Source organism: Anabas testudineus, chromosome 8, assembly GCF_900324465.2.
Source record: "Anabas testudineus chromosome 8, fAnaTes1.2, whole genome shotgun sequence".
Taxonomy (NCBI): Eukaryota; Metazoa; Chordata; class Actinopteri; order Anabantiformes; family Anabantidae; genus Anabas; species Anabas testudineus.
In genome coordinates this window covers 16,842,973-16,987,151 of record NC_046617.1, presented here as the reverse complement: position 1 = coordinate 16,987,151, position 144,179 = coordinate 16,842,973, and the positions used below count along the sequence as shown (strand labels likewise).

Below are 144,179 nucleotides of genomic sequence, written 5' to 3'. Positions count from 1 at the left end.
GCAAGGTCTTGTGAAACTAATCTAGCAAAAATGTTTCATGCCACTTTTTCACTGACAGTCTGATATTGATAGGAGCATTGCATTTATAGCTGTCTGGACCATTTTCTATAATACAATATTCTGTATTTTTTCAGTTTGAACAGACTGTTCAACATTAGCAAATAGCTTTTATCCTTTAGCTTCTACCTTTATCAAAATGTCTTTACAGCCTCACAACATCACTGCCGTTATTTGAAATTTTAGAGCAGCCTAATTGTTCAGTTCATTCTAGGCTTTGTTTTGTCAAAACCACCTGTTGATGATCAGAATCCTGATGATGATTATATCTAATGTGGATTTTATTCTACAGTCCAGAACTGTGAACATGTGGGGAAGCTGTGCTGGGTTTGCTGTAGTGTAGTGTTGATGCATTTACTGAAATGGTCATCAGTTGCAGTTCCTCCTGGTTTTTCATTCAGACATATCAGTAGAGTGTGGTTGGTTGTACAGGTTTTGGAAATGTATGAGTAATGTTGGACGCGAGCATTTGACAAAAAATAGATTAGGGGCTAATTCAAAACATTTCTTCCTTGTTTTGGCACCACTTCTCATTCTCTATTTCACTCTTTTCTTTCCCTTCTTCATCTCTTGCTTTTCAAACTAACCCTCTATCTTTTTTGTTTTTCGTCTCTTTGTCTCTCCCTCTTTAAACAGGACATGCAGGTGTCGGGCGTAGAGGACGACAGCAGAGCGTTGAACATAGTCATCCATAAGCCCAGCTCAAATCCACACGCCAAACCCATGCCCATCCTTCAGGCCAACTTCATCTTTGCAGACCACATCCGCTGCATAATTGCTAAGCAGAGGCTGGCTAAAGGTCGCATCCAAGCCCGACGCATGAAGATGCAAAGGATAGCAGGTTGCAAAATAGAATTCTACTCTTCTGTCCTTTCCCAGTGGCTGATCTTGCTCAATCAGTTTGGAAGTGTTCCAGAGTCAACATAGAAAGAATACTGTTTTGATTCATTAAACTGAAAGTAAAGAGTGAGATTATACAGTACTCAATAAAACAGAAGTATACAGTGAAAATATAACATTAAAAAATAATTTCAGGTCATTACTAATGTACATCCACAGTCTACTTTTAGCAAGTCTGTACTGCTACTAAAATAAATAACCTGCTTTTCACGAGAAGTGAAAGTTAATCTCTTCATAGTAGCAGTATTTCCCAGAATCAGAATTTCTTCTCTTATCAGCTTATCTTAAAAAATGCCTTCCTCTATTTTGAACATGAACATTCAGTACAATTCTCATTTTTAACCACGATTAATGTAGAGATCTGAAAATTACATCTTTCTTTACTGTTCAGCTCTTTGTAATGTGTTTTAAAATGCCTTTTCCAAAACCTGAAATGTCATCCACTGGCCAAGTGACAGGTCTCCTGTATGTACAGTCACACAGAACAGTTCCTTGCACTGTGAATTCTGATGGATTTACCCATTTACCCATCAGCCACTTCTCTTCTCGGTGGTGTGAATTTCTCATTTTTATTTTTATAGAAAATACACAAGTCATAACAGAGACCTGGAATCTTACCAATCAAGGAGCCTGAGCTCTTCCAGTGCAAACAAAAACTCATTGGCAACGCAGTCACATGCACAAAAATGTTTCCTGGTCGGTCATAAAACAAACAAAAAAAAAAACTTTTGGTGATCTGATCTTCACCTAAGTCAAGTATTGACAAATATAATGTTCCTAAAGTAACAACCATTAAAACTTCATAGTGGAAAAAGTATGTGAACCCTTATGAATGAAAAATGACCTCTAAAAAGCTAATTGGAGTCAGGCATTAGCATACCTGGGAGACGGTTATTTTGAGTATGCGGACTCTAACTTTTTGAGTTTGCTCTGCACAAGAAGAATACGCTCATGTGAACCATGCTTTGCCAAAAGAAGCTTTCAGAGGATGTACAATCAAGAATTGTTAATTTATATGAGCCTGGAAGGGGCTACAACGGGATGTCAAAGACTTTTTGAAAGTCACCAGTCTAAAGTTACAATCTTCAAATGGAGTTACTTTGGTTTCCACCTTTTGGAGTAGCCAAGTCAGAGTCCAAACGTCAAGGCAATAGAGATGCTATGGGACGACTTGAATAAAGCCTAACGTGACGTCCAAAGAATATGACAAGGGTTATTGCTGACTTAGATGAAGATCAGATCACAGTATACGACACAATAATGCAGAAAATCGTGAAATTCTTGCCACTTTTTGTACATTTCCCTTTATATGTTGGAATTTAGTCCTTAATGTGAGATGAGGTAGACACCAGTGTGTAATTTGACATTTAAATCCCAAAGTAGATAATTTATTTGCCTTTGCATTCTCTGTATGCAGCTCTGTTGGATCTGCCAGTTCAGCCCAGTGCGTCAGATGTTTTGGGTTTTGGTCAAACAGCAAACGCTTCACCCAGCGGCCTACCTTTCCGGTTCTACGAGCAGTCGAGAAGGGCCCCCAACGACCCCACAGCAAATAGATCAGTCTTTGCCTCTGTCGATAAAGTACCAGGTAACATACACATAACCAGGCTTCAGCGCTTACACACACAGCTTTAGCCTATAAATGATTTCAAAGGAAAAGTAACACATATTTTATGCTTCTCACTTGGCTTTAAATCTAAACACTAGTATAATAACAGAACACCAGGTTTGAATAACCACTTAAACATGGTAAAACAGTAGCATAACAAACACTGGATACCTTAGGAGAAATAGTACATCATATAATTGTAACTGCATCAACACTTTACTTGTTGACTCTTCGAGAAGACTAATTCAGAAAGTTTACGTTATCTTCAAACCAACATGATACGTGATACTATGAGCAGTGGATTGGGTTTGTGATTTGATCTTGAGAGCAGACGTCTAACAGTAAGTCTGTCATAGACGTTTAATAATCATGATACACTTTCTTGTGGTTGGACACTTGCCAGAAAATGCGTAACGGTGCTTCTACGGGGTTGTGGTGTCTTGTCCAACCAACATTTCGACATGTAGCCAGGAGGAAAAACATCTCTGGCCTTTCTTTAATTTTTTAAATTTTAAAATGTTAGTGTTTTCTAATGGGTTCACAACATTTGCCGTGTCTGCTAAATCTCTTTCACTGGGTTATACTGATTATCAGTTGCACTTCTTCTGCATACTCTTTGTTTGCAGGGAAAGTTGCTTCCCTCAAAGTGACTTTCAAATGTGAAAGTTCAGAAATCCATTTCAGCCCTTTGAAAATAGTGAGACCTACACCTTTTGTGGGAGTTATTTATATGTTTTTATTTTGCTAGTTTTCCACCTGATACACCTGTTTCTAAAGTTCTAGTAACATAAAATGTTGAATAATTTCAATAAGCTAATTCAATATCTCAGAATTGAGCGTGTGTGTCTGTGTTTGGTTTTTTACACTATCACCAGGTTTTGCAGTGGCCCACTGTGTGTCTCAGCACAGTCCCTCACCCCTCTCCTCCCCTTCACCTCCCTCTAGTGGGAGTGGCAGCACGGGAAGATGTGACTCTGTTACTGCAAGCACTATATCAGCTCAGAGCCCCACAGGTAGCGTACACACACATAGTATCTACAGTCCCTGCATACAACATACTGTACATGCAAGCTCGAAGGCGAACAGGCAGTAGATTATATTACACAAATGATAAAATATAAAATGTAAATTATTCATTTTGTAAAAGTAAAATATCACAAGTAAAAAAAAAAAAGACAATTTTGATGTGCTGTTAAATGACCGTATTAACGTGGTATATCTGAACAGTTGTTGGCACAGGTACCTCCTTCACACACACATGTAATATTGGGTGTGACTACAGAAAACCACAGTTGCAGCGTTGTCAGTTGAGCAGTTGGTATAAACGATGTAATACAAAACACATACGTAACCCTGTGTTCTCACAGGGTCATGTACTAGGTATCTGCGTATGGTGTTTTTTCTGTGGATGTTGAACTGGTTACAGAGGTGCACCTTAATACGTCAATACTTCGTTGTTATAGAACATGTTTCAGAGCCTATGTACACTAAGCTGTGTTTGGTCATGACATGGTCGGGATTATTTAATTTGCTCATTCTGGCTTGAACCATGTCGGCCCCAGCGTGAATTATAGTGTTGTTAAACCCAAGAACACTGAACAGTAATCTGTATACTACACATGGTTTTGTAGATCTGATAATGATTGCTGTAAAACCATGTCCTTTTGTCTATGTTCATACTGCACCCTTAACTTAAAAACAATGTAAGTATGCCTGGGTAGTAGTTTTAATGCTAGAGTTTATGTTTTAGTTCACTCGACACAAACTATGTGTAATTGTACATTTTTAGTGGCAGTGCTGTTGCTTCTGCTCTTGTGAAATGTTTGCACCCAGTACCGCTTTTGTCCACTTTTATTGGCCAGCGATACAAAGTTAACCTGGGCTTATTCTTCACCTTACAAACAAAAGAAAAGCAGGTACTTGGTGAACATAGTGTGCTTTATTAGCCAGCCTCAGCCTGTGTCTGTCCAAAGAGGTTTTTTCTGTTTAATTTAGTTTAGTTTGTTTTTTCTTTGTTATTGAATTTATCATGAAAGTTGTAAAGTTTGTCTCCCAACAAATGATTCTCAGAAGTTAAATTCTCTGCTGTATTTTGGAAATATTGGCTCATTTCACCATCCCTGTTTTGAAGACGGTATTTTATAACTTACTTCTCATCATTTTCATACAACAATATGTTTTCTTGCTGCACGTTACACTTTTATCCCAGCAGGGAATCCTTAAAAATGTGTCTTACACTTCGTTCAGCTGCCTCTCTTCCTCCTCTCCCCTAGATGATGGTACCTTTTTGGAGCACACCCCACCCTCGTCCTCAAGTGTAGAAGGTGATGGAGGAGGTGGAGAAGTAACACTAGTTTCCTCTACTCCCTCTACCCCAGTCTTGGCCCCGAGCCTTACTCCTGCCTCCCAGCCCACCATCTCCCTCCTCACAGACAACAACGCAGATGCTCTCAGTGTGGAATCGCTCACACTGCTGCCCCCCGCCGACTCCCCACACCTCCACCCATGCGCCAGCTATATTCCTATGACACACTCCCTCCAGAGACTAGAAACCTCTATCGCAGAGGAGGAGGAGGAAGGTGAGAAGGAAGAGCTAAGAGATGAGGAGCTGCTAGAGGAGGAGGGGTCAACAATGGATGAGACAGAGACAGATGCAACAGTAAAAGAAGAAAACACAACAACGGAGTTGATCACCCCCCCTGATGAGGCACCCGAGGAAGCAGAGGGAGGAGATGAGCCAGAAAGTGAAGACACAATGAAGCAGCCAGAAGGTGAAGACCTGCTGTCTGGTACAGAGATGCAAGAAAGAGACAACTTGGCAGCTACAGAATCTGTGGACAAGACAGAAGATGCTGAGAGAAACATTAAAACACCAGACTCACCTGAACTGGATTAAGCATCACACACACACATTCATGCTCATGCACTTAAACCTGTCTCTAAACCACAGAGGCCAGAGGAGTGTGATTGGTATGTGTTGAAATCTGTAGGTAATGTGTGATTTGGATAGTGGAGACTTTGGAGGCACCACAACATTTGTATTTGCACATGAAGAAAGACTCTGAGAGCAGAGGAGGAGACAGAAGCTGTTCAAACTCATTGAAGGCTCAAAGCACATTTAGATTTCTGTGCACTGGAGTGTATCCAGTCATGTGTATGCAGGTGTTTCTAGCGCGTGTGTGTCAATGCGCGCAACCAGCAATGTTTTTTACTCATTCTGAGCAATTTTTTGTCAAATACACAAACAGGCCACATGCTACTGCTGTTAATCCCCTTGTCAGGTTTTAAAAGATCCATTATGTTATTATGTCTTATGTTTGCAGTTCACCACTACTTGTTTGGTGGTGGTAATGATAACTACGATGCTACACACACAAAAACACAGTACACACAGTACACGCAGCCATGGGAACTTGCCTTTTAACCATTACATCATCATATCCAGTTACTGCCACCTAGAACTGTCAGTAGTTTGGTGTCTGTGTACCACATTTGCTTTAGTTCTTAATTTTCCACAGGTAATGATCACTTCTGTCGCATAACATAAATTAAATAATAAAAAAAAAATTTAAGTGATTAAATGGAACCTGTCCAGGGTATATCTCGCCTCTCGCCCAATGACAGCCGGGGTAGGGGCCTTGCCTCAAAAACACTGGACTGAATGTATCCACTGGATCCTGAGCTCAGTTTCCAAGTGTGTACAGTATCTGGGTTTAAATAGACAAGTGTGTCTAGCGTGTGTTCACTGACTGGTGTAGTTTTCTAAACAACGCTGAGATCTGTTTTTTTTTTTTTTCTTTTCATTTAAAGATATTTCAGGAAAGAAACGTAGAAGAAACAATTATGTTATTTCCACCAAGCAAATGTCAGACATTAAGTGTGAATAGTATTTAAGACCCCTCCCCACAGAACACTTTACTACTGCAATAATCTTAAGAGCTAACCGATGTTGGGAGACGTGAATGTAAAGGACAGTTTATCTCCCCTAACAGCAGTGTTGTTTGATCAGTTTGAATGGGATCAGTGCATTTTAATCTTAGTTTGTGACTTAATTTGCAACTCAGCACACACACACACCTTCTCCTCACCATTTTAAATTCCTTTTATCCTTTACTGCCTTTGCTTTCCAGCTCACGCTCTTCTTTTCTGTGCCATTCTCACACAACTGAAGTCTTAATGCTCAGTCATTGTTGTTTTTTAACATGTTTGTAAATGAGAAATATAGAGCAATACTCTCTTTTCTGAGTCTTTCTCTTGGTATTTCCATCTTGCTACTGTAAATAGCAGAGGAATGATAGTGATGATGACGCTGAAGATGCTTGACACTATTTTTCAAGCTGGTGGTGCTGATGGTTTGGAGGTACACACCACCATGTTGGAAGACAAGATGGTGGTTGTCTCTAACCACTGGTAACCTCTACCAAAACATGCCACAACAAGCTTGCATTGTAAAGTATGTGGTTGTAGTGTGTGTGTGTAGGGGGGGGTGCGTGTGTGTAATACATTTGTATGCTCTGTAAATGCTTTTGGCTTTTAAACCTGTAGTTATTGTTAATGAACAAAAACAGAGGAATAAATAAAGAACTGCAATAAATTATTCTACTTAACAGTGAAACTGTTGAGTGAGCCTTGCGGTTTTGATTTCACTGGTGGATGCTGCCTATTCCTACTCGTGTGTGTGTGTGTGTGTTTTCCTTTCTTGACAGAATCTTGCTCAGTTTGAAACAGCAGATGAGGTTCTCCTCAGTGATGAGCAAAAAAAAAACACAAGAAATATTAGAAAAGAGCTTCTTACACCCCCTTGAGTACTGTATTACTCACACTGTGTGTGGGCTTCCACTCATTATGGTTCATAGCCAAGGTGACCGATTTTTGAGGCTACTTAAATATGCAGAATGATTTTCAGGAGATTTGTAAGGCCAACATTGTTTGGTGTTTTATAAAGAAATATATGAAGTTATACTTCATTTATAATCTGTTTATACTGCTACACTGCTTGAGGTGAGCAAACACCCACATGGTGACCTTCAAACTACAGCGAAGAACGTTTCTGTGAAGAAAAATGTGTTACTTCCTACATTTCAGCTCTACATCCAGGTGTAAACTTGAGTTTGAAAGTGTTTTTTGACATGAAAATTATGCACGCCTAGATTTGAACTCTTTGTGTGTGCCTGACAGCTAAGATCATGACGTTGCCTTTACACTTTCTACCTTTGCGTTGTGTTCCTGCGGCTGCTGCAGGAGCCCTCAGTCATCTTGTGGTCGGTACGTGTTGCTTTTATCGCGGTTCCTCTCTTCAGGGAAGTCTGGTTGTGTGTGCGTAAGTATGTGAATGGGTTCCTGGTACTGCATCGATACTGAAATGGTTTAGAGTGTGTCTGTGTTTTCTCTGTGCCAAACCACAGTCACAGTGTTAAATTGACGTTTTGAGTGTAGAGATTTTGAAAAGATGTGAAGATCTCTTGCTTTTCATGCACAGCTCTCAGTGATCAGTGATTAAATCTGAATGGTTCGTGTTTGCAAATGCTAATTCCAAGTAATATCCATGATTAGCAACATGCACCATCCCTGGCTTTGTCAAGTGCAACCTGCATTGTTCACCCTGGCAAGGCATTTTCTTTTCTCACTTTTGTTTGTTGATGTGTAAACCCAATGAATGCTTTTTTTATGTACATGTTTATCCAGCGTGTGTTTAAACATACAGAAAACTCCCAGCAGAGGATTCCTCAGAAATCAGCTGATAAGCTCACACACTCACAAAACACCTCACTTCACCTTTCACTTCTCAAAATAGTTTGGAATGTCCTGAAGTATGAGAAGCCATGAATGAAACTGCCACATATGATTCACTTATATGAGCACAGACCCACTTCAGGTTTAAAACTCTGATCTCAGTTTGTACGTGTAGTTTCAAAAGGTGCAAATTGATAAAACCTATAAAAATAAATTACAATCAGCTTGTAAATGGAGATCACTGACTCATGTTCCACTGTGGTGTGATTGTGTGTGTGTGTGTGTGTGTGTGTGTGTGGTCTAGCCCTGCTTAGCTTCTTCCTCAAGCTGAGATAATTATATCTTCAAACTAGGCTTTACTTGAATCAGGTTGCATTATTTTTAGTATGACTCAACATTGTGTATGTGTTGATGTGTGTGTGGTTACATTTGTCTAGACCTAGGAGAAGAAAAAAAATCCCCAAAAAAGATCACAAAGCCTTATGGTAAGATTTGGTTTTAGCGTTGGAGTTCTGGTTGGGTATGAGGAAAAGGGTTGGACGGTACTGTAGTGAAGGTTGCTACCTCAGATTAGAAATGAAATGCATAAGACGCTTTCTGAAAAAGTGACACATACTCTCACAAATGTCATGAAACTGCTAAATTACAACAAATTAGGATGCTTTCTAAAGATAATGCTGTCGTCCCAGCTCATCTTGTCTGGACTCCAACTAGTTTACTGTCCCCACACGTTCCCTAAAACATGCCCAGATATTTTGGGTGGTTTTATTTTACTAAAACAAATGTGGGTGTTAAGTGTAATAGTTCGACAAAGTGGGAAACACCCTTATTCTTTTTTTATTCAAGTGTGATGCGAGAATGTTGGTACTGCCCTCACATCTGTGGTGTAGAGTTGAGTGAAAGTTAGTTCCCAAGGCTTGTGAGAGGGCAGAGGTAACAGGTTAGGTTCAGGTTAAGCAACATTAGATATGAGGCGTTAGCCTGGATGAAACGGAAGAAAACAGACCTCTGGGCACATTTGTGTGTGTTTTTGTTACTGAGCTCTGCAACCTTCCAAACAATGAATGTTAGTTTTCACGTGTCTGAGCCCAGCAGCCATCTGACCTCTCAGGCTCCTGGGCCTGAGGCTGGTAAACCTGTTCTGTAATCCATCCGTGCTGGTTCAGATTGCAGTGAAGGGAATCGCACCTTTCACGTTCTCCCGAATCTCTACTCTCAAGCTTTGGGATCTAGTGCTCTACCCTAACCCTTAAGCTGACAGATATGGAGCCCCCGACGGTCAAACGTCTGTGTTCCCTTGAAATACTTTTCCATTACCTTTGTTCCCTCACAATACTTTTGTATTACTTTGCAGTACATTTGCGTTACCTCTGGTCCATAAAGGAAGAGTGACTTCTATTCTGAGAGTAGCCTGGGGCTGTCTGTGGCCATGGAGAAAGTGGATTCACCTACAGTGCTACTTGCTTCTCAGCAACAGCCACAGCGGAGGGTGAACCCACTCGCTCCATGGCCACATGCAACAGGTAGTCTGCTGCACGACTGAGTCTACTCTCAGACTGGAGGTCGGCCTTCAATGGATGAGGGGAAACGCAAATGTACAGTAACTTCTGCATAAGTAACACCTAGATACACCTGGAGATGTTGCTTTACCAGCATCTATGAAACTCACTGATGACATTTCATCTCATGCGTTTTCCTCCATAGAAAAACCCACAGAGACTTCAAACTGCTGCATATAGTGAAGAAATTATGTTAGCTGGTGCTAATCTCTAGCCTCCCAACCTTAACCCTCTGGGTTTTTAATGATTAAACAAAGGTTAGGAAGCTGTACTTTTTTTATGCAGACTATTAGAGTGGTATTATTGGTGTAAACTCTGAGCAGAAAGGCAAACTATCACCAAATGAATGACCGGTATCACTTTTATTTGGTGTTATGATAATACATATTGCATGACCAACCTGGATGCTGCTGCTCCTTATTCTACACAGGCTACACTAGACAGTGAATGCATTATCAGTTTCAGTGCACTCTGTGACTCTGTGTAAGTATGGTTTTCTTCGAAAGGAGGATTAGACTAATCCACTGTACATGAAACTGGGAATTTGGTGTGTATCTTCTTTGAGTCACACACAAACCAGGTTTGTCCATCTGGTTTAGTAGCCACACCTAATACACGTGAAAGCAGAGTTTCAGTCAGTGAATAATGAACAATGGCAGAGCTTTGACTAAAGCCCAAACTCATCTTTTAATCTCTTGCTCATGTATTGCCTCACTTTGAAATACTGTCATTAAGCTGCGGTAAATGTTTAATCCTTTTGACGACTTCTACCTTCCTTCTACTTATTTCCCTTTCTCACTGTGCGTTTTATTCCATTCTGCTCATTTCCAATAAAGCTATATTTATGTGAACCATACATAGTATTTATTATTCATAACTCTAAAATTAAGTGTGAACTGTAACTCTAACCCTGACCTTGATCTAACATGTCTCTTTCTAACCACTAACCCAAAAAATTTCCCACTTCCTCTTGAGGAAATTTTAATCTGCACTGAGTCCTCATTAGGGTAAACGTACGTACACACACATTCACACAGACACTATCACACGCTTCATTATGTGTCACCTCTACCCCTGTTTCTGGTAAGTGTGTGTGTGTCTAAGCGTAACAGTCCATTTACTACCAAAGCAACCCCACCCACTTGTCACTTTGCCCTACAGAGATGAATCACTGTGGTGACGACACTGTACACTATCTTGTCACACTTCCTGACTGTCTGCCTGTCTGTCTGTCCTATTGCCATGTGACATAGCATGGCCAAAGTGTGTGGTGTGTGTGTGTGTGTGTGTGTCTGTCCACTCCTGTCTTACCACCCCCTGTAAACTCCTACAACTCCACCAGATGGAAAACTGAAATATCACGCGTAAAGAGGACACATATCCAGCAGGATCAGCTTAAATATAGTTTATTTCAAATATAATAGAACATAAAAATGAAAAAAAAAAAAAGTAAAAAAATATTTATATCTATTTCAGTATAAGAAAATCTGCTTGGCAGAGAAGGTTGGACAAGAGGTACAGGCGACCTCTAGGTACAGTACAACTTCAGATTTCAAAGAGATCAGCAAACATTCATGTTCGATGTAAACATTCTACAACATTAGAGTATTAAAATCTGCTACAAAAATAAACCCTACTGGTGCCAGTACCTTTGATGGTTTCAACCGTATCCTCCACCATTCCTCGACCTTTCTACAAATCCACTCTGTTGATGTTCTTAATGTCCTTCCGCAGTCCACTTCCCAACACAAATGGGAAACACCAGAGCAAACAGTTTCCAGTCCAACAGTCTCGGTCGATCCCACGTGTTCTTCTCTCTCTGTAAAAGCTCCGTTGTATCTGTAGTTTTCTCTTAATGCAGCATTTCCCAACGTTTCATGCTTCCTCGAGACCGAAAGGCGCTCTGTCCCCGTGCGACTGGAAGTTGAGTCTCTAGAGGTAATGTATGCTGAAATGTTCTGAATGGACCCAGTCCAGCTGGAGACGGGCTCGACTTCACTGTGGTGATAATGTCTCTTAACATGTTTACAGCTCTGCACATCAAAACAGGGAGCTGACTTTATCTGTAACCATGGCAACACAGTCTCAACGTCCAACACATGATGGGTAGGGCTGACCACGTCCTCCAGATTACCATGACTCGGTAAAAACTGCCTTCTAGAAATAAAAAATAATACTGTCAAAACTTTATATGGAAGAAAGGTCATAATTTGTAAGGGAATTCCATCATGAAGTCTTTGACAACATGGGTGAGCGGCAGCTCTGAAACCCGCTTTTCTCCGCCACACACCTCCAAGATGCGCTTCCTGCACAGCTCCTGAAGCGTTGGCTCCCATTTCCTGAACGGGATGCTCAGGCTCTTCTTGGGAGAATTGACGTAATGCTCCAACAGGGCAAAGAGTGTTGGGAAGGAGCGCTCGTTGCCTGCTAATGAGAACTTTTGCCTCTTATAGTCGATGCGCACGCTGACCGGCCCACTCTTGGCGTGGTAGGACAGTGTGAAGAAGACGTCCTTCTGTCTGCTGTCTCGGATGAGGAAGCTGCCCAGAGGAGCGTCTCGCAGCATGCGGTGGGCGTCCTCCACTCCCAGAGGGCCCCAGTAGAAGCCGCTGCGCTCTAGCTTGGCTGCTGTATCAGTGATGACCTGGCAGTCCTCCTTGCAGGCGAAGGTTGGGAAGTGTGTCAGATACACAGAGGTGACCCGCGGAAAACGTGGGTTCAGATCTGGAGCGGCCCGTTGCTGAAGCTGCTCTGACTCTGTGCGGAGTGAGGATGATGAGGAGAAGGATGGGGACGATGAGGATGAGGAGGAGGATGACGATGATGATGAACTTGACAAGAGAGTCTTGTCTTGGTCTTCCACTGTGCTATCGGCTACCATCCTACAGGGGAGAGAGGCTCCAAACCCTCTCCCATCTCTAACCACCAGACTGTCATCCTGGAAGAGGCAAAGAGACGAAGGGTTATTATCACGTCCACAACTACATTGATTCTTATTATTTGACTTCTACTTTAACTACATGTTGAACAGAGTTATGTCGACTGAAAGTCTTCTCGATCAGTTCAAGTCACAGGATCTGTAACACCCTGTTTCTCCGAAATAAGAAAAAAAATGTCTGTCTGTCTGTGTGTGTGTGTGTGTGTGTGTGTGTGTGTGTACAATTCAGTGAATTTCTCCGAGTGTAGGTCGGATATTCTAGTTTCCACTGTGTGGTACTTTTGTTTGATATGACTGGAATTTGTGGTTTGGCATGAATACAGTCAGCACTGATGTCAGCTGCAATTACTGTACAGTCTGTACAGTACACACAGACGCAAACGTTTATGTAGCTTAATAGCAGAATGTTCTTCTTCTACTGGAATCACTGAAACGTCAGGTTTAAATCCTTTTGAAGCAAGTGTCAAATAAAAAAACAGAAACAAATCACAACTGAGGAAAAGACGGAGTTCTAAAAGACGGTTTTGAATGTTAAACTAACTCTGAGCTCTGGAGCCTGGGCTCAACCTGAGGGGTTATAAGAGGTGAGGAGCATATTTCACAAGACATTATCACATCCAGTATCATCAGGCCTCTACTTCGACTGATTCACCTTTTCCTGTCTTTGTGAGTTATTTAACACTTGTGTTATGAGTTGAATAATACTGATTTAGATTCCAGGAAAAGCCAATGATTAACATGTGATGAAGTGTGTTGTAATGTCTGGCTGTTTCTTTACTTAAATACCAGGAACCACAGGAGTTGATCATAAGATGTGTGATGAATGATCCCTACAGTCATTTAACTCTGTCTAATTCAGTTGACTGCATTTTCTCAATAAACTCCACTCTTCCCACATAAAAGTGCCTGTTAGCAGGGTTTCACTGCTGTTTGCTGTGAATCAAACAGGAGTGAAACCCCATCCACCGTCTGAACGCAGCTCTTAATGCGGCTGTGTCCAAAAGGTCCATGCAATCCTACGGTTCGCTCCAATCCGGTATTTTTCCACTGCACTGGGCCCCGAGAAAAAGCAGCCATGACTGGTGCAGAACATGATTAAAGTACAGGACAGGAGGCTACAGGAGGACTCCAGGTTGAAAATCTTACCGTTTTGTTCTAACAACAGCGGCGATTTAAAGATCCGTGTGTCTGTAATCCCAAAGCGCAAAGGCTGCAGTGAGAACCGTAATCCTGCAGGTAATCCTTGACGCAGCGCAGCTGGAACATTGAACCAGTCGGAGGTGACTTGTCTACCTGCTGGCTGTGATTTCCACTCTTCAAATCATTCTCATACGCGTGTGTGTGACTGCTGGTAAACACTTCTCACACTTATAAAAGCAGCCCCGTGGCTCCTCCCGCTCCTTTGCGCTTCCTCGAACCAGCGCGACGCGCTCTTTAGCGGCAGAGGAACAGTTTCTGTGAAACAGAACCGAAAGTGAAACTGAGCTCAGAGCAGCCCCTTTGCTCTCTCTCTCTCTCTCTCGCTTCTTTTGAACTCTTTATTATTTGGAGAATTTCACGAAAACCGCAAAGCCACATGACAGTAGGACGTTTACAGAAAGACAGGTGACAGATTCGAGTAATGGCAGCGTTTATTAAATATTCCTCCTTTGGGAGGTTCAGTGTGACAGGATCTCTCTCTCTCTCTCTCTGTTTATTTATGTATTTGAATAGATTTTTTAATTCATAAATGCATAAGGGGACTTGAATTGTTATTTCCAAAGAGCTCACTGACTGTGTGGGACGCAGTTAAATATCAAATGACGAGTTAAATGTCTAAATGTCGTGTCTGGTTCTTCTAGTTCCACAGTTGGAAACTGACAAAGAACCAGTGCCGATAAAGTTCCTCAGAACAAAATCGTCTTGGCACGTTATTTCAATCAGGTAACCTCATTTAGATTTACATAATGATTTGCTCTATGTCACACAGCATTTCCTCCTAATGCTGAGTCAAAGATAGTGGTTATTTAGTTTCTTTGTATTGACAGTATGAAAACAAACCGGTTGTTCTGCACCACTTCTTCATTCGCTGTTACTTCTGCAGAAATAAAAAAAAGCTTTACCTGGAGCTTGCATGTGGAGTGATTCATTGTGACATCCTAACAGTCATTTCACTATTTTGCATTTCAAAACTTTATTTCGTCAGAGTCACATTGAGGCAATTTAACTGTGACTCCTATGTGTATTATTCACTATGTAGTATTAATATAATTCATATTACACATCACTGTATAGATCATCTGTGGTTATATGTAGTAGTTAGTAGTCACAGTCTATTTTCTTTATTCTTTCTAATTATTGTTTGCACCTAAATGACACCAGACAAACATACAGAACAGTACTTAAACGTTGTTTTTGTCGAAAGTGCAGTAGTTTCTTGTAGTAAATGTGAAACCACGTCGGTTTGTGATGCAACGTATGTTTCAAAGAAATCTGATAATTAGGTTTACAATCACTCCACACTTGCTGTGGCTGCAGTATTTAGATGCCAGCTGTCTGCACATGGTGTATCTGCAGTGTGGCTGTTAGTCAGATGATTGTGCATGACTTAATCAGTGTTTCATGTCAGCTGATTGATGCATTGAACACATAGCTGTGTATTAAGTATCATAAAGTACAGTGACATGAACGTGAGTGTTGCGTCTGAATGAGTGCTCGTCTGCTGCAACTTTGTTTTACCTTCACACCAGCACTCATAATGGTGGTACATTTGTGTGGACATCTCCATGCCTCAAAATAACATTTGTGGCGTTATCATGACACCATGTTGAATTTTGTTTTGAGCAACTTGACGACAAATGTGCAGAAATGAAAGTCAACAACACTTCTGCTAGTAGATGTGGGAATGACAGTTAGGGTTTTAGTGAGAGAGCGATGGACTGAGCCTCTAGTGGCCATAGTGTTGCAAGAAGAGTGAATGTGATAAACAGAAAGTTAAGGAAAGGCCGGGTGAACTGGTGCAGCTTAAAGAGACAGAGACGGGCACGCAGGCAGGCAGCCCTAAAAAGAAAGCTGTGTGAGCTCATTATATTCTGTCTCCGTCATAGTTTCATTTTATCAAGAGTATTCTGACTCAACTAACACTCAGGTTAGCCTGCTGGTTGTATCAGACTTTATATCAGTTCTGTAGCACTTCTTCAGCACCTGAGTGTCAAACTCCCTCTACTCTTCCCTCATGGAGACCCAGCAGAAACAAGCTTACTGCCCTCAGCCCTTGAAGTATATCCTCAAGTTGAAATGCAGAAAAGATTAACGGTAAATGTCCTAAACTATGAACATCTGGTTTAGGCTTACGTAAGAGCTGGTTTCATATTTGTGGAACCACTTCATATAGTCTATTGATTTCCCTTTTCTTAGCATTTTACTTGTATCCGTGTGTTTTGTGAGCGGCTGTTTGGAGAAAAACTGCAAACAGTGCAAAAGCTGGATGATGCTAAAAACATTCAGAACAGTACAACCTGATCCAAGTAAGAAGGGAAGGAAGGAGAGCGGGAGACAAACAGATGGAGGGGGCCGACAGGGTTTTCTGCTCTCTTGTTGGTTTTGCTCTATGCTGTTAGGTTAGTAATGGGTTAAAGGATGGAGCTTACTAATCAGAAACATACAATACAGTCCACTAGTTGCATTGTTGAATGGATGCCACCGCTGTCTCTCCTTGTGTTGCATTATGCCTGGGGCTTCCTACTGTACATGCAATGCACATATGTTTAAAATCACTTTTATGCACATGTAATACACTGTTTTTATGTTTGCATGCTTATAACATGCATGTTACTATGCACTTAGTGTTTGGTCTGCACATGTGCGCATACTCCATGAGTTTCATTTCTGTGAAACAGGGAGAGAAGCAAGACACTGTAACATAAGTAGTGTCACAGAGTACCTGTTGTGTCTTTTCACAGACCTTTTCACACTTTGTCAGAATGCATGTGCATGTGTGGTTGCAGTGGGTCATTTGTATAAAAAGCATATATATGTAAATATCCTCACTATATGTGTGCAGTCAAAACGATGTAGGATCAGTTTTTGTTATTGAAATATATTTGGTTCTATAACAACATAGAAACGACTGCATATCTTTTTCTCTTTGCTTTTGCATGAGAACGTGCAGTTTAGCAGGGTTTATTGATGACAAATGGATGAAAAATGCAGAGCGGGGAACATCCATTTTTCTTTTTTCTAGTCCAGCTCTGTTGTTCCTGCAGAAGCTCTTTGTAGAAGGTCATATGAGCTTTGTTTGAGTGTACACTTTTTTAAGATCCCTTGATTAGTACTGCAGAACATTGTGTAACGTTACTATGCCAGTCAATGCTTTGATGCTATTTTTTCATTTCAAACCTCAGCAGACACATTGCTAACCATTTGAATATCAGTGTATCAGTGTATTACAGTATGAACCTGGCTTTGTTAAGCTAACAAATGATCATATGGCGCTTTATACAGTCATACCTACCAAAAATGGGCATGAGACAGACAGCGAGGCATTGACTAGGGCCTGTGTGTCTGTGGGGGTGTGTCCTCATGTAGTTTTGTGTCAGCTAAATTGAAACTTAAGCATCTCAGATGGTCACCATGGCTCCCTTACTCCACCCGTCTACACCCGTAGACAAAAAAGTAAATTGTAGTTGTTTGACAAACAGGAACGTCAGGAAAGACAAACAAGAATCCTGTGTATGTCTGTTGTAACCTTTGCACAGTTGCTAGCAGTGTCTAAGAGAGTTCCTGATGGGAAATTAGTGTTTTTTCTTTTTTCTACTAGTCACGCTGTCCACCTATTGTCCATCTCACAAAGTAAACAATGTCTTTTATTGTAACCACCTATCATTCTTACGGTTCAGTGACTTTAAATGTAGTTAAAAGTAGTTATAATTGCACCTTCTGCCCCTGGTACTAGCAACAGTCTCTTGTGTAGTCGTTTAATAAAGTTAAAACGAGCTCCATAACCTCGTTGTTATCTCTGACTTAGAGCTATTATTTGACAGCCAAGTTACTTTCTTCTTCTTTACAAAACTACAAGTTTTGTAAAGAAGAAGAGAAGAGCATCTATGTTTTTGTATCTGCCAGAATCCCACCTATTACACAATATTTTTTACCAGGTCTTAACAGCCTAGAATGTTCTTTGAAATCTCTTGCTAAGGCACATTTCACAGCCTGTCTTCTTTGTTGCAGTAGTTATATTGTTATGTATTCATTAGACTTTATTTCACTTTATCACATATATTTGTTGTTTTTATGAATCATTTTTATTATTAATCACCCCCCACTGTGGTGTGAGCATGTCTTTTCCTGCTGTCTCACTGAGATTTACTGTTTCCTAAACTCTGTTAAAGGAATCACCAGGATTACAGTAAAGACAACGTTTACTCCACCCCTCTCATCATATGGTCATCAGGCCTTGCTACACAGCAGAATCTACTTTCAATATGATGACAGCAGAAAAAGCAAGAAAATGAACCTGAGACTGTTTAATTCTACATTTTCAGTTACTTTCATTTGTATGTAAAGCACACTTCCCGTTAGAAACTTTTTGTTGGACCACCTTTAGCTTTGATTACATTACGCATCATCTCTATAAGCTTCTGCAATGTCACAACATTTATTCCCGTCCAGAGTTGCATTAATTTTTAGCAAGCTCTTGTATTGATCGTGGGAGCGTCAGACCACTGCACAAAGTCTTCACCAGCACATCCCAAAGATTCTCAATGAGGTCCAATCCATGTGCATTAGACGGGCAGTGTCCAATGCACGAGAAACATTACTGACATTAACTGTGCCACTGCTGAATCATAAACAATGAACAGTTACCCCCCCTTCCCCTTTTTTTCTGCACTACTCCGCTAACTACATCCCCTTCCTCACTGTTGATTAGCCATTACCAGTTTGTCAGTCTGTTTCTGGAAGTCCTGCAGGATCTTGGCTTTATTATTCTCAACCACCTTCGGAGGTGTATCCTCTTTTGACTTTGGGGCTTTCAGCCCATGCTCAGATGTTTCCGTTTGCTATTGAAGTTATTTGGTTACAGTCTTTTACCTATGCCCTGCCAGAAACAGACTCGGTGAAGGTGGCATGAGGAGCAACATCCTCTATTAGGATAGGATAGCATTTGCCAGTCACACCAGAATTGCCAGTTCCTCCATTGGCGCCAGCAGCGCACGTGAGAATGTGAAAGAGTCTGCAGACACTGTGGTGAACATCAACATCAGTGTAACATCACTTATCATGCCCAGTTTGGTGGTGGATCAAAAAGGGAGAGCCACACAGACCTCTATATTGTGGCCAACGGTGCCTAGATTGTTGCGCGACACCTGGGTAAATGCTCCCAGGACACTGTCTCATCAGGAGCATGTAGGGGTTATACACAGATCTAAGTCACAACATGAGTCACCATTATGAAATTCATCCAACTTGCCAGAGCCTGTGATTTAATTCTTTCACTTTGATTCTCAGTCTGACCTAACATCCAACGAACATTAGTAAAGTGCTCCTTTAATTATCTAATAGGAGTATAAACACAGAAAAGTTAAGTAGGTGAGAAAGGAGTGGTGCCAAACAAAGGGAAGGTGAGGCATTCAGTGAGTGGGTGGCAGATTTGGAAGTAAGCTGAGACAAATAAAAAAAGACAAAGAGATGAATTATGACAACCATTCATCTTCTAGTAAACATTACAAAGTACACATAACATGCTATAAACCAGCTATGACCATTTAGTGCTTTAGACAATGCAGTAAACTACTGATTAAATCTTTTGTGTTCGACTGTTTCATTTTTTATGGCTTAACAATCAACTTACTATTACTCACCTGTAAAGTGTTTTAGAGCATTCTTTACCAGAAGACATAGAAATAATAATCATGACATACTTTACAAGTCAAGAAAGAAAAAATAGAAGCAAATTAAAACAAAAAGCGTCGACGAAACATAGCTTATTTGAAAAACAGCACTAGGAAAGTTTGTTGAGGATGTGCCTTTCTTAGGGAAGTTGTCTTGCAATCTGGGACATTCTTATGTTTGAGTGTTACAGAAAAAAATAACAGCGAAGAAAAGGAGTGATTTTTGTTCCTATTGTTTGTAGATGAAGTTCCATTTTCTTTGGACTCAAGCCACCATTTAAACCTCATGAAGAAGAAGATGATTACTCTTTTTTGGCATTTCCCCAACCAAAAACATGGCCTGACTGGCAAACAAAAACACAGCCAGACGGTAGTTTTTTTAATCTCCTCTCTGAATGGTACTACTTGTAAGAGTACGTCTAGTGAAGGGCAAGAACCAGCGTGCTTCAGCAGCAACTGACTCAGTTTCAATCCAGTAAACCTCATCCAGAAGTTCCTGCATTCATCTGTCAAAACACAATTGAGCTGGAATGAAAGTGGAAGTGGATTTGCAGTTAGTTGAAACGCAGCATTTCGTTGAATGGTTACCAGTTCTAATAAAGATTTTGAAATTCGCAGGAGCATTTATTACTTTCTAATTCACAACAGAGACGGCGCACTCATCTGAACTCACTTTATCTGTTTTGCTATCTAGAGGATATGCAGGCACTCAAGGTATTTACACTAAATGTGGAAGTAAAAATGTCTTCCAATAATTCCTGACATTTATGGGAAGCAGGAGAGACTTTTCAAAGTTTACTGCTGGTGAAATCCATTAGGCCTCAGTAGTTTCTATTGCTGTCTTTAGGTTATATTTAAATCATTTACTCTTTGACTTAAACAACTTGATTTTCACTTCAATCTCAGCTTTGATTATTCTAAATTGCCACCTTGCTTCCTCTCTTTCTAAAATACATTCTTTTCAGCAGACATTTCCCCTTGATGTGTAAGAACAAATGTAATTCAATAAGTGAAAAAATAAATCACTCAAAACACTTTGCACTCCCGTTTCTCCATCCTACTGCTTCTCCCTCATTTCAGCAACTGAAGACCTTTTGTTGTCTGTTTACTGTGACAGAACAATACTGCGTTATTGTCTTCAAATTTTTCTATCAGGAAAGTCAGCTGCAAGACATTGCTCGCTCTAGAATTGAGTCATTGTCCAACTCAGTAACACGTATTCTATACCGTGAATTTACAGAGGTGAAATCACAACACGTGCCTAACAATTAATTTACTCAGGCAGTAGAACCAGTTTCTGGGCACGGCCCGTGTGTAAATGAGCAGAGGTCGTGGATCATGTGAATAAATTTACAGGAATACAATGGAAGGACATGAAACAACAAGTTCACTTGAAAAACTAGAGTAACTCTGAGAAACCAGTCTGACTGATGTACTGATAACAGTCTAATGGGAGCTTTCCCATCATGATAATCAGCTTCTGATGAAATGTCTTTGGATGACCACACAGCTGCTTCTGAACTAAAAGGAAGAGGTCCACTTCTTGCTAATGTGGTGCACAACCAGTGTGAGAAAAAAACACTGGTTTGTTGTGAAGGTTCACGTTTGATCAGTATGTGGATATCAGGGAATCTCACTCTACTCCATATAACATGGTGGTTTTTGCTTACTTCTTGTGTGGTCCAGCAGTGTTGTCAGTGGTTATCAATGGAAAAAAAGGCCAAGCTGCTTCTCAAATGTTTACTTTTTGGCAGAAAGCGTTTAGCAATTCTTTAAATGCATTCATTTGAGAATCTGGAAGTTGAGTCATGGTAACTGGACTTCCTTTTTGTTAGGTTTCACTAGTCATCCAAGTAGCTTCTTCAGTCTGGGAATTGTTGGTTAGAAACCACACATTTATCCTCCACCGCCTTCACCTGAATCCCAGATCATTACTGCAATTTGGCAAGATGTTCTGTAACCGCTGGTTTAATATTTGACCATGCTTTACTGGCGTTCTGTGCCATAAAGCTGAGTTTTCCTGGATCTCCTTAATCTCACCAGGCCAATATTGTCTCAATATAAAAAAGAGCATCACAAAGGGCTGCGTTGGTGATGGCAAGTCGCTGTGAAACAATGAAATATAATCCAGCAGGCTGGTTTTAAATCATTAAGCCATCTATGTGAAGGTTTGTCACATGTCTAAATATGACACAGTAATCTGAACGTCTTTTGAAGAAGTAGAAAGAAGTCATCCCAGCTGTAGTCAGGCCCTCTGACCTAAAGTGAACATTACTCTAAATGTCAGCAAACCAGTCCAGTGATTTACAGTTTTATTGGACCTTGTGGTGTCATGGTTTCTCCTTGATGTGGAAAAAAAACAAATTAAGTTTGCTAAATTTAGTCTTGTTTGTTGAAAGGAGATGTTAAATGCAACTTTAGCTCTACAGGAATACAGCTGGTGTTCATAGTCTCCCACTTATTTTCTCACACAGTGTTTGTGCTCCACCATGTTAAGAGTTAATCCTCCATCAACTGTCTCCGGCAGACCGTGCAGCTCACGTTGTGAGCTCACGTCTGATTCTGACCGACAATAATAACAACGGAACTCGTACTGATTATCATAACATTGAGATTTCTCCATGTGATGACAAAGGATGTGATTAATAGTGATTTCCTTGTGTTATCAACTCTTTTGAAGCGTTGGTTCTGTTTGCTTGGTTAGCTGGCAGCACTGCTGCGTCCGGTTGGACTGTGACCTCCTGTCCTGCTACTATTCATCAGACACACAAGCCACAGCTACTGGATGTAACACTCCCAGCAGCTCCCCACTGCTGGGAGTGTTACATCCCAGCAGTGGGCACTGAAAAGCATTTTTTTTTTTTTTTGATGCATGTGGATACACAGTTCTGACTTTTTGAGCCACACAGCATCAAGATGTCTGCCTAGATGAATATATGTATATTTACTTTTGGTTTAAGATGATAGCACGCATCCAAATGCCTTTACAAAAGCCCTCTTTAATGAAAACATAAAGGGAGTTTGTGGTTGCTGGACAGTTGCCAGACAGATTCCTGGTTATAACATGTGTTCGTCTTCAGGACACAATGCAAAAGAATAATAAGTTGTCAGAATGAAACTGAAATCAAACCATCTGACCAACCCATGGATTAAAGTTCCTTATTTTATTCATATAAGTGGTGAACTCCTACTGAGTTGTAGTTTCCTGTTCTCCCTCCTCTTTCTGCGAAACGTTTTTTACGTTTAAGAACACATGCACAAACCATGGATGGAGCGATCAGAACAGGACATCTCATCTCCTGCCACCTGATTCGTTATCAGTGTAAACATGCAAACACACAAAGACATACTTAACACTTGAATGACAAATGGTTATCAAGTTGACACACCTAAAAGTTGTGTGCACAATGATACAAACTACAGTAGGACGATATACAAAACCCATGCTCACATTAATGGGATTGTGTATTATGCAAAAACACATCTGCAGATAACCACAGGCAAACACAGACTATTTTTGTACTTCAGGAGAAATTGTAACTTCTACTGTTTGCAGCCATGATTTATGTTCTTGTTTGAACTAGTGGCCAAGAGTATGTGAATGTGCAGAAGCAGTACTGCACATACTGTGGCACACTGTATATGTATTATAGTGTTTTCATTCCAGAATGTATTCCAGACTGTGTTTACTTTACCTGCCATGATGTGATAGAAATGTAGAAATGCTTGGTTTTCTGGGAATACGAAAGTGAAAGTATGAACATTATCTCGGGAGGCATGGCCTCTTATTATCCACATGGCAACAAATGATGCAACACGTGTTTGAAAAATTCTGATTTGCTCTTTTACTTTGTTGATGCCTTCACTTACAGTTAGGAAAAAACAAAATTTATTTGAATTCTTGTTTCTTTGATTTTCACTCTCAGTGATATAAGCTAGAATTTACTATACAAACATCATTTAATTAGTTTCCAACCCATGCAGAAAAGCCCTCTGGCCTATACTGTACACTTCAAAGGAATTATAAAGGTTGTGACTTTCAATCTCGTACATATCCTGTCTCTGGAATCATCTTGGCCTACTTGGAAAAGTAGGAGATGACTTAAAGGGAAATGTTGTTTGGTTCGTTTGAAAAGACACCATCATATTATGTTTCCTGTAATACTGGGTTGACTCGGAGATAGTTTTGGGGGATTTATTATTTATTAAGTAGGATTTTAGGTTCCTTGGAAAGGTTTTACAAAAACCTTTCACCATTTAACAGAAACATTCAAGAGACAGCAACAAGAACCAGATCTGTTTAGTCACCTACTCGTAACGCTCGACACGTGTAAATCATTATAAGCAATAAAAGCAAAGTGTGATAGCTGCTGAAGAAAAAGAAAGCAAAAGACGTTTTTATAACTGGTTGGCATGAACGTCTGAATTAGTTTAGCAACGTTAGGATATAAATTACATTTTGTACCTCTGACTGTTTGCTCTTTTAAAAGTAAACATCAAGTGCAAGTCTACTCATAGTACTATTGTAAATATTTCTTGCAAGGTCTAGACAGTCTGTTCTATTTTTACGGGCTGCACCATCTCTCAGGATCAAATCTGGAACTTGTCCAATGTAACTAGTCCATGCAAGTACAAAAAAACTGCAACTGCTGTTGTCTCTATTCCAAGCCGCGTACATTATGGGTTTTTGCTTTTATTTGTTTTTTACTTTTTATTTTATTCACTGATGGAAACAAAAGCTACTTTACACGATTAACACATAGCTTATTTACTGGCTTGTTAACCGTCATCATTTGGTGATAAAAATATTTATAGCAGTTGAGTCAAACCTGACCTCAGTTCCTGTGAATTTGACTTATGCAGAAGCATTTTACTGTGACTCATATAATTTCATCTGTTATTTATACTATTTAAGAACTTTTTAAAAACCCTACATTTAGGTTCAGAGTGCCGTTTGTTTTTCAGGTTATTTAATGCGTTGTTAAATACAGCATCAGATAGTAGCATTAGGTACCTCATATCCAAAAACAACTAAAAACGAATCAAATACTGCAATTAGTCTGTTCCAGAGTTACGATGCAGAGAGTTTTATTTGCACATTCCCCCTGTTTACCTTCCATTGACTTTTTTGTTGCATTTAATTTCTTGATTCTCTTCATGTCATCTGCTGGGAGTTAACATACAGTGCATTTGGATACCATATGCATGTGAATGAAGATAAACATACAGAGCAGTGTTACGTAACATCTGTGCAGCAGCACATGTTATCAGCATTCTGCAAGAAGACATATCGCAAACTGCTTCACGTTAGAGCAAAGAACTAGTTTTCTGTTCTTGAAGAATCCATTTTATCTGGTATCAGAGAAGGAAACAGCTCAGTATAACTTCTAATACATCCCAACTACTGCTGTTCATATATTAGTCGAAAGAAAAACAGGACAGCTGCACATTTACGATGCCACTGTGGGAAACCTTACTACCACAGGGTTTCAGTGTGGCCAGAAGGAGCCAGGAGTCAACCGTCTAAGCCTGTGGTTAAAATTGGAGGTGTGAGTTAGAGCTTGTTGGACTCCTGACAACACAGACTATTATGTTAGTTTACTAGTCATGGGACACATCTGCTGATATGAACCAAAGACGTCCCAACTATCAGCCTCAACAACTGTTGATTTGCAGTGGGAAAAGTAATCCAGAAAGAGTTTCTGCATTTATTAGTGCATTTAGTACTTTGGCTGTTGTTCCTATATTCAAACTATGAAGACCTATAGACCTGAACAGCTTGTTGTTACTGAGGGTGTCATGACCAAGGTAAAAGCACACAGCAGCACAGGGAAGCTGTATACTATATACTATACTATAAGTACTATATACTATACTATAAAACATTCAATCTGTTGATCAATAGCATTAGCGTGGGGATGTGTGACTGTGCAGTGTTCTATTGTGTGAAATTAGGACAAATATGACTGAACAAACAAATAACACATGTGGGGCAAAGGGGAGAGCCAACAATGAAGTGGGAGAGAAAGAATGGGGATGGTTGGTTCCAGATGAATTCTGAATGGACCAGCCAGGTGCACTCAGTCACATTAATAAGTCTCAGTCTGTGAGGACCAGAACCATGGGAAACTTCTCCAGATATCTTCTTTCTAATACCACAAACCTTCTCTGTTAGAGAGTAGGTGAGAATAAAGAGGAGGGGCAGCCCCATGTCTGGGGCCTCAGACTGCTAAATACCTAACTACAGTTATTAGGTGCTAACCCTGTCTTCATATTATTAATACTGCTGCTAGAGCTGCTGCTCCGCCTCTGCTCATGACCATCAAAACCAAAGACTTACTGGAATAAACACACACACACTCCCACACACACACACACACAGTCGTGTCTACTTTTATAATTATCACTAAAAAACGGACAAAAAAACATTTCCAAAAATGTAATGAAGACATATACTTACGGGACATCATCTTATCTTTCTACTAAATTATCTCAGTCACAAGTTCACCATTGATAAACAAATGGACATAACCCCCCCACACACAGACTCAGACATACATGCCAACACACCACAGCTCTGTGGTTGTCCTTCTTTCACACTAGCTCAGTTTTTAGAAGTCATGTGACCTGTCGATTGGCGGTGTCTGGTACTTAATATTACATATTAATATTAATAACATAGAACAACAGTGTTTTTGTGTGTTTTTGTGTGTGTGTGTGAATGCATTTCTGCATTAGAGCCTATCTGCATATAGACACTTTGACCAAGGGAGGCTTTAGCTTTAGCATTTACCTCATCCCTTGTGAGCATCACCACTATGTGTGGGCTGGATTTATTTTAATAACGCTGTTAAATCCACTTTATCACTAACTTGATCTCATGTGCTAAAAGCTGTCTGCACAGAAAGCCACATTTGATGCTCCTGGAATTGTGCTTTTCACTTTCAAAGAAACAAAATGTTGAAATGAAAGTGATGTCAGCATCATATGGCTGGTCATTTAACAAAGAGAAAAAGGAAATAAGTTGTTTCTGTTATTAAAACAATGACTGTCTATGGTTGTCGAATATTTGTTACTCATGTTTGTCCATGCTGTAGACTTGTTTGGGGATGCAAAGCAATAAAAGAAGGAAATGGCACTTCTCTATAATAATTTTAGTATTTCAGAAGAAGCGGATCTATGTAAACCATTTACAGTAAGCATACATGGAGACACACACACACACAAACACAAGCACACATGAAAAACTCAGTTTTAATATTGAAATGTTTCAACTCTTCTGAAAGTTCACTCATGTTTTGGCAGTTTAGCCACTCTGGTGTCAGAAAAGCAATTCATTATTATTAAGATCTAATAGCATGTTTGTGTGAGATTAGAGTGTGGAGTGGCTAATACTTGTCTTTGTGTCTATGTCAACACACAGACTTCATCATGAGGTGCTGTAGGGCTACAACAGCAAAATACTGATTTCCCAGAAACGGTGCTTCGTCTGTTTAGTGGCTCTGAGTCTGAGAGACATTCACACTGAAAAAAGGCACAAATAGGCCTGTGTTGTTGGACAAAAAGAACAGATGTAAATAATAAAATTAATGATAGCTAAATTCCAAAATGTCATGGCTTCAGTTTCAAGGTCGTGGTTTAGTGTGTGTGTGTGTGTGTGTGTGTGTGTGTGTGTGTGTGTGTGTTGGCTCACTGTCACTCTGCCATAAGTAAAAACAGTTGTTAATAACACGTACCTCTCTGCACCAAGACAAATTAAAATGTCTGCTGTGAAAAAGACCCGATGCACTCACAGCTCAAAGGTGGAAACATTTACACTGCATTTCTAAAGATGGAGGTCATTTAGAAACGTCCTTGTTTTCAGCTGTTAGCATAATTAGCTTTAGCGTTTCAAATTAATATGACTAAAGCTGTAATGTTATTCATTATTTATGCAGATTGTCGACTGATTGTCGCCTTGCTGTCCAAACAAAAGGGTTAAACACTTCACCAGGAGCGATGGTTTACAATATCTCAAGCCTCAAGACTCAAAAAACTTTATTAATCCCAGAGGGAAATAGTTTTGCCTCATTATGGTAGGAAAGATCCACATCAACACAAATACACAATAATATCAATACAGAAAACTCAATATGTATACAGAATATGTGAGATGAATGGAAATAGGTCAACATTTATAGTCCAGGGTGGAATGAGAGCAGTTGTATGGCAGATTGTCCACCCTTTACAGAGGGGGGAGGAATTGTAAAGATTGATGGTCAGGGGTAAAAAGGACCTCCTGTGGCGCTCTGTGGAGCATGTTAATCAGTTTCTGGCTGAATGTGCTTCATTACAACATGGACAACAGTGGAATCAGGGTTTACGTAGTTTAGTAACTCACTGAGAAAGAAGAAACCATGTGAATAAATGTACTGTTTACACAGATCACCTCACAAAAGCTGTTTATTGTCAGAGCTCCATTCTACTTCTGTGCTCCTGAACAAACTATCTGAACAGGATGTTTCTCATAAAGCACAGTTTACTTTTATCATATTTCTTTTGTGTTTTATTAACTGATGAAAGACATGACTGTCCAATGCTTTAAATTATAAGCGCTGTCTGTTCTCCATATGTGGTCATGTGTGTGGTGATGATGCCTGATGTGCCTTCGTGGAAACTGAGATGTGTTCACATGCACCGTCAGCACAGACTCAACAGGGGGAGGAATGCATACTAAATTACAGCACAATACATTCAAAGAAGCCCTGGAACATTTTGAACATAACACGCTGTAATAGGTGTATTTTACTCTGGGTGTTCCCTTAAAGCACACATATCCGCTGGGAGTGGAGCCTGCACCCATTAGTCACATCAGTCAAATCTGAGTGGAAGAAGAGAAAAAAATTAGCTGCATGTGCAGTTCAAATAGGTCCACCGCTCCCACCAGGGTGGGGCTGTGAGACTGGTTTTGCCAATAGAAAAACTGAACCTACTGACATTTCAATTATTTTTAAGGTTATGGTATTAAAACGTGATGGCGGGGTTGCAGGCTGGTCAAAGTAGCCATGCTGGCACTGGTAAAGACCAACATTAAAACCACCATGTGGTAATAATGTAGCTGATCATATATCAAGTACAGAGTTTCACTATGTCAGTACAACAAAAGTCCAGTTACAGAGTGTGTAGATTAAAGGACAACACGTGGGCCCCAACCAGTGCTGGGGAAGTTACTTGTGAAAACATTACTTATAACTGTCTTGCAAAGAGTCTCTATAACCTGAGATGTGTCCTAATTATAAAAATACTCCAATATCACCAACGTATTTCTATGACAATTCTTCTGTTTTTCCCAAACAATCAACAATGCAACAACCGCAGTATCACACAGTATAACAATACATTATATTACTGTATTACTGTGAAATTATTTATTATAAAATACTTTCCTTTAGTAACCAACCTCAGGGCTCATGCTCCTCTCCATACATTGCAGTTTTACTGTCAGTGAGGACAGTATCAGTTCACACACTTTAACAAACATGTAGCTTTGTCTCCCTCTAGTGGCTCGTAAAGGTTGAACTCTTTCATACAACAACTTGGTTGTTTCAGACATTATAGTGTTAAAAAATGAAAAAAATAAATAAATATCAGGATAAAATGAAAGGTGGAGTGTTAAAGCAAAAGAAAAAAGATGTCGGCCATAATAGTAAAAATCTACAGTACATAGGATATTATGTCAGGGAACAGAGGACTGCGGTGTACAGGAAAAGCTCCTAACAACAACTTAACGCCACTAGAGTGCACCATTTTGTCATTTGTGATCAACTTCTCTGTGCTTCAGAAGAACGCAGAGCAACATTCACACTGTAAATGAAAGAGACAGAGACAGAGTGAGAGTGTGAAGGGGAGGGAGAGAGGTCGTAATAAGCTGCTGTGTGGGTGTCTGTTGCTAGATGTGAGATCACCACCAGGCTGGAGGTACAGCCGGAAGTCTCTCAGCCTTTTTTTCTCTGTGCTCTCTCGCTATGTCTAACATTACTTCCATCCATTTTCACTCTCTCCCATGCAATCTAGTCATTTATAAATAGCAGAACCATATGAAGTGTATTAAATCCCTTTTCCCTGCTCCATTATCACTTATTTTATGTTACTTTATGTTTGGTGTCTGCTTTACTCTGGGGGCCCATTTTGTCATAATAAGTCCATGTGCACAACACATATCCTTAGAAATAATCGTCCAGAGATTGGCATTAAGCCATATATTGTACTGTATATATGCTCACATCCCACATCCACCCCATCCACACCAAGGCATCAGCATGACCTCTCAGTGGTTCTTCACCAGTTCATAATGTTGCATGCAAATGCTTTTGAATATGTTTAATCCGAGAGCTTAAGGTGTTTGTTGGCCAGCATTTGCTGTTAACAACTAAATATCATATATTCCAACCACCAGTAAACCGAGCTGTCAGACACAGAGGGCTGGTGTTCTGTCAGGATCTGCACATCAGCATAACCGGCAATGTTCACAATAGTTCCTCACAGCTCTCCTGCTCTAAAAAGATCCGTGTTATTGAACACAGGTGTGCACAGGTGGGAAGCCAGTGATGGATCATGCTCTTGTCATTGCACAAACACAGGTTTGTTGGAGCACCTGTGCTGAGGGCAACTGGATATGAAGGGATTAGTCTGAACCTCCACGCATGTCATTTTCTCGTTCTTGAAGCTCGTCTCCGACAGGTGAAACGAAGCGGCTGGCTGAAGTCCATGTGCATCAGAAGAGAAATGTTGTTTACACCCTCCCCAGGCCAACAGTGGGAGTTAGCAGCAAAAAGAATCACAGTGAGAGGGGAATTGGCTGCTCCAATGTGGGAGAAAAAGGCAAAATGTGAAAAAATACAATAATAAATGTGAGATGTCCTCTAGCAAAAAACGGTCTTGTGTCTTGTGTGTTGCGAGCCTTAGCAGATTTGCCAACACAGGCGGGCTGAAACATTAACATGCACATTCTTTGCATGTGGAGCTTATCAAATATCCATTGCCTTTTTGTCACTTTCTGTGCCTGAATGTGTGCCTGTGTAAAGTCTGATGTGTTTTTATGTGTAGTTTTCGTGAATATTATTGAACCTATATCGAGCACAAATACATGTTTGTACTTTAATAAGAGGAATAAGAAAGAAGAGATTTGCTTGTTGGATCTTCTCACATTTATTTGCTCCTGTCTGCAGCTCTTCCTGGTAAAGACTTATATTCTGGACACTCACCAAGCCTAAGCTTACACACACACACACACACGCCCACACAGCACAAAGTCACTCATACTGCAAAATTACAATGATTACACAGACTATGGTTTACTGAAAAACACACCATCCACTCTTATTGTGGCTGTGAGGCTGGAGGTGTCAGAAAATGAGATGCATGCAGATGCAATTGTACAACTTCAAACATGTGTGCAGTAAAGCGCAACAAACACATTTGTGCAACACACTGCCCCCCACTCATGCACACAGCGAAACAAAAAGAAGAGAGAGAGGTGCAGATATGTAAATATAGTGTGAAAGCAGAAGAATGAGCTCCCTGTGGTTTCAGATCAATGATGGTAGAGCCATATTTAACAACTCTTCAAATGAAAGACAGAGAGGGTGCGAGTGTAGAGAGAGAGAGAGAGAGGGAGAGGGAGAGAAGAGAGAACGGAACAGAGGAACTTGGTAAATTACTGGGAACAAACGAGGGTTACATTAGTGAAGTAATTATGCCTGTTAATGTACATTTTAATGATTATCTTTTGCAAAACCTGTCTGTGTGAGAGACAGAGACAGTTGTGTCAGCTGCTGTTTCTTTTCTTCCTCGGTTTGTGTACAACTTGTGGCTTCTCTTTCATCACTGTCTTTCATCTTTTTTTCTCAACATGCTGTCACTGCTCATAAGAGCCGTGACTTGTGATTTTTGCGAGCCGTGATATACTCTCTGTTAGAGGAGGGAGCCGGGCTTCCTGAGGGCACCCGTCCTCCTGAGGGCCGGGGGACCAGCTGCTGCTCCTGGCGATAGGGCATGTTTATCATCCCTCCACCCCTGGACGTGGTCATCATCCGTCCTCTGCTGGATGTAGTAGAAGGCTATCTCATATCATAGAACTAAGAAATCATGCAGGGAGCCTGGCATGTCATATTGTGAGGTCAGGTCCCTGCTCCTGCCAATGGGCTTCCATCCAAAATCCTTAAGGAGCATCTTCCCATCTACTCCCAAGAATAGAAACATACAGAAAATAAATACAGCAATGGGGGATTCTGAAAATCTGAAATCCCTCTTCTCAACTGCAATCTGTCTGCAGAGCTATTCCAGGAAATTCAAACAACGCTGTGGCTTCTTAGACAAAGAGAAACACAGTTTGTCGTCTGACTGAGAACTTGACATTCACAATGAGCTGACTGGCTGGAGAGAGAGGAGATAAAGGTACTGACTGGGAAAGGGCAAAGACAGCAGTGTGGTATTAATACTAGAAGGATATATTCATTAAATTCTCTGAGGCACTTAATGTGCTAGCTAACAAAGGCAGTGTAGGCATAAAGACATGTAGTACAGAGTGGTGTCCTTCGTTTTCTTTTACTTTTCAGCATTATTTATTTATTTTTTAACTATCAAGAAGCTTAATAGTAGCTCAGTAGCCGAATAATATGTTTGTATACAGTAACTGAGCCCAAATGCATATATCAGTATTATATAAAACTCTTATCTTCTGGTCCTGAACAGGTCAGAAACAAAAACCCTGTCATAGGTCTCGACCTTCTCTGCATCTGTATGTTTTTTTTCGTTTTTTTTGCATGCCTCAAAAGGTCAAAAGTCATGATAGTCAATAAGCGGACCTGTGTTTATGCACAGTGCTGTGATTTATCTCATATGAATGTGCAACTGAGAGGAGTGAGCTTGGTTATGACTTTCAGTGAAGTAATATTACCTCGGGAACTTTGTTCATCTTGTCCACTGTGAAATTTAAGAACTGATTTCTGCCCAAAAGTTCCCATTTTATTAGGTGAAATAGTTTGTGTGGCCTCCGAGATGGTGGAAGAATTAGGTGGTGCTCAGTCTCCACCTAATTCTCCTCAGCCATAGCTAAAACAAGCTGTTTCAGAGGAGGTACTGCTTCAAGGATAATTATAAGAAGAATAGGTTGTAATAAATTATAAATCATCCACAACTATTTCAGTAGTTGTAAAATATAAACTGAACATTTAGCATTCACTGGCTTAAACGACTAATAAAAGGTCTAGCTCCAAACGCTGATACCTGTACTTATTTACCCTTCTCACACTGATTACACCCGAACAAAGGTTTGTTTTGCTACAGTGCACACGTGGTTCTCTTGTTATCTATTAAATTGAAAATCACATTGACTCATCTTTCCACAGACTAACTGGTAAAGGGTATGTGAGATAGTATAGCTTCAAAGTGTTGTACCTCTGCTAATAAATGTGTGTGTGTGTGTGTGTGTGTGTGTGTGTGTGTGTGTGTGTGTGTGTGTGTGTGTGTGTGTGTGTTTTAATCAGATAATGCAGAGATGAAAGCACGTACTACGGTAAATTACAAAAATATGCCTAAGGCGTTATAGTTAGTGTGTGTGTGTGTGTGCGCGGTAAATGCATGCATTTGTGTGTTTTGTGCGTCAGAGTATGTTCTGTGCTGTAGTCAATGGATGATGAAGAAAACAACAGGTTTACATAACAACTCCCTCTTTGTGGAAGACAGAAGCATGCGATTGGAGAGGAAAAATGCTCACAGGCAGAGGAGGAAGATGGAGCTCTGAGACAGAAAAAGAGGAGTTGGAAATCACCTGAGAAAGAAGGAGAAGGCCGAGGTGATCTGTTTACTACTGGGCAGTACTGAAGGGAATCAGAAGATGTTCATGGATTATGACAGAGATATGGCACTGTAAACCTGTTTTTCAGTCAGTGTGAGCTCCTGCTAGGGAACGAGCAGGGAAATGAGGGTTAGTTTAAAATACGGGTTTTATTTAACCCAAAAAAATCAACATAAGGAAATATGTTTTATAACTAAGTCTACAAAAGAGATCAAAAAGCTAGATTCAAAATAACTGCAACTAAACAAGACAGGAAATGACCAACCTAACACAATGAGACGTGTGAATATATATATAAATATATATATATATATATATACACACACACAGAACATACGCAGTGACAAACACAGGTGTAGACACCGTGGACACCAACTACAGCTAAATACAAAGCAAAACTAACTAAACTTAACGCCCCCATTGCATCAACACAGCAGAACAAACTGTGTGCTGTGGTGTTATTTGTATAAATGTAGCTGACGGCAAGTGAAACTCACCTGTGCAGCAAATGAACGAAGCGGGAGAGTGATGCAAATGAAACATTTAGCTCACTTCAGCTCGTAATGTGGTCCGTTGGTCAAGTGGTCCCTCAAAGCTGGTGATATCTACATTCACCTCAGCCTCAGCTGTTGTCTTTTGTGCACATTGGTTAATTAAGCTGAGACTGTGAACACTGAACATGTTAGCATTTAGCTCAAGCATCAAGGAGCCTCACACAGCTGCCAGCATGGCTTGAGAGTTTTAATCCATTAAAAGATTTTTCAGAGTGGTTTGATTACAACAGTAATAACCCAAATTCACTGGCTGCGGTTTGTCTACATTTGACTATTTGGCCACTTCAACAGATAAAATACGTTTCGATTTTTGATTGATTTGTTTTTTCTTATCCAAGCTGACTTCCCTGCACGTGTTCTTGCCCTAGTTTAATGTCTCTGGGGGACGGTTACATCATCAGATCCTGTATATCGATGAAATTAAGCGCTCGTCAGCTTACGTGTGAAACAATGACTCACTGTGTCACAGTCTATACATACACACAGCCTCAGTCAGGTACACACAGGGAACGCTACCGTCGTCACCAGTGTCTCTTGATGCCCGTTACCATTGCAAATGAAGGTGTTCCTAGCGTTTTACCGTGTGCCGCTGAGACAGATTATGTAACTCGTGCAGGTATGTCTGCCTCCAACGTTGGAGGCTTGAATGAATCAACGTGTCAATTAATATGCACTAGAAAGATTAAAAACAGAGCTGGTAGCTTCATCTAGAGTAAACCTTGTACTGGCGAGACCAGGATGAACGGCACATTCTGTTATCTGTCCTGCAGCTAAATCAATCTCATCTAGGTCATTCACTGCCAGCTGACTGCCATGATGTGTGGCGTGTGTGTGTGTGTGCAGCTTGGACCACAGGGGACTACGTCCGCCAGTGTCCTGAAACATGCTTTTGTGGCCTTAAAACAGGTGGGAGATCTATACGACTGCCACCTTTGTAATGCTTTTACAGGACATACTGTATAAATGTATATGAAGGTTATGCTGCCACGTCCTGCTTCATGCTCGCAGTAATGATCATTCACACCTGGCTCTGCATCACATGTCTAACCCTCTGCTGTTGCTGTACTGGGTGATGCAGGTGGTTAAATTGGTTCCTCACATTCACTGATCAAGTGACTCAGGAAGTCACATAATTGATGGGTTTCATTCCAAAAATACCTTAAATGTATCTCGGAAGACTTTGTGACATCAAATTCATCCAACAATCACAGATGATGATCCTTTGAAATCCCTTAGAAAGCAAAAGTCTTAAGATGAGTCAGAACGCAGCAACTGTGCTTGCTTCCACCGCCAGCACTCTGTAAGTGAAAAGAGTCGGCGTTTCCTTCCATCCCCAAATGTTGATATCTCCTTTTGGAAATGAAAACTTCAGTGTCAAATACACCAAATCGTTTGTTTACAGTCAGGTGTACATATAACAGAGAAGTAGAAAATTACTCTGTAGTCAATAATGGATCAGTGTGAGCATATATTAACATTTCAAACACATTTGAAATTAGTTTTCAGACCTTTTTGTGATTACTGTAACTGCTTAAATGCCAAATATGTCTGTACTTCTAATGTTCCCATTCAAGGCAGTGTAAGGTAGTGTGATGATGTGAGAATATGAATATTAAAGTTGATATAAGTTGATCAGCTGTGCACATGGTTTTCAACTTTGCCTTCTAAAATGTGTCCCTTGTGTGCATCATGTTCAGTTACTCCTGCTTATACAGATATCTGTCTTAATGTCAAACTGAACTTCTCCTTCTGTAGCGAATGAACTAGAGCCAATGGGCTGTGTGGGCTGGATTTGCACAGTTGTCATGTAATCAGCAGTTCAGCAGGTGCAAATTCCAGTTCACCTGAGGCCAGTGGATATCACTGTGCACTGTTTGCAGCCACTTTGTGCTCCAGCACCTCAGGCATTCAAAACGATGGTTGGCTAAAATATAAGGTGGAATTATTCCCATCAGTGCAGATTATGGTTAAGATGGAATAGTGAAGAGCACCCTGAACACACTGGATGCACTGTTAAGTGTGAGAGCTTCGATAGAGAGGCTGTCAGTCTCTCCAAGTAACACTAACCTAAGTTGGAGCTGCTCTCTCTCTCTCTCTCTTTCTCTCTCTCTCTCTCTCTCTCAGCGGCTGTCAGAGCGCACAGAAGAAAAGGAGGAAGCGGACTGAGAGCAGTGCAGCGGCAGCAATCGACTCAACTGAAGGACGAGATAACACAACAACCAAAACTCAGTACCGACAAATAACAACCAGCTGATCGGAACGGCCCGATTCACAGCTGCGCTCTTTGGCACGACGCACGAAAAGCGACTTTTGTCCGGTCCGAGACGCACCAACAACTCCCGTCGGTCATTTCCAGTGAGAATAAGGACAGTTGCACACAGAGTCGGACAATGGCAGACTCGGCGGCAGCCAACAGCGACGGGGAGGATGGACCCCGCCAGCCCGCCAGGGGCTTCGCGCGCCAGGGAGCCCTGCGCCAGAAGAACGTGCACGAGGTGAAGGACCACAAATTCATCGCGCGCTTCTTCAAGCAGCCCACGTTCTGCAGCCACTGCACGGACTTCATCTGGTGAGGAGCGCGCAGCGCGCACGGGGATGGTTGGAGGGCCACACCGGGGGCCAGGGCTGGAGGGGGGGGACAGTTGTTCCTGTTGTTCAAAAAGAAAGTGAAAAGTTAAATAAAAGGGTTTAAAGTGGGTTTAAAGACAGAGTGAGAGTCTGATGAGGCTCAGTGATGTTTGATAGTAGCTGTTGTATCATGAAGTTAGAGCAGGAATAAAGAAAGTGGGAGGGCTGCACAGTTTTCTCAGAATAAACATTGATTTCAGCCTTATTCTTGTACTTGTTGATGCTATATGTGTAAGTCAGGGCAGGAGGGAAGACGGAGAGATATGTGGGCTGCACCAAAAAAAGGAATAGCTGCAGACCATTGTTTGATGGTGTTAGTAGGCAGGAGGAAGCAGAAAAGCCAAGAAAAAAACAAAAAACAAAGAAAAAAGTGCTTTCCCAAAGTAGTGCAGCAGGCAGAGGGAATGTCTGCTCACACAACCTCAGCCTTTCTCGTCTCTTCATTATCTCCTCTGTCACCTGTACGGACATGTCTCCATGCAGCCCACCGGGGCTTTACTAGACAGTGATACAGTCCTGTGCTCGGATTATTAAATGAGGTTCCGGCTCTAGGTTGGCCTAATTTGTGGCGTTTATTATTATCTGCACTGTGCACTATTCCCATAACGACCATTATTTAAGACCTGTGACAGGCTTTTTAATTTGTGAATGGATAAATGGTTTGACCTAGAAGACTGTGTGTGTGTGTGTGTGTGTGTGTGTGTGTGTGTGTGTGTGTGTGTGTGTGATCATGGGAATGTAATGGGATGGTCTCGCTGGTCGTAAAAACCTCTAAATAGATGAACATTGTGCACCCTGTGTAATTGCTTGACCTGTTTAGATTCTTAAACGATCTATCTATCTATCTATCTATCTATCTATCTATCTATTTGGGTCAATAAGCAAAACGAAAAAGAACGAAGGCACTGAGTGATTTTACACCCCGAGAGATTATCTATTTGGAGCCACAATATGAAAATGAGCAGGACTGAGTGTGTGTTTGTGCATGTGTGTACATTCTTCATGCCACTGACTGCAGTAGGTGTGGTTGACCTTTTGACCCATAGGCAACGTGTGTGTTTGTTGGCCTATGTTGACCATATTGTTTACACCATAATCAAATGACTTCTCTACAGGTGCTTACATATTTTAATGTGTGTTTAAATGAGTCCCTTCTCAGTAAAAGGGAAGCTTTAACACTGCATATGAATGACAGACAGAATTTGACTTTATTCTCCACGTGTTTGTTGAGATAGAGAAAGCTTTAAGAATTTCCTTTTATTATTATTTTACTGTGTGTGTGTGTGTGTGTGTGTGTGTGTGTGTGCGCGCGCGCACGTGCACGACTGTGTCTCTACGGTCTTTAAACTCTTCTATGTTTGCTCTCTCTACAGGGGTTTTGGCAAGCAGGGATTCCAGTGTCAGGGTAGGTGAATTAAAAGCACACACACACACAAACTGGCACAATATTACCACTTTCTCATCGTCCTCTGTTTTTTCCACCTATTTCCTTTTTTCTTCTCTTTTCATGTTCTCATTTCCCACTTTCCAATCGCTTCTTTCTTTTGTTTCTATTGCTTCTTTCTTGCTAACCTATTTTATCTTTCCGTCTTTGTCATCTTCTACTTTATTCTGAGCTCTTGTTTCTTATTCAAAGGTGCCGAAGTCATAAAGCTTTAGAGGAAAAACACATAATCAACATGTTTTAAATCGCACTTGTTTTGATGTGTGCTACATATTGTTTCTTTTTCTGTGTTATTATTTTTGTGGATTTTAATGAACAAGGCCTAAATCTTGACTCAAAGCATCAGTAGGCCTGTCAGACCCTCCCAGTGTGCAATTTATTTAAGCATAGCGGTTTAAAATAGACTAGAAATGCCTTTGGAGGCAGGAGTTTGGTGCTTGATTCATACAGTGAAGATTACTGTAGGTGTTGACATAGTTCATGATAGTAGGTCAAGGCCTAGGAAATGAATAAATACAACATGTATTATACCACACTTTTATATGACTCAGCATAAAACAGTCATCTTTAGCAGCAAACATGAGTTTTATTTATGTTTTACTAGACAATGGATTGTTAAATATCCTTAATGATGGCATATGCGCTTGATTGTGTGGTTCTTGTTGGTCTTATCGCTTATTATTCCAGTATTCAGCACCATTTAGCAACATACTTGCAGAGAAAATATTATAGTTAAACATTATCCATCTATCTATTTAAGTAAATGCAGAGTTTGCTCTTTTCTCCTCCCATGTTGTAGCACCATCTGAATACAGCACGGTGCAGCAGAGACAGAGTCACCATCGTCTTTAGCACAGGAAATGACATAAACAATTAGAGAATAACATCTGACAAACATGTGGAGGGGCTTTAGGCTTTTGTGATTTTTTTTTATTTTTTTTCCCAATTAGCTTCAAGTCAATGTTTTTCCACTCGTATTAGCATCCAACTGGATTTTCATGTCTCCTAGCAACAGTGAAACATTCACATGCAACTGTCTGTGTGCTGAAGGATGGGAGACGAGCTGTTCAGCACAGCAGTGGGTTAGCTGGTAATTAGCCTATTGTGCATGTAATGAGTCAATGGTGTCGTTTTAAGGGAAGCATTCGCTGCTCTCGAGGGACCTTAGGTGCCTTTAGAAGACGAAAGGGGAAGTAAAACAAGAAAATGTTTCATATCAAAAATTTCAACTCCTGCCTGCGCAAGTATGCGTATGAGCAACTTAGCACTTGCAACAGTTTGCATTTCCCTGCTTCTGTCAGGTGTGTGTGCTTGTGTGTATGTCCTGACTTGATCTTCGACCCATTTGTCCGTCTGGAGAGCAGTATCACTTACCTAGAGCTCGGGGAGAAAGGGAATTCCTCTGCAAGGTCACACACAGACACTAGGAGTGAAGTGGCTGATCGGTGTTTGGGTGTGCTTTGCGTTTGTTTGTCAGTCGCTCAGAGAATTAAACGGAAGGTGTTTGTGTGTATGCAGCATTATTGGACTGGACAATGCAGTGGTTTCATGTTGGTGCAGTGTTTCTGAGTAAAGTTTGAGGAGACACGTTTTTATTTTGAACCAAACACAAGGTGAGCTAAATAGTGTGAATGAATGGCCTGCATGTTAATTAAAGGTCAAATAATCCGTAAGACTTGGCAGGGTTGTATGTGCACTACCTGAAATGTGTTCCTCTTGTCATGTTTCACACTGCAGAGAAGCATTTCTCTCACTTCTGAGGTCACATCTCGTACATAACGGTTCTTTTATCATTGCGTTTAGCATAGACAATTTGACCCACTGATACAAGAAATTATTATTTTAGCATCACCTGGTAAACATTAAATGACTTTACTGTAAATGTATTCTGTTGGAAGCGTTGACCCTATGTCATCCCCCCCATAATGAAGATAGACTTGATTATCATACTGTTTGAGTAAATAGTTGGAGATAGATTCAGCAAAACCAAGCTTCACTTGTAACGTCTTATACAGTGATGTTTGTTCCTTCATTCTGCCTTGTCATGCATGAAAAAGGAAGTGAGTTCTGTCTCTGCAAATTAGCAGAAAAAAGAACTCTGAATCTGTCCCCAGTTAGGGCTACCTGACAAATTTTATATTTGTGCTCTCTGCAGTTGCATCCAACCAGCCTGTTTAGTTTCAGTAGTGAGTAGAATAAACTTGAGAACTTAGCACCCTCAACTGCAGCCTGTTAACAGGTTTTAGAAAGTAGCACAGTCAGCCAGCCAGCAACACTTAGTGGTATTACGTCCAAGAAGGATGTGGTGCAAACAGTAGTGTTGCAGTCGTCAGTCAGCTCATTTCAGTTCAAATAAAATGTTATTTAAGTAGCCAAAAATACCAAATGTGCCCTCAGTGAAATATGTCATGTAATGAATAAAACTGCCTTTAACATGAAGAATGACTTGTCTGGTTGGATCTCAGCAATATTTAATTTTGCATAACGCATCAGTCATTATCTGTTGTTGAGTGTTAAGTAGAAAAAAGCATAAAAAGTGAGTAAATGTATGTAGTTACTTGTTAATTCATATACTGTATTACCATACATACAAAGGCACTTTCTAAAGTTACTTTTGCATTACTCTAACAAACTGTCCCTATAAACTAAGATTGAATAGATTAAAACAATTAAGCTTCACTTACCGAAAATACTTATCATATGTCTAAGAGTTCATACTTTTCATGACTGGTCAAACATAGGCTGCCCAAAAAGTCATACATCCTACTGAGAAAGCCATAAACTAAAACCGGCTTTAATAATAAAAAAAAAAAAAAACTGAATTGATCTGTTTGTAGTTAATAACTTGGAATATGATTTGACATTAAAAGTTATAAAAATCTATTTTCATATGATAAACATTGTTTCAAACTATAATAACAAGAGATAATTATAATAACATTACTAAACTTCATAAAGTAATGTGCTATATCACTGTGTTACTATGACAAGTAATGTTATTGCATAAAGTTACGTACCAAAGCACTCCTGCAGCATACTCACTATGAACAAATATATTTGAACATAACCTCTTGTCTGTCGTTGTAATCAGCACATTACTTGTATTGTACGTTGTATTTTTTTTATTGATGGGGGAAATGCAAACATGAAGAATTGAAAGGAAGAGCTGTTGGAGTGTGTTACTGCCGATGCAGGCCTTGGGGCTAGCTGTGTTTTGCATATTGTGTAACTGTGCCTACTGTATTCCTGGTCAGAGCAGCTCACTGCCTCAGTGTTGTTGTTGCTGTAAACAATAAACTGTAATGTCCCAGTGGACATTCTGCTGTTTTGTTTCCCATACACTAGAAACGTAGGACTCAAAGGGCGGTTACAGCTATTATGCAATGTGGTGTTTCGAAGAACTGAGTGTACAAGTTTTCTTTGTGTTCTGAGTTTTGGTGTGCGCACATGATCCATGTTCCACTTAGTGAGTGAGCACTAATTTCCTTAATGGCTGCTTGCGCAAAACCGCGTGTGCTCTAATTCCTCCATGTGATTGGTTTTGTGTGTGTGTGTGTGTGTGTGTTTATGCACACATTGATAGATGAGTGTGTTAATAAGAGTAGGGTTTCAGTATATGACAGCCTGTCGAGTGTCCTTCACTGTCTCACAGGCCTAATGGACAAATTATCCCTTTAGATAGCTTGAGAGGGCTGGAGGAGGGACTCAGTGGCAGGAAGTGTGAGAAACATAGGTGAATAAGGAGGAGAAGGATGGTGAGATGAGGGAAGGAGAAGACGGAAAGAAAAAGTGGGGGTGGAAATCAAAGAGGGACGATGGAAAGACAAAGAGGGTAGAAAATGAGTGGGAAGGGCGTAGGAAGGAGAGGAGGATAAAATCTGAGTTCCTTGAAAGTTCCAGTGAAAGTAGCTCATAGCAAGTGCAGGGGAAACAGAAAGATGAAAGATGTGTTACACGTCCTTTGGGAGTAATAACTAAAAAGTGCTGTTTTCTCTGCGGCCCTGTGTATGTATAATGTAATATGAAACATACAGGAAACATGCAGGACATGATTTAGTAAGACAATACAGGGAAGAAAGGCTTGAAAACAGGAAGTGATGAAGATTGAGGAAGGATAAATTGGAGCAGAATAGTACGATCCTTTCATAGTGTCTAAAAAAGCACGCTGTTGCTGATGATACCATCAACCCAGGTTGCAATGCGGTTGATTGAGATGATTGCACAAAAAAAGTGGTCTGTTCAATTACATGTGTTCTGAAAATTTGAATAAATTACACAAGGCACCTCTCTGCTGGATTGTCACTCCAGCAGAGAGGTGGTGGGTGAGATTTCTCTGCCAGGCAGAAGAGATAATGGAGAGGGAAGAAGAGGTAGACAAGAGGCGAGAGATGGAGGAAGAGAGAGAGAGAGATGAAATGTTGTAGGCACTGAGTGTAGATTGCACCTAAAACAAGCCCATAAAAGTGTTGCTTGCTGCAGCTATTACTGTAGCACTCTTCAAAAGGAAAATGTATGTATTTATAAAAAGCAGCTATTCAAGGCCTCTGTTCAAGCTTCCCTTTGACTGATGGCGTGTTTTGTGTCCCGGTTTAATCGGGTGTCTCTTGCTTTCACCGGCAACTGTCAAGCTGCCATTGGGCAAGTTGCCCGCAGTTCCTCTGAATTCACATAATACATTTTCTGCCTTTTCATGAGCGTATTCAGGTTCAAATCAGTTAGCGAGCATTTGCAAACACCGGTCTCTGTTGGCGGTTCCGAACGCAGCTCAGGTGCTTCTGCAACTCCAACCTGTGTGGGTGGGAGGTCTCCGGATCCAAAGCCTGCCTCCTACACAGACAAAACACACACAAGTGCTTGCACTGTACACTTGCATGTACACGCACACACACACATAGATCACACCAATATGTGCACACGGAGTTGGTGTAGCTGAGGTGTATCATTGAGATTCTGAACGGGAAATGGTTAAAAACAAGTCTGTCATCCAGTATTTTGTTTATCCACCTTCTCTGCGCTCCTTTGACCTACCACTTTCTCCTTTCTGTGTTCCTCTGTTCTTCATCTCCTCCTGTTTTTATCCCTCTTTATGTTATTTTCTCCCGTTTATTCTTTTTCTCTTTTACCATATTTTACCCTGTGTTTCTCTCCTTCGGCAACCTTTGTTACAACTTCTCCTAGGATCTTACTGTCTCCCCCCTTTCACTCTAGTGGCTCTATGTTGGAAGCTGTGGGCTTTCATGTTTTTATAAATAGCCTAAGTGTTCCACTGAGAGTACCAGCAAATGGGATGGATGGAGGGATGGATGGATGGATGAGGGAGTTGATAGGAGGGAGAGCCGAGTGTGTAGGTGTGAAGGGAGAACACTGGAAAGCACCAGAAAAAAAGCAGGGATTAAAAAGTAGTGGTTGGCTGGCAGAGGTGTTTGTTGCGATAACAGAAAGCATTGATTGGAGATTAAAGAGGAGAAATTGTGAGGTTCTTCAAGCCTGCAGCGTTCAGAAATATCTGTGGTTCAAAAAGCATAAGGCTTACACACTTTTGAAATAATTAGCCTTTTCTTACTCGAGGTAGACGATAATCATTCGGGGTGTGACGGCTGTCTGTCTCCCTCTCTCTTGTACAGCACAGTGGAACAACACTTAATAGTGGTAACACAAAAAATATGAGATTTCCGGAATGCTATATTGAATTTAGGCGCATAAGGGAGAATTAATATGCATGAGGTTCCACGATTAGAGGACTCCAACAGGCTGGCAGCAGGTGTTGTGGTTCTGGATGACAGAACCATGGACGGTTGCGGTTTTGGCCTCAGTTTATATATAGATTTATATATTTTGGTTTGTGCCAGCAGTAACTATAATGTGAATTTGGGCGTCTCCTGCAAGTTATGTTTTTTAATGAGCCTCAGTTATGTTGTCTTTGGACACATTTCCATGTTGTCTTGGTTTTCCACATCAGACATCTGGCCAGCTGGTCAGAATGAGCATTGATTACTGTTGTGCATAATCACTCTGTAAAATTTAAATTTAACTCAGCAAATGAAATTTTTCTAAAGCAATATAATGGTCATGCTGAACACAAAATAAATAAAATAAAATATATTTATGGAAGCATTTGCATTTTCTGTATGTGAGTCAGTAAGTTCACTGCATCTGCTGCATTACTCACTTTTCTATAAGTAGAACGTGAAAGTGTAGAAAGTGTGATTATAGAAAGTGTGTGTGTATGGGGGGGGTTATTTTAGTATTTTAGATTTACTTAGTCTTGCTCTGAGCTGGCATTCATACTCAATAAAAGTACCACTTTGAATCTGACTACATGCTTCTACCTGCTCTAAATTTTACTTAAAGTAAAAGATTTTAAACAGAACTGAATTAATTCTGTGTTTAACAAACTTTCAAAGGTAAAAATTATGGGAAAAAAAACAATAATGAATGGAAAGTAAGGACAAGATTGTTTGTTACTATGGTTACTGACAGCTGGTTAATCCATAATGATGGATGATAAATAATTTATAAGTTGATTATAATAATCTATATCTGCCAATGTAGTGGAGCATAAAACAATATTTCCCCTGAATTGTGGTAGAAGAAGAAACAAAAAATTAAAAAACTACAACCTAAATCCACCCACCACCTCTGACCTTGCCTTTTCACCTTCACTTTAATTATGTCAACAGTGACAGTCACGCTTATAGTTTAATTCATCACGAGGGTGACATGAAATACACAAATACCAACATCATGGTGGCACTAGATGAAATACCAGCTGACCGTCAAAGTCATTAGGCTTCGTATTCTCAAATCTGTAAATGTCTGAACACAATTCGAGAGATTTTAGTTTGGTAACTATACGACTGACTGAAAGAATAATAATAATAATAATAATTCTTGTTGGCCATTGTTGTTGTTATCGAAGTTGTTCTTCCTGTAGCTACGAAGCTATCAGGGCTAAAAATATGTATGTGCATGTTTGTGGTTCTCATCATGAATAGTTTTACAAGAGCAGCAAAACCTTTTCATGGAACATTTTCATGTTTTGTGTGAGTTCGTTAAGTCGTTATCGTCAGTAGGAAGCAGCTAACCTCCTCCAAACGGTTATTCAAGGACATTATTTCAGTATATTCAAGAGTTCATGTTATATAAACCCATGCTACTGTAGTGCATAGAACAACTCTAATAGCCTGCTTATTGATAGAGCCAAAAATATATCAGCATTCTAGTGCATTGATTTTTCCCTTGTTCCCCTGGTGCTTTTCAGACACAACAAACTTACATCCTTAACAGCTTGTACTCATGGCACACGATAACATAATATGAATCATATGTTCTAGGTAGGAAGACTCACTCTGATTAATACTAGTGGAGAACACCACACTGCTGGGTGGGTTTGAGTAATGAATTACAGTTAGACCCATTTAAACAACCAGATGGGAGCGTTTTCTCTTTCTATACAGAATACATGTTAATGTAATACATCAAAATATGTCGGATGCTAAAAAGCAACTAATTAATAAAGAGCTAATGCACGAATGAGGAGGTCAAATCATCAAACTGGTTCTTCAGTAAAGAATTAGTTACACTTCTTTTGTAGTAATGGTTTTTCTGACTGTCATTCTAAAGTAACACCCCGTGTTTCCTCCCATTACTACTTCCCCTTCTCAGTTTAATGTGGTAGGAGCGCATGTGTCTGTCGGTGTGTGTGTGTGAACATGTTTCACAGTGTGTCTATTGTTATAGTTGTGCACGTGTGTGTGTTCTGCGTTCAGTACACTTACAGAGTGAAGTGGGTGAGAAGCTAAAGCTGCTGGCCTTAAAACGCTTTCACTTCTTATCAGCCCATCAGACGTGGCTATCTGATGTGGCTCTGTGTGTTCTCCACAGGTGTGTGTGTGTGTGTGTGTGTGTGTGTGTGTGTGTGTGTGTGTGTGTAACAGTCTAATTTTACTTGTCACTGAGGGCCAGCTTCTTTTGCTCTGATCTACTTTCACATGTCCAAAAGAATTGGATCCTGGCAAGTGTGTTTGTTTTTGTGTGTATTTGTATTCGCTTTCAGTTACAAATTGACAGACAATCTCCTTCAGGGCGTGTTTGTCCTTGCTGCTGTCATTTGAGGCAATACTACACCAGTTGCTGCAGTGACACCTTGGAGACATATCAGGACAGATCAGGCAGCCAATGTGGGTCATGCTTGTTTGACATCACTGCCTACACACACACACATACACAGACGCAAAAAGACTGGACACCAGCATCCAGTAGCATTTTGGTCATTAGACAAAGTAAGAAAAATGTAAATTAGCTCTGATTTTATGGCTAATTCTATAAATGCTACAATATATTCCTTAAATCTGGTCAAGCACACTGCATTTAAACAAATATGCATAAATGATACACTCATTTTTATCATAACAACAGAGCTTTAGATGATCTCGCTGGTCGTAATCATCCATCTCCCAGCCTGTCGAAATGCAAAGAACTGTGTAGAAATTGAGCACGATCTCCAAACCAGCCGTGGAACTGCAGTATTAAAGAGGCGGTAGTGGCTCGCGTCACAAAAAGTGTGACTCCAACCTACAAGACCAGTGTTCATGTTTCTATGAAATAACAATCACTGCTGATTTCTTTTAACCCTCTGAGCAAAATCAGTTTTAGTTTTCTGAACAGCCAAACCCGAGGGATGGGAGATCAGAAAACACTTGGTCACAGTCATGTATGTAATTTTAAAAATAACCCACAATAGGTCAACTCAGCTTGTAGCTGACTAATGACTGAAACCTCCTACTTCAGTCTCCTACAGTACTTTATACTTAAGCTCTGTCAAAGAGGTAAACTACTATAATTGAAAATACAATGAAACTGGGAAACTATTTGCATTTTCCTGTTTTCTGCATAAATTGGTTGTGATCAGAAGTTGATAACACACACAAAGTCCTGATCTTTCATCTGTATTGATCACACCCATTAAACAGACAAAGTGATTATGGAACAAGTAAGTGAAACAGATCTTAAAATAATAGTTGAACCACCTTTAGCAGCAAAAACCTCAAGTAAGCGCTCCCTGTAGTTGTGGATTAAAGCTACTCATGACCAGTAGAAACTTTGGACCATGTGAATGACTCTCTTGAGGTGGGGCCTCTGACAGGGCCACTCCAGATGATGAATCTCGTGGCTCCGAAGACATTCTGCAGTTGATTTACTTCAGTGTTTAGGACCAGGAATTATTTTCCCCCTCCATGTGGCAGGCTGTCCAGGTCCAGCTAAGAATCAATCACATGCATCATTTTGTGATACTGTTTCAGTTTTATTTGGAAGGAGATAAAATCCTGCAGTGAATGCGACAGAATTATGTATTCCTGCCAGCTTCTACTCGGTAAAGTGAAAGGTGTGTTTCTAACTCCATTCCACCCACATCACTCTTACCACAATAACATCGAATGCACCCTCTACTCATTCTTTCTTTAATTATTCACTTTTCCAGCACTTGTCTCCTACATGATCACTGTCACGGGACCTTTGCACCACTCTGTATTTGTTGTTTGTAATGAAGGTGATCTACAAGTTGAACCCGATCCCTTGCACTCGGGGCAAATTGGTGTTGATGATGAGATGAGCTAAATGTCTAAAATGTGAATCATGGTGTGTAGGTGGGATGGCCCACCTGGATTACTAACTGCTGGGGCAGAGATTCTGCTGTGCTGCTGCTGTGGGTTTCAAAGCGTTCTTTGAAAAAGGTCCAAACTGAGTAGAAAACTATGATATAATTTCTGGAACAGAAAGGAATTGAGTTTCTGGATTTCACACAGGATATTGTGTTTGCAGAACAGTATGTTTCATCTTGTCTTTAGCCTAATCTGCACTCAACACAGTCGAAATGTGGGACAAATATTTCAATTTAAAAGATGTGCTTCTTCTTTAAGGTCATTTATATTGGTTGTTCAGTGACTTTATGATGTGTTTAAGCAGGGGTTGTGTACGTTTTGTGTGCGTCTCTGTGTGCTGTGTGTCTGATTGTGTGTATAATAGTTATATCAACATCTAAATCTAAAATGGTTAAACATGGAGTTGCTCCATTTTGTCTCAAATGTGTGTTTGTGTGTGTGTGTGAGAGACAGTGGAGACCAGCTAACTATGTCACAGTCGCTCCTGAGATCCTTTAACCCATTCATCTATGGGTGGTAACCTAGCAACAAGGACACGAGCTGACAGAAGTGTAGTGATCCCAGACCTCCTTTTCTGTCTCTCCCTCCATCTTTTTGACTCTTTCGTTATTTGACTCTTTGCTTTTTTCTGGCAGCTGCCTCTGTCTCTTTCTCTTTGCACTCTAACTCCAGCAGTCAGTCCCTGTACCACCCTCAACCTCCCATTAGTTTCCTTTTATTGTTTCCTGCCCATTTCCTTGTCAGTTTACAAATGAAACACTGTTCAATTTGTGATTTTATGTGCTGCATCACTAAAGTGAATAGAAGCGGAGTGTATTGTTTAAATGTGATCCACCTACAGCTTCTTCCGTCTGACGATTTCTTTCTCATACATGAGGTGAATATCAACCTTGATAACCTTAATGGTTTTTCCTGTCACACCACTGAAGCACATTTAAATTTGGTTTAATGAGAGAGAAAGCATTAAATATGCAAATGTGTGTCACTGAGTTTTCTGTCTGTGGTCTCAACTGTTATAATTATTAAATATCTTTAATGTCAGACCCTTACTCTAATCTTAACCATCCTAGTAACAACTTACTAAATAAATACCAATCCTGTTAGTTGTGCTTTTATTGCCGTTGTTTCGTTGACTCAAGTAGAGAATCAAAACGCATCATCTTTTCATCTTTGTTGCAAAGTCACAGCTGCAAGAGACAAAGCAAGAAGTGCACATACAGTACATGTGGAAAGATAATATTAAGGTATGACAAATACTGCTCTTTTACATTACTACACAGACTTTCGAATTAGTTGTGTAGCATTTTTGAACATATGTTGGAGGATCCCTGCAAATTTAATACAATGAAATGTGATTTTCTTTATACAAGAGGACCCTTCGTCGGCCTGTGTGTAGGCTTCATGTTAATAAGGTAACATTGTCTAGTGTAGCCTGGGCTGCCTGTCAGCAGCTGCTCTCGTATGCTGCGTTCAGGATTGGTACACAGTGTAGGTCATCCGTGTTGTGAGACATTTAGGGACAGACCCCAACCCCTCAAAAAACAGAACAGAAACTGTGGTACTGTGGACTGAAAGGTGGCCAAAAGTCAAGGTCTCTACTGAACCCTGGATATGGAGATTCATCACACCCCACTGATTAGTACCTCCCTGTAGAAATAAAATTGAACTGAATTACAGTATTTGAGTAGGAGTTACAAAATGTCAGGGTTGATGGTTCAGTCTTGATGGTTATATGCCCGTGCTTGCATGGTCACTTGCTGCCATTGGTGTGTGAGTGAGTGAGTGTATGTGTGTGAAAGCGTGTTGTTGTATTGTTGGAAACGGCTCTTGTTGTAGCACAAAACCACGATTGTAGATTCATGAAAAAGTGATATTAAAGAAATGTTATGTTATGTAATAGATGTTAGCATTTTTACAACTTGCATTTAGCTCATTATTTGTATTCAAACCAGTTAGTCTCATCAACTCTCTTGTTACAATCTGTAGCTCTTCACTCTCACCCCTCTGTCCTCTCTCTCCCACTCTCTCTCTCTCTCGCTCTCTCTCTCATCCTCTTCATACCACCTCATCCTCTCTCTGAATTAATGAGTAAATCAGTAGATTAGATGAAACTGCATGTTGAGGATGATGACCGTACTCTTCAGCAAATTGAACACAGCGGACATTCGCATGCACATAATGTTGGCGTTCATGCTTTGCTTTCCTTCAACTTATACTTTCCTCTCAGTTATTTTCTTGCTGTCTGGCCCAAAACAGCAGGTATTTTTTGCGGAGGAGTTGAGAGAGTGAGAGACAGAGAAAGAGGCAGTGAAGGGTGGGGGGAGAGAAGGAGGAGGCTGATATACAGGATTTTCTGTGTTTGTGTGTGTGTGTGTGTGTGTGTGTGCGCGCGTGTGTTGGCTGGGCATGTTCAGCAGCTGCTTGTTCAGGTCGTCTAGATGCACTTCTGCCATGAGAGGAAACCAAGAGCCCTACACACACAGACAAAGAAGACAGGCAACAGGCTTTTTAGGTGCTAAACTGAACAGTTTGAAAAGTTAGATGTTCTCCACTAAGTGCAGCTCTTTGGGTTTGTCACTACACAATCCTGTTCTGTTCATGTGAAAAGAAGCGATATACTATACTTTGCTCCATGTATTACACATGGCCTCCACATTAACAACCATATCATTCACCATTTACAGTGCAAAAAGTGATCCGCGGGGTTAAATGACTGCTCTGTCGGTATGAAGGTGTAAGATGTCTGCTCTATAGGTGAATTTCAGAGAAGAGGAAGCCACTGGAATCCTGTGCAGAGTTATGGGGGTGATGCTTTCTCTTTGGTTGATCAGAAATAAGATCATTGATCATCTGAAGAGGTTTACTGCACATGATGGCAGCCCTGTCACTAGGGCATTGCAGTAATGACAAGAGCTTGCACAAGGGGCTGGGTACAATATTCAGAGTGGGTTTTCTGATGTTGAAGAGGGCAAACCTGTGTGCCCAAGAGATGTGGTCAGGAAAGTTTAGTTGGTTGCCACTGATGACCTCCAGATTGTTCTAAATATCTGAATGAAAAACTATTATAACCATGGTTAGTTTCATTCAATGTGAAACTAACATGGTATATCCATGTTGGCATTTAGCTCATATATCCACTGTGCCTAGGTACAACTTCACCAAGGTGATGGCTGTAGATGGTGATTTGTTTTTTATTACTTCACAACATTTTATAGAGTAAATAGTGGATCAGAAAAACTAATCATATGGAGGAAAACAAGCATTCATTGCTGGTTGAGGTTTTAAGTCTGCAATGCAGCAGTTCAGTTGCAGACTGTGCATGCACTGGACATCTCCCAGGTCTGACGGTTAGCATCTGTGTAAGTGTGAATCAGTTTTTTGCTGACAGAATGTACGTTTGCAACAAAATTAAGCATGAGAGACAGAAAGAGAGTACGATGGAGACAGAAAGTGACCAAGAGATACAGGATATAAAATTTGAACTGACAGAAAAAAGACAGATGAATGAATCAGACAGAGAGAGTGGGATGGAAGGAAAAAGATAAAAAGACAGAAGGAATCTGACGGACAGAAATCGAGGGAAGGAGACAAAGTGAATGAAAGATAGTGAGAAGGATGCAGTGAATGAGAGGGAGTGATGGAGTGAATGAGAGAGAGGATAAGGGTGGAGGTGTTAGCTGGACCACGTAAAATCATCTTGTGCCAGAATTTTTTTTCACGGTGCTGGCACTGAGCTGAAACTGAAATCGAAGGGAGCGTGAAGCCAGCCAGACTGTAGTGTCTCCTCAAAAGGCCAGATTTTATTGTTTTTGTCACTCTTTTTTTACCTTCCTTTACAATTTAAAGAGAGCACACTGTCAACTGATATGTACAGGGGATGAACAGGTCCAACACTGTTCAAACGTATCCTATTGCTCATGTTCTTGGATGATGACATTGCCTCTAATCACACCTAGGTTTGGGTCACATTCAATACCGTGTTGGGTTGGGCAGTAAAGCAGTATTACAGTATTACAGTGGGTATTTAAAATACTAACACTATTCTTTTACTTGCTGTTGTGAAAAAAAAATCTGCTGTCCATAAAAGCTGGTATTCTTGCCAAGCTGGAGACCAGATATGAAGATGATGCGGTGCGTGGGTCGATGTGGAAATACACTTTCCTCAACTCTTGGTATCGCTGAGGATTTGAGAGAGATGACAATGCATTTAGTTTTAGATCTGTGTGTCTTGTCTGTTTGACCTCGGGATTACACACACACACACACACACACAAACACACACACACACACACACACCGCTCTGAGCAAAGACACCACTCAATGTTGAAGTAAAGGGTAGAGCAGTAGAAATCAAGAACCCAAGGATTCACAGCAGAACATTACCCAGAGCATCACGCTGCCTCCATTAGCTTGCCATCTTCTGTGGTAGTGTCATGGTAACATCGCCGACCTCCATGTGGGGGACCAGGTTTGAATCCTGGCTGTGGCCTACGTCCTTAGGCAAGACCTCCTTATGCTTACCCTGCCTTTGCCTTATACCTTACTTGTAGTCACTTTGGATAAACGTAACTGCCCTATTGCATAAATCTAAATGCCATAAGCAACTAACACACCTATGATCCACATGATGACATAATTCATCTGACCAGGCCACACTTTTTTGTCACTATTCTGACACTATTACATTTTTTAGCAATTTGGGCTACAGTATCTCTTGTATGGGGTTTAGAGATGGGCTATATTTTGCTCCCTACGTGCATCAGTGAGCCTTGGCCACCCATGACCTTGCTGTCAGTTTACTGGTTGTGTTTGTGTGGACCCCTTTTGGTAGGCACTGACCATAGCAGGAACACACCACAACAGCTCTGACCCAGTTGTGTAATACATGCTAATAAGTACTATTGTGAGGAGACAATCAATGTTACTTTACCTGTCAGTGGTTTTAGCTTAGTAACATGATCATAAATCGGCAATGAACATATTGCATGTTTTCTGTAAGGAGTGCCATCAAATGACCTAGTATCAGTCTGGTTAACTGTGTTCTTCGTTACAAAATATGTAAAACGAAAACATAAAGCAACTATTCCTAAAAGAGTGTGAGAGTGTGAAAATGTATTGCAAGCGATTTGGTTTTGATTACTCTGTTTTTTACTTGTCTTATGATCATCATCAACTCGAGGTCTCAGCTTGCCTGCCAACTAAAATCCTCTGTTTTTCCCATGAAAAGACACTGTAACAATATGAAAAATTATAACTGTTAAGCAGAAAAAGAGAGAAGAAGAAGAGAGGATCGATAGAAGGGAACGAGAAAAGAGGAGGAGTGATATGGGTGTGCTGACTCACTCTGACCCTTCTCCCTGCTTCACCAGCGGCATCGCGGGTATTTATACATTGGCGTAGGATGTTCAGCCCCCTTATATAAGCCCTTACAAACACACACACACACACACACACACACACACACACACACACAGGGAGGTGCCCGAGTTGAATGGCGTGTTTTGTTCACATTATTGACTTTCCTCTTCTTGCTTTCTCTTCTTTATCATCTTGCTATTTTTCTTCTAATGGTCTTCCTCCTGTTGCATCTGCTTCTTCTTTGAGTCTTCCACCCCACTCATCAGGACATTTCCTCTTCTCTGAGACAGTAGGAAGAGCAAGAAACAGAAACAGGAACAGTAGTCTGGCTTGCCTAGACCTCTCTCCACGCTGTTTAAACACTGTGCCAGGTCTGCCAGGCTGTAGTCAAGGAGAATATCTGGTGGCAACATTTTGTACTCAAGTCAGAAAAGCCATTCAATTATTCTACCAGTCAAAGTGAAAATCAAATTGTCATCTGTTGTCTCAGTTAGCAACAGGCTTTTTATATAAAATGCACACGTGCAAGTTGTTCCTGCAAGCCCATTGTTCCTAATAGTGTGTCTGTACTTTTCTGTCTGCACTGTCCTGATGTGTCCAAAGCTACTTTCATATTGTGACCTGATTATGAACAAATGTGAAGCTGGAAGAGTCTCCTGCTTCATTTAAACCCTTTGGGGACCGTTGGCTTCTTGGTGAACTATGAAAACATTAAATAGATCAGACTCTTGTTGAAATATGAGGTTAGAGTTGATGGATGGGTCCAAAAAATGGTAGAGTTTGACACAGGAGACTGGAGTTTGTTCCCTCTTCTTTTAACCATAACCACTCCACAACCTTAACCACTTGTTTATTATTACATGAAGGTCGTCTAACCTTAAGAAATTGCTTCATTAAAATAAAACCATCACACAACTGTTTCTAAACCTCATTTTTGAGCCTAAACCTAACCAAACTCTGACTATTCTTTAACTTAGATGCCTGAGACCCTGGGCGACCATGGATCAGTTGGTGAAGCAGTCAATTTAGCAATTCCCCAATAGGAATAATAAAGCATCAATTACTATTATCGTTGTTGCCATGACGACGAGGGTCCAGTATGCTTGCCACTAGCGTGTTCTTATGGGTCATATTGCAGAGTAATAACAGTTTAGTTTGGGGGGATTTGTTAAAAGAAATAGCACCACTAGCTGTTTACAGTGTCTTGATTTGGCTGACTCCTAAAGCACAAGAACAGTTTCTCTCGCCAAATTTCAACAAATGCTCTGTTTTTTGCTGTCTTGTTGCATTTTTGTAACTATGCAAGACTTCATTTTACTAAAGCATATTATTACAATGTGAGAAACATAATTCAAAGTCGATCAGTGTCAGTCAGTGTGTTTATTTCATGCAGTGCACTACTGATCAAACAGTTATAGTGTTATTTGGTCAGGGAGCCCTCTGTGTGTGTGTGTGTGCATATAGTAGAGGTGATTTACTATTAAAGCTATACATTAACAAATATGTCTAACTAGAGAGCTCTGACACTCCGTGTGATGTAGCGTTGAACCTGGCCACTGAATCTGACAGCATCTAAATCTGGGACATCATTGTACAGCATGTCACTGCGTCTCTGATGCACATGCACACACATACTGATGCAGAAGTACACACATATTGGCAGCTCATTAGAGGAAAAGGCTGAGCACAACATCAGTGTTCTGCCAGCATTTCATAAACAGAATATACTGGAACAGAGGGGAGGGGAAGGGAGGGGAGAGGAGAGGAGAGTGTGAAAAGATGGTACAAAAAATGTAGTCAAAAGAGCCGAGTGAGGGGGAAAGAAACACAGAAAATGGTAGGTCCGAGGAGGAAATGTTTAGGGATTACTGAATAAAAGTGTTAATTGTTACTTGTTTTAGTTTAAGAGCTAAGTTAAGAATGTACTAAACTGTGGTTGTGAGAAGTTTTTACAATATAGATTTCAAGTTAGAATTGAGAAATTCCAGATAACACTCGCTTTAGTTTGGCATTGTGTGTCTCATCTTACTATAATACTATAGTTGAGAGCCTGATGGGATGATATAGATTGATAACCAGTGGTTTCATAATGATATCATGTGACTTTTGGGGTGAGAGGGCAATGTGGGAGGGTTGAAAGAGTTTCAGCAGTGAGTAGAGATCATCCGTAAGATCAATTGCTGCAAACAATTAATCAATTAAGTTTTCTTTTTGCTAAATTAAACTATTGATCACGTGGTTTTGCCTTGCCCCGTTTGACTGATTACTAAAGAAAAAGGTGTAAAATGTAAAAACAATGTGAACCACAGAAGAGACTTTGCATGCAGTGGCATGCCTTCCAGCAAAACCATGCTTTTGGGAAAACATGATACCAAAAAAACCACAAACATTTGATTGACTTACCAGTAAAGCAGGTCTCAGCTGCACAAACGAAAAGAAAATCTATGGAGTTGAAAATGAAAATTCCTCATGAAAGATTTTCATACACGTTGTTGATAAACCATACAGCAGCCTGACTGATCTCACAGCATGTACAGTAGCTCCCTGTTGGCTGAGTAAGGATCCAGGGTGCTAACTGCTGCATGTAATGTAACTTAATGCTCTGATGGTGTTACAGGTACACTACATAGCTGCTTACCTCAAAAGTAACCCAACCCCAGGTTACATAAGAAGTGATATAACAGTGATGACCGAGTTCCTTCTGTCATTACTCAGATAAACAAGTAAAGTAAACACAAACTGTGCACAACGAAGTAACTGGGTAAAAATAAAACTGTTACTGTATGAAAAACAGTTTCTGTGTGTCTGTCTGTGATAGTCATGGATATTTAATGTATGCAATAAATAATGAAGATGCATGGGCAGGGTGCCAGTAACACCAGAGTCAGACTGAGATCGGTACAAAGAGGTCACAGAGAGGGCAGGGAAGAGTTCTTTAGGGATGCAGGAAGGGAATGAAGGCAGGGTAGAAATGTACTATACTGTATATCTTCGGCAGGAAGGTGTGTGTTGGTTTGTGATCGCACGTCTCACCTGCGCTTAAGTTAACTCCATTAGTTTAGTGTTATTCTTGTCTTTTTGCCAGCGCACTATAGCAGATAGACTTTTGAAAGCTTCCATAAGGAACAGACGAAAAAGAAAGATGAACATTGCCTGCTCCTCTGAATTATGCATTTTCTGCTCCAACCCACGTACACATGTATACTTCTCATAGACCACCCAAGATAACAGTGGAACTGTCACATGCTTTTGTTTTTTAAAGAAAGTATTATTGTGTTTATTAAGAAGGCAAAGCATGAGTGGTTGGCTGTGTGAAGGTTGTATGTGTTATGAGGCATTCAGGGACAGTGTAGATTGTAGATTCCTTTCTATATGACTTTGGTGCATTAAGACACAAAATGCTATGAAAACAGACTTAAAAATAAATCCTGACATACAGTGTATTAGGTATATTACCACTAGAGAAATTTCTCAAATGAAAACAAACAAAAAACTGATATAAATCCTGTTTTATCATATTAGATTTTCTCCCCTGTAAATAGACGCATAGTCTCAAGTGAACAGATGTTGGGTGAGGTAATTGTTGGTATGGATGCGGTAGGAATGGATGAAAGGTTAAGGTACACGCCATTTCTGGTAGGGAATATTTTTGAACATATGTTGTTTGTTTTGGCCCAAGGGTCGTATCAGTGGAGAGTGTGTAGTTCTATTTTAGTGAGAGATCTGTGTGTGTGTGTGTGTGTGTGTGTGTGTGTGTGTGTGTGTGTGTGTGTGTGTGTGTTATGGTTAGGGATTTGGCAGTAGCAATACACCAAAAGAGCAGTTGCCTTGAAGCAATATGTGCACACAGCTCTCACCGTTTCTCTCACTACCTCTGTCCCTGCACCCCTCTCTCTAAGTATTCAATCTGCAATATCATTGTAATGTGTGGGTGGTCTTTGTGTATGTGTGGTATTATCACAGTGAGTGGGTGGTGTGACCAAAGAGAAGATATTGCGTGGGAGTGAAGTAACGTTGAGGTGCACATTCTGTGTGTGTGTTACTGGATGTGTGTTGAGGAGAAACTGTTTGTGGTAATTATAACCCCTCTAATCACTGCAGGGGTGACAATATCATATAATAGAATAATTAATTACAATTTGATAGAATGTCTGTCTCCAAATATGTAAATGATCCATTGTTGGAGACTACTGCAGTAAAATTACCATTTTAAAAATCATGTTTTGGGATACGGTCAATGTAATTTTTTCAGTAGTGATCTACCAATTATTTATCTGAACCAGATGAAAGTGCAGAGAACAATCAGTTTATGCTTATTTCTAATTAATTATTTTCCTAAATATGACACATACTTAAAAGTACCAATTAGTCATAATAGCTAACCTTGCTTGTGCCCACTGTATGTAGATTATAGATTATGGTGACGTAAATAAGAGTTGGCAAATGTGACAACTACAGCTCCGCACTCTCGTTTCTCTACGTTCATCAGCCTGGAGATAGCGTTCACACTCGGAGAAAACGAACATCCTACAAGTGGACAAATGCATTTTGGAGCGTGATACACACAGTGTGCAGTATAAGCATCCTGTAAATTGGTTACTGATCATATTCAAGTTAGATACGAATAAGAGCAGTGATGGAAGAAGTAGCCGGAGCTTTCTAAAAGATACTCCATGGAACTTTTGTGTATGTTTTTTCTACTAATACCAATAAGTAGTTTGTGTCAAAGCTCATCATAATGTGTAGAGGTCCTGTTGAAGAATCTTGTGACAGACTCATTGAACAGCAATTAATCTCCAAGCAGTTTTGTGCAAGGCCTACAGGCATTGAATCACAGGCTTTCTTGTAGTCAATCCAGACGGTAACAGCTTGGTCTGTCTGGTTTTACAGTGTCGACTGACTGCTGGTGTTTTGCACCTGCCACCTTGGTGTTTCTACCATTTCCTTTCTGGGCTTGTTGTTGTTCCTGGGGCTTGGTAGCCGGTCTCAGAACGTGTTCCCTAACATCTTGTGTTGAAGTAGTTAATCGGGGCGACGTCTGAGCCGGCGTGACTCTCTTTGTCTATGCTTCTGTCATATCAGAGGTAGGCAGAGTGAGCATAAGGAGGTCTTTCCTACTGAAAGTAGTATTTGAATTCAATTATGAAGTGCTTCATGAAGTATTATTCATATTTGTGAATCTACTATCAACTATATTATAAATATCATTTCTAGCCATATTATAATTATTTTTAAGTTGGATTTTAATAATAAAGTGTTATTAAAAGTAGTGTAGATTATAAAGTAGAAACAAATTGAAATGGAACAATCAACTAATTGTTTGGTATATAAAAAGTCTTTTGCACTTTCTTAAAAACATCATGATATCTTTATGTTGCTTTTATGTTACTTAATGTTTTCTCTGAACCGCAGTCTAAAATGTAAAGGTGCAGTGTTCAGAGAGTTTTATCATTATTAAGCTGAAGAACCTGAACATATTTTGCATTTTTGCTTGAAAATGTACTTTAATCATTCATTGACAGACAAATGATTTTTTCCCCATCATAAATTGCTTAATTGATTTGTTGTATTAACTCTACTCTTCCTTAATTGAGTTAAACTATAGACAGTTCCTGTGCTACATAATTTTATGTACACTCACTCAGACATGCTTTGTTATTATATTATATTTAGATTATTCTAAGTAGCTGCTCCATAACCTGTTTTGGCCTCTGCAGTCATTAAAACCGCAGTACATAGAGTGCATTTACGTCACTAATTTTGATCTTTCACTCAGACATACTTAGACCTGTAAACTAAATTAAGCAGAGCAATCATACCGACTGTGCAGTTGTGAGGTATTTTTAGTCTCATCTCTTCGTCTTGCATGTCAGTGGAACTGACAATGATCAGGGCAGATATGACAGGCTCCCTGTTCGCTGACGCTTTCACGTGTTTCTGCACTGCTGACTGTTCCCAACCTGAAAAGTGGAGCCACGTTACGCTTTTCATCTGTGCAGACTTTCTTTGATCTTTCATGTGTGTTGATGTGTGTACTTATTTGTTTATCTAAATCTGTCTGGGGGTGAAAAAATTCAACCTTGAATATGTTGTAAATGCATTTTTTTATTATTCCGTCGACAGCAAACTTTGTAAGCAAAGGGAATTCTGTTAATTAGAAATATTTCCGGTACATACTGTAACAGTACAGTACATTGTAGACACTTAGGAGCTTCTCTTATCCGAGTGGCTGACAATGAGTCAATGGTGCGGGAGTGACAATAAGAGCGTGTGGGCGTTAAGACTGAAGCATTCCTCTGTATTTTCACCACGACTGACTCTTTTCCTGGGTTTAGTAAGAAATAATTTAGTTTTTTACAAGCATCCTGTTTTAAATCATCTATAATTTAGCCTTAATTTAATTTAACTTAAATATAAATAAACATTTTTTAAGGTACACTGTGGGTCTAAAGAATCGAGTGTGCACTGAGTGATAGTATGATGGGATGTACATACAGCACATGTACAGTATGACTGGGATCATATTCGATGTCACCATGTGTGGTTACTACACTTCCACATGTTCCTTTCTGATATTCAGCTGTGACCATGAGGAGTTTCACCTTAATTTAGCATCATATACATACAGTTGAATGACATAAAGTCATGCTGACCAGTGTCCTTTTTTAGCTTTTGGTGGATCATTCGTCATGATGATGTGATGAGTTTTTAAAAAAATAATTCATTCATTGTAAGACTTGAATACAAAGTGCTTATTTTCAAGATTTGCAAATAGCGTATTTTGAGTCAAGGCACAGCCTGGTAAATGAATGAATTAAATTATTCTTGCTTTCTCTGTCTTTGCAGTGTGTTGTTTCGTGGTTCACAAACGTTGCCATGAGTTTGTCACTTTCTCCTGTCCAGGAGCCGATAAAGGACCTGCATCAGATGTAAGTACAAATAAATCCATTGATTTTGATCGTTGGCCTTGTTGTGTAAGACGAAGAATAATTAGTAAAACATAGATGAAAATGGACAGACTCAGTAATTGCACATTGCACACATATCTTTAGAACACCAGTGACACCAGTGTTACAGTTGACCAGTCTCCATCTTATTCTCTCTTCTCATTTTCTTTTTTCTGCCTTAACAGTTTCTGCAGCTGCAAACCTTCACACATGTACATTTAACAGACTCAGTGCTCTAGAGTTTAAATTTAGATATGTAACACCTGAAGCGCCACAATACAACCAATATTGGGATGGTTGATGTGAATGAGAGGATACAGGTTAAGGGAGGAATCACTGTCATTCTTGAAGACAAATACAGTGACATAGTGTAATCACTGACTGTGGCTAAGATGATGAGCGCTTCTTTGATAATATGGGCTCTTTAGTTCTTTTGTCAAAGGTGTCCTCCTGTTTTACTTCTGTAAGTCACTGTGAATGTTTTCTCAGTTTTAAGGTTGAACATGTTTTATTTTTAACACTATACTGCAACAGAACTGGAGACAAAACACCGGCATCTCCTTTTCTGAACCAAGTAGTGAGGTCAACAAATTGTCTGAGACAATTTTATCATTTTCTCTCCAAGAAGCAGCCTATAAGGGTATCTTTATATCGATCCACGCTAGAATGGTTCCCAACTTTTCCTCACTACTCTCTAAATTCATCCTGTGCTGCTGCTGCTGCTGCTGTCAGAGATTTGATCTATTAAATGACTTCAGCGCAGATGTTTCCTTCTTTCTGATAATTCTGTCCTCTGAACAGTAATTATCTTAGTTTTTCAATCTTCCTCTTCATTTAAAAGAAAAAAAGCAACTGCAGTCGAACATAATATCACAAACATTGCGGTTGCGTTTTATTGGTTCACAGGAGTCATATCACAATTCACATCAGTGACTTCAAATGAAGCAAATCTGATTCCCCTATGTATGCACCACTCTATGCACATCTTGTTCATTGCTGACCTTATTTAATTAATCCTCTTATAACATTCTCCTCACCTTCTCATTTGCTCTAACAACAGGATGTGCCTTTGAGTGCTACTTTTACCATAATGTCACCCACCCTCTCAAGCACCAGAGAAGAATAGTGTCTATTCTCCGGTTTGTATTCTCAAAATACAGATCTATTTTCTGATCTGTTCTTTCACGATGACAAAATTGGTTGCCTTCCTTCTTTTAAGAGCACTCTCAGGATCTCCATCCTGTCAAACACACGGAGGTCTTTACGTTCCTTTGTGAGGTACTTACCTCCCTCTGGAGTGCCCTTTCAGTCTGACAAGAACACTTAGTGAGCCGCCCCCAGAGGAAACGCTGGTGTTCGCTGTTTGACTTCCTGTAGCATATTCTCTATAACTGATAATTCTCTGCAGATTTTTTTCTCCGATGTTATTATAGATCTCTGTTTAGCAACTACCTTGTTTCTTTTTTAGTCCTTTTTCACTTGACTCTCTCAAAAAGGTCTCTTATGATAGTTCTGCTTCAAATCAGGATCATAAATTACCAAGGCTAGCCAAATACATGGGGGAGCCTTTTCTTCCTCTAATATAAAAATGTCTTAAAAACTTTTTTAAAACAATATAGTGATACGTATTTAGAGGTCGCATCTAGCTTTGATGTATTTTGGCCTAAATAATTGTTTTCTTTCCCTTTTAAACCTCTTTAGAAGCCTGTTATTTGACATAAGGCACATGTAATGTCTTTACATGTCTTTATCTGTTTCATCAGTATCCCCACTTCTCTTTTTGTACTATACCTATCTATCTTTCTATATTTGGCCTACATTTAACTCTCCCACTCTCTCTACACAGTCCCACCCTCCATATCTTCACTCTGTACAACATCTATTTAAATACCACACCACCCAGGGGGTCCCTGCTCTTAATTACGGGGCCTCGCCACCCCCGTCATGTCATTTCCTTAACGAGTTTCTGGCCTTACGACCTCAGTTCCTGCACGGTAGGAATCTAAGTAGCACTATCTGCTCGTTTAAATATAGGAGAGGTGAAGACAGGTAGTGTCATCCCACGATTAAAAAAGGAAGGAAGAAGTCGAGGAGGCACCAGGGTGTCATGTAATCCCTTTAATTTATTGAGACAAAAATAAATGGGGAATATATTCGAATTCTCTCCACAAGTTAGGATATGCTTTACATTTTCACCTTGTTGCATAGCCCATCAAAGAAAGGAAGAAGAAATATGATCATGCTCGGAGTTTGTCGTGAAACATTATGAAACACCTGGGTAAAGATTTTCCAAAAGCAACTGTCAGGTTTGTCAATTTGACACAAAGTTTTCTCCCACGCACACCTGCACATAAATGGCTTTTTGAACTTGAAATAGTGAGAGCAGTTATTTCATTTATATCAGCTTGAATATGCAACATATTCAGGTATCTTGGACAGTTTTTTCTTTCTGGCAAGATTCAGTTTTTTTAGTTTGCATTACTCTGTATTTTTAAGAGGACAATAATAAATTATTACTAAGGTGCATTATTATTATTACTATTATTGTATTAGTAAACATTCTCAGTTCATTGAAGTTTCACTATTTAATGTTTGATTCAACAGATAGATACAGAGGAAGAAGATTTATTGTGCAGGATGTAATCAGTAATATTGTCTCACTGTCTGCAGTAATCAGTCCACCACAGCCATGTTGCCTCCTGCCAGTCCCTGTTTCTCACATCTCTCTGTCAGCTATGTATGTTTAAAAGAAGAAGTCAATTATAGATCTGGGTTAATAGAATGGGTTCCCTATGGGAGAGGTCGAGGGATGAGCTCCTGTAATGAAGCCTACATTTCAGGCCCACAACCTGCTAATGGTATAGACCTCAGTTTGCGTGTAGGGAGTGTACATGTGAAGAAATCTGTGTGTGAGAGGCTGAAATAACAAGATACACATGCAGAAAGATTGTGATGCTTCAAACTGCTTAAAATATGTCAAAGACAGGGAGATTTGATATATTTTGTAGACGGAAAATGTTTTTAACCTTAAACTTGTGATTTTCTTACACTCTAACGATCAAAGCCTTGTTTTCTGGTGACACCGTCGAGGCTACAGCTGTGCAGCAGTATTATGGTTAAAACTGCACTGAAACCAAGAAGGTAACATCTGAGAAAAGAGAAGGGCTGACACAGTGATGGAGAGATTGTGATTAACATATGCAGGAAGAGAAGGAGGAGAGGAGTTACACTGAGGGTGTGAAGATGAAATCACCAGTGTGGCCTTCATTTCGTTCTTCCCCCTCTTTTTAACAGTCTGTCTTTTTACTGCTCTTCTGATATTAGTCCTGTTTTTCCAAATTAAGATGAAATCTTATTATCTTTCAACACACACACGCTTTAACATCCCCAGAGGAAGATTTAAAAGCCTGAGAGGGCTAAACACAATGGCACTGTTTTATTGATCAGAACAGGAAAGGCAGCTCCTGCAGCTCCTGTTGCTGTATCTGACATTTTACTTATGTTCTTTTCTGTGGGAGAAAGAGTCTGCTATTGATCGACAGTAGGTGGAAAGACTTTTATTTAAAATATGAAAACAATGTTTGCTTAGTTTGTCTACGACAACTAATAAACGGAGCTACTGTAGCTTTTATTGTCACATATACAATACACTTTGTTCTTTAATCAGCGTAATTGTAGGGGAGTACAAATAGCGTTGGACACGTTGCCCTTTGTTCGCTTTCATCTTTATTCACATTAACGTGTTTTTATTTTGTACCAGACTTTAAAGTTGTTGGAGACCTGGGGACGTTTATCTGTATTCTGAGTGGTGCAGTCAGATAAATGACATTGTTCGCACATAAAGCTCTGACTCTCCATATTTTGTGTTTTCTTTTATGTTTATGTTTCTTTTGGTGACCTATTATTTGCAGTTTTTCTTTAATCTTGTTGATGTCCTCCAAACCTTTTGCTTTCCAAAGATTTTAATTTCCAAGAAATCAGGCTAAGAAGGAAGAAGAAGTGAGCAGACTGCACTTAAATGATGAATGGACTGCACTAGGGTTTTTAACACTTCACACATTTACACATGCTTACACACTGATGGCACTGTGCTGGCCCACTGGGACCATCGGGGGGTTGAGTGTCTTTTCCAAGGACATTTTGATATACGAACAAACCCACTCCACCTCCTCAGCTGCCCCAATAAAAGAAATGCACGTGATAACTCTTAGCTACTTTCAAACGTTTGTGTTGCAGACATAAATATCTGGATGTCACAGACATGTTTGCTGTTAGACCAGGATAAACTTCAGTGTTAATTTGGTTTTAGTCTGAATATGTTGTATAATTTCTACATTTTGGATGATGTTATACTTCTTAAGGTTTTCATTAGATTTATAGCACTATCAATAATTTGTAAAGCACTTTAACTTAACTACTGACTTGAATGAAAAGTGCAATTTATGCAAAGGTTGTTAATAGATCAAGGAAAATTAAGGATTAATGAAAACTCAAAAGTAAGATTAAAATGTAAAGTATACTGGACACTGACTGTCAGACAGCAACATGAATGACATGACAAGCTGTGTGTGTGTGTGTGTGTGTGTGTGTGTGTGTGTGTGTGTGTGTGGGAAGTTGACTGATGTTGTTAGTGGGGAAAATGATAGACAGCAGAGTGTTAAACCAAAACAAAAGGAAACGCGAAGGGAGAGAAAGCACGATGACAAGAAAACAGTCAAAACAGTGTGTGTCTTAGCACTGACTAAAGGCTAGTCGCTGTTCTCACATGGTGAGCTTCTGTTATCAACGGATGCTCAGTAACCATGTTTAGATGCTCACTAACACAGCATATGCCATGCAATACACTCATTTGTCCAGGAATACAACACTGCACCATCTGAATTTAATAAGAGGGGTCAGTAAAGTTAAGCAAAGCAGGAGGATGGCAATGTTGCAAAAATTGGCAACGTGAAGGTAGAAGTGAAGGAGACACAGTGTGAGATGATAAAAAAATAACATTGTAAGTAATAAAAGTCTATTTATGTAGCACCTTTCAGGAGCACTACCTCACATTATTTTGTATTAAATAGTCCACTGCTGCTAAAGCGTGCATGGTATTTCAGAGTCAGAGTTTGGGCCACGTGTTCTTGGCCTTGTCTACGTATTTAGTGACACTGAGCTTACGTCTTTCAATGAAATGCATTGGCTTCAAAGCAAAGTTTTGATTAATAGTTGACTATAATTAAAGTTTTATCTGTGTAACAACAGTTACATACTGTTCTGTCCAGACTTTTTCTAAGCACCATAGTGCTCAAGAAAAGATCACCATGGTTAATCTTTAACTTTTAATGTGTATTATTAATTAATTGTGTATTATTATTATTATTATTATTAGTTTTCATTCTGATGCCCTATAATGCTAATTAGCAAATGTTAGTACGCTGGTTGCTAAAAATAAGCATTTTAGCATTGTATTTGTATTTAAGCTTGTGGATGTTGGTTGAAGGCTCGTAACACACATTTCTATCCATCTTCAGTTTGGTTTAGAAGGAAGAGCTCTATCAATAAATGCATAATTTGAAGTGTAGAGCTCTCTTTTTGATTCTACAAGTTATTTTGAAACACACAGTGACAATGGTTTAAAATACAAAAAGTGGCGCCCAAGATGAATCTTTTTTTTTTTATTTAGAATCCAGGTTTTTAAGGTGCTTTGTTTTGGTGAATAAACTCCATTTGTTTTTCTAGTTTCCTTCTTATGTTCTTGTCCATTACTGGATGTTGAGAACATTCTCTTTTTCCTAAATACAGGCCTGATTTGGCCGATTAATAATCAACAAAAAATCATGTTCTGATTTCTAAAAGAGGAGGAAACGAGTGACATACTGCATTTTTCTCCTGTTTTGTTTTTATTTCTGATCTTTGAGTTTCCAAGACGGATGTTTCTGAAGATGCTGGCATCCTCTTTCATCAGGCCTCATATGTTTGCCTGTCTGATGTTGCTCATCGCTGGAGCTTCGGCAGCTCCATTGTTTTTGTGGAACAGAAACACGCAGAAGGTGGTCTTGTCCTTGAGAAAGACGAGAACCAGCAGAGAAACAAACACGCGCACAAATGCCCTCACGTGCACAGCTGTGCAAAGAAATCCACACTCCTGCACACAGGCAGTCACAGGCACGCTTACAAACATTCAGACCTAACAAGCACACACACTTCTGAAGACACCTTGGGGAATCTGGCTATAATTCAGGCAATGATAGCCTAAATTAAACGATATTTTCCAGGACAGGTTTGGAGGAGAAGAATAAATCAGTCAGCTCATTTTTCTGGCTCGTGGTGAAATGAACACACACGTCGAGAACACTGTTTACACATACTTGTACTTGTGGTTGTTGCCTAGATTGAAATGAAAAATGTTTGCTTTGGCAGTGAGTACTTCTATATTTGTTGCCATCAATCGACCTTGGATATGAGGAGATTAGAAGAAATTAATTTTACAGTAAAGAGCTGCGTGTTTGATAACTGTGATGGTTCCCCTTGGCAGAATTACATTACTCACTCCTACGTTGAAGTATCCCCACTTCACCACACAACCTGGATCTCGAGTGGTGTGCTGGATGTTCTTCCTGCTTGTGGGTTCTTTTTGCAGGGTGTGCGTGTGTTCTTGTGTGAATCGGTTTCATGTAATGTGTGTGCATACGTGTAAACCACTGAAACCATTGTTTACAGTAGATGCAGGTGTGTGAGCCCACCGAGCCGTGGTTGCAGGTGTCGCTCAAACACACCACACAAATGAACACACAAGACACAACTTATGAAGTTAAGCGAGCTTCCTCCTCTTAATCTAAAATAACAAAAACTAAAGAAAATGAATTATGATCCAAATGATGAATATAATGCTATTATTATTATTATTATTATTATTATTGTTATTATTATTATTATTGTTATTGTATTTAGTTTGTTCAATGCTGTGGAGAGACGTTTATGTTTAGAGGGGGTTTAGATTCAGCAGAAATAGTTCTGAACTTGTGACCCTGAACAAAAGAACATTAACTAGGCCACACCACCCAGGGTCCTCCACAGTCCCTAAACCCCTCCAGAGAGATAGAAGCATGAGGTTGTGGCTAGAGGTTTTACTAAAACATCAGTACTAAACAATACGTGGTAAATAATATGCAGGCGCTGCTAATTTTCCAAGCTCCATTTATAGTGCATGCAGTTAGTCCCTTAGTTTGGTTACAGCTACTAGCAAAGCGTGGTGTATGGCCCTACTACATGTGAACTTATTAATATTCATGTCATAGGCTATTATGTTATTACTATGCAAAATATTCCTGCCTTGTCACCACTGCCCTGGAACATTGACTACAGTGACCCTGGCAATAACAATTTATGGATCAACATTAGGTGGCTAATTGAAAACAGCACCAGTATTGACCCATCTACAACAAATAATACTTTGTTCTTGTTTTCTCAAACACAAATGACCATTCACAGTTAGAGTTGTCCAGTAGTCCAATATAGTGTGTGTGTGTGTGTGTGTGTGTGTGTGTGTATGTGTGTGTGTGAGAGAGAGATCAATTTGAATGAGTCATGCTTGTAGCTGCCGTCATTTTTGCCAATCTGTGATGTGAGCAAAGAAATTCTAGTGAAAGATGTCTCAATCAGATTAGAGGTTAAATACACACAGACACACACACAAATTAAGATAATACTGTTGGGTGGTGTACAATCAATTGAAAGCTAGGAATTTAGATGAATGTGTGCTTGTGAAAGACCAATATGAACGATGAGGGGACATGGCCGCTTTTTTAACTGTTACTTTTCATTAATTCTCTTTATAACCTGAATAATTCACATCTGACCTTTCGTTTTTTCCAGGATCCAAGGTCAAAGCATAAGTTTAAGATCCACACCTACTCCAGCCCGACCTTCTGCGACCACTGTGGCTCGCTGCTCTACGGCCTCATACACCAGGGCATGAGATGTGACCGTATGTACTCTGTACACATTCACTCATGTCTACATCTTTTGAACTTTTAAGTCATATTATAGTATTATTACGTTAGGTTATACATCTGTGTTCTGTGCATGTTTCCCAGACTGTATGATGAACATCCATAAGCGCTGTGTGGCCAACGTGCCAAGCTTGTGTGGGACGGACCACACTGAGAGGAGAGGTCGTATCCAGATCACTGCTGAGGTCAAGACTAATGTACTCACCGTTACCAGTAAGTGGATCACAGACAAGAACATGCTTTTACAGTCATGCCACCCATCACTGTAAAATACCTGTCATCTGCCTCCCTCTGGTGGTAGACCCACAAAGTCGATGCAATGACTCTTGCTGCACTGACATCTTTGAATGCTGCTGTAGATTATGTTACCTTCATACAGAACTAGCATACAGTATACAACACAACAGCCATCAGCTGCCACTTGGACTTCAATCCTAGTGTTACTGAGGGTACTTACAGTATTACCAGTGGGCAGGTGTTGTTCACAACACAGGTTTTATTCAAGCCTGAAAGTGTGTGGTTATGTTTTGCTCATGTGTATAAAGCATTTCTTAACTTTAACTGTTATGCACTATACTAATATTAAGCTGCTACACTAATTAGTAGCCAAGTAAAGTGAGACCAGCAGGAAAAGTACTGATAGTATGGATGGAATAATTCAGGAGATGTTTTAATAGTCAAAATTATAAACTGCTTTGTTTATATATTGCATTTAGTGTGATTTTTTTCAGTATGCTTGTTGTTAATGTTGCTGATGTTTTAACTTATTCATAATCGCGAAATGGTGCACATTATATCACCACTTTGTTGCACTCTTGTACTGCTTTGTGTTTCCTCTAGGTGGCGGCTTTGTGTCTGTTAACTCAGTTACAGCTGCTGTCTGTCTTAAGCTGAGAACATCCAACTTCTTTCAAACTAAAATTAGACTTCACTGTGGAATAAAACCTGTGTGTGCTATGTTAACTGAACTAACACACATACTGAAATGACATGCACTATCTTTGACTACAAACTTAGACTTAGTACCTATTGTGCATACACAGCCAGGCTCATATCCCATGTTTGATTGGGACATCTGCTCCAACCTTTGCTGTTCCACAATGTATTTTTAGTTGTGTGTGACTGTTTGAATGTTTCCTCCAACCTCCTAAATTCCCATTAAGGTAGTATGGACTACTTTGCTTACTCTGCTACCACCTTTACCTGTATAATCAAAGCATCACGTCTCTTCTTAGTCCAGTGAAACAGTGATGAGAGACCACATATATATATATATATATTGTTTGTGCCCATGTTTGCATTTCAGTTACTCTCCTTGCATGGTCTTTCATTGGGTTTTTTCCTTTTGTTGTTTCCTTGCACTCAAACTCTCTTTTCTGTCTTTGTGGTTCCCATGATCGTAACTGGGATTTAATGTGCGGGGAAATGATGAGAGAGTAAACTTCTCAAACCAGCTGCTAGACATCTCTGGACAGCTTTTATATCATTTTCCGTGTGGTTGTAGTTTACAGTCAGTGGCAGAGGAGATGCAGTACTCATTTGTGTCCACAGGGGTCAGTGTGCAGCCATCAGTGTGCAGTTTTCTCCTACATTGCAGCCAGGTAGAAAAAAAGCAACACAGAATGAATTGTAAATCCACCAGGAATTATGCTACAGCTTAACATAGCAAGAGCTGGAGGAAATGGATGCTACACTCAGAAATGCTTCTCTGCTGTAGACTTTGGTTGTGTATCTAATCAAAGCAGTTGTCATGGGTGTAAATGATGCTTCCTTGATCACATTCCTGTCATCCCCACCCCTCCCTCTTCATGGGGAGATCAGAGCTGAGGGTCAGTGGCAGAGCTGCACCCATGGATATGGAGGATCCGCATCTAGGGCAAGAATTTTGGGAATGGGCTTTTAAAGGTGCCCTCCCTTACTTTGGTACTGGCACATGCTTTGCTAATGATGACTCTGAGTGTGCTGGTTCAAAAAACCCAAATATTTGTCTTTAAGATCCAAAAGAACATCCTATAAGACAAGAAACAACTGTCCCAACATTTCATGTGCAGCCAAAAGTCCTCGTGTGGCAACTGTGACATGTTCAGCCCACAGGGGTTTGTCTGGACACCAAGAGCAGGATCACTGTGTCCACTTTTAGACTTGATTATATTATGGATGAGTTGCTGGGTGACTAGTTATGCTTTACTATGGCTGTAGTATATTACATGCATTGGTGGATAATTTGAATAATGCTCCTCCAGCCTGTGCTGAATATTGAGGCTCTTGTTTACTCAAAATCTACATAATTTGTTGGTGAAGTCTTTAGCAGAGTCATTAAAACACTACTGAATAGAAATGAGAAAGTCCCATTCCAGTCTTTGAAGTACCAGCCCTGATGGACTCCTCACCTGCTGTATATTAATGTCTGTGGTGGTGGCACCAGTTGATAACACATCTACAAAAGAAATGTCACAATTTGAGGTTCAAATTAGATGTAGATCTAAAAACTACTCGAGTATCTTAATATTGTTTTTTTTTTTTTTGGTATAGCTTTAGTGTTTATTGTTCTCATCTCTGCTGAACATAAACATGCTCAACGCAAATGTCATTTCACAATCCTCAAGAAAAAAAAAAGAACAACATGTTTTCTGACAAGCAGATTGGACAGACTTTAAATAAGGTTGTTTCACATAGGAGCCAACACCCATGCTACTGTGCACATGCAGTATTCTGCTGTTACTGCACTCTTACAGTACCTCCACTCACCCTTACTGCAGAATACACACATTATCTCTCTCTATTACTCACACACACGCACACATACACACATACACAGTATTCACAGACCCTAACAGGCTCTTTGCTATTAGCAAACACTTGTATGCAAGGAAGAATTTCAAACGTGCATCCACAGCCACTCGCACAGACTGATCCATTCACTCACTTAAAAACAAATACACACAAACTGCTCTATTTACTTTACTAAGTGCCCTGGGAGACTATTTGACATGCTACCCTCTTCATAGCTCCCCTCAACCAGCATTTGATGGTCACTTTAACGGGCATCATCTAATATTTATTGACCTGCTCCGCTGAGGGTTTAATGCTGGCCATTGGGTCTGTGCTGTGGTTAACCCAAGCCTAAGCACAGCATAGCGCTTTAACAGCATGAAGACCTAATTTCTCTGACGTCTTGTGGTTTTCACACACTGTGACCTAACTGGGCAGCTTATTTTTTCCATTTTAGTTTGAAAGAATGTCTCAGCTATCACATAATGCTAAGAGAGTTTAGCTAACCTAAACAAACTCTAATTTCACAAATTAATTTTCAATGAGAAAGACCATGATCCCAAAGGGACCAGACAGGCTTGTTCCAAAACAGACTAGAAATAGACAGAAAATGCTGGATCCAAAATGCTTTCAACCAAGCAGACACTGGCAGAAGCAGGATTAGCAGCCATTTCCCCCTGCATTTCTCACTTCATCTGTTTCATTTTTCCCATGCAATGATCATGAGACAACCTTTTAAGCTACTGTATAAGGTTTCAGTTCCTGACTTTGCATGGTGTGGCCTGAACATGTTTAATTTCCACAGAAATCCTTGAGAGTATGTGTGCATTTAAGTGTGGGAGAGGCCCAACAACAGACACCCACAAAAGAAGGATTAGTGTTAGAACTGGAAACCTTCATCTACATGGTCATTAAAGATAGATTTGGAAACCCCAAGTCTTTAACCCCCCTTGCAACTCTAGGGGTTCTACTGTTTGTGTTTGTTTCCTGTTACCAACAGGAAGTACTTTGCAAATTAAAGTCACAGCAATTAATTCAGTAGTTTACCACTATCTATTTTACCAATGTCTTCTTTCTCCTTCTCCCTCCAGTCAAAGAGGCCAGGAATCTGGTTCCTATGGACCCCAATGGTCTGTCAGACCCCTATGTGAAGCTTAAACTGATCCCAGATCCCCGGAGTGAGAGTAAACAGAAGACCAAGACCATAAAGTGCTGCCTCAACCCGGTCTGGAATGAGACCTTTAAATTGTAAGACTATTACACCACATGTGGTGATTTCTTATTTAAATCCTCTTCGTCTTTCCCTCTCTCCTCTTCTTACCACAGTCTTCCCTTGTTTTATCTTTTCTTGCATCACTTTGATTCAGTGCACTATTTTGAGAGTATCGCATTATGTTTGTCTTTCCAAGCATGTGTAACCACTGGCGCTCAGATAAAAACACCTGGCTCTTTATATTCATAAATCCTTCCATGTGGGTTCTGTGACTGCAGTTGGCTCCAATTACATACTTGATAAGCCGCATCACAGTTTGCACAGAAGAGGACAGAAAAAAAACAAAACAGACAGCTATTTTTGTTTGGGCTATTTGGGAAATGAAGTGTGTCTGATTATCGGAGGAATGAAAATAGGCACAAATTGGGACACTGATAAAATCTCATGGAGCTCTAAAAGTTAAAAAGAGGGTAAATACATATGTTTTGAATAACAACAGGCATCATACAGTTTTTGATTGTCCTTGTTTGTCTCCCAGCCACCTGAAGGAGTATGATAAGGACCGCCGTCTGTCGGTGGAGATATGGGACTGGGACCTGACCAGCCGCAACGACTTCATGGGATCATTGTCCTTTGGCATCTCGGAGCTCCAGAAACTGGGAGTGGATGGATGGTGAGATAAAAGGAGGGATGAATGGAGGAAGAGATGGTGGGACATGAGGAACAGCACAGGTAGAGGAGGAGGTGGAGGAGTGAAGGTGACCTTGTTCATTACTGCACTGTTGGAGAACTACTTCAGTTGGAGGTCTTGGAGAGCATCACTACCCTGTCTCTTTATTTCTGCTTCCTTATCTCTTCACCGCCATCCCTCCCCCTCTCTCTCTCGAGCTCAGTCTCTATATCTCTGTATCTTCTCTTTTTTGCTGATGCTGCCCTGTCAGGGATTTTAATGAGATGCCAGCGTTTGAGGTGCAGTGGTGGAGGTGGAGAGATGCCATTAAAAACCTGACTTTCAAAACAGAGAACCTGTGCAAGTTTGTGTTTTCATCTGCATCTACAGATACAAAGCTCCAAAGCTCCACACCTGCTGGCACCACCAGCACCGAGAAGGGAGATACAGAGCACAACATCTGAGGATTCAAGTTAAAATTGTGTATCGTTCCATGTATCATTGCCCTCTATAGGAGGTGCTGTAATTGAAATCAGGTTCAAATAATGTACAAATGAGGTACAAGGCAGCAAACGGCAAAGTCAGGAAGAAAGTGTTTTAGTTCCATGAGAGGTGAGTGCAGAAGAGTCAGTAAAGCTTACGCTGTTTGAGGTTTAAAACACTTGTTAGGATTAGTTTTTAGCATTTGTCCTCCATACACCACCACACTGAATTTGAAATGAAACACTCAGGATGTGAACGAAGTGAAGACTTGAGCGTTACACCTTGTTGTGAAGCCTCTTGCTGGACCACCATGAAATCAGTGCAGTCAGCAGCTTCATGGCTAATGGCAGCAGTGAAATGCTTAAATTGGAAACTAATTGGAGATTTGACTGGAAATATGCTCTCTCTTCAGGTTTAAGCTGCTCTCTCAGGAAGAAGGCGAGTACTTTAATGTTCCTGTGGCTCCAGAGGGAGAGGAAGGCAACGAGGAGCTACGGCAGAAATTTGAGGTGTGTGTGTGTGTGTGTGTGTGTGTGGCTTCAGTCTATTTGTTTTTTTTATGTGGACGTGTATCTGTGCCTGCATATGTTGGAATGTGTCGGATGGTAGGCTTGTGTGTGTGTGTGTGTGTGTGTGTGTGTGTGCACTGTGCATCTTTGTGTGTCTGAGTGAGAGCCTCTCTGGGAGAGCTGTTAGCACTTGGCAGGCACACTTATAGTACCATGCGGTCTGGCACACTGCAGGTCCAGACGTGTGTGCGTGTGGCTGACCAGTAGGCCCACTCATCAACACATTTGGCAGAGGAGAGAATAACCCCGCTCTGTGCTTTTCCTCTTTTTTCTCTCCTTCTGTCTTGCTGACACTGAGCCACAGAACATTAGAGACTCACTCTGAAATTTATTGATCACATTGTCTGGGGACAATTTCACTTTTGTATTGTCATTTGTTCCTGCCTTAGCTCTAATTGCGGTTTAAGGATTGGCTTATGCTATGAGCTATAGCAGAAATGGGTTTATCTAGTCTTGCTTGATCCACATTCTGCCCAGATGAGTGCATATAAAACCCACTAATCAACACGTGATTTATTTTATCCTTATGATCAGTATGTGAATACTGGACCAGACAACCAGGGATTGAGGCCAAGAAAGCAAGTACATGCATAACACACCTGGGCGTTAAACAAATTAGACATATGGGAGAATTCAACTTTGTTTTAGTCGAGCATGTCTCTCCTAAATTTGTTTTTTCTTTTAGGCCCTGCTAACTTTGTCAGTTGTAGATTTATGCCACTGGCCACTGTGCTAACTTAAAGAAATCTATATATAACATAATGTATATTTATTATTGCATACATTATTCCAGCTTTAGAAGTGTTATGAAATATGTTCCTTGCTAAAAGCGTGGATAGTTACGAGTGTCAGTGTTAGCCTCCTCACTTTCACTCACTTTATTTTGCTTCCCTCTCTCCTTCACTTATCTGTTTTGACCTATGTCACCTTCACTGCTCCCCTGTGTGTTTCTCTCTATTTATCTGTTTTTCTTTCCTTCCATCTCCTCAAGGTCATGGTCCTCTTACATTCACTGAAAAACATTCTCTCTCACACACACACACACACACACATACACACACACACACACACACATACACACACACACTGACACGAGTATGAAGACAACCTCTGGGGTGAAGCTCTCAGAGAGAGAATAGGACAGATACTGGGACAGAGAGGTTTCAGTTCAGTAACAAGAGCCGCATGCCCACGTTTCACTATATTCAGAATCACACACACACACACATAACACTCCCATAAGACACTCACAGCAATAAATAATGCATCTTGTGGGCGTGGGTATGCATGCAAACACACACACACACAGTGGCATACACACTCAAAACATTAGTCATAGAAACTAATGTCCTTAAAACATTGCATTACTCTTAGTATTGTACTTTTTTAAGTTCTGAGGTATTCTACCTACATTTCACTGCTTGTACTTCACTATAATTCTGGTAAAAATGTTCTTTTTACTACACTTTCTGACATCTATAATTTCTAGATTATTAATACAAATTAATATTTGTCTCCATCACTCTTCTTCTGCTTCACTTTTGCTTTATTTGTTCATTTATATTTTTTTATTTCCATCTTTTTTTGAATGCTTTCTCTGTTACAGTTGTCTTTTCTTTTTCTTTCATCAGTTTTTTTATATACACCTGTAGAAGACAGATGCACAGGCAACGGGAGAAGATTTATTTTTAGCAAGGGAAATGCATGTTTACATCTACTATAATTACCAAATAAATTAGAAGTAAACTTTTCTATTTTGTTTTCAAAGGCAGGGTGTTCATTTCCATAGGCTGCAGCAAACAAACTATGATGCAGTATGTGTCATGGAGGTGGTTATATTTCACTGCAACTGCCAGCATTGATGGCTTTGCAGCCATTTTGCCACCGATTTGTTGGCTCTTCTGTGTTGTTTTTTATTTATTATTTTTTATAAGCGGGAGGTATCATAGGTGTTACTAATTCACAGTATCCCAGAATTAGAGCTAGGAGATGTACATGAATATGGATGCCACCCTTACTCTGCATAATGTAGTGAAAGGTTTGGTACTGTCCTAATTTATTGGAGAGAAGCATTTCTGTCACCAGTTCTAGTGCATAGGTTTTGAATCACAAAAGCAAAAAACACTTACGCCAGTGTGAAGAGATTTCATCATTTCTTTTGTCTCCATCCATCATTTTTCACAGTAATACTGTATAGTATGTACAAAAAATATTTGGACATGCCATTATAGACAGATACGGACAGAGAAACCAACAATAATCTCTCAAGGCTTAAAGAGTGTTGCCTTGAGCATGCTCTGCTGCTCACAAATACCTCGACTGCTCCTCTGTGCTGTGTGTGTGTGTGTGTGTGTGTGTGTGTGTGTGTGTGTGTGTGTGTGTGTGTGCATCTGTGTTTGTGTCACAACAGATGGAGACAGAGCCTTTTATCCATTGACGAGTCAAGAAGCGTATGGGTTGCATCACACACCCACACACAGAGAGCAGCAGAGTAGTCGGTGCTTCACTCTGTCAATTTTCAGAGACCCTCAGTGTTTGGATTGGCAATTTAAGACGAGATGTGTTCATCAAATGTAAACATTCTGTACTGTACATCTGTTTCTGAGTGTCCAGACATTTTGTTGATGATCTTAAGATAATTTACCAAATTGCAACATAGCTGCAGCACAAAAGATGAGAGTGACAAATAAATTGAAAAAGTTTGAAAGGAGAGAGACAGAGAAGTGGTGCTAAACATGAATAAAAGAAATCCGAGTGGAGAAGATGAGGAAGAAATGAATTATTTTAGAGAAACAGTACAAAAGTGCTCGCTGAGTAAGTGAGAGAGTGGTTGAAGGACAGAAACAAGGCGAGTGGTGACAGTCATGATTGAATAGAGTGGCCGACTCACAGGGAGGCTATGTTTGTTATGGAAAGTGTGAAATGGGGTGTAAAGTGCCTGTACAGAATAAATAAATTTAAATGAAAGAAAAAGCAAAAAAAACTTTCTTTAATGTTTTCTGCTACCAACTGTCTAACAAAAATGTTTCCTCTGTGCTGTTAGAATACTAATAAAACAAATAAAAATGTACAAATAAAACCTCTTAATGCATGAAACCAATGGAACAAACATGGCTGATGGAAGACGATGAGTAAACTCATCAAACTTCCTCATCGAAATGCTTTTGTTAGTAGGACTAAATACTGTATAATACACTTATGTGACAGCTCAACCCTCTTTTAGTCCACTTACAGGCTAGTATTTTGAATGCTTAAGGTGTTATGTGCTGTGGTATAATATAATCCTCTCTTGTCTCTTTCCTCCATCTAGAGGGCTAAAATTGGTCCAGGCAAGAACACAGAAGGAAAATCGGCCAATGCTGCATCCCGCTTCGACTCTAATGGCAATCAGGATCGCATGAAACTGTCTGACTTTAACTTCCTGATGGTGCTGGGAAAGGGCAGCTTCGGCAAGGTGAGGGCTTCGTTTTGTCTGTTACTTCTTATGTGGCGAAGGTGCTCATTTAGTACGTTGCTATGATCTGTAACATCACACACATTGTCTGTAGACCAGCAGGTGTGTTGTTGGTGGCATGACCACGTATAGATGGATTAAACCATGTGGAAACTTGGCAGCAAACACAGGATGAATCATCTCAGGATGGCAATGCAATGTCTTCCAATAACATTTAGAATAACACTAGTGAGAAGGTTCCTATATTCGTATTGCTAAAGCAGTCTAATGATTATAAAAGAAAAAAGGTATTCTAACAGCAGCGCAAGCACAGAATAGCCATACTATCAGGATATTGACCCCTTAATGTCAGTGAAACAGCAGCGATTATCTGAAAACCTTTGCTAGCATTAGTCACCAAAAGCTCCTGGTCATTCCAGACTCAGCAAAACCGAAGCTGTAAAACCCTGAATGTACTGAACCAAACTAATGTGTGGCATTACTTGTGAAGTCAACCTTTTAGATTTAGGAGAAAAATAGTCTCACTTTAAGATCACAGCAGAAAAGGCAGCTATAGAATCAGATCTCATGTCCCGTCCTGATAGACTGTCCCCACCGTTCAGTCCATCCATCCTTTAACTATTCCTGCTTATCCTTGCAAGGAGAATGGAGCTGGCAGAGTACACCATGGACAGGTTGCCAATGTATAACAGGAGTGACTCATCATTCATCCTTAGATGTACACCTACAGCAATGTAGAGTTTCCAATTAACCCCACTTGCATGTCTTTGCACTAAGAGGTTTTATTAATTATGCAGGAGTGCATGATATCACGCACATGTGAACACATACAGAACAGTTCTCTGTGTTCTATGGTGAAAACCTCTGTGAGCAGTTGTGTGTTTTTGTGCACTGGAGCTCTCTAATCTAATGCACAGGGATCCACGTGCAGACATTAACAGAGAGTCCCGGATAGAGATGGAAAGAAATAAATGTGATGAAGCACAGGTAGACAGAGATGGATGAAGGGAAAGAGACAAAGAGGATGACGTGACAAGTGGAGAGAGTGATGAGAGAGAGAGACAGATGTGTGAGGAAGGCGGCAAGGTTGACATGAATGAATTGAGACAGAGGTAAAAATGTCTGACTGAATGAAAAGCGGAGAACGAGGAAGGAGGGGGAAACCTTGGCAACGGGAAACTGACATGAATGAATGAAAATCCAGTCAAGAAGCAGAAAGAATGGATGTGAGGATGCGGCGAGAGAGAAAATTGGGTAAACGATGGGTAGAGCAGCAGGATGGAGCGAGAGAAAGTGACAGAGAATGACAGAGAAAAGAGAGAGACCATTGTCTGTGTACCAGACTTGTGTGCCGGCCGCCTGTTTCCATGGTAACGGGCATTTAAAGCTACACTCATGCGTCAGTGTGGAGCAACTGAGCAACTCGATCATTACTGGAATACCCAACACACACATATACACAGACTCCTGAGATGTGCACAGATATGCATGAGAATACCTTCTGTAGAAATCCAAAACGTAGACACATACATGTGTACAGAGACATGTGAACAAATATGTACAGTACAGGTCTACACTTACTTGAACTCAGATATACATAAGTCTTAGCTGATTTGTGCTGACTTCAGGGATACAGAAACACACACACAGTGTGACGTGTCATTTTGAAGGTTCTTCAGATTGTGTGGGAGGCTGGTACCTGAGAGCTGCAGGAGCTACTTCAGTGTCTGAGGACATCTGCATCACAATACTGCTGGAAAGTCGTGTGATAACGACGCACACGCTGGTTTCTTATGGTTAGAAACAGGCAGGACCTTGTTTTAATCTGATCCATATTGTCATGGATCTGTGATCTCTGGTCCACGATCGAACTAGGACCTGCATCGCTGCAAACGAGAGCGGTGAAAACATAATGAAGCTGCATGACCTGCTGTTGTGCTGCCAAACTTTGAAGTGGGTCCATGTAGTGCTGATGATGCAGGATGACTTCACCAAAACTGTCCAACCTGTCAGTTCACATGACTTCATGTTCACAGCTCATGCTTTGTTTTTAAAAAGCTGGTGTGAACCAAAAATAGACCAGATTTTTTCCCTTCTCGTCTGGATCTTGAACTGTTGTCTGTAATATGTGTACATACACTGAATTAGAATAAAAGATGCCAGTGTTACAGCTAGAACATAATACAACTCATTTGTTAAGCTGAAAAAATATTAATGGTAGCTCAAAATAATAAGTTTACCCATAGAAATCATTGATAAATACATGGCCGCCTCATTCAGTTTTTTCTGGTGGCCCTTTTGGGACCAGATGGGAAACGCGTCCCGTCTCAGTGAAAATAATTGTCGCATAGACTATATGACAGTTTGTAATAATACAACATAGCCCATTGTAATACAACAGTGCATTATCATGAAGTGCAGCAGAGTGTGGTTTAATTTATTTTCACTCTGCAAGGTCAGCAAAGAAAACACAATGGCATCATTTACGACACATGACAGTTAATATCCTCAGGACGGCTTTGCTGTCAAATGACCCTGAACAACTTTCCTGGATAAAAAGGCGTTGCCGGCAGTGACACATGCCACAATTCATACTTTGATAGAGTGGCCAGTTTCTGAATGACACTTTCTCCAAAATGACTTTGAGTGAGATGATAAATCTCAATGAGATCGTGAAATGTACCTCTGACGCTACCTGCTTTAAATTACAAGTAACACACAACAAAAGAACGCGTGCTTCCTAAATTTGCCGTGTTTAAAAAGCTCCTGTTGTTGCTTTGTCTCCTTGATATTAATACTCTGCAGAGGCATTTTCATTTTTGATGAAACCTGGTGGTTTTGTCTTCTTTTGTGTGTCCTTGTCCTTGTGGTTGCATAAAATGAGCCTTGGGCCAGATGGTGTCCTTCCTCTTTGTTTTAACTTTGTAGAGTTTCTATTTACATAGAGTCACAGTGCTACCATATGGAATGACTCCGTGCATTCACAAACACACATGTTCTCTTGAACATATGTCTAATGATACAAACAACATACATCTAAATTCAATAGATATCTAAATTTTAATTGTGCATATTACCAAGAACACTGCTGAACTGTGGCTACTCTTTATTCAAATACACATTTACTCCCTCACACAGACACTTTAACTGTGCCTTCACCCATCTGTGCTGCTCTCCCTGTAGAATCCCAAACTTAATAACCCCTCTATATTAACATTCGTGAATATGTATAAGACATAAACAGCAGAGCTGCTAAATTACTCATAGAGTTAAAAATTTATGAAGTGGACATAAGGTCACTCTTTTTTTTCTATTCTTAATGGGATTGGAGGGAATATCAATATGTTTTTCTTTGCTTATCATGAGCAGATCGTTTGCGTAACTGTACATGTTGTTTGCAGACATACAGTCTGTCAGATGGACTGGGGATCAAGCTGTGTTGTTTTTTCAGATCAACTGTGCTTTAAATACATCAATCAGGGAAACTCAACTTGAGAAGTTAGGCGAAGTTTCGTAATCATGATGTTCACCCTGCCTTTTTATGTAATTAAATATAAGAAATCCACCAACAATTAGCATCGTGGGAACTATGAGCACACCATGCTAACCATGCAAGGGCAGTCAGTTTCCCTCCACATTACTTATGCCTGTTCACAAACCTGGAATAATAGGAAGAGGAAGGCTATGTATGTGTTTCAGAGATTTTATATGTTCTATGTGCTTTATATGTTATGTTTAATAACATGTGCATGCATATGTCTGTTTTTCTTTTACTAAACAGACAGATATGGAAATCCACACAAATGTTGAGCCTTTGCTTTAAAGTTACAGAGCTCGCATAATTCCCACATTTGAACTTCGGTGCAGAGAACTGGACTTTTCTGACCTGGTCAAAATCCTGCTTTAACTTTTATGAGATGACCTGCAAGCTGAGACTTGACCTACATTTGGCCTGATATTTCCAGCAGTTACTGTGTTCTGCAGGAAAGGAAAGGGGAGAAGACAGATGGGAAGGAAAAATGAGTTTGGTGAGAAACTAGGGGACAAAGAAATGAGATGAAAAAGGAGAGAAGGAAGATGAGACAGGAGCATTTACTCCTCTGTTTGAGAGATTACAGGCAGCAGGAGTCTGACCTTGAGTGCAAGACATTTAAACTGCTGAGCACACACAAACTGAACACACATTTAGTACATCCTGTAGCAATGCAGAGGCATCTCATAATGTATGCACTGGCATCTGTCTGGTTAATGAAACCACCACCTTAGCTGTGTATTCATGTATGATGGTTGAAATTTGTGTTTATGGATGTCTATCTATGTGTCTCACAGATGTTTTCCAGATGTGTCCTAGACATCACAATTAAAGCAAATGGCATTCTCAGTTGCTTGACTGCTGCCAAGCTCTTTCTCTGAGATTCCTTCTGTCTGTCCTCTCCTCTGCCCTTCACTTCTTTCTTCTGAAATTCTCCCACTTTTTTCTTTTTTGTGTTCCCGCTGTCTTCAGCCATCCTACTTTCTTTATCTACACACACCCCTCCAACTGTGTGCCCTAAAATCCTGAAAAAGAATTGTGAAATAAACTCCTCTCGCTCCCACTTTCTCCTTCCTCATGTTGGTGAAGGGCAAAGTAAAGTATAATAATTTAACTGGAGCACAAAAAAACCTTGCCCCTGTTCTCTGCCATTTTATGTGGGGCGACTGTAGCAGGAGCTCAGTTGGTAGAGAAGATGTTTACGAACCCCAGGGTTAGTGCTTCGATGCCCGGCTCCTCCTGGCTACACATCGAGGTGTCCTTGGACAGGAGATCTTGGTTGTCTAACCAAAAGTTAGAGAAGGTTCTCTAATTCTCTCTATCACTCTACTCCTACTCCTGCCCTTTGCAGCACCTCCACTGTCTCTCCTTCTTTCTTTGCATTCACTTCACTCTTCTTTCCTCCAAAATGATGCTGAAATAAAGGAATGAGAGGAGCTGTGATTCATTTTCATATGTCCCCTCCCTCCCTTTGTCTCTTTAGGTGATGCTGGCGGAACGTAAAGGGACAGAGGACCTGTATGCTATAAAGATCCTGAAGAAGGACGTTGTGATCCAGGATGATGATGTAGAGTGCACTATGGTGGAGAAAAGAGTGTTAGCATTATCTGGAAAGCCCCCATTCTTGACACAGCTGCACTCTACCTTCCAGACTATGGTAGGTGGCCCGATCTACACTATCCTCAAAGCAGTGATATGATATTGAGTATATACATTTTCATATACTATAAATACCAACAGCTGTATTTGTAAGTACCATGAGTATTGAGTATTGGAGTATTTTTGCATTAAGCTCATGTGATACTGATTCTAAATACTAGTTAATTCAACTTCAACTAGTAAAATACTAGTTGAAGTGTCCGTGTCCGCATGTTCACAGATACTGCACATAGTTTGATCAGACGTACGTCCTGCTGAAGGACACGGTACCTCAACACTGCTGGTGAGCACCGTGGTCTTAACAGCAACAGCCCTGTCTGCTTTCGCCGCGAAGGGTCTAGAGGATCCACAGTATCCCCCCAACAAGCCACTCCTCCTCTCATCTAATGCCCATCTTCTATTAGCTTACCCTCACGCCTACTCCAGAATCTGACAGCTGATAGCAATCTTAAGTACCAGATCATAGATGGGGCCAAGACAATGATTAGTGAACATAATGTGTTGTGGATCCAACAGAGGTTGTGTTTACAGGCTAGATAAATACACGTGCACACATAAACTAGAAGCGAGTTTGTTAATCCTTCTCAGCACTAATTCTCTGACCAGAGGAGGGTTTTCGTGCACATGAGGCTAAGCGGGCAGTTATACACATAATCAATTATAACAAGGCAAGTATAGACACGTGCATACTGCATAGGATGTGTAGTGCACACGCAAATATTCACACATACAGTGTAGACACACAGTGAGCACATTCTGCACACAAGCTCTCATAAAACTTATCAGGCACTGCAGGCAAGCATACTCTCTCAAACATACTCTCTCACAGATGCATTAAAAGCCCTAACTCTCTCCACAGCTTCACAATATTCCCTCCAAACCCACATAACCACTAACCAGATACCTCACATACTGTGCCTTATTGGCAATTTCTGTAGATAATGGAGGAGAATTTGGCTCGTAAATTGATGCTGCTGTATTTTTCTGAAAACTGAACGCTCAGGCAACAACCCAATCACCTCTTTCTCACTGTCCTCATCCTCCGTCTCTACCTTTTATCCCTCCATTTTCACTTTCGATGTAATTTCTCCTAGATCTCTCATTTTATCTTCTTTCATTTGATCCGACACTCTATATGTACCTCTGATCAATCTCATACAGTGTCATCATCTCTTTTTCCTCACTGTCATCACTCTGTGACCGCTCGTGAACATCTATATTTGACCTCTCGTTCTCTGGATACTGTTATTTCTCCGTAGGATCGTTTGTATTTTGTCATGGAGTACATAAATGGTGGAGATCTCATGTATCAGATTCAGCAGGTTGGCAAATTCAAAGAGCCCCATGCTGTGTAAGTACACACACACACACACACACACACAAAGCAGCATTTGTAGATGAAAGCTAAGATACTTTTCAGTGCTGTCACAACACAAAGTCTTAATCCTCTGCTTATAGGTGTTTAGTAATATTTTTAATCTTATTGAATAAGCCATCAGCAGTTTGCTGGCTCAGGTGATGGATGAGCAATCCAAGCAGAGCCCAGGGGTGAAATGTTGTTGTACTCGTCGATGCACGTCGCTGCCCCAAAGAACTTTAAAGAAATGAAAGTAATCCAGCAGTTTCGGAGACTTTTCAGAGTGTGGAATACCTCCAAAACTGCAGGATATAATTAAGGTACCCGGTGAGATCACTGGTGTCAAGAAGAACCAGCGTGCTGACATATTTGACAAGCGGGCTGTCGGGGAAGCGAGAGCCGTGGAGGAGTTTGCCCTTCACCTGTCTTAAAGGGAATTAGTTTCTTCCTTCTAGCAGAAGGTTTGGAGAACTGAAGGGCAAGTCAAATAGGCTGAGGAACTCTTTTATCAAAGGCCATCAACTTGTAACTCTGTACTCTCAATAGTCTCTGCATATTCTACACTGCTCTCCACACCCTCAAAATGCCTCTCGACATCTTTTACACGCACTTCACTAACAGATACTCGTGCAAACATAGCTGACTGCACGGTCAGAGTGTCCAGACTCCTCCTGTTGATCTTATCAGCTGCTCTCCAGCTTCCAGCTCCAGAGAGACATTGCTGACCTTTATGTTGCCACACACACATGCACACAAATGATCCTTCTGTTTTCACCCCGTCCTTTTCATCAGCCCCTTTCTAATTAATGATGTTGCTTATGTTTGTGTGTAGATTCTATGCAGCAGAGATAGCGATTGGCCTGTTCTTCCTTCATTTAAAAGGCATCATCTACAGGTAACCTCCACGACATTTATATCAGACCACATATGCACAACACAGAACAAGCTTAGAGCCAGTCCATAAATAAAAAAAAAAATTACAATAAAATAAAAGCCAGAAGAAAAAAGGTCCACATTGAGTCATAGATTGAGCGTCGTCTCTCTTTGTTCTGTTTTTCTGTAGAGATCTGAAGCTGGACAATGTGATGCTGGATTGCGAGGGGCACATTAAGATAGCTGACTTTGGCATGTGTAAAGAAAATATGCAAGATGGAGTCACCACCAAGACCTTCTGTGGAACACCAGACTACATCGCTCCTGAGGTAAAGTATTTCCGTACATGCTCTGGTCTTTACATCAGGTTAATGTTCATACATACTGCAGTATGAAAGCATACAGCTGCTGAATAGTACTTAAAGTACTACACAGTGTGGTGGTGGAGGTAACCAAGAACATTTACTTGTACTATACTTAAGCTGAGTATTTTTCCACCTGCGTTCCTCTACAATTTACAGGGGGATACAGTGTATTTACTGTCAATAATACATACAACTGGCGCTGAAACCTTCAGTTGATTAATAATGTTTAGTAGTTAAAAGTTGATTGACAGAAATTTAATAGCAAAGTTTGGCTATTGAGATTCTTTTATTATTCATGTAAACATTAAATCTGATCTAGTCTTATTCTTCTTCTGTTTAATGGTCATTTTATTTGATTATTATTATTTTGAATTACGACTGATCATTTATTTTAAAAATGCCATGAACCAAACCCTAATTACCAAACACTACAACCATGCAATCAGTTAGTTAATGAGGAAAATGATCTGCATTGATCCATCACGGTAAATATGTAACAATTAGTTTCAGTGCTGCACTTAAAAGTTTTCTACAGCTTAATCAACAACAGCAGAAAACACTGCTTAAATAATAATACATCAGTTATATTAGTGAAACTACACTAATCTAATAATATAAAATAATAATTAACATGTATTGCTATACCCTTTATATTTCAGATCATAGCCTACCAACCTTATGGTAAATCTGTGGACTGGTGGGCCTTTGGAGTTTTGCTGTATGAGATGCTCGCTGGACAGGTTGGTGTGTGTGTCTGTTTGATTGTGACATGGCTACATGTGTGTTTACTCTCTAACTTTTATAAATAATAAATATAAAACAGAGAAAATCTTTTGAAACGGCTCAAACGTGTGAGTCAAGCTCTTCTCTCTCTCATTTGTATTCATAGCCCAACGTGGAAACAAACACTCTGATTGTAGCATTTAAAATTTGACATTGTGTAATGAAAGGTTAGCTATTAAATTATGTCCCTTAATGAGTTTTTCTTTTGTGGCATTAATAATTGTTAAGAGAGATGTCACATTTTCAAATCCTGATATCTCATTAGGAGGGGATATTGTGAATTTGTGAGCCTTGCAGGCCTGTGGGATTTAGAGTTTTAATGATTAAGTTTACATATCCTCTATTTGTCCTGTGTGTCCCTCTCCTCTACTCTCCAGCCTCCGTTTGACGGTGAGGATGAGGATGAGTTATTTCAGTCAATCATGGAGCATCACGTCTCCTACCCGAAGTCACTGTCTAAGGAAGCTGTCGCTATCTGTAAAGGGGTGAGTGTACACACACACACAACACAAGTCGTTGCCTATTTTGCAAGCTCAACCTTGCTCCTTCTCTTCTCATAACACGTCCTGCCTTTCACACATACACAAAAGAGAGAATTGGGTGAAACTTGGTGAGGAAAGGAAGCAGGGGCGAGAAAAGGGAGGAGGGGACCAGAGGAAGGAGGAAGAGAAGGAGGCAGAGAGGGACATCAAAATTATCTGCATAATTAAAACCATTGTGAGGGAACACTTATTTGGAGTGAAACAACATTGTTCGCTCTTGCTATCTGCCCTGCTTCCATCTTTTTCTGTCTCTTTCTCCTTCTCTCTTTCTGTCATAACGCTCTCCTCTCCTGTCCTTTCTTTGCAGTGTTTTATTGTTAAGCCGCCGTTTCACTTTTCTTTTTTTATTTTAATATACATACTCTCTCTCTCTCTAAAACACTGACTCTGTACTGCTCTAATAGCCTAAGCCTGTGCAGTGTGCTCAGTTGAGTGTAGAAAGTCCTGTTCAGAAAAGACCAACCAGATCGAAATGATGCCATGACACCTCCCCACCAGACTGGTGTGTGTGCATGTGTAGCTGTGTGCATCTATTCTATATCAATACCGTCACTTTTGATGAGAACTTTGGAGTTAAATTTAGGTTAGGATGAGAGTCAAGGTCAAAGTTAGCATATAGCCTCACAGCTATAAAAATACACAACGCGAGCCGTGTGTGAGCCGATTACTGCTATAAACAGAGTGGGTTGTTTCTGTGACATCACTGCTGTACCTCTCACCATACTCATCTCTCTGCACTTCACTGACTACCACAAACCTCACACACCGACGCATACGCTGATGTATGTAATGTTTAGACACACATTCGATCCTTGGGTCGTCTCTCTACTGAAGTTATTTTCAGGAAACAACCAAGTTAGTTAGCATTAGTGAGCGTCATCACATGCTTTACTGTACTGTATATCACATATGCACAAAGAAATCAAATTTAAAGATACATAAAGATGAAACTAATATACTAAATACGTATTATTAAACTCCATCCTTACGAGATGCATAAAATAACATCCAATAAGACACGCAGACTCTCGCATACACCCACTTGACTGTTACCTAGCTGAAACTAAAACGCTATAACAGTATAATACAATTGTATGATTGTTTTAGATGCTGTAGCTTGTGTTGCTGTTGAGCCTCACTGATATACATGCTGTAATAGAAACCTGTGTCAGTAAAATGCAATTCAATTGAACAGCACCACACACCTCATCTTCCAAAATGATTATCAAGTTGATTAAACGCCTTCTCTAAAGCAGAACATTACAATAACTGGATATTATAACTTTTATGATGGGAGGACTGTTGGATCAGGCGGTTTTAGTTCTACCTAGGTGTACACATGGATGACTTTAGTCATACTTTATGTCCTCATACTACATTTAAAGGCAAAGGCACTTATAGGCAAATTGATGACACACATTTTCACAGTGATACATGTACACACACACGGACCGTGTGATGTGTCAGTGATGATTACTCAGTGGCAGTGCTACAACAGTGGATCTTCAGTGGAGCATGTAAGACTGCTTCTGTCCTCCCCCACGAGTCCCACTGCGTGCTGCCCGCAGTGCCAGGGGTTAACTATACGTGTGTGTGTGTGTGTGTGTGTGTGTGTATGTGTGTGTGTAAAGACTATATGAAGCTTTTCTCTACAAGCAATACATGATATTTCCATTTAGAAAATGATAAAAGAATCACATCAAGTTAATTTTTCAGTACTATTTTAATCTGCCAGATTGAGGCGTTACAGCCTTTGTGAAACACACATTCAAGTGAGTGTTCAATAAGCTTTTGTAAACATTTTGTGTAAAACAATCTAAAAGTAACACTACAATTTAATCTGGTATTACTGACTAACACAAACAGATTTGAATTACTGTAGATCACTGAATTCACTCAGTTTGATTCCCGACTGTATGACGTGTGAAAGGGGAGTGAGCTGCGACATTTCCACTCCCCCGCTTCTATGCAAACCAACCATCCATATTTCATAGACAGTAGTGACACACACACACACAACTTTTGTCTACTGCTGTGCCTCATGGCATCCAGCATTTCAAGAGCCATGGAGAGCATCCAAGGTTGTGTCTCCCGTTACTACGGGCCTTCAAGAGATCTCTGCAAATAAGGGCAAAACCCATAGTCCACACAAACAAACTGTGCACAAAGACACATTAAAACAATAAAGCAACTAATATAAGGCTTCAACCTAAAGACATCTTTCACAATTTCAGCATTTTAATGTTTAATGTCGCCAGTATGAGCAAGAGGAAAGATAGCAGGGTTATAACTAGGTATTTACAAGGTAGTAGCGCGCAGCACTTTACTACTCGGTAGTAGTGGTAACGAGGTAAAGAAATGATGGCTGGAGTATTTAATAATAATGAAACGGGTAATATTTAGGCAGTAACAATGATAAAATAACATTGTGGAAGTTGTGTATTGAAGTAACTCCCCACACATGAAGCCTTGCCTTCAATAAACTAATAGACTCAGCTCCACACACCACTACTGTTTGGGAGAAAGAAGCATTTGGAGCCGTAAGATCACTGAGTCCATTTGTTTGCTAACTCTGAAAAAGCTGAAAGTGCCCATCAGTGAAATGTCTTCTAATGTCAGCTTTCATCCTGCGTTGAAATCAAGAAGCCCAGAAAGTAAAAGAAATTCAGTTCTTTGGTGAATGAAGCTAATTTGGTGACCAGCCATTTTTACATATCCCATCAATACCCTGCAATCAGCGCCCTGTTTCAGGCCTTGTGGTCGACACAATGTGCTGCTGTCTTTCAGTTGATGAAAGCAGAGTCTCAGCCACCGTAGAGTGAGCAAGTGTGTGTGTGAGTGTGTGTGTGTGTGTTAGTGTGTGTGTGTGTGTGTTTGTGTGTGCATATGTGTGTAAGGTTGACTGACCCGTTAAAAATGTTATTTTAGTTCTAATGTAATGAGTTATGACTGCTGCTCCTGAGGGAGGAACACACCACCTACATACACAAAAACACACACTGACATCATTAGCCTTGATGCTGTTCTTAAGATTTTGTGTGGACAGACATCATAAACGGTCCTTAATTACGCCTGTGGACAAACTGCTGCAGTAAAAGATTAAAAAATATTCAGACGTCTGCAGGCAGTGGTCTGGTGGTTTATATTTGGTCCCTAGGGAGAAGCATCTAAGATGATAGTAGACGGGATGGATAGTTAAAAGGAGGGAAAGGAAGAAGTGAAGGAGAAGAACTAATACTAAAAAGTTATTTATAAATGTAGATGAATGAAAGGAGGAATGGTGGATGGTAACACTGAGGGAAAGACAGGAATAAAGGAGATGAAACTTTAATAATTCCAGAGGGGAAAATGTGGGGCATCAGAGGAGCACACTGACTGTAGATCAGATACAGACCTGTCATGTAGTTTAGGATTATGCCTACAGCTCATGTAAATGTTACAAGTCAAGATACCACACATCATTAAAAAGTAATAATTAAAGGCATTGAGCCAGTGATTATTGTACTGAAACATTCCTGCAACAGAATAAATAATGCACCATTTCCAGTTATTGTGCTAAAACTTGGTCACAGTGGGATCCTTTCAAAGTACTACTTGAAAATATTACCCCATGTTTCCATCGAATATAAATAAAGAAGCAATAAATTAAAATGACGAAACATCCCTGCTAGCTGGCTGGCATGTCTATAGACTGTGGTAACAGTATTGAGGCTGCTGAGAAGACAAAGTGAAAAATATTTCTTTCAAGATCAAAATGGTAAAACACGACAGTGAAGCAAAGACAGGTGGGAAAGAAATCGGGGAAAGAGGAGAAAAGTTTCCATTAAACAGTAATGAAGTACAGAAAGGTTAGATTGTGGACAGAAATTAAGAAAGGAGACGATTCCTTCTTCTCTCTGCTTTTCCAGCTCATGACGAAGCATCCAGCGAAGCGACTGGGCTGTGGTCCGGAGGGGGAGAGAGACATCAGGGAGCACAGCTTCTTCCGCTACATGGACTGGGAGAAACTGGAGAACAAGGAGGTGCAGCCTCCATTCAAACCACGAGCGGTAAGTCTGACCCCACCCAACCCAAATAAGCACATGCACCACCACAGCAGAGACCAGTTTCATTCCTGTCCAGATGCTGCTTAAAATAACAAGTGTTGCTGTGGCACCTCTTCTCTAACCTCCTTCACATGCTATCTCTGCTCTGTCTCCTATTTTTTTTAACTCACATATTTCACTTTCAATGTGGTGTTTCTGTCTCTACCCCCTCCTCTTTATGGGACAATGCTCACAGGTAAGTCAGGAAGTGATGGTGATGGTGATGAGTGTGTGGCTATAAAGATTCCAGCTGGTTGTGAAGATGATAAGAAATGTGCAGGAAAGGCTGTGGGTTGGATGAGAATGATGCTCAATGTGGTGATGATGGTGAGAAGCAACCTCGTCCTCACGACTCATCTTCCATTAATATGCGTAGCGCTTGATTAATTCAAATTATACCTTGCACAGGTACCTGATTCATCCCATGCATTATGTTCTGTACAAAAAGCGTGTTTTTAGGAGACAGGGTTGCCCCAGTTTGGTGCAGTCACATTGTGCATGAACCAAAAGGCTTCATTTGGGTTAGACTGAGTTTAGAGTAAACCTCCAGGGAACGAACAGACGTCCATACAGCGTGAGCAAAAGTGACCTGAAACAACTGTGTTTTGCTTTTGCTGTGCTTGTTTTTTTCCCTCTCGGCGAAATTAGTTTGATCATAACTAGTGTCAGGATGATGTCATCTCGAACCAAGACACACACAGACGCTGCGCACACCGTAATATGTACGCGCGCCCACACCGCCTTAGGCTGCTCTGCTTTTTATGCAGCTGTCTCAGCCTGCTGGGGTTTTGTGTGAGTCTGTGCTCTAAGCTGGATCAGGAAACAGGAATGGAGCGATGTTCCTGCGATGCCTATATGTACAGTATGTACAAATGTGTGTTAGAGGTCACCGTGAGGACCTGTCTGGCTGTTCTTTAAAACTGAGGTGTTTCTGCAGAATCCTCTGGTGTGACTACTAACATATGTTGTCTGATCTCTTCTTCTTCTTCTTCTTCTTCTTCTCTCTCTGTCTGTCTCCTCTTTCTGTTTGATCTCTTCTTTCTAACGTCTTTCATCTTTTTACCTCTACACTGTCACTTGCTATTTTCCCTTTGCCTCTCCTTCCTACGGTGGAGGAGAACTAATACAGTGAAGATTCAGATTTCTTGAGTTTAGGGTTCAGTTTGGCATGTGAAGGTGGTTCTTTAATGTTTGATACCATGTGCATTGTTTTACCATTTTACGTCTAACTAAACCATTTGGAGGGTTTGTGTGATTGTCTTTTTCTTCAGATCGCTGTTTACGAAGGATGTTAGATGATTTCAAAATGCATATTGCTGGTTCTAGTGAAATTTCCTGTGGTATAACTTTGGTCTGTTTGTGATTCTATACGCTGTGAAAGCCTTTGAAGAGCCTCCTTGATGCTTGAGCAGATGAGCTTTTGAATGTATGAGTGGCTGACTGACTTACAGGTTTCCTTTTAAATATATTGCTGTGCAACTGTCTTCATCCATCTGTCCTTTCAGCAATCTTCCTCAGGACTCACATCCATTCATCTTTCCACCAATCCACCCATCTGTTCGCTGTTGCCATGCATCAACCCATCTGTCCTTACATTCACACATTTTTTTATTTGTCCTCTATGTGTCCACAGTTTTCTTACGTTGGATTCTGTTTATTTGCATGGTCTAGAGCTCAGTCTCAAATTAAACCTGACCTGGAGTGCACTACTGATTAAAGCCTAAATGTTTTATAATAACATACAGTATATTTAAAACTGTTTGTCCTGTGCTCTTCTTGGCAAACAAATCACTACAAAAGCACTTCCTTTTCACCAATGGAGCATTTCACTAAAACCAAACTCAGTTTCATCCCTGTAATTAAAAAAGTAGGTAACCTTGAATATGAGATGGGAGACACTGGGGACATCAGCGGACACGCTCTTGGCTTGGAGTTTAGCAGTGAATTGATACTCCTAAACCTTGTGGCAACTCATTTCTCTATGTGGAAAATTCTTGTCATCCGGTTCCACAAACAGGTTAAAACAAACGCAAGTAATTAGCTGGAAATACCATTTGACCCTGGTGCATTTCTCATTTCACATATTTCCCCAAACTCTAAACAGTCTGGCTTAATTTCATTTGGTTTTCGGAGTCACAGAGATTTAATGAGTTTGTAGTTTTCCTTTGGGTGATGTTGTCGGAGGACGCTGAATCCTTCTTGTGTTAATTAAAGCTCGGCGCAGTGATGGAGATGGAAAAAAGGAATAGCTTAGCCCAAAATCCCTGTGAGGTATGCAGTACTGTCGGGAAAATGTAGTTTTGAAGTTAATAACTTGTTTTATATACTTAGACGGATGCACATCTCATGGGTGTATAAGCTCGTTTTGGGATGTTGGTGGTCAGAAAGAGGAAATGAACGGGACTGAAATGATGAATGAGAAAATAAGTTGGATCTAATGTAAAACAATCGTTCCGTTATCTGCCACTTCTTTTTAAGCACTAAGATTAGATGATGACACTGAGCTTCCTCCGTACACTATAAAAGTAAGAACCAGTGTCAGTGGTTTTAATTAATAATCTTTAATCATCACTCACACGGTATCTGCAAAATATGGGAAATGTTTTGCCCAACTGAGGAACTAAAGAGCTTTTTAAATCGTTCTCGGTTCTTGTTTTATCATATCTCAGCAGCTCTCCACAGCTGCAGAATATAATTAACCCACAATTACACATATTTATCTTGTGGCTTTGAGCCTTGTCTTTTGAAAAGATTCCGATGAAATCCAAATATTACAACCACAAATTCAAGGTGATTTCAAATTTCAAGTGAAATGCTCATTATTAGGCATCAGTAGCTCCGTGCTTCACACTTTAGCATGGCTACTAATTGAGTGTAGTGCACTGCCACAGGATGTTTGAGACTTCACTGACTTTGTTCTGTTTTAAATTGAAGTTGAATATGTTTCAAATATTTGAAAAAGAAAAGCAGAAACCTGAGGTGTCCTTGATTTGTCACTTCCTGGAGGTGGTATTTTTTATCACTTTGAAGGTTATAACAAGTTGCCTTTTAATAACATGCTGGATCAAGCACACCCCAGGTCCTCACACTTGTTCTCATATTTGAAACTATGTTCAAATAATGTCATCTCACACCCTGGTTCAACCCGCCATTCCCCTTCTTTTGTTTTCCTTTTCTTCTCCCCCACCCCACCCCAATCCACTCATTCCTCTCCATCCCCGCCCCACCCCCTTCCCAATCCACTCCCTCCCCCATGTACACTGCTCCTCCCCACCCTCCTCAACAGTGTGGACGGGATGCAGAGAACTTTGATCGTTTTTTCACACGCCACCCACCTGTGCTGACCCCTCCCGATGAGGAAGTGATTCAGAACCTGGACCAGGACGAGTTCCAGGGATTCTCCTTTATCAACCCAGAGTTCCCAGCAGCTTCTGCTACCACCACTGCTGCCGAGCAGGCTTGATTTCAGCGGGCTCATGCATGGACATACAAACACACATAAACATATATACATATATATATAAATATATATATAAATATACATAAAACTTTCTGTACCTTGGGAAATACACATACACTCATATTGTTTGTGCTGTCACAGTCCCTAAGAAGCCTCGACCAAAACAAATTCACAGACAGATGAGCTAAGCTTTAAAATTACACACATGTTCACACTGCTGCAACCTGGATCATGCAACGGTACTGTCTGATGGTGCATGTGCAGTATGAAATGGCCCAACTGCGTGTGCAGCAGCACTCTAGTGCAGCTACAAAATGAAATCATTTACTGATCAATTATAATGAAAGAATTAGTTTGACATTCAAGGAAATAGGCTTATTTGCTTTGACCATGGTCATGTCACTGCATTAGCTTACACTCCTTTCCATTTATCTGATTAGTTCACTTATGTTTAACCTGTTGATTGGTGAGTTTCAGTCGTAATGGACTCAACCTGGTTGCTGGCAGTAGCTTTGTATTCAGTGTGTATAAAGGATATGAAAGTATCCCTCATACCTCTGCAAGAAAGCAAATAAGCATATTTCAGAAATGTTGAATCTTCCTTTGCATGCATTTAGACAAATCCTGTATTCTTCCATGCTGCCTGATCATTGGATTACTCTAACAAGCCTTGTTACCACTAAAAGCCAGTGTAGTATAACTTGTAGTATAATTTGTTGTGTGAAACTAAGCAAATAAGAAGCATGGAAATTTTTACCTGCTCACAGAGTGAACAAAGATCTTCCATTTATTTTAGAAGACAACAATTGATGAGTCATTATCCCCCCAGCTCACAGAGATACACCACAGCAGAATTTCACATGTAACATAGCTTCAGCGTTCCATATAATGACTTTTATTTTAGTGGAAATTGTGATTTAACTTTTTTTTTCTCATTTCAGCGCAGTTTGAGTTAGGCCTGTAGTTCTAGTGTGCTTTTTATTTCTTGTATAATACTAATGATGTCTATATGTTTACCCTTATTTTAGCTAAAACTGGAATGCTTGAAATACATGCATGAATTTCTATATCAATAATAGCCAGGGACTTTGTCTCCCAGCTGCATTTTAGCATCTTATCTTTGCACCTTGTCTACTGCCATTTTGGGACTAGGTATTATAAAAAAGTATTATTTAATTCAAGATCAGATTTAGGCCACAAAACACCACAAATATTCAATTGTAAGGTAATGATGTTAAAATGTTGTTGGAAAATTTTGTCTTTAGCTTTGGGACAGTTAAATAGATAGAAAATACTACTTCATATACTCTGATTTTCTGTTATCTAGTATTTAGACAGAAAGAGACTAGCAGTAAATGTCTTTGTGTTTTACAACAGCATGATTCCGATACCTGGGCTTTTGTTTACAGTGTACAGTATTTGTGCACATGTATGTGTGTTATGTGTGTGTGTATGAAAACCCACATTTGCATTTGAATTTTTGTATGTGTGCCTGGCCTCACGTTTACATTTGTTTGTGTGGCGAACGTCAGCATGTCCCTTTACTCCTTACTAGCTGGATCCACATGAGGTGGAAGAGAAAAGAGGAGAAATGACAAAAGGAGGAAAGAAGGAAAAACATTTTTGTGGTAGGAATGTGTGGACATGTAAACAATTTGGAAATAATATGTCAGTAACTTTTAAGGAATAATGCATCCTTAGCACTGAACATCCAGTACTACAAACTCCACCAGGGTCTTAGTGATGTTATGGATCTATTAGTCCCTTGGATTTCTGCAGCTTAAATACCTGAGCATCTCAAAGACTTCCCAGGCCTGGAGAAGTTTCAGTGATAGAACAAAGGCCACAAGCTGGAACAGATAAGCTGACATATATATCATGCAGCTCTACTTTTCTGATCTAGTGTTTGATTGTTTTTGTATTTAAATGTAGGAAAGAATTTGAGGTGCAACTCACTGTGATATGTGCATCAAGAACTTCCATCCTAACTACAGCAACAGTAAATGTCGACAGAGGTTAAAGCTGAAACAGGAAAGCGTGTGTGTTTTGTCTGGTGTTTTCTGTTGCTAGCAATAATCGTCTTGATAGGAAAGCAGAACTGGTACTGAATCAACATTTAGGGGGCTCTGATTAGGACTGGAATTGATTTTAAAAGCAAAGGCTACGAGCTTATGAAGTTTATTGGTGGGCATGTGTATGTTAGCCAGAGAGAGAGAGAACAGAATGCACTTTTAGTGCAGCTAATATTGTCTGAAAGTAAATGGAGTGCTTCCTCATATCGCACTCCTCTTCATCAGGGAGGGACATCAGAAGATTCTGTCCTGTAAAGTGGGCACATTATCAGCACTACTGGCATGGATATTTGCATTGATGGAGTCAGCAATGTTTGGTAGTTATTCTGGAACAGTAGGAACTAGATGTCTTCGGCGACTTGTTTGTTACTTAGGACCCGAGACCTGACCTGGCCTCTGAGCTTCCCAAGAACATATCTAGAAAATCAGAGGCCTATGTGAAGTTTTACATAATCAAATGACAGTTACTTTTTAAAATTGGATTGTGCTGGTGCTCGTGTTTTCCCTCTCTCTGCTCTGGTCGATCACATCTTTGATCTTTTGGATTTGGTCTAAACATCCTTTGGTCATTTGGTTTGACTGTGCTTGGGTCCGCTTCAGTTTTTATTTATATAAATACATTTCAGATTCAGACCTCTATAGTAATACCTCTGTAGTAATGCTATCATTGAAGAACTTGAAGTAATAGTAGTAACCTGTCATGCTGACAGGTGTGCAAGTCACTGTACTGTCTGCTAGCATTTATTACGGGAGAAAACAACACTTAACAAAACATGCAGGAGCCCACTGTAACACCCTCAAAGACATGAGGAACATTTGGATAAGGTTGGTCCTGGTGATGAAGTGCAGCTTTAGTGCTTTCACATTTTATCCATAACTATGACTGTGAAAGTAAATGTTAACAGCGTAGAGCTAAATCCTATCTAATATGTGTCATACCTCCATTGTCGATGTTTCTTAAAGTCACCTGTATTATAACAATAACAATTATCTCTATAAATAAATACAGTATACACTTATATACTTACATAAACGTAAACATATATAGCAGTTACATGTGGATGTATGTATATAACACGTGGTCAGTATTCTAAAGGACAAGAGGATTTGTTTTTAATTCCTTCCAGCTGAAGGAGAAGCAAAATGAACTCTGCATGCGAAATGCTTATGTTTTAGCCTTTGATTAGTTAGGATTTCTATACATTTAACATATTAGGATGATTCATGTTTTCTGTGTCAGCAGTGATTCAAAAGTGTGATCCAAGCTACTGTTGTATGCGCTATGTGTGAAAATAATGAAATGCACCTAAAGAGAAAAATAATGGAAAAATGCTTTTCACAATGCTTTCCATGTGCCAAATTTCTTTCTTGTTTTCCAGGAAAAACAGGCATACCTAAAATAAAGGACTTAGAAGATGTGTTTGGGAATATTGTCCTTGTTTTTGTTGTTTTCATGTGCTTTAGGAAATGTGTGGTCTTAGTGGCTTTTTTTTCAATGTCATATGTATCTGTTTATTTTTAAGATCTCTTAATTCATTCCTGTCTCTCTCTCACACACAAGTGCAGTGCATGGAGTGCAAACTGATTGTGACTGTAGAAGAGAATAAGGAAAGGGTGGAGGACAGTGAGAGAGAGCAAAGAAACGTGGCAAGGAAAAGAGAGATTAAAGTGATGGAGAGAGAAGGTTTTTTGAGAAAACGTGAAACGGAACTGAAAACTGACAAAAAAAAAGAGAAGAGGAAGTCAACAATGGAGAGAGAAAGAGGTAGTAAGAAGGGTCGGTGATGAAGATGGAGGGAGGGGACGAAGAGGCAAAGCGAAGCTCTGTGAAGCAAAGCAGGCAGCTACGACAGGCTGTGCATATTTCATGGCTGCCACTTATCATAAGAGCCTTTCCCTGATGGGGAAGCGTAGGTCTGATGACTTCAAGGAAATAACATGCAGAACACGGCCTACATACACACAGCCCTGCTGAGCCACTCAGCCGCTTCACGCTGCCTCTAAAGCTGCTCGCAATTGACTGTATCTGAGGAGCCTCTGCTCCTGCCCTGACTAGCTGCATATTTACTTTTAATTGGGGTTATTTCATCTTGCACCATTTACTACCCCTTGTACAATATGTAATATTTACAAATATGGGCAAACTACTAGTTCTCAAGCATGTCAATGTGATGGGAAACTAAGTCTTCAACTCCCATTAACCACAAGAATATATCAGTGCCGGAATTAAAGTCCACTGATGTGAAGAGAAAAACAATGTTAGTGAGATTAAACTTTGGAGTTAGTCAAATGATTTTTTACGATTTACTGAAATCATTTCAAGACCGATGATAATATGTGCAAAACATATGAAATGTTGATGTAACGTCAGGCTCAGATGTTATTTTAACCATTTACAAATTGACTTTCTGGTGGCTTTTGGCTTACTGACCGTCTAGATCTTACACCGATGGTTATTCATTTTATCATTTGACAGACCTCATTTCCTAAATCAAGCAGGTTATTGATTTTCACCCATCCCTTAACAGTTTCAGCACAAACAGGAAATGATCACCTATTTATTGCAGCACTGTTTTAGCTTGGTGTAGCTAATGAAGTGCCAAGAAAGTGTAATTTACAACATGAAGTTGAAAAACTCTATAACACTAGACGTTCTTTTGATTTACACATGCACATGTGGAGGAACTGTAGTTTAGTCTGCAGTCTTTGTAACCAGGGCCGGTTCTAGACGCTTATTATACTCCTTATTAAAAAAAATTTTTTTTCTTTTAAAATAAAAATGAAGACGACATGTTGATTAAAATAAGTCTCTTTGCTGTTGGCTCCCCAAATGTGGGTGACCAGTTTGGCAGATGCTAATAGAAATTAACATCAGTAGTGATGTTAAACAGTCGTGGGGGCTAAGTCCCCCCTCCTAGAACCGCCTCTGTTTGAAACCATAACCTTTGCTGACACATGACTGCTACAATATAATGTAGATTTTCATTTTTCTTAATGCAGCAATTTCCACATAATGCTTTAAAATCAAGACTCCATCCTTTGTTATACCTAAGAAGCTTTAGAAATCTATCCCTTTAGGTTTTATAGCTTTGTTTGCATCAGCTCTGTATGCTTTTACTAGCAGTTAGCTTAGCTAGAAACATGGGAAATAGTTAGCCTGGCCCCCCCAGAAAACCCCCCACCTAGCAGCACCTCCAAAGCTCCTATTTTTATGTTTTTAAAAGCATCATGGCTTTGTGTAGCTTTTGAGCATGCAGCCTGGACACACCCAAACACTGCTGCAGCTTGGAAGACATACCCGTCTTCCCTCTATGTTAACTGTATTCTAACATGCAGCTGTGTTTTATGCAAGTTTATTATAACAGCAGCTCAGACTCCTGTGTAACAGCAAGTTCCAGCACATAAGCTGTCTAAAGTTTGTATTGGAGTGGATGTAATAGCCAGTGTACACAGTAAGCTGCAGCAGTGCTGGAGTGTGTGTGTGATAATTAATTCCAAATGTTGCGGCCCCCAAATTAAAGCCAGTGGCTTCAACACAAAGCAGCCTGCGCTTATCAGCCCAAAACAGGTCAGCGTTCGATACTGCCTTTCATTCACCCTCCTCTCCTCTTCACCTCCCTTTTCCTCTGTGCCTCCCACTCTCCCCACATCCTCAGCTGACATCGGCTCGTCTCCCGCTAATCCTCTCGTTACTGAAAAGAGATTGGGTGAGTGAGGGAGAGCGAGAGAGCTTGCGCGGAAGAGGGGTGAGGCAGGAAGGCAGAAGACGAGAGGGGAGGAAGCAGCAAAGAGGACTACATTAAAGACTCAGTCGTGTTTCTCTATTAAAACCGCGGCTTCTGATGTGAACAATAATTGTGCATTTGCCCTGATGCTACAGTTAATTCTGACCTATCTATATATCTACACCAAGGGCTACTGATATTCATCTCTCTCCCCTGTCCTTTACTGCATCCCGTTTTCTCTTTTTTCTCTCACTCCCCATATCTCTGTCTCTCTGCCTCACAGCATTAACAGCAATTGAAGCGTGCTGAGATGGAACACATTATGAGTTGGCCTACATGGCTGGCAGCCCTGTTTGTGTGTGTGTGTGTGTGTGTTTGCATGTGTGTGTCAGAATGGATTAATATGTGCACGTTTGGTAAATAACTGTGTTTGGCCTTCAGCGGTGGGTTTACTAAAGTCTGATAAACTCCTAACTGCAAGACTCCATACGTTAGTTTGACAGTATATCAATCAGCAACAAAGAGGATCAACATGTACAAAATATGTGTGAAAATTCCCAGAGGGCATGATAATTAAAAGGTATACTAATTAGAATGGCCCTATATACGATTTGATATAGCTTGCTAAAATAATTAGGCAAAAAGGTGGTTGTTTTTGGTAATATAGTCACCAGTACCAGTTGATGATCCACGTAGAGGACATGGAGATAAAGAAAGAGCACTGTAGTTGTATAGTGGTGCAAAACTAGTTGGTCCTAGCATTATAAGAAGAGAGAAAATATAATATCACATTGGTATATTGCTGTAACAATACCTCGTATGGATGTTATCAAGGAAAAGGGCTTTAGGATGAAACATGGTTGATATGTCTGGAAAAGAGCAGTGGCAAGAAAAAGTATGAAAACCATTTGAAATGTAGTAGTTTTGTGCATTAATTTGATATAAACTTTAATCTAAGTCAAAAGTATTAAAAAATATAATGTGTCTAAAATAATAACACAAACAAGTCTGATCTTTTATGTCTTCATTGGGAACAATCTCATGTTATTTGTGGAAAAAGTATGTGAACCTTTTAAATTAATAACTAGTTGAATCTTCTTGCATCTGGTCAAATCTTTGGCAGCCTCTCAGGGATGTTTCTTTACCTCATTGAAATGTGTTTGTTGTGTACTTAGGGTCATTTTGACTGACTGTGGCAACTCTCCTTCTTGGTAGAGTAGTCACAGTCCCAAAGTGTCTCCATTTGTAGATTGTTTGCCAACTGTAGGATGGTAAATTTCTAAATCCTTTGACATCACTTTGTAACCCTTTCAAACTTTATGTAAATCAACTATTCTTGATCATAGATCCTCTGAAAGCTCCTTTTGGTGAGGCATGGCTCACACAAGCATATTCTTCTTGTTGTTTGTCAGTCAGAGTAGCTCTAGTCCAAGACTCTAGGTATGCTAGGGTTCACATACTTTTCCCCCCTAGTACTATGAGATTTTAATGGTTGTTCTCAACATAGATCAGAATTTATTTATATTTACATTTAGTCATTTGGCAGATGCTTTAATCCAAAGCGACACAAGGGCCTTACCACTGTATGTACTCACTTCAGTTAGTACTTTACACTGAGGTCTCTGAAGTGACAACCCAAATCCAAAAGAGTAAGACAGAACCATAAACACCATAAACTTTGTTAGAATCCAAAAACTGCTGTGAACTACTTTTCAGGCATGACAATGAACTAATATTAGATGAGGACAGATATACACACTGTTAAATCCATTCCTTTCTAAAAGGTTAGGGAAAAAAGACACAACCCTTCAAGCTCTTTAAATGTCAGACATTGCTCTTACAAATCCTACATTCTCCAGTATATTGAGAAATCCAATGCCTCGTTACAGACACTGAGCTGTCATGAGGACACATACAGACTGAGCTTGGCGACCATGGTGGTCGGCAAGCTCAGGTTGTTGTTCTGCGTAAGGGCAGGATGAATTACATTTTTATCATTGTTTTATCTGCCTTCACGCTAAAACACTACTGTAGTGTTGGTGTACAGAGCCAGATGTCAGACAATCATATTATTCTACACTAAATTAATCTTCTGCATCCTTTTATAAAGACTTCCCTCAAAATCGAACATGACGTAGTTGGCATCTTCTGAAAATTTGGGTTATCCACTTCATTTTAGTCACATCTGGCTGCGCAACAGGTGTTTTATTGACCCTGGGTTCAAATGGTTTATTGAAACTAAATGTAAAATTGCTAAAACTACATCATAATCTGACATGTAACCGCAAAGATTGTTGTGCCAGCCAGTAGCGCAGACCTCTCTTAAGAGGAAGCCCTCTGGTGGATAACATGCCCAGGAACATGAAGTGGATCTGGGCCAGCTCTGGCAGGTGTGTCCCTGTGGATGGAGGGAGCTCCTCTCAGGCCACGGGAGAGTTGGCAGAAGGTAGGAGATGCGACGTTGGCTTGTGGTTCCTGTGATCTCTAAAGCTCTCCTCTCCTGCACTGTCTCTCTCGTTGATGTGTCTCACCCCACTCCACCTCCTTTTCTTCACTCCTGTCAAATAGTTGAAGCAGAAATAGTTGTGATGGACAATCTTGAATTGATTTCCTGTCATCAGACGTGTTGGACTAGGATTATATTCAATGTCCACTTTGCTAGATTTTTACTCTTCTTAATCCTGTGTCTTTCTCTCTTTACCTTTTTCCCTTATCCTCCCGTGTTATGAGCTGTTCAGCTATTTGTGTTCTTCAGACATTACAAGGTGTTAGAGTCCTGACTTTATGAATGTACTCCTCACTGTCTTCTTGCATAAAATATTGATGGTTGTGGGTTTTCTGAGATTATGATTGTGACCACTGCTTATTGATGTGAATATTAATGTGGTCAGCTTGAATTCTATCCTCTATTTTCTGCTGCTCTCCTGCTTCAGTTCCCATGTATGTGGTTTCTATGTGATATAAAATCCAACACCTCAAGTGAAGACTGAAACATGAAAGGTTTGCATTCTGACTCTTAAATGCAAGATGTTTAAATGTTCTTAACACTAATGTTGATCGATTGATGATGATGGATAAACATCCATCAGCAAGACTGCACGATTACAAAGGCAGTTTACACTTCCATGGAAACAGTGGTCTGCATTTTGTTGCCGTAGCACCACTGTTTGTAAGGTAGGAACGTGCACGTGTGAGTGTGTGTATGCACATATGCCCCCAAGCACACTCTCACACACATGCATATGTTTCTGTCCAGGCTATATCCCGTGTGGTGTACAGTGATATGACAGTGTCTTGTCTCTACTACCACACAGAGATTTCCCTCACCTCCTACGCAAAGACACAGTTGCTGTTGCTTGTACTTCAGTCTCTCAACACAGTCTCTTGGCTTCTTTTTCTTGTGTTTCTTTGTCAATGTTGACCACTCCTCTGCACTTTAATTATAATCAATGTGTCCTTTTCTGTTTTGCTCTGATTAAAGATCTTCTAGAGTTGCCTGCTACTGCCTGATACTTCATTCTGACACTAGGAACAACAGATTTCAGTCTCTCTTTCTGTTACTTCATTTTTGTTGATCTTTTATATGAATATCTTCTCTTTCCATCACTTGTTATTATTCTTTTAGGTGTTTCTTGTAGCATTTTAGAATGATTAGCAAGTAGAGTAAGCAAAAGATACAATCAAAAGGAAGACAGGCGAGAGGGGGAAGTGCTGTGTTCGTCTCTGTTACTGTATTTTCTGTGTAAACCCACAAATCTGCAGCAGTAAACCAGGCAGACAGAATACAACACTGTCCTATTTTTCAGTGATGAAACTCCAGAAAAGCAGCATTGTTTGAGATAAAGCACACCCAGGCTCTATGCATCTATAACATCTTCTATTGTTGAGCAATAGTTTGTCTTCTGTTGTTTTCTGTCACTGTGGACAAGGAGAGGCTCATTTTGAGCTATAAAAGCTCGTATTCCTGCAACCTACAGATCTGGCGTTATAAAAATGATGTTAAAAAACAATATCTTACTGCAGGAGTTGGTGAGGAAAAGTAAAGTAAAACAAAAATGTTTTTTTAATGAGCAAAGCACCTCCAGAGCAGCGCTAAACGATGTCAGATCTTCCAAAGCTAGTCTTTAGTTTGACATTACAAGGAGAAGATTAGTACTATGTTTACTTCAGTATGTTGAATATTAAGCTTTAGCCAGCAGCCACTTAGCTTACCTCAGCAGAAAACTGGCTTTATTTTAATAGTTTATGTCCAACCCTCTGCAACAACTCAAATAATTTGGCAGAATATTCATGTATTGCTATAATCAATGAGCCATTTGTCCACAGTTACCAGTAATCCCAACGTTAATTGGCTGTAGCTAGACTGTATGACGTTGATAGCTCTATCATGAACATGGGGACACACATGATTTGGGCTTTTATGTAGCTGAAGTGCTCCTGTAAGGTATCTGACAGTAATGCTTGTTCTTTCCACCCTTTCAATCCACCCCATTCTTTTCCAATCATCTTTCCTTCTCTTCACTTCTCTCTCCCATCCCACCCTCTCTCTCGTCACATTCTTTGAACGTGACCTGCAGAGGAACCGTCGAGACACCTGCAACTTTGACAAGGAGTTCACCAAGATGACCGTGGATTTGACGCCGACGGACAAGCTCGTCATCATGAACCTGGACCAGGACGAGTTCCTTGGCTTCTCCTACACCAACCCTGAATATGTAGCACCTGGAAATTAACACAGACGGGATCAAACTGGTGGACTGGTAGAAAAGAAGGTTTCGGAGCAGAAAAAGTACAGTTATCTTGTGTGTGTTCAGTAAATGTCTGCATTTCTGTAAGGCCACACCAGGGCTCATCCAATACTTCAGCACAAGAAAGGTATCACAACACTGAACTTGCACAAAACACCCGATACCAAAGATTTTGAAGTATTGCATCAAAAATGTCCTAGTTGTTAAACCTTTTTATAGAACCATATATATCCAAGTCCATACGGCTCTGTTGGCTTTCTGTTTAATTCTGTTAGCTGCTCTGTTTATGGCATTACCTACTTAAATACTGCAACTAATATATTTTAGCAAAGTTTTAAGATCCGTAATTTTCCAGAATGACGTAAGTAATGGTAACAAAGACAAGACAAGAGTTAATGGACGTATAGCAGTTTCAATTCCTGCTCTGTTACTGGCTTAATTCACATTAATAAGCAAAGTTGAAAGAATATTTGTCTTGGACATGAGAGCTATTTTTAAAATTAAAATGTCCAAAGCTTTTAATTCAATATTTATATTAACTTTTAGCAGGTAGATATGGAGAGATCGGACAGTGCAAAATAAAGATAATATAACCACTGGATTTGTAGATTATCTGCTTATCTGTAGTTTTGTTAACATTTAATTTCGTTGCTGCCATTAGTTAGTAACATCAACCTTTTTTTTTAAAGGGACACCGTGCGTTTGTGTGGACAAATGTTTAAATTCTTTACATGAGCAGATAAACTAGTTACATCCACATCCGTAGTGTAACTAGTAAAGCAGCCGGCTTGGTGGTGTAAACAGGCCTGAATGTGTTGGCTTTTCATTCACTAGTAGCCATCATGAGGAGCACTGCCTTCCAGTTAAACGTGTATGTCTTAACCATTGTTGCCTGTTTGAAGCAGCCTGTAGCCTGTTGTGACTTGCACAGTGCTCAGACTGAACATCTCACACTGAGCCATCACAGAGGAACATCCTTAATGAGCAAACTTCACCTCCTGTCAAACAGTTCTTGTCCTTCTCCTTCTTCTTCTTTGACTCTTGCGTTCTCTTTTCTCCTGCTTCCTTCTTTGTTTTGGCTCTAATCCAAACTTCTGACAAGGCCTCACTGGGAGCTTGGCATGATGTTGTGTCACAGGTTTGGCTATGCAGCAGTCATAAACACACACACACACACACACACACACACACACGTAGATGCTCAAAAATTAAATGAGGACCCACTCTGACAACCCCCAAGTGAGGATTTTCACAAACAGCAATAATGACAGTGATACTGCTCATCTCAATTCTTTATTTTGCACCCCTGCATTTTTGTGCATAGACTGTATGTTAAAATATATGTATGATCACGTGTGCGTGTATGTGTGTGATTTACAAGGCTTCGTTGGATAAAGGCAGTTCTTTCAAATTCTGAAAATCTGCCTTGAAAACACATTACATTACCAACAATTGTGTACTGTACACACACGCACACCTACACACACATCCATACAGTCCAATTCATGACTGTGGGCTGGAATTGTGTAACAAGGCGGACTATGACTGTGAAACGTTCGCTCCTGGAGGCACACAAGATATATACTGTAGGTCCATTACACAGTCCTTGATGTTTCCCTTTCCCTTATAGTCACAGACCCCTAATGCTCATAATATACAGTACATATGCATCCATTGTACACAATGTAGATATAGAAACAATCACACACTGACGCACAAACTCTTTTCAAGACTTTTACCTTTGGATTTGACTCTGCAGTCGTGTTGTGTTTTTTTTTTCAGGGGTTGTGTAATGTAAACTGTGTAAATTATCATTTGCGTTGGCCTTTTCTCAAGCATAGAGTTGTATAATGCTCAGGTCAATGGTGTAAATATCTCCTCATGTTAACCATTACTACTCTTGTTCCCACGTGTTCTTGTGGGAAAAGTAGACCCTGAAGCATTCAATAGCACTCAAAAGCTGTGCCCCCCTGCGTGTGGATGTGAGGTTAAGTGAATGTATGAGTGTGTAACTGTATGTTACCCAGACATGTACAGTAAACTTTATTATAAGTCATTCTTTAAATCTTATAAAATATCTCCCTATTCTGGCAGAGACAGAAGCCAACAGCCTCTCCTACAGAACATGTACACGCTTGACCACACTCTCAAACTTAGAGTTAGAGTTATGAAATGAAAACTGATGCACATTTATAGTGACACTTGTATGAAAAATAGTTTTTTTTTTCAATGCTAAGCTCCATTTTGACATTATCATCAGCCATTTTATGGTTATGTTTGGTGTTTAAAAAAAATCCAGATCAGGACTACAAGGTATTATACTATGCATGCATGTGCAGATCTCTCTTTCTCTTTCATTTCTTGTTCCATATGATATGGTTTTATATTATAATAAGTGTTTATTGATGGACTGGTGTGTGATAATTACTTCATTAGGGTTTATTATAACAATATGTCTTATTTTGTTGTTACCTATTTATTAAATGTTATACAGTACAGAGGCCATATTCTGCTTTATTTGTACATATATAAATATTTTTCGAGTCTAAAGAGGTAAGAGTCTTCCATTTCCATTGTTGCATTTATACAAAGAGAAAGTGTTGTGTTTAGGGTTGTGTATATATATATATATATATATATATATATATATATATATATAGTTGCAAAAGACTTGCAGTAGAAAATATAAAGATAGAGCAGAAAAACGTCTGTAATAACCAAAATATGACATTTTGCATCAAACGTACCTGTTTAACACTTCAACACCTTTCATGCATGTATTGGCCTAAACGTGTCCTCCTTCCTTTCCTCTCTTTCCTTCTGACCTTTGCTTTGATTACGCCTTTCCATCTGTCATTTTACTTTTCTTCTGACCTTTCCCTCTTCGTCTTCCCTTCTTCCTCTCCCACTCAGCTTCCCCACTGTCTCTCTCTTTGCTAATTTCTTTTTTTGTTGACCTTTACTCCTCTCCACCATTTCTCCATCTTTCTTCTTCGCCTATCTTCTGTCCAACTCTCTTTGACCCGCTCTCTTTTGTCTCTATTTTGTCTGTTTTCTGTTACTTTTAGTTCTTCTAATCTCTTTCTACTTGACTCTACACTTGAAATTTGATCAGCTAGTATTGTACCATTAAAATCTTTAAATTCTAATCTTGATGGCAACCATTTAAATTTATTTCTGCTTTGATTTCAGCCAGGCTTATGTGTAAAAACAAGTAGCTTACCAATAATTTGGAGATAAATGACAAACTTTACATGTAGAGAACAAAAAAGAATAAAAATGTGTTTTGTGAGATAGTTTAAGAAAATGTGTATTGTGATGTTTTTAATTGTTGAATAAAAACGTTGAAAGTTCACATACTGCCTCATTTCCTGTCATGTTTCAGCTCATTAACTTTCTTCTGTAATTTCAGTGTTGCATTGTATTTGGGCTTTTATTACAGCCACAGCACTGACAGTCTTCACTTCAGACAGAAGAACTTTTCATTGGTAGCTGGTAATAATCAGTATTTTTCTGTATATTGACTGTCGTTGGCTGATTTTTATCAACTGTAGCTAGCTGGAGATATGTGCTAATGTTAGCTTCTTTTTTATTTCCAGCTTATTCATTTTACAAACAGCGTAAAGGTTCTTAAATGTGGGATGTTTGTTATTATTATTGTTATTATAAAAGGTCTGGTCTGATATGGTAGGAGGTTAATGGAAAAAGCAACACAATGAAAATAATGCAGTGAATCACAGTTAGTTGTGACACCTTGGCCATGAAGGTGATGCTAATGCTACGGTAGAAAGTAAGACAGTTATTTGAACATGTGATGAAGTTACAACTTATGTTTAATTATGTTTAAACCATCACTTTTTGCTCTTAGGTTCTTGGTTCTGGAAAGACTAACAGCAAAGTTCTCCCAGCAACCTCCAAATCCCCTAAACTACTTAACAACAAACATTTAATTAGATAGGTTATCAATGTTTGCCATGTTTATGGGGCTCTGCATTGATTGTGTGGTTAACTAGCTAGCACAGACGCTAGCTGCTGCAGATGGACAGTAAAGGATGAAGGGGAGAGGGGGCTGACGTTAACGACAGCAGGGCACTGCAGCACACTGGAGGGAAAGATGAAAAGGGGAAACTGACAAAAGGCAAAGAATCTCTTATTTATTTAATTCAATGGATCTTAAAAACACTCGAGAGGGGAGCATGACGGAGGAGCTTATTGGATTTATTTCCCACTATCTTTCTTTCTCGCTCACTTTCTCTCTCTCTTAGTCTCACACTCGCTCTCTCATGCAGCCCTGTACACATTTTCATTAGCAAACATACAGTTTATCCCTGCATGTATACTGCTGTCTGGTTTATTAGAGAGGCCTTTACATAAACACTGACCTCAGAATGTCCTCTTTTACACATTAGAGCACTACAAACTCACATTATTACTTCGCTACTGCTGTTTTGACAGTACATGCTGATCAAGTCAACCCTCCGTTTGCAATTTTCTTCTTTTTCAGCTATAAATACAGGATAAGGAAATGTGTAGCTAGAATAAGAAGAGATAACTTCATAAACCGTGTCTGTGGACGTGTACTATAAGTCATAAATCACAGTTCTGACATGTTATTATCATGCCAGAATCGTGCCACATTGCCATATGTGCTCTCTCTGCCTTGGAGTCATTCCCATATGCTAAAACACGATCAAGCACAGATACTCGCACACATGCATGCATACACATACACACCCAAACTGTGCATAAGCATAGAAAAGCACTGAATATACAAACACAGAGAAATAATAAAGGAGGTCATATATACAAAAGTTTGTTTTAATCTCATTGACACGTCTTTAAACTGTCTCCACCTGCCTAGCTCACTCTCTGCAGTATATCTGTGCTGTCAGTCATTGTGCTCCTCGAACTCCTCTCTCTCTCTCTCTTTCTCCAAATAGTTTATTTTTCACTGTATGTTTTCTCTGTGGTTTTCAGTTTCAACTAACTTCTTCCACTTGTCTTGCATCCCCTCCTCCTCCCAGTCTCTGAGCACCGGCCAGAGGCGTGAGAAGGTTCCAGCTCACTGAGCAGAAACCCCGCAGTCCTCCGCCAGAGAGAGAGAGAGGGAGAATGAACAAACATGAAACACTGATGGTTTTGAGCTGATGCTTTTCCTCCTGTTCTTGCTCTTGACCCCTCTCCACCCTTTTGCTTAGCAACAACAGTGATGTAATTGTATGGGAGTGCCCATGCATCACGCATGCAGCACAACATGCCAGTTGGTGAGTTTAAAGTTCAACCTGGTTGAACTTTAAACTTAAAATAGATGAGATTTAACTTTATAGACTTCAACAGAAAAAAAAAATATCATGGACACAGATTTTCATTCAAGTTGCCATGGCAGGTGTGTTTTAACAGTCATGTAACGTGTGCATACACAGCTTCCTGTTTCACCTTTTATTCATCTACAGACCTACTCGTGTTTTTATGAACAATAATTTATTACACTTTGTTATTTCTTTTCAGCATTTAGCCTTTAATTCATAGCTTTGCAGGAAAGAGGGTGTGACATGCAACAAAGTTCCCCAGCCAGACTCAAACCAGAGATGCTGCGTTTACTCATCATTAAGCTACTAGAGCGCTGCCAGGCACTGATTGATTTCCTCAAAATGTATGTCAACATAAATTCATGATATATAAGCATATTTTCATGGAGACGTTTCCTATATTTGTTTTCTTCTTTCCTTCTTCTCCCTCCTCACTTCATCTTCTTCATTTGTCCTTTTCTCCTTCATTGCCTTCATCAATACCTCTACTCATCCTTTCTTCTTCTATCTCTCCACTCTTCTCACCCTTCCACCACAGTCTCACTCTTCTCCTTCTTCCCCTCGTCTTCCTCTCTCTTCACCTCCCGTGCTGTCGCTCCTCCTCCCTCCTGTCTCACGCCAGAGGTGAAACGCTGTACTTCTTTTCCTGAAGTCATTTCTATGTTAATGAGTCTCCTTGTGAGATAACGCAGGCAGCACGGGTCTCGGACACCCTTGGCGTGCCAGAGCGTCTGTGTGTGTGCGTGAGACACGGACACACACTGGCATAGCAAGTGAGAAGGATGATAGGACCTGTCACTGCTCTCTGTTGATCTGTTCATGCATTTATCTGTAATCCTTCTTTTGCTTTCTCTCACTTTTCTTGTTCTTGCTCTGTTTGTTTTTAGCTTAAACTCCTCTGTTCGCTTCTTTGTTGAGTCAGTTCAACACATTCATCAGTTGTAGTAAGTTATGACTCTTTGAAAAGCTGTAGTTATTCTAAATGCTGCTACTTAACCACTTCATTAAGCATCACTGTTCCTCTACCTTTTGTCTAATTGTCAAACATGCACAGAAGAGAAATAGAGAATTTATCTTGTCTTGTCTTATATATGTGCATGTGGGTGTGTATGTGCACACTGGACACTGCAAACCATCCATACTCATTGATTCTTATTAATGAATAAATATGCTCAGAGAGGAAGAAAAGTTTATCAGTATTAAACATATTCAAGTAACAAATGTGTGAATAACTCATATCTCATAACTCGTCATCCTGTCATTTACACTGGTCTCAACTGAGGAGGACACTTTTCCATTCATCGCTACTCAAACAACTCACACAATACGTACTAATGCTCACATGTGCACACGCTTTAAGGAGTCGTGTGGACACTGGCATAACCGGGCCTACAGTGGCAACATAGACACACACGCACACGCACGTCGCTGTAGTTAAGTGAACTGAGCTGCTTCTCTCCCGGGTGCGATTCTTTACGCATCACTTGCCGATCTCTCTCTCTCCCTCTCTCTCTATCTCTCTCTCTCTTTTTCTATAACTAATCAGTACGGTGCAGTGGAGGTGGGGGGGGGGGGGCAGGCGGAGAATAAGAGATCGGAGGAGAAACGATGCAGCACCACGGACAGCTCCTCGGCGCGTCCCGACGCACTTTCAGAACCACGGACAGCTCCGCACAAGCGGTGCGTAAAGGCTGAAACTTTACGCACCGCTTTACGCACGCACTGAGTTCAGACGAAAATAAACACTCTACACTCTAGCACGTTTGAGCTGATATAGCCCGGTACAGTGAGTATAGTATAGTGTTATAAGTGAATAATAAGGGCCGATCCTTTCACACAGAAACTCTAAACGCGCTCCTCTTTCTGGTTTGGAGCTCCTCATGCTTTATAGTGACAGCGTTGCGGCGGTAGGCGGGACAGACAGCAGTGACGGCACCTGATTGGCTCCTGACGGGCGCTGTCATCCACTGAGCCAATCCGAGCAGAGCAGTGCAGCCTCAGGCGGAGTTTGAGGAGACGCGCGGTTAGTTTTAGTTTGTGTTGGTTGGACGGAGAGGAGGAGGAGGAAGACGAAGAGGAGGAGGAGGAGGAGGAGGAGGAGGCGACGGCCGTCATTTTTTTCATTTGTACCAACGGGCACGTTTCTCTGGAGCAAACCCAGGCGGGTGTAACTGTCCTGCAGGCTCCTCCAGCCAGCGTCTAATCGGCCGGTTTCTCCACGAAAAACAGAGAGAAGACATCTGATTACTCCTGCGTCTCCTTGTTGGATCCACCTTTAAAGCCAGTTCAACTTAAACACCACAGCTGCAGACGATCTGTGGCAAAACTCGTTTTTTTATTAGCGACTGCGTCTGTGGACGAGTTTCTGCAGCCTGCGCTCCTGGAAACATGTCAGTGAGTCAACAGCTGGCGTGGAAAACACATGACGGATCTGACGCGTAGGCTTTGTTCATTCGTCCATTCATTCCGTAATTGAGCAACAAAAACACAAATCGCCTCTGCACCGCCTCTTATGCTGAGGCTGCTGTGAGGGAGCCATCGAAGGAGGAGATCCTTGAACCGGTCAGGAGATCCAGCGGTGAGTTAGCGGCGATCCGCCTAAATGATGATGCTTTAGTAGAAACAAATGTAAAATGTGCTCTCTTGACAAAGGCTGTGTGGTTACAGCAGTGAATAAAACAAACTAACCCCGTTTATTGTTGCTTTAAAGATGGAGTCCCCCTACGCAGATCTTGGCTGTTAAACAGATTAAGAAACGGGCTGATTTGGAAAAAACAGCAGCAGAAGTTGAGAAGAGAAGAAGAGAAGAAGGGAGCAGAGCAGAGCAGAGCAGAGCAGAGCAGAGCAGGGAGAGACAAGCGGAGCAGAGAAGAAGATCTGTCCGGTGACTGGTGGGGAACCGGCTCCGACGGAGCCCCGGGACGAACAGACGGAGTAGACGGAGACGCAGCGGGGGCCGAGCGGCGGGATGTGGCGCTCTGACTGACTGAGGGCAGCGTCGGGCGGCCGGGGACGGAACCGGTGGTGCCGGTGAAACCGACGGCGTGTGCACGCGCGTGCGTGTGTGCGCGCGAGGGTGGTGGTGGTGGTGAAAACCGGTTTTTGATGCGCGAGAAAGTGACGTGCCGCCCTCCCACCTTCCCGCCCTTTGCGAGCCTCTTGACTGTGCAGCCAAGTGGTTGATCTGTGCACAAGTCGTCTCCCCCGGGCACCGGAGAGCAGATCGAGGGGGTCTCTCGAAGAGGGGGGGAGGACTCAGACACCTAGGGGTCGCCTGTATGAGGATGCTGATGTGTGACCGCGGCGTCCAGATGCTCGTGACAACGGTGGGCGCGTTCGCCGCCTTCAGCCTCATGACCATCGCCGTCGGCACCGACTACTGGCTGTACTCGCGCGGGGTCTGCCGCGTGAAGAGCAGCGGCGACAACGACACGAGCCGCAAGAACGAGGAGGTGATGACGCACTCCGGCCTCTGGCGAACCTGCTGTCTGGAAGGTACGTGATCAGTCGGACTGCTGCTGCTGCTGCGCGTCCATGAGCACGTCTGCGCGTGTGCGTGTGTTTGTTTAATTCTGTGTGTGGACATGTGTGTGTGTGTGTGTCCCCTTCCCTGCCGCTCCACACGCACACACACACACACACACGCACGCACTCATAACGCACAGTGTGTATCCACCACCAGAGGAGCTTGGCTCACTGTGAGCGCACGTATTTCCCTGCGACTGTCACAGCCCTGTAATCCCTGTTACCCAGTGTTTAAGAAGCTGCCCTTCCTTCACTTCATGCTCACATCCCTTCCTCTGCTGCACAACAGAGCAACACAGTAAAACAGCTCTCGTTTGGTTGTCGTCACACTGCATAGCTTAAGGTACAAATAAAGCCCAAACACAGGCAGCTGGCACTGTTATTAGCCAGTCAGCTGCACCACTAACAAGTACCTGGATCTGCACACTGTTGCTGGGACTTAGAGCGTTGTTAGGAATTTGTTCCTGTGAAGCGATGTTGTCACCCTGTTGTTATTAGAGCAAGAAAAACAAAGAGTAATTGGCCTAACGTGGGTGCATCTGTTCAGAGGGACCTGTCGATTTATGCAAACGCTCCTGAATCAGATCTCCTCATAACAGACAGGATGGAAGTCCAGGTGAAACCCAAATAAGGTTAAAATACTTAACACAGTGTGTACATAATAAACACAATGTGGACGAGATATGTGTGTTTTATATGTGTCATGTATTTGAGTCTGGGTTTTGACCTTGGCTGCATGTTGTCGTCTCTGTTGTCTCTTCCAACTTTGCCTGATGGCCTTTTCTGTGGAATTAGAAATGAAGCAGAGATGCTGTAACACTATTTTAAAATTGGAAATCTACAAAAGGTTCAGAGTTGGATATGAACAAGTCTTTACTGATATGTGGTCACCTTCTGGAACAGCTACAGTTTAGTGGAGGTCGCAGCTGTTCACACTGTAGAGCCAAATATGTTCACTGCAACATGGTTAACTGGTTGGATGGATTTTGAGGATGATGCAAAATATGTGGTTTGCAGGGGGACTCTCTATCATGCTGACATTTTGTGTTTGAAGATGGACTTCACCTGTAGTTAGTGGATTTCTCCTGATTCTGTACTTTGCGTCAAACATGCTGCTGAACACACCAAGATAAAACTGATATCAGGCCTTTAAAGAGCGCATACAATGATAAAGAGTCACCTGTGTGGGGCCATTATTGCTCGTTTGTGTTTAATTATGACTTGGCTCATAATTTACAATAAACAATTTGCCTCTGAAAAGTTTCACCATAGAAAGAGGAGATGTATGCACAGGGACACGAGATACATTGCCTCTAGTAGGAGTGTGTGTGATCTGTGTTTGTGTGTCGGATGCAGCCAGACATAACCACCTCATTCTGGGGGGCATAGAAGGCTATTACAGGGCCAGATGGTGCAGGTATAACGCTTTATTGAATGCACACTCTCATTTACAAACACACACACACACACATGCACACATAACACACACTTGTGATTAGATGCAAGAAACTGACAAATTCTGAGTGAGGCTAGAAAATAAGCACAGCTATGGGAGCAGTACACTAACTTAACACAATGTCAGCACAATGTCAGTGCATGCACACACCGACACAAACTGTATGTGCACACATCGAAACTAAAGAGGATACATTCTCTTACGGTATCTCTTTTCTCATTCCACCCATCCTTTACCCACTCCACTTATTCCTGGGTGCCTGCTGGTCACAGCTTTATAATTCATCGAGGCCTCACAAACTGACAGCAAATGGATGTCGCTGAATGGTGAACATGTGGCTTGTACTTTACCCGACATTAGGGAGTGAGTGAATGAGAGGTGGAATGGGTGAGGAGAAACATCATGTATGCAACCTATGCAGCATAAACCAGGCAGCACATTTTACATTGGCACACTTTATCTGTTGTAAGCTTCAAGCTAGTAAGTGAACAACAGCGTCGTTTTTCACAGTAAACCATTTGTTTTCAACTGCTCAATGTCTTTGTCAGTTCACATCAGAACTGATCAATAACTAAATGTAATAACAAATATGAGTCAGATTGGGATTTCTTGCATGTTTGTGTTTTTGTAAAAGTACTAAGGTGCTAAGGTTCCACTGTGATAATTGAGCACGACAAAGTCCGGAAATGAGGAGAGAAGCATGGAGGGGGCATCCAGCAGACGGAGCATGAATGAAGAGAAACAACAACGTGCATGAATGAAACTGGGGAGAGAAGCAGAGAGGAGCAGTGGGGGGAAAAGTGATGGATGATTTGTGCATGGCTTCGGTTTCAGGTGAATCTCAGGGGAGTGTTTGACCCTACCGGGGATCTAAATGATGGCATGGTAATAGAGAGACGGAAGATGCTTTTAAACAGGGATGGGGAGAAAATGACCAACCAGGTGGCTGCAGCAGGAAGGAGGTGATGAAGAAAGAGAGTAAGGAATGAAGGACAGAGTGAAAAAGGAGGTCACTGCATAGGGAGATTGGTATTAATTAAATATGGGGGTGTTTGACTGTGTCTGAGATAAAAACGATCCGCTGGCGGAGAGGGACCGAGGGGTAAGAGGAGGGTTAGGGAGAGGATAAGTAATAGATAGAGGCAGAGAGGGCTGACTAAATGATCGTCTGTGAATTCAAGAATAAACAGGGAGGGTAAAAATGTGTCTACAGACATACAGTGGCTGTTGGCAGATCAATACTGCAGACTCATATCTGTCCGTTACACATAAGGCTACAGCCAATTAGTTAGCTTAACTTGAAAGACTGAAAACAGGGAAACATTCCAACTTTGCAGCAGCCATTTGAGGATGATTCTTCCCTGTTTCAACAGGACGACACCTGCCTGTGCAAGGCAGGTATCAAAAATATGAAAGAATAAATTAAATAAATGAAAAATAGTGTCATCCAGCATCATCAACAACTGATGCTCTTGTGGATGGATGAAAGCAAAGTCCTGCGGCCGAGTTAATGTAGGAAGTCTTTCCAAAGGATTGAGGGCTTTCGTGAAAACATATCAATGTGTATGGTTTTGAAAATAGAGGTTAAAAAAGGATTTACTGTTTGGGCGTTATATTTGTGTTGTGCAGAAAAAACCTGGAGACAAGCACGGATAACGGTGCGAGAAGATGAAGGGGAGACTGGAACAGGAAGAATGAATGTCTGGGAAATGAGCTAGAGCAAAAGAGGGGTGAAAATCTGAAAGAGGAACAGATATATGTTTTTAAAGAATGAGAGACAGACAGAGAGGGAGGAGGAGCAGGGGTGGATTTGAGGAATAACAGAGTGAAAAGGGGGAAAGAAGAGAGAGAGGAGAGGTGTGCAACCAAGCAGAACCTGTCTCGTTTTCTTTCATCAGCCATCACCGTGGAAACTAGCCTCTTCCTCTCTCTCTCTCCCTCTTTTCCTCTCTCCCATCTTCTCTCTCCTTCGCCTGGAAAGAGGTAATCAGAGAGAGCGAGAGAGGTAGTGGCAACGAAAGAGAGAGGGGAAGAGGCACAGTCACCCACAATGAGCTGTCAGAGGCGGTCGGAGGAAACAAGCAGTCCAATTTGCTCTGCTTTTCAACTTTCCTCTCAAATGTTCACTCCCTCCTCTTCTGTTTTCTATGTTCTGAATGCAAGTTTGAGGCAGGTCACTCGTGCTGATTTAGGACCACGCACCGTCTGATTTGGGAAAGCTCACCTGTGAATGAGTCCGCTCTCACCAGAAAAACGACTGTCACAAAGGAAAAAGGAAGAAGTCATGTTGTGACACTGGCATCTGAGTAGAATGTCTCAATAAGAGGACTGGAAATGTTGTACTATTTTGTATTTTGTAATCTCTCAGGATAGCTGTATTCACTTTGGTTGTGAATTTGAATTGGTCCAGCTTGAAGCAGTGTCAGATCCATAAGCAGATGTAGTCTTCTTAGAGAATACTGATAAATGGCCTGTTTTGTTATTTAGTGTGGAGGATGTGTTGCTGTGAACACCTGTGGGCTTCTCACTGTGTTTTACTGCAGGTACATGCTAGAAAACACTAAAAGCAATTCATTCTTTACTAGTATTTGGTTATGATAGCTGTCAATGTTCACCATTTTCCTCTTATAATTCAGGGTAGTGAAGTCCAGGGGTTTCATAAACTGGTGCTTACTATGCTCCCCACTGTGCAGCTTGTTTTCCAACTATCCCTCAAACTGCGAGCAAAAATAATCTCTGCTCTCATGTCAGTCAAATATTTCAGAATTTACTCACTAATAATGTTTGCTAATTTAAATTTAATCAGTGCTTCAGTATTGGTTCATTATTGTTGCCTAATTTGTTTGTGGCTCGTGCAATCGCCTTGTAATTTAGTGTGAGTTACAGTGTTTCTGAAATTCACTTGTACACACTGTACATCAAGTGTGGTGTGTGGGAGAGAGATCAAGGACAATCAGCTGGCAACTCATGACCAGCTTGTCACAGTCGTGGGGACATCTGGGCACACTGTGCTGTTTGTGTTTATCTCCTTTTTAACCTTGTTTTGAGGCAAGTGGAATGTTTTTACTGTTTAGCATGCATACCGCACTAATCTTCTTCCATGAACAGGACTAGTTAATGCAGTAGGCAGACGTTTGTGTTTCATTTAAAAACATAACGAGTGGTTGGCGCTCAGAGTCGTCCGCCTTTGATATGAGGTTCTGGTACTGTGCTCTTGATCAACACAACACTGGCTCTGTTCGTAAAGATTTAAACCATATGTGACACTTGTATTGTAATAGCTGTCCTGGATTTTGTTGAATATTTAAGTACAGAATAAAGAATCATCATAAATAAGGAACTGTGGACAAAAAGAGCTAAGTGAAGTTAAATAAAACATATGGAGCAACAGGGCAATGGGTGGAAAAAAGACAAAGGAGAGTGAAAAGGAGGAATGAGAACAGAAAGTGAAATATGGGCTAAAGCTAAATAATAAAAGTGTGTTTGTATCTCTGCACTCTCACGAACAGCCAGCAGTTAGTCAGGCATCAGTGAAATGGAAAGTGTTTCTCCTCTACGACTCATCTGTTAGCCCTTGGACTTGCTGTACGACTGTTTTCATGCATAATTTTGAAGATGTGTGCATTTGTGTGTGTGTGTGGACAACTTTAAGAGCCTTTTCAAACACAGAGGATATAACCCTGCTGTCTCCATGTGCTTGGAAAAGGCATGTTGGCAGTAAACATTGCATAGCTTAAAGTATTTTCTTATTATTTTAACTATCACAGCATGGAGGAGGAGCAGGATTTTACAGCACACAAGAGGGAACACCCATGCTTCTATGTATGTGTGACAGCAGCAGTGAAGTAGACCCAGGGGCAAACGTAGACCACACGACATGAGATAAAACATACAGGCACACACAGGCAGACAGTCATGGGCACACTAGATTCAATTCCCCATTTGCCGTGTCCCATAATACTTTGCTATGACTGTGGTTGCAGCAGCCCTCGGGCCTCGCTGACCTTTGTGAGGCAAATGTCTCCTGAAAGATGCTCCCTCTGTGTATAGGGAAAAAAAAGTAGTTCATGTGTACATGTATGCTGTTTTGTTTCTTATGTGTGTGTGTGCATTACTTTGCTGTTAATTACACTGAACAAAGACGCCAACAGCAAATGTGTGCTTGCGTCTTTGCACAGACACAATTATCCACCATCAACCCACACAGGCAGGTACACACAGGCTTGAATGCCTGTGCACACACATGCAGGACTTTATACGTAGGCATACATAATAACACAAAAGAGCCGCGTGACAATAGTTGGATGGAAAAATGTAGTTATAATATATGTTTAGAGTACATAGATATCCATCTGATAAAGCAATTTAAATTCAACAGCTGAAAATATATCAGGCACACTGAACAAATAGTCCTATTATTTTATAATCTCTGTCTGATCAGGCAAGATTATTTTGGAATTAGAAAGACTGAGTCCAAATGGCCACTGAAATCATTTCTCAACTTTTTTATGTTTAATCATGAAAGTTATTATGAGTTATTATAACTATTATGAAGCAGCACTGTAATTGATTTTCACTTCATATAAGTGAGTCTGATTATTACAGTAACTTTGTTAAACCCAAATGTGTTGGAGGCTCTCTTCACCCTCCACATAAGAGCCTTACACTGGTTTTTACATGTATCCATGCTTCTCTATATTAACACAGAACACTGAATGTACCTAAAGTATTTTGTACAATGGGTTTGTGTGGGTTGTTGCGCTGGTTTCTCTATAAAGAGATTATCGGCTGCTTGTGACGCATGATAAACACGTGTGTTGCAATAGAACCTAAATGTAAAACTCACTAGAAGAATGACAGGAAATGCAGAAAAAAACATTTTTGATATGTGTTCTGTCCAGTCATTAGTCATTTTGTGCTGTTTGGCTCATAATTTGTTTTAATTATCATCCATAGGCGTGTAAGGTACTAACAGCAGCCTTGAATCAAATTTGAAATTTTCATGTGTTGATTAATTGTAGGACTTTAACTGTATTTATGTATTTTTGCTAAACTAAACTCTGGTGACGTGTTTGTGTGTGCTGGGATCTGATAGTTTGAAAGATTCCCAGTGTGCTGTTTGTTACTCACACATCATCTTGATGAGCACGCTGACCCAGAGGTCCGACACACCAGTCTTAATGACTCTCCCAGTGTGCATGTTGTGTTTGGATTACTTTTAGCTGACCGCCGTTATTTTCCAGAAAATAATACTGTGACATCATCGGATCCAGTAACGCAGGAATGTATATTAATGAAGACGTTCAGTATATTTTATTCAGTTGTGATTTTTCATTTTCAGCCAGTGGAAGACAAAAAAGCAGCCGCACATTATGTTCATGAGAGAGTGTGTGTGTGTGTGTGTGCACATCCCCCTTCTTGATATTTCATTACATCAGGCCATTTGATGCTCTATAGGTCAGAATGGTTCAATATAAATCCTTTGATTTAAGAAGCAGGAAGTATAATTAATTTACCGGCTACTAGACAGACGGCAGAGCACTGACTGAGGATGTTTTACTCCTTGATGCGTCCAACAGGAAGAGTTAAGGCTCCACTGTTCACATTACGGGTTAAAGCAGCAGCATTCTGTTTGTTTCTTTTTGTCAACAAATCCCATAAAAAGCCCAAACCAAGAATATATGTATTGATCCCAGTAATAAGTACTGTCTGTGTGGCTAAACCCTGGCATAGTTTATTACCCCATTAGAACTATTAAAAACACATCACTGAGTAGCATTATTGGACTGGCTGACTTGCTCCTTCATTACAGTGACCATGGGCACTGCAGTTTATTTTAATTAAATCCCACATACACCATTGTGCTGACAGCAGAAACAAATGTGTATTAATCCTCACCTGAAAATAGTCCCCAACAAATGAAAACTGTTTTTAAAGATTTGTTTTGTTGGTAGACGTCTCTGCGATTAGAGCTGAGTGCCACAGAGAAGGGAAGTTGAAAAGTATGGAGAGACAGACGATGACAGATGTTCTGTTTTTTTAAGGGAGCGTTGCCAGTTTGATCAAAAAGGGAACATTTTATAATGTGTCTTTGATTAAAAAAGACTCAAATATAAAATGTTTGAACATTACATGTGAGTAGATAAAGATGCTCCTCACACTCAAAGGTCATGATAATGATAAATGTTATAATATTACACAGATATTACTACAAAGGAGCAGTAAAGCTCAATCAATATTTCATATTAGTTGGGTTTCATCATCCCTTTGTATTATTTCTTTTGCACTGGAAAGCCTTTCTGATTTCAGTCTGCACTGACCTTTTTTCTGTAGCCTTGCCCTCCCTCCACTCACACCAGCATCTTATTAGTTGTTGTGCCCTGTGTTACTTAAGTGTTTGTATTTTATTTCAACAAGGAAAATCATATTTCATAGTGAAAGAATCGAATCTCCAGAAATTAAATTTCCTTTCCTTTTTCTTTTGTGACCTTGGATATAAAATGATGAGGATTACAGCTTTAAGATGGTGTGCGTCAGCAGCGGTGATATTATGCATGTGCTTGTGTGTCTTCCTCATTTAGTTGTGTATTTTTTTGTGCAAGAAACTTTAATTCATATGAACATTTGACACAGTATTACTTTAATAAATCTAGATATCAAAGACTATACAAACATCTTTTTGTCTGTCTCAGTCAGAGGTTAGTTACTATCCCTGAGCACATGAGCTGGATGAATCAATTTGAGTGATTTTCTGAGTGTGGGTACTGGAAGGAACCTCTTCATATGCAAATAAGCAATTAGGCTGAGTCGTTCATTTGTTCAGCGCCAGCCTCTATACTCCCAATTCTCTCTAATTCTCCTGTGCCGTTTTACCACCAAGCCTCTTTCAACCAGAACTTCCTCTTTTCATCCTCTTTCCTCCTTCATCTCCCTTTCTCTCCTCTTCCCCTTCATCCCTCCTCATGCCACCACAACCCCCCCCGACTATCTCCCCTGTGGTGTTGACCATGTGTGAATGGGTCTGAATGATGGGAAGGAAAGACGCTGCATGCAGTGTGCACACATACAGTAGGGTCGTGCTCACTCTTAAAAACACACTCTCACATGCATGCACATAAAGAGACGTGTGTGTGTGGCTATCATTGTGAGGACCAGCGTGCATTTTTAACCATTGGCGTGAGGACATCGTTACAAAGTGAAGACATTTTAGCCGGTCCTCACAACAAGAACAATGCATTATGTCAATGAGTGTCCCCCCAGTGCCATGCACAAATGTGTGTGTGTTTGTGTGTGTGTGTTGTGATGAGGACCTGTACAAAGGAGGATGAGTCACTCTCTGCCTGACACTCATGGGAGACTGCATCCTAGTCGATACAACACAAATACACACACTTACTCACACACACGCTCACAAACACCAAGTGACATGCACTGATGTAAACAATCTACAGAAAGCTTTTACTTACATGCATGATTGATAGTGTTCATGCATCAGTATAATGAGCTTGGTTGATATGTGTGTGTACACTCGATGTCTGTCTTTAACACTAATGCATATTTTTTTTATTCAGCGTGGTCGTTTGTGTGTGTGCTGCGTGTGATAAGGCTTTTCATTAGTGTTTCCCACTCATCGCCTGAAGGCTACAGCTCTGCCCTGCATCATCTGTCATCTCTCCCGCTCTCTCTCTCTCTCTCTCTCTGTGTGTGAGCTGTTTTCTGCTTTTCTGTATTCATGTCTACATGCTAAACGTGTCCATTTGTTCCCACAAAAAGATGATTGACAAACAAGATTTGTTCTTGTGACACTACTTAAATCCATCCAACCAAATTCTTATTAAATTGTTTTGTAAAACGTATCTGATTGGTTCGGTTGAAGTAAGTGGCTATTACCCAGCCAGAGTATCAGCATAATCAGTAAAAATCCAGTGTGTATGTGTGTTTAAACAAAATAAATCATATTTCACTTACTGTTGCAACAATTTTCTCCTCTACAGGAACATTCAGAGGAGTTTGTAAGAAGATTGATCACTTTCCAGAGGATGCTGATTATGAAGCAGATGCTGCTGAATACCTCCTCCGTAAGTTTGATATGAACATCGTACACATGATAATATTCACAGTTATTTTCAGCTTTTTAATTTTGATTTCTGTTGTCCAATTATAATTACCGCACCAGTCAAGTTGAAGTTCACGTGCATGTCTGCCCAGACTGAGATATCCCCTTGAAGAATGGGATGGACATGAGGTCACAGTGACCTTGGACTCAGCTCTTGAGTACAAGTGGACGAGTCGGAGGATGCCTCTTCCAAATCAGAAGGAATTCAGTCAAGGTGTTCCTGTTTAAAATGTTGACAGGAATGAGACAGACATTAGGTTACTACAAAACTATATATCTCTAGCTATAATTTCTTTCTTTTTTCTTAAATGCCCACACTTTCTGGAGGGGTAAATGAAATCCTTTTAGAAATGATCATGTGGTCCTTCGTATTGTGCCACCCACAGGGCAAAACCCTCCATTCTGAGCTTGAATTGACTGGAGTAAGAATCCTCTTTGGACAGATCAGAGAAAAGAACAGATAACAAGGGATGGATGGTGAGAGGTCCTGCATGTATTGCTTAGATTTCAGCTGCAGAAACAAGGGTGGACACAGGGTTTAGTGCAGAGAACTAATGCTTTGGTCTTATCAAGAAGTACATAGAAGACTAATTAGAAACGAAAACGCTGCCATGAGAAAATGAGAACTAGAGTACACTTATTTCTTGATACAAAAGGTAAATAGGAGAGTGGTTTACTGGAAAAAAGAAGAGAGGCAGCTCTATCTCAGTTTTTTCTCATACATAATACAAAGTAAAGATGGACAGAGCAAGAAAACAGCAGCAACAACAACAACAAAAAAACAACAACAACAAAATGGATTCAGCCTGTGCTTATTTTTCATTGCTCCATTGAACACAGAGTAATATCTCCAGAGGCAGCCAATTAGCTCACAGGCCTCAGAGCTGGCCAGCCAATGGGGAGCAGGGACCTAGTGACCGGCATTTCATACAGCCCAGGGGTGTGGGCCACACAGGCGGGGCATATGTGCTCAGCCGTAAAACGCCAGTGGTCAGTGCAGCTGTCAGTCATGCTGCAAATGTTTTGGTATATATTAAAAATGTTCTGCAGCATCTACAGACACGTATCCGATTGTAATTATATCTAAAAAATACCACACTGCTCTATTCTGCATGACAAGCAGTTTGCAATATGTTACTACATCATGAACACATATGGGATTCTTACAAATATTTCACTCCTACTGCAGCCTTGCTTTCATATTCATTATTTTGCCTTGCATATGTGTCAGTGCGACTCTCCATCTGTTGTGGTTTTTGTCCATTTTTTCGCTCTACATACATCCCTCACTCTCTCTCGCTCTCTCGCTCTCACAAGGATTCTGAATGCTTTAATATGTTCTGGATTCAGATCCAGTCAAGCATGTAGCAGCACACTGGCCCAGGTGTGCCTGTGTGTGCATGTAAAGTGACACATTTTGCCGTGTTTTAGCTCTGTCCTCCAGCACAGTGGATAAAATGAAACAGTGACTATGACATAAAGCACTGACTTTTAGCTTCAAGAGCATTTGAGGGTGTCCATATCGGAGAACTGCACAGAAATGTTGGGTATTTTATACATTGTCAAAAACAGGAAGACAACAAAAATGTAAATGTGATTTTTCCATGAATCCTCTGTTTTGTTTATCAACAGCTTGATTTTAAAGAGGCTGACACATGACAGCGAACAAATCTACCTTTACATGAAAATTTGAACGTGCATTTTTATTTTTAAAAGAAGCTCCCAAACTGTCTTTTAATGTACTAGTCTCTAATAATGCTGGATGGCTTATGTTTGTGTGTGTACAGGTGCTGTGCGTGCCTCCAGTATCTTCCCGATCATGAGCGTGGGCCTTCTGTTCCTGGGGGGCCTCTGTGTGGCTGCCAGTGAGTTTTACCGGAGCCGACACAACGTCATCCTCAGTGCAGGAATCTTCTTCGTCTCAGCAGGTAAGAGTTTGTGTGTGAGGGTGAAAGTATAGTTTTTATCAGTCATCAGCTTTATTGATTCTAAATTTAATAACTATATTAATTAACTTTATTGTAATGTACATGAAACAGTCTCATTCTCCATATCATCACCTATAAAAACAACTGAATTTCTCTTTTGCCTCTATGTCCTGATCATCCCAAGAGCTTGAAAGTAATTAAAACATCCACAGAAAATACAAAAATAAGAGCATAGCAGATTTGTTTGAACACATTCACTGTGACAATATACAAAAACCATCACGATTGAGAGAAGTGGGCGCTGTTTGTGTCTGTGAGTGTGTGTACTGTACGTCTGTACTTGTGTTGCTGTAGAGCCACATTAAACAGAGGAACACTCAAATATTTGCTGAAGAAGCCAGTTAGGCTTCTAAAGCTAACACGAGAGCCTGTGTGAGGAGCCACTGTGAGCACAGCAGCTGATTAATCAATCAGCAAGAACACCATGATGTTGCTGTGAAACACTGTGAGGGTGTGAGAGCGTAAACATACATGCATACTCACACACATAATCTGTCACATAGATGACACTTATAGTCTCATAAACACACACACACACACACACACTTGTGATCTAACCCCTGACACAAAGGGCTGTAATTACCGTACAGTGGGATGTGTGTGGAACCATTGGGTTTTGTAATACATTTATGAAGCTAAATTAGTAATTATTTACCACAATAGTGTGGTTAATTACAGCCGGCTAATTGTCCTCATTCTGTGTGTTCCACCACACTGCATGAGCACTGTATTCTGACTAATGATATGGAATAAGAGAGCCCAGCTGTGTGAAATGACTCTCTTCAACATTGCCATCAAGCTCCACTCGCTCACACTCATGCTCCCATGACTGTACTCTTTTTTTTCTGTCCTTTAGCTGCTCTTCTTTCACCTTTATACATTTTCCCGTCATTATGTCTTTCTCATAATACATGGTAGTCTACCACCTGACTAAAGTGCTAATTAGTAAATGCTAGTAGTACAATACTACTACTACTATACTGCTGAAAATAAAATATTAAACCATGTTAGCGTGTCATTGTGAGCACGTTGCATTACAATTTAGCCTCATAGAGTCACCAGCTTGCAGGAATGGGTTTTAATAGTACATCTGTTTATGACTCAAATTAAAAACTCAGTTTTTATAACATAATTAACCATATTTTATAAATAATGAAAGTGTTTACTGTAAGAGATACCAAAAATGCAACAGGCTTGTGAAATTATTACAATAAATATATACAGTTTGGTGGCACCATGCAGCAATTAGCCACCTAGTTGCAAATGCTACAGAGTCACAGTGTGACAAGACATGAATGCAACTTCATATGACATAATAAATCATTAGTAATTAGTATTTATTAATGTTATTGATTGATTTCAGCCTCAAATTCAGACTTCTCAGAGTTCTGGAGGTTCTACAGTTAATTTTAGTCATAAGTCAAATACCTTTCAGCTTATGATGCTGTCACCAGGGGCCTGTGCCACCCCTGGCCATCCTCTGGCCATGCACCTGTTAGCATGGCTGCAGACTTTTTTTGAATAATTGTATTATATCTGTCAGAAGTAGGTCACTCCAACTACATATTCCCATCTTATATTATCTTTCTCATTCTTCTCTTCCCCCCCCAGGCCTCAGTAACATCATTGGAATTATTGTCTACATCTCCGCTAACTCGGGGGACCCAGGCCAGAGTGACAGTAAGAAGTCCTATTCCTATGGCTGGTCATTCTACTTTGGCGCCCTCTCCTTTATCATGGCAGAAATGGTTGGTGTTCTGGCTGTGCACATGTTCATCGAGAAGCATCGCAAGCTACGGGCCAAGTCCCGCACCGAGCTCATTAAGAAATCCGCCTTCAGCCGCATCCCCTCCTATCGCTACCGCTTCCGGCGCCGCTCCAGTGTGCGTTCATCTGAGGCCCCCAGCCGTGACGCCTCACCCCTGGGGAAGGGTGGCTATACAGGGCCTGCTGCATCCGAGATGCCCATGTACACGCTGAACCCACGCGAGCCAGGCAACGCTGGCACCAAACCAGGCAGCGGCATGGGTGGGCTGCTCAACTCCGAGAGGGAGTTCCTCCAAAGCAGCACGCTCACTAAAGACTACAGCAAAGACCCCAACCGCAGGACCACACCTGTCTGAGAGGTGCTGGCTGCAGATGTTTGCAGAATCAAAGAATTAAAGAGGAGGATTAGAAAACGCAAGCGAAAGCAGGGGACACACAGGGTTATGGGTGGGAAGGGGGTCTGATAGCTTCGACTGTGAACTGTGAACTTTTAGCCTTTGAACTGTGAATCCTGAGCCCTGTGAAAGATTCAGTGAGTGTAGCAGGGTCAGTTTTGACGGAGAAGTTGCTCCCAACTCCACACTACCACGCATCACTGTAGTAATATGTGTAACTCATTATATATGAAGGCACTTGCAATTTATGTTCATGACATGAATTTATGTTCATAAATTGACTTTTAACAGAAGAAACCGACCTCAAGAGAAAGTTTAAAAGCAAAGATCGTATGTGATTTACTGTCAGGGGCAACTTCTCCTTAAAAATGAAAACAAATGTGAACTTAGGGAGAAGAGGGAAGAGGTGAGAGACTGTGCGATCTTTTGCCTTTTCACCTCTATCCTCCGCAGAATTAGCTCAGTGCAGGGAACAGCTTCAGAGCTTCAAGTTGTCTGATTACAAAAGTATTTTATAGTGAGGAAGTTGACACCTCAGGATAGGGATTGATTCGTTTTCAGTTCAGCTGAATTCAAAATCTAAATTAAAGATGCAGTTTGTCCATTTAAGGGAGCACGTTTGTGGCACTAGTTATTCTTTTCTATACATACTATGTATATATACTCTTCATATTATTTGGTTTTATTCAACAGTGGAAAAATCCACTTCATAACTGACTGAACTGAAACTGAATTGAGCTCATTCCTGGCAACGTTTATCCCCTTATCTCTGATCCCAAGTCAGCTGTTAAATCTAGATAGTGGGTTCTGATATGGATAAATGGATACACTGACTGTATCAGCTGTTGTTGTGGAAAACGTGTGAATCAACAAAACTAATGAGTCTCTTTTAGACGGTAACGTTAGATCATTGGTGCTTCCCTTTACTCTTGTTTTCAGCCACATGAGTTTTCTCTTTATTTTTTTTACTTCAAACCTAAAGAGATTATCAAGTATTTGTCTGTCTGCCTTCACTTATCACCTTTCACCTTCCACATTTTTCTGTGTAGCTCCATAACTCATCCTACTGCCACCTTCTGCACACCTCCCCTCTCCCTTTATCTCCTTTTCTCTGAGGGAAACTTGATTAGATTTAGATCCTGTGTTCTGTTGGTGTTCATAGACTAGCTAAGTTACCTGGAGGTTGTTGGTTCAGGGTACTGTGGAGATGAGACCACTGAGCTGTGAACATGCTTTAAGGCAGAGCAAAAAAAAAAAAAAAGACATTAAACAAACACAACATGGACTTTTTGATTGCCCACTTCTCACATCTCCCTTCTCCTGGAGTGGATCTGTTGAGAACAGATTTTTTTATGTGGCACTCAATTTACAGATAGAATAATGGAATGGCATTGTTCAGAGCATTTGTGCTCCATTCATTCAGCTGTCACTCACGGCCTCTTCTCCTTTTAATCTCATTTACATGTGCACACCCACAAGCCTAAACAGAGCTTTCACGTATCTCCTGACTGTGACATGCACAGAAAGTTATAGTCCTATCATGTTTCAAACACCTATACGGTTCTGACTGTGACTGTTTACATTTCCATTTAACTCCTTACCACGCTCTCTCTCAAACATTAAGTGCTAGTATTTTTGCAAATGATCAGTTTTGTGCAAGTCCCAGGAATTGGTTATCTCTATCCAGTGTGACCACTGGCACAGCTGGCACAGGATTAATTAATTTATATACATTTTGCTGCCTGTTGCAACACACACAAAATAAGATCCAAAAAGGTATTGCGGCAGTAAAATAATTTGCCCCGTTGCCTGAATTAAGGAGACTGAATGAATCACACCTGCTCATCAGCATGTACATGCACACATAAGAGGCAGGGTTGTGACCGAGCGAAATGGAGCCTTGAAATCAGAAAATAGAAAGCAAAGGTATGAACGCATGCCAGAGGACAACTGGTGGACAGACAACTTAAGCAGCCAGTAGAAATGTTCAGAGCATTTTTTCCCAAACATTTTCTAAGACTGTGAAAAACAAGCGAGTGTGAAACTCAAAGGGGAAAAAAGACATTTCTGTTTCCCTCTTTTCTTCCCTAAGCCACCATTGCACTGTTTTGTACAAACTAAACGTGAAACAACACCAAGCTGTTACAGTCGCACCACGACTTTGACAGTTATTACCCTGACAATAAAAGATGTTTTAAAGTTCAGTCATACTGTTTAATTTATGACGCTGCTGTTTTATCTCCTGTCTGTTTTGCCATAATGGGAGCTTAAAGGGACAAACGTGCATCGCCACAGTCTTGCTGTCCTCCACATGTAAATATTAATTTTGCAAGTTAACTACAACATCAGCAGTTGTCATGGGCTGTGAAAGGAAAGAAATACTTCTCCAAGCAAGGGCTTTTAATTTTTAAAGGACAGGAGCACACAAGGGCTTTTTATGCTCAGCGCTGCAGAGACATTGTTGGGGGGTGGGGGGTGTTGTGAGAGTGCGGGAGGAACTGGCAAAATACATTTGTGCAGGAACAACCACTTTAAAACCAGCTGAATAGCTAACTAACTAACGATATTACATACTTCATGTATAAGAGAAGCAGAGGTAGATGAGAAGCAGTGACTGTATTCTCCTGCTCGTTAGGCCACGTTAGCTACAATTAGCTTTTAGCTGCTTTTTTGGAAAACTTTAGGTTAGATTATATCTTTCAGAATGATAACAGATAAAAAAAATATTGTGTTAAGCAGAAGTAGACTAACATTTGAGAATTACTTGCGTTAGCTTTAGAATCAAACAGAATATTATTGTTAATATTACTTGGTGCCAAATATTAATCAAGAACTCTCCTGTATATCATGGCCTCCAGGTTAGCTTTAGATCATAGGTTTGCTCTTCTAAGTACTCCGTTTGGCATAGGATTTGCCAGCAGTACAATGATTCAGCCATAGTAGCAATGTAGCTCAGCACATCAGGGGCCCCTGGGATCCTGAGGGTCTGTCAGGAGTCTAAATTAAGAACTGCCATCCATGAGCCATGTCAGCATTGACCTTTCAAACCATGCATGCCATATCCATCAGCTTCCAGTGCTTACATTTGCTTTATTTCTAATCAAGTCTCAAATTGCACCCTAATCTCTATACTCCGTACGGATTCTCGACTGATACGTTTAAGGCACCTTACAGTACATGGATGTGTAGGCCCGTAGGCCTGTGGTGTGTTTAATGATGTTTACTCAAATAGAGCACGGGGTGCTTTTTGAGACTAGACCTCTGTCTATCTCTTCTTACCGCCATACAGCTTTGATACTCTGATATCAACGAGTAATTGTATTATTAGTAAAAAATATTCTATTCTAAAGGTGCCACTGTGCAGAGGTTGACGAACTCTGTCACATATTACAGTTATTAATGTATTCATGGGGGGATTTGATTGAAGGGAGCAGAGTTGGGAAGCAGGGGTTGTAGTCTTTGTAATATTATATTATTCTATTCTAGTTTCATTTTCTATTTTGATGTGGTTTGTGAGATTGTGTTGTTTTGATCATATCTGAAGCCTCTGACAGGAGGGACAGAGGACAGGAGACGATGGAGAGCTCGGACGATCTCTAATGGACGTTAATCTCACCTCACTGGCCAGAGGTCACTTTACAGTTTGTCAGTGAGACACAACACTGCAAAGGCAATCCACACACATACATGCATTTAAAGTAAGGCTCCTATACTTGCTGAGGACCAATTGACCTGTTATGGGATCTTCCACTGACACTCTTCTTCTGTCCAATCTCAAATTAAAACTATGTTACGCAAAAAATATTGAGACAATCTAATACTCTGAACGAAGTCTTGTTCAAATCTTTGCTTAATAAAAGCAAACTAACCTGCCAGACAACAGTTGTTGCATTGACATTGAGAAGTAATAACAAAGTAAATTTCTATAATTTGCGTAGTGAAAAATATTAATAACTCATTTAGAATAACAATAATTAATAATTTTTGGTCAATTGAACCAAATCTAAAATGATTCAAATGCTGTTATTTTAGAGCATTTTCCTCACACTCATTGTTTGGAGCATTAGTCCCAGTAAGTATAGAACACATACACACACATTTATGCATCACAGAAACATGAACAAAAACCATACACTCAACAACTCACAGCTTTAGCTTTGCCCAGTGTGGTGAGGAGAGGAGTGTGTCCTGTCAAAGGAAAAACCACTGTGCCGTGTTTGGAAAAATCATGAGTGTTTCTTCTGGAGAAAAACAACGAACTGTCACAGTTGCTGACGTGTCCATCATCAAGGGGACTTGAAGTGCACTGAGCCCGCTGATCAAACACTGAGGAGCAGAAGAACGGATTTAACGGAACAGCGCCGAGACAAACACACATTATAGGAACTTTACACTTTGCACTTGCTAACAACACACATACAAGGTTACAGTGTGAGGAGGGCTTACAGGTGGAGTTTAGTGCCTGCATGTTTGTGTGTGTTGATATTCACGTGTGTGTTTGTGTGTACAGTATGTGTGCGTGCAGTTAGCCTCTCCGAACCCACGCACCCAGTGCCTGCCTGTCCTGCCTTCAGACAGCTCCCAGATCAGCCATGGGGCTTCCTGTGTAACCTCCTCTGCATTCCCACAGCCTTTAACGGTTGCACTGGGATCAGTTTTAGAGCTAACTGCCCCAATCATTCCTCAACAGATGCAGCCATGCAAACCACAAGGACTGTTTTGGACTCAGAGGGTTCTGGTGGAGTCTTTTTCCCTTTTGTTATTTTGAGGGGTTTTATGTTGATTTGTGTTCTGACCTCGTTGTCTGGTGTAGGATTGGCAGAGGGGGCTCGGCAGGATAGACAATAATCTATAGAGTCCCTAATGACAGCTGGTCTTGATTCAGCACAACCTGGTGTACCTTGCTATTCTTCTTCATTATAAAACTTCACAAAGAAAGGAAAGCCAAGAAAGAACAACTTACTTGTCAGAGCCATTGTGTTGTGTTGAGGATTCATCTATAGGAGCTTTCACATGACAGTTTTTCTTCTCTCTCATAACACAAGAGGTCTTCCCACTGCCAATTAGATTCAAAACAACTGTTGTTAAAGTGGGACAATATAAGGAGAGGTTGTAGACAGTTAAATTGCTAGTTTTCAACACAGGTTCCCTAAAGAGAATCTATGATAAAACAATAAGACTTATTCTGGACAGGGAGCTTATTAAGCCACAACAGTTTTGCTCCTCGCTAACAGTTTTCTGTTTTTGTGCGTTGGCTAGAGAGAGATTTCGTACCTGTCTTTGCATTTTACATTACGTTTTTTTGACAGGGAGTTACAGAGTGATAAAAATCTGTTTTTTTATGGTTTCGCCTCAAGCTCCACATTAAGATAGTGTTGTTTACATGCAGAACATATCCTGAGCTGACATGGCTGACTGAACGTGGTTGAAAGGCTTAAAATGGCAAGAAGTTTTACCAGGCTTGGAGGGTTTTGCTTTGCAGCAGGTGCAGCCTCCTGCATAAATTACATGTGGAAAGTAGCAACAGGATATGATAAGGGTTTCTTCTTTTCTTATGAAGATAATGATTAATGTAATAATGTATCACATAGAGATGCAACTTTATTGATTGAGAACAGCTCCTACAATGTTATCTGAGCCATAACCCCCAAAGAGTCTAAATTGCCCATCACTTTCAACTGAGAGATGATGTAATCAGCAGTCACACTACCAAGCACAGAGACCTGTGAAAGCCATCAGAGCAATCCTTCTGTCTCTGTTAGTGTGCAAACTATAAGGATTTTAGCCATGCTGGTGGTGTGGCCTTATGACTGGCAACAGCAGTCAGTTTTATTGATAGTGAAATATCAGATACAATTCTGACTATTGGAAGGAGTGCTTTGAAATTTTGTGTCTAATCCCTTAACCTATTTTCTAGCACCATCATTTTTAATTCCAATACTTTGGTTCCTGTTGCAAAACAAATTTTTCAACATTCCCATCAGGCTCAACTCTACATTATGTTTAGTATCTATTAGCAAATATTAGCATGCAAACAAAAACATGCTAAACCTTATATTTGATGAATATCAACAGGTTGGCACTGCCATGGTGAGCATGTTAACATGCTGATGTTTGCAGTTAAGTCAAATCAACACTCTATACAGCCTTGCAGAGCCTCTAGCGTGGCTTATTTAGTCTGTTATATAGGTTAATAATATATAAACTAAACAGTTTGAGTGGTACATGACAGTAAACTGTCTTTGCCCATTTAAAACTGACCTGAGGACTGTTAGAAAACAAATGCCAGAGCACAAACTCAGGATTAACATAATGATTTTTAAGTTGGTTTGTTAGTTTATTGATCCAGGTTTTCATTTATTTTGTGTAGAAATGGAGCAGTCCCCTCACAGATGGCCATACAAACAGAGTAAAATATCCAGATATACTATTATATTATTGTATGTTTATTATATGTGTAGCAATGACCTTGCAAACAGCAGTTGGTTTTTTTTCAGGGAGTGTATCTTGCAGGCATTGTAGCAGTTTGCTTTAAGCTGAAACTACTCAGATGAAAATGAGGAGAAATCGCAACCAGCTATTGTGAGTGAAACTGGGGATTGTCAGTGTTACCTTACAGCAGTGATGAAACTGAAAACCGAAAGCTTACAAAGAAGAACTGTAATTTTGAATAGCCTATGCATGCTAGTGTGTCAGTGGGAAGTTTTATTTTTCCTTTCTTTCTTTATTTTAATCCTGCTCCATACCTCTGAGCCCTATCATGACATACTCTACAAACACACACACGCACATGCATGCAGAAATATGCTGGCACTTGCATTTGTTATGTTGAACACAGACACACTGACTGTATAACACTCACTGATCACACAGACATACACACACACACACACACACACACACACACACAGCTGCCAGCCAGTTTCACTGTATACTTTATAATGTAAACCTCCAACTAACAGCGGTCTGACACGGACACATGCTGTGAATAAAAGCACACTTTTAATTACATGATATAAATATGATGATGTATATCTTGACAGAAAGAATATTATATACAGTATAATAATTAGAAAATAAAGAGTCACCTTTTGAAAGTCTGTATGCTGAGTTCATTTTGTATTTTAAATGAGAGCATTTAAAGTGACATATTTTTCTGTGTTCTGTGAGCTCCGTCCCCCACAGTCACTTCCTTTGTGTCTCTAAAAGAAAGTTAAGACCCCAAAAGTGACTGAAAAAATATTTTGCCCCCATAGTTTGGTGGTCTTCTTTTAAGCATATTAACACTATCTAATCTTTATCAGAAACCTCACCAGACACCAACATAACCTGCTCAATATGGACGCGAAAACACCCACACACCTCCCTGAACCTGCACACACGTACAGACACACGAGATGTGTTATCAGCGGTGCTGTGTCAACCGCTCTGAATTAGCTGTCCGAGAGATAACACCTCTGCTTATCTCCACCGCCACCACACAAATGTCTGAATGATGGAGAGAAAGAGGGCAGGAGGAAGGTGAGACTTAAGAGAGGGTATGCAAAGGAGAGAGAAAACTTAAGGACGCTGCTGAATGTCAAATGTTAGGTGTTTGTTTCATCACTCGTGTGCAGGTTATTTAATGTGTCACATCTTATGACCTCCATCTGAATCCAGACAGGGATGATTGGAGGAATCATGGACCAACTCACCAGTGGCCTACAGAAGAAAGGTATTCCTTCAAAGTACATTAAAATCTGTTGTGACACTTGCTTCGTCGATGAGAAACCTGGATGCAGCCCTGAACAATGATCATCTTGGCAAATACTGCATCTCTAGTTAGTACAACATCAGGTTGAGCTACACCTTCCTCATTTGTATAACTTTCTGAAACTGACAATCTGACAAGCACGATTACTTCCTGCCATGATTCGCTAAATGAGCGGAGGTGAGAAGGTAGGCAGTGTTTGTCTCAGCTTCTTTTTTCATTCTTCACACAATTACTTATTTGAGTTTTCTCATGTGGAAGGCATCCAACAAAGATTATCTGAAAGTGTGCACCATATGTACAGCACTTTTTACCCTTCATATGTGGGCAGAAAGCACATTGTATAAACTAATCTACCCTAAACGTGGACACCCACACTAAAGGGAGTATATTATACAGATCCCTAACATGTCTTTTAAAACGTGAAGCATGTCTGTATTTGAACTGACATTAGTGTCGGTTGCCATATTACATATCATCTGAATATAATTTACCACCAAGCCAGTTAGAGCCAGTGAGGGAAGAATTCAGTGCACAGAATTTCATCTTCTGATGAATATTCATAACTCTGACGTCACCAATGGAGCTCCGCGTTGTCGTCATACAGATTAGAGTGGATGACGGGATTATGGGAGAGTCTCTGAGCCACAGCCTGGGATTGGCCGCCACTCTCCTTTTGTTCCTCTTATATTTGCCGTCACCTGCTGCTCATCTCTTCTGCGGCACAGAGATATCGTGACCATCACCCACATTTCATTCTTCCATTTCTTTCCTGTTTTCATCCTCGCTCTTTTTTCTCCATGACGATCTTTGCCATTTCTCCCTCCGCCACAGTTTTGTGTTTTGAAACCCCACACTCCCGTTGAGCAGCATGCTACTCCTCTAATTGCTTTCTTCAGCTCTGTTGGCCCAATAAGAGGAAATGGTCCTTTATGCTAACAGTGCATAGAATACATCAAGTGATTCCCAGCAGGAATCCCACATCAGATTATTAGACAGTACTGCTTTACTTCCATGTGCTCTGAAAACAAAACAGCCAACACTTTGTGATGGAGATAATAGTGGTGTCATTTCTCTGTGTTACTGCTGTAGTTTATTTGGGACAAAACCGGTCTGACACAGTTTTAAGAACAAAATGTTCTCACTACAAATCAAAACCCAAAATATCTCAACTTTGTAACCCTGTATGCCCAAAAAGCAGGTCATCCCCCACAGTAGGACTGTGTGAACTGATTTACACAGTGATTGAGTCCCAGTTGAGTAATATGCATTTACACAAACATACATACTGTATGTGGCAGTGAACATAGTGATATTAAACCTATCTATGTTTTTATGATTGTTTTTGCTTCATTGGTGTCTCTTTGAGGACACTTTACATCTTGATTTGAGCTTCTTTGTGCCTTGTGGGGGCAAGTCAGGAGAACTAGCATGAATTCTTTACCATTGGACTGAGGATATTTTACAAAGTGAGGACGTTTAAGCCAGTCCTCACAATGAGAAGGGTGTTTAAAGAGTAATTTCAGGGTTGAGACTAGGTTTTAGTGTTAGGGTTAGAATAAGGTTTTGGTTAGGGTTAGGGTAACGTTTAGGGTGAGGCAGATAGTGGTGATGGTTAGGGTAAGGGTAAGGCAGTACACAGTAGGAGGCTAGGGAATGCATTATGTCAATGAGTGTCCTCACACTGACTGCCATACAAAAATGTGTGTGTGTGTGTGTCTTAACTGATGTGACACTATAACCATCTGCAGTGTGAAAAAAAGCCTTGAAGCTGTGAATGCTGTTCAAGCAGAAACAAGAAGGAGAGAGGAAAAGGTAGAGGAGGAAATGAGAGGAAGGAGAAGGGAGAGGACAAAGTGTGGAGGGTGAGTGTGATTTCAGGATAAAGAAAGGAACAGAGGGTAGATTAAAAGTGTGAGTAAAAATAGGTTTGTTTGAATTTCGAGAAAATTGGAAACTTAATCAACAAACATTTGAATAACTGATTTACTGTGTAATTATCCATCCATCCGTCATCCTAACTGCTTGTCCAAGGGTCAAGGCGGTGCTGCAGCCCATCCCAGCTGTCAGTGGGCGAGAGGCAGAGTACAGTGTTTTAACTGGATTATACAGTAAAATATACTACTTACTAATTTATGTTTGTACAGTGGGATTTTTAGGTAACATGTTTATTATATATGCACTGAGAAGCCTGTGCCCAGTTATGGAAGATAATTTCTGCCACAAACAAACTGCTCACAAAAATAAAAAATATAAAAACATATGAAAGTTACAAATATAAAAATAATGAGTAAATTTTAGCATTAAAAGGTCATGATGTTGAATCTTAAAAGTGATTCACTATGGGTGTTTTTAGTTCTTATCTGAAATAATCTGATATAAACATTTAATCTAGTTTCCTTTTTCCAGTTTTGGGTTTCAATAGAAAAAAACATAAATACTATAGTGTTCAGCTGTTGAAACACACCATATGTCAACCAGAATTCACACATCCACACCCACACATAAAGCTGAGCATGTAATTGTTTCCAAGCAGGTTTTTGATGGCTGAGTCACAGAACAGGTCCTGTGTCACATCACGATAAGGAGAACATCAGTTGAAAGGCAGCAGCTGTTTCTCTTTTCTCATCTAGCCCTCTCTCTCTCTCTCTCTCTCTCTCTCTCTCTTCTTCTGCATCTCTCCATCCTCCCACCGTGTTCACAATAGTGTGCTAAGCCAGAGAAGATAGGGCAAATCCCTCCTCTGAGCAGAGCAGGCAGCAGAGAAAGAGGCCGAGGAGAGAAGACTCTCTCTGTCCTCTACCTCCGTGTATCAGAACCCAGCCAATCAGTGTGCGGTCCCCCACTATCTTCTATCTTCGCTGTGATATCTGTGCTTCCCCATTTGTGCTTGTGTGTGGTGTCCTCCACCAACCTGTGGTGATGATGTCACAGCATCAGAGATGAAGATTCCTGCTTCCTAAGCTCCTTCCTTGCCTTCCACTCATTCCCTCGTCCCTTCACTGGATCTACAAGGTTTTACATTTACACTTCTGCGTCTGCTGTTCATGTTGAGACATGAGTCAGTGACAAACTAGTGTAACTCAAAGGAGTAGTTTGACATTTTGGGAAATACTTTTCATGCTGAGAATAAGATGAGAAAATAACCTCAGCTCCCACGACTGTTTGATAAATCCGAACAGGGGAATTTGATAGGGTGTGGCCTCCTGTTTCAGTCTCAATGCAAAGCTACCAGGCTGCTGGTGGTAGAGGTTCATTTTATTTCACAGCAAGAAAACAAATTTCCAAAATGTCCCATCATTCAAGTTTGAATCAATCAATAAGTGTATCAAGAAAGTAAGTGCTCATATTCATGATTGGTATTTTCAAATTATGTCCAGCCATAATAGAATTTCTCATTTGGAATATTACTTTGTGGTTGTACATTTATAAAATATAAAGAATGAGGATGCCATTGAGACGTTAAGTCAGCACGTGGATCATGTACAGTTCAGTTTATTTATGCCAGTTCAAAAATCAACTCAAGGCATTTTGCATAGTAAGATGAAGACTTTTGACAGCGGGCAGGGAAAACTTCTTTTCATAGAAGAAACCTCCACCAGTGAGTGGAAACCTCACCACCAATATACCATTGGTAATACCATTGATACAGTTAAATACCGTGCTACATGTTGAAACTCTGTACTACATTACATTGTACTTAGGTGACCCCCCCACGTCTTACAGACGAGGGTATTGATCACTCAGAATAACCTTCTTTCTAATGAGACCATTTGGCACATGTGCACTCATCCACTTCTTTGTAATCAGGGCCTTATGTACTGCACTCCCACCACAATATCCCTCTCTATGTAACAGTTGGCAGACAGTTTCTGCTGACATGGTCTGGTCACACCCTGCACCTGAAGATGACTTGCTCTTATGTGTTTTTATCAAATTAAAGCATATATTATTATCAAATGCACATTATCAATCTCCATCAGTTCCTACTGCAACTCATGCTTCTGCCACCTTTTCCTCTTGCCATCTTGATCCAAATTTAGACTCAACTGGATCCCTTTCCACATGCCATGGTGTATGATTGGCTGTTAATTGCATGTACATTTGTTATGCTCCTCCACTGCTTTAGTCAGGATTTTCCTTTAAGTAGTTACTGGGACTCATGTCATGTCTGAGATTCCATGGTAACGTGTCTTTTTTCCTATTATATGTACTATGGTAATATCTGAGCGAGAAAAAAGTTTGCGTAAAGTTAGTTTATGCAGTTAAAGAACACAGAGCCTTATTTGAGGATACAGTTAGGCATACAGTATGTTGCCTTAGCTTTGACACCAAGCGTACCAAATCATAAACCCTTCAGAGTGACTGCACACTGCAGCACAACTCAGCTGCATCAAAGGTGATGCTCTGTCTCCCTCTAGCAGATCATTTGGGCTGCACACAAACAGACCTGCAATTAAAAATTAGGTTTAGTGGTAAAGTGTATGAATTTTGCAACTGAAACTCTAAAGTATCATATTTTCATGAAAACGAATGTTTCTTCAATTGTCCTTAATCTAATGTGCTCTGCCACTTTAAAGTGAAGACGTGTTTAAAAGTTTTTAAAACAATCAAAGTGCCAAATATAAATCAGAAGAACTGGATGCTGAAAGCATTTATTTAATGTTAATAGGGTGTAAATCTGTTTTTCTTAGAGCCAGTAAACCTGTGGTCCCCTGAGTCCAGACAGGTGCTGTTCTGAGAGTGGAGGGAAGCTGCTGTCTTCACGGGTCGGGAGAAAAATTGTACTTTGTAACGCTGAAAAAAAACAACGTGTGATACAAAGATAGGCCTTTATAGATACATAAAATGGGACACGGGCAAAGGTATGTTGTTGGGTCAACTTTGTTTGTTTTGCTTATATCATTAATTAGCATGTTTTCTCATTTTTGGCAACTTTTCATCACAATGACATTGATTGGGTTTATTTACTCATTCTCACAGTATATTTAAGATTCAAAAAACTTTATTAATCCCAGAGGGAAATAGTTTTCCCCTTGTTATAGTTGTTTTAAATTAAAGACAGAAAGAAAAGGAACCACAACCAGAAAAGGTATAAATAACATCAATAAAAAAAATGTATATATACACCTCATATGTAAAGATGGTTGAAAATAGGTCATTAACAATAGTCCAGGGTGGATTAATACATTTATTTTTTACTTTTGCTCAAACTTGAATAGCATATTTACAAAGAAGGTGCTTCAGCAATTATTTAACTGATTAACAAGAATTGAACAGGCCTACTTAGAATAGACTCACAAGTAGGTGACTCATTATTTATTTATTTCACCACAGTTACAACTATAGTAGTTTGTAGATGCAGGGGCTTCACATCTGTTTTTGTTGCATGGGTTTGCACCTCTTCGAGCTTTGTTGTCATTAATTGCCACACCGTTTGTCGTGCACCTCCACTTTGTCTTGTTATCTCGCGTTGCAGGAACGCCGACGAAGCCGCAGTGTGCGGAGACCCCCTGAACGCAGCATCAGACGCTGCTGACGAGCCGTTGCTTGTGGAAACAGCTGGTGGTTTCTGTCAGAGAAGACTTCGGACTAATCGCAGCATTAGCGGGAATAAAAGTTGAAAATAGGCTCGAAAGGGGCTGAATGCGGTTTGACTCGAGTATCCGCTGCTGTTCCGCCAGACGCCGGCGACTGTCATCCCGTGAACGCCACTTTATGAGGCACTTGTGAGGTTAATTAGCGAGCTAGCTTGTTAGCGGCGGATACCGCGGCTGCTAACGCCAGCTAGCTTAGCACCCCCATAGCAACTAGCGCCACACGGGTGTAGTGTCAGCTGTCGGTGTGCCGACAGTTTAGGAGTTTCAGCATGACACATGTTCATTATAAATTCTCCTCCAAACTCAGCTACGACACGGTGGTTTTTGACGGGCCGCACGTCACGTTGAGGGACCTGAAGAGGCAGATCATGGGCAGGGAGAAGCTCCGAGCGGCGGACTGCGACCTGCAGATCACAAACGCCCAGAGCAAAGAAGGTAACGAACCACAAATCCAATGTTTAGTGGGAACTGGGTTTGTGCTGGCTGTTTGGGGGACAGGTGTCCAGTTTTAACTTTTAAAAAGAAACACGTGGTCCAGGTTTGACAGCTGTCTGGTCTGGTCTGATCCGGGGGTGGAGGGTTTGCGTCACCTCTGTTTCAACCTGCCAGGGGTCCAGACGAGTCAAACCGGGACAAAGGGTGAAATGAATGGACACATTCCTGCTGCATTCACGCTTCATGTCTTTAATCAAACGACCTGCTGCTGGTCTGCTCTGTCCCAAAGTCCTGAGAGAGATGTGGGATATAAATAGGACCACAGCTTGGCTCTGACCATGACATCAAAATCCACCCAAACATGCACACATATCAATTAAATTCATAAAAAACAGGATTAACTGCATAACAAATGTTCTAGTTCACATATCTAAACTTGTTTTGCACACAAAATAAACCACACTTTTTCTCCTCTTATTGAAAAAATGTTGTCTTCTGTGGGCTAAATGCTGTAATCTTGCATATTACACTTCTTTAAGTGTCGTATTAGAGCCTACTTGCCTTCATATCAAGTCCAGTTTTATTTAAATAGCCTTTTGTCGCAGGTCACATTTTTTGGCTCAAGCGACTGTACAATCTGTACCCAGTAGATTGCCCTCTGTCCTTCAGTCTTTATACTGAGAAACAGGTTTAACATGACAACATGGCCTATTTTTGAGTGAAGGCGCACTTTAACAGAAAAAAGTAACATGCAGATTAAACATGAATGATGGGAACCACCGTACTGTGCAGCATCCTGCAGATAACATGACGTTCTGCAGTGAGCTCCATAGTGTTTTGACAGAAAGCAGAACAGAAACTGCTGCAGAAAAGCAGGAGTTGTGTTGTTTTGATTCAAGAAATTTAAATCCACACATTGAAAGAATTTTGTGTCCATTCTAGAGTTGTAACTGTTAGCACAGTCAGCGCTTGATTGGTAAGTGTAATTAGCTACTGCTTTGATAAGTTAGTTATTGTTTTGGTCACTTTATATGCAGATTACATCTCCAGAGTCAGAATATTTAAGTGATAGTAGTTGGAATCATTTTGGAGTGTTGGTGAGGTTAAATAAACCAATGGAAGACGACATTTACAGATCTCCATTTTGTTTGTTTGTTTGTATTTGTTTGTTTTTGACATTTCATTAGCTAAATGATGAGTTGATAAATCAAAAGAAACGATGGGAACAAAATCTCATTAGAGACGAGTTGGTACTAAAGAGTCTGTGTCAGCAAAGCACAGGTGATTTCTGAAAATCACATGGAGATGAGAGAACGTCACATGATCATATACTTTTCATCTGGTTCCTAAAAAACCCAATCAGTTCCTTAATTGTGACGGAAACTTGACTTGAAAACCTAATTTCCTCGTCTCACCCTTTTAGAGTACACAGATGATGAAGGTCTCATTCCTAAAGGATCCTCTGTCATCGTCAGGAGAATCCCCATTAGCGGAGGGAAGTCAAGCTCAAGCAGCAAAACCAACAACATGTAAGTTTTTGTTTTGTTGTTGTTAATTTTAAGTCCTGCACTGTTGCAACTCCTGCTATTGAAATGTCTCAGGCACTCCTACAAGAAGTACCTGGGAAGTATTTCAACTGTTAACCAATATTGGACCAGGTACAGGAATATACCCATTTTATTTTATATATTCTATTTATAATATTTAAATTTTGTCCAGCATCTGAGTGATGTGTTGCTGCAAATGAAGAAGAAAACAATGTTCTTGACATCATGGTCAATTCACAAAGAGTCTGTTTTAGCTGATGGTTGACTCCCTGTTTAACATGTAGAACTGTTCCTCCATGGTGACATTCACAGGGATTACCCAGATATTAGTCAGGTTCAGACAGGGAGAGCCGGCAGTGGTGTGAGCTCACTGAAACAGCCTGGCGGCCATGTGATTAGCTCCGTCAGCACCATGCAGACGAGTGGAGAGGAATGACGACTAATGAGTGGTGAAACACTGCCCAAAAGATTAAATGCAGCAGTTCACCTCATCTGCGAGGCTCTCCCAGTCACTTAGTGTCCACATATTTCCAAGTAAACCTGAACCTGGAAGTATTGTGAAAATAAAAAGTCTCCTCCTCCAGAGTGCTTTAAATTGTCATTAACAGCTCAAGTTAAAAATTATTTTCTTGTGTTTTTCAGTGAGAGTTCAGCCGTCCAGTTTCACCACGCCTGTGGAGCCATTAAAGCAGTAAGACACACACTGTTATCAAGTTGTTTGTTGTTAGTCTGCTGCTTTTGAAACGACTCAAAATGAAGAAAAGCAAGGTAAAAAGTAGTATTTGCATTCACACAACAAGCAGATACAGTGTGAAAGAATAAACTGAAGTGAAGCTTATATTCTTTCTAATGAAGGTTCCCAGCTGTAAATCTAACTGCTGTGACACCAGTCAGTTTTCATTGTTGAAAATCACTCGCTATCTGTGCGTGTGCGTGGTGGGAGCTGGCCGGGCGGGTCAAACACTATCATTCAGGCCAGCTATTCACAGCTGATAAACCCAACTGTTGTTCTGTGAGGCCAGATCTGCTGATGGCCGCTAATGTCATCCACAAGCTGCTGTGGCTCTTGCTCACTTCAAATTTTTGATTTGAGATTTGCTGTTACTCTATGAAATTCCTATTAACATCAACCTCCATTCAAGACACTGAGGAATACTGACTTTTCTTTATAAAACTGACTTAAGGAGGAGACTGTCTGTAGCTCTGTCCCTGATAAAGGGCTCATGGCTGAGGCAGGATTTATAGCACTTTAGCTTTAATGAAGGCACAAAACTATCTGACAAATAAAATTTACATGATGACTCTTTTAAACCCACTCCTCAGTCAACAACTCTTCAGCATGCTGAATTCGTTTCTGTGCCATCTGAATTGGTTTGCACTGACCTGACCTGATTTTCTCTCTGGTTTCTCAGTAGGAGAAGTGTCTGCCACTCTTCTTAGCACTTTGAGTCCATCGGACTACACAGACGTTTTTGTGTGTGTGTGATTTTTCTACCAATAAAGTTGTTTATATGAAGCTGTCTGATGTATTGATTATGTCTTTGACTTGACATCAGTACACCACCACAGTCAATACGTCACCTCAGACATGACATGATGTCTCTGTCATCATGGGACATTTCTGATCAATGGATTTTTCCTTTGCTGTAAAGAGTGAAGACGGAGTAAATACAGGAAGTATGGTGTATTCACTGCAATAACCCTGCATGAACTAAAAGGACAACAGACTTGTACCAGGCCAAATTTTTAAAAGGTTGGATTCTAGATATCCCACAATGCAATTTGGTTGTTTCATTTACTAGAAATGATCTAAGGGAGATCTGTGATACTGCAACAA

General features: G+C 40.5%; 5 protein-coding genes across 13 annotated transcripts in view; 4 read left to right on the top strand and 1 right to left on the bottom strand.

Annotated features, from left to right (window-relative positions):
• Positions 1–7,163, top strand: part of clec16a (C-type lectin domain containing 16A) — a 36,632-nt gene extending 29,469 nt beyond the window's left edge. For all 5 annotated transcript variants that reach the window (XM_026355051.1, XM_026355060.1, XM_026355042.1 and 2 more), the window contains 4 exons: positions 694–898; positions 2,375–2,545; positions 3,442–3,579; positions 4,840–7,163. In XM_026355051.1, the coding sequence (XP_026210836.1) occupies positions 694–898; positions 2,375–2,545; positions 3,442–3,579; positions 4,840–5,462 (1,137 nt within the window). In that variant the 3' untranslated portion in view covers positions 5,463–7,163. The remainder of the gene's footprint in view (positions 1–693; positions 899–2,374; positions 2,546–3,441; positions 3,580–4,839) is intronic.
• Positions 7,164–11,845: 4,682 nt separating this feature from the next.
• Positions 11,846–14,171, bottom strand: socs1a (suppressor of cytokine signaling 1a). Of its 2 annotated transcripts, XM_026361857.1 has the most exons (3): positions 13,943–14,171; positions 12,149–12,796; positions 11,846–12,015 (listed from the first exon to the last, which is right to left on the bottom strand). In XM_026361857.1, the coding sequence occupies exons 2-3, from the start codon at positions 12,737–12,739 to the stop codon at positions 11,989–11,991; spliced, it is 618 nt and encodes a 205-aa protein (XP_026217642.1). In that variant the 5' UTR covers positions 12,740–12,796; positions 13,943–14,171; the 3' UTR covers positions 11,846–11,988. The 2 variants fall into 2 exon arrangements, with proteins under 2 accessions (XP_026217642.1, XP_026217632.1); XM_026361847.1 differs by having other exon boundaries at positions 11,925–12,796; positions 13,943–14,170.
• A 22,013-nt stretch (positions 14,172–36,184) lies between these two features.
• Positions 36,185–104,690, top strand: prkcbb (protein kinase C, beta b). Of its 2 annotated transcripts, none has more exons than XM_026346622.1 (17): positions 36,185–36,625; positions 38,058–38,089; positions 59,995–60,077; positions 67,956–68,067; positions 68,177–68,305; positions 71,956–72,112; positions 72,616–72,750; positions 73,643–73,739; positions 77,110–77,253; positions 82,269–82,442; positions 83,704–83,795; positions 84,634–84,696; positions 84,865–85,003; positions 85,699–85,779; positions 86,200–86,307; positions 90,273–90,413; positions 104,284–104,690. In XM_026346622.1, the coding sequence occupies exons 1-17, from the start codon at positions 36,447–36,449 to the stop codon at positions 104,437–104,439; spliced, it is 2,022 nt and encodes a 673-aa protein (XP_026202407.1). In that variant the 5' UTR covers positions 36,185–36,446; the 3' UTR covers positions 104,440–104,690. The 2 variants fall into 2 exon arrangements, with proteins under 2 accessions (XP_026202407.1, XP_026202399.1); XM_026346614.1 differs by lacking the exon at positions 104,284–104,690 and adding an exon at positions 93,736–97,409 and having other exon boundaries at positions 36,187–36,625.
• An 8,020-nt stretch (positions 104,691–112,710) lies between these two features.
• cacng3b (calcium channel, voltage-dependent, gamma subunit 3b) lies at positions 112,711–127,038 on the top strand. The gene is made up of 4 exons (XM_026356272.1): positions 112,711–113,258; positions 122,739–122,822; positions 124,648–124,788; positions 126,460–127,038. The coding sequence occupies exons 1-4, from the start codon at positions 113,042–113,044 to the stop codon at positions 126,969–126,971; spliced, it is 954 nt and encodes a 317-aa protein (XP_026212057.1). The 5' UTR covers positions 112,711–113,041; the 3' UTR covers positions 126,972–127,038.
• A 13,038-nt stretch (positions 127,039–140,076) lies between these two features.
• Positions 140,077–144,179, top strand: part of LOC113158522 (E3 ubiquitin-protein ligase RBBP6) — a 13,959-nt gene continuing 9,856 nt past the window's right edge. For all 3 annotated transcript variants that reach the window (XM_026354482.1, XM_026354490.1, XM_026354471.1), the window contains exons 1-3: positions 140,077–140,795; positions 142,219–142,324; positions 142,985–143,033. In XM_026354482.1, the coding sequence (XP_026210267.1) occupies positions 140,630–140,795; positions 142,219–142,324; positions 142,985–143,033 (321 nt within the window). In that variant the 5' untranslated portion in view covers positions 140,077–140,629. The remainder of the gene's footprint in view (positions 140,796–142,218; positions 142,325–142,984; positions 143,034–144,179) is intronic.

Coding starts and splice junctions, on each gene's coding strand:
- socs1a (XM_026361847.1), bottom strand. CDS start 12,739: ATGGTAGCCGATAGCACAGTGGAAGACCAAGACAAGACTCTCTTGTCA.
- cacng3b (XM_026356272.1), top strand. CDS start 113,042: ATGAGGATGCTGATGTGTGACCGCGGCGTCCAGATGCTCGTGACAACG. Junction 113,259..122,738: donor GCGAACCTGCTGTCTGGAAG/GTACGTGATCAG, acceptor TCTCCTCTACAG/GAACATTCAGAGGAGTTTGT. Junction 122,823..124,647: donor TGCTGCTGAATACCTCCTCC/GTAAGTTTGATA, acceptor GTGTGTGTACAG/GTGCTGTGCGTGCCTCCAGT.
- prkcbb (XM_026346614.1), top strand. CDS start 36,447: ATGGCAGACTCGGCGGCAGCCAACAGCGACGGGGAGGATGGACCCCGC. Junction 68,068..68,176: donor CCAGGGCATGAGATGTGACC/GTATGTACTCTG, acceptor CATGTTTCCCAG/ACTGTATGATGAACATCCAT. Junction 68,306..71,955: donor TAATGTACTCACCGTTACCA/GTAAGTGGATCA, acceptor TTCTCCCTCCAG/TCAAAGAGGCCAGGAATCTG.